General features: G+C 49.1%; 2 protein-coding genes across 6 annotated transcripts; one reads left to right on the forward strand and one right to left on the reverse strand.

The window, feature by feature from the left end:
* Window positions 1-4,410: 4,410 nt before the first annotated feature.
* On the reverse strand, window positions 4,411-34,482 carry MECR (mitochondrial trans-2-enoyl-CoA reductase). 2 transcript variants are annotated; one of them, XM_063105237.1, is made up of 10 exons: window positions 34,277-34,482; window positions 22,135-22,232; window positions 21,546-21,677; window positions 14,547-14,690; window positions 12,449-12,551; window positions 11,229-11,331; window positions 10,153-10,226; window positions 7,229-7,289; window positions 6,971-7,043; window positions 4,411-5,518 (listed from the first exon to the last, which is right to left on the reverse strand). In XM_063105237.1, exons 1-10 carry the CDS (start codon window positions 34,450-34,452, stop codon window positions 5,361-5,363), a joined length of 1,122 nt encoding a protein of 373 aa, XP_062961307.1. In that variant the 5' UTR covers window positions 34,453-34,482; the 3' UTR covers window positions 4,411-5,360. The 2 variants fall into 2 exon arrangements, with proteins under 2 accessions (XP_062961307.1, XP_062961308.1); XM_063105238.1 differs by lacking the exon at window positions 7,229-7,289 and having other exon boundaries at window positions 5,409-5,518.
* A 5,217-nt stretch (window positions 34,483-39,699) lies between these two features.
* On the forward strand, window positions 39,700-116,070 carry PTPRU (protein tyrosine phosphatase receptor type U). Of its 4 annotated transcripts, none has more exons than XM_063106831.1 (31): window positions 39,700-39,772; window positions 55,065-55,196; window positions 58,064-58,335; window positions 58,856-58,937; window positions 59,030-59,145; window positions 59,476-59,650; window positions 60,060-60,353; window positions 70,143-70,451; window positions 73,901-74,010; window positions 74,333-74,534; window positions 74,883-74,985; window positions 77,681-77,954; window positions 78,607-78,643; window positions 79,440-79,578; window positions 83,924-83,953; window positions 86,745-86,902; window positions 96,414-96,604; window positions 97,316-97,391; window positions 97,872-97,948; window positions 103,430-103,466; window positions 104,130-104,227; window positions 104,316-104,432; window positions 105,206-105,360; window positions 108,034-108,169; window positions 108,649-108,798; window positions 110,075-110,248; window positions 111,632-111,772; window positions 113,909-114,034; window positions 114,161-114,318; window positions 115,472-115,607; window positions 115,864-116,070. In XM_063106831.1, the coding sequence occupies exons 1-31, from the start codon at window positions 39,700-39,702 to the stop codon at window positions 115,924-115,926; spliced, it is 4,341 nt and encodes a 1,446-aa protein (XP_062962901.1). In that variant the 3' UTR covers window positions 115,927-116,070. The 4 variants fall into 4 exon arrangements, with proteins under 4 accessions (XP_062962901.1, XP_062962904.1, XP_062962902.1 ...); XM_063106834.1 differs by lacking the exon at window positions 83,924-83,953 and adding an exon at window positions 99,560-99,577 and having other exon boundaries at window positions 114,167-114,318; XM_063106832.1 differs by lacking the exon at window positions 83,924-83,953.
* Window positions 116,071-141,882: the final 25,812 nt, after the last annotated feature.

Consider the following 141,882-nt stretch of genomic DNA (forward strand, 5'->3'; position numbering starts at 1 on the left):
CCATCTCTCTGGTAAACCTTAAGAATAGCCAGACTAAAGCCATTTCGAAGACTCAGATTTTTTGAGGGGTTTTTAAAGAGGGGGTTGAGGCAATGGAACATGGGAAATGAAAAGCAGGAAGGAGGGGGATGTGAGCTGTGGGGGCTCCATGCAGGGAGCCAGGTACAAGGTCTTGCCAAGGCTACACCTGGTTTCTGCTCCTGGACTTGCTGTTATCCCAGGGTCCTGCTGGAGGGGTGGAATCAGTATAACTACTGATATCTTCCTTGGTTTCCCAGGGTCTGGATAGTACATGCAAACCTGCAACTCTGGGGTGACTGCAAAACAAAGTTTTGGTGGCTGGGAAGCCCAAAGTCCATGGAACACATCTGGGGAGGGCTTTCTTCTGGGTGGTGACTCTTTATAGCAACTCAGGGTATCACATAGAGAATGGCATTAACAAGGGAGAGCTAGTTTGTCATTATTTTGAGTGGAGTGAGGCTCTCTTCATGTTTACTTATTCACTTTTTTCATTGTCTTTCTCCTCTGCTAGAATCTAAGCTCGCTGGTATCAGGGACCATGTTTTTTGTTTCCTGATGTATTCCTAGCACCTAGAACAGTGCCTTTCACATAATGAGTGTTCAAAATATTTACTATGTGAATAAATGAATGATCTCTCACCTGGACTACTTCAAAAGCCTTCTGAATCTTTTTTTAATAGTGTTTTTTGTTTGTTTTTGGTGGCTGGTGGGTACGGGGATCCAAACCCTTGACCTTGGTGCTCTAACCAACTGAGTAACTGGCCAGTCCTGATTCTCCTTTTTTTATGCCTTCCCATGAGACACAGAGTCAGGGAAATTTGAACTCTCTTACAGTTGACATGTCAATGACAGCTGACATATCAAGAACGAAACCAAGCAGTCCTGAGAAGAGAGGGAGCTCCAAGACCAACAGAATTGGGACTATCTGGTATGGTGACCAGACACGGTCAGGGGACCTGGGTTTTGGTGACAGCTCTGCTGCCTGCTGTGTAATCTGCAACTCACTTCACCTCTTTCAGCAGCTTCCTTCTTCTGTAAAGTGGTGATATTAAAATCTCAGTGATATAGGAAAATTGTAAAAATCAGATGAAGAGGCATGTGAAAGTGACTGTATACTGTAAAGGGTTATGGGCATACAGAAGGCTTCTTTTTTCCCGTTCAGGAGTGCCGATGTCTCCTACCCACTCACCTTTAGGCCAGCCCTGCTGTCTTCCCAGGAATTCTTCTGCCTTCAGATGCAGGCTGATGCTGTGCCAGGACTGAGCTGCTCCTCTTCACCATTTCCAGCTGCTCTGGTGGGCCCAATGCCCTACTCAGGGTGTGGCACCTGCCAATAAGCATGGGGCTGGGTGGGTGTTGCTGAGAGCTTCCAAGCACAAGGACAGCCATGTCTGGCACACATAGGTCAATGCAAGAATATTTTTCTTCTGGACCTCAGTCTTCTTCCTCTGGGGAAAGCAGCATTAATTATCTCATCTCCCAAGACACAAGACATTCATCAATGTTATGGCAGTGGCTGTGGGTAGTCACTTCTGGATGCTCCCAGAAGAGGACAGAGAGAGGCAGAGCCATGAAGCCTCAGGGCTTCTGGTGTCCTCAAGCGTTGCTTTAAGAGGTAATGCCTGTTTGGCCTCTTATAATCTCCTAGAGACAAGAGTTCCTCCTTTAGCCATTTAAAAAAGATATTGTTTACTTAGTGGACCAGAAGAGTTGTCCCAACTCCACAGAGATTATTCAGTCTGAAAATTAAAAACAATCTCCTGCACTTCTGTAGAAGAGAGGATCCATTTTAAGTCAGATTACCTTTTTAAAAACAATTATTATTTTTGGCAGCTAGCAGGTACAGGGGTCAAACACTGGACCTTGGTGTTGTCAGCACCACACTCTAACCAACTGAGCTAACTGGCTAGTCCAGATTCCCTTTTGACATTGTTTTATCTCAGTTTCCTTTCCTCTGCTGGCCTCTTAAATGTTGGCAATGCCTAGTTGGTCTTCAAACTTTGGCTGGGGAATTTCTGATTTTATCTTTTTAGTGCCTCCCTCCTCCATATTGTCCCCCAACCTGCTGCCAGAGGGATTTTTTCAAAGCACAGTTTTGATCTTCTGGCTCAGAAATCTTTTGTTCCCTAATGCCAACAGGATAAAGTGCAAGTTCCTTACCTAGGAATCATGAACTGCCACAATTCACTTTTTCAGCTTCAGATTGACTTGATTTCAATATGAGTTACATCACTGAATCTGTATCACTTATGATTAGGTTCAGTGAAACCCCGAATACTAGGGGCTTACATAAGACAGCAGCTTATTTCTTATGTAAAACAAATCCTGAGGTGGGTAATTGGCGCTTCAGGGTGTAGTGGACCCAGGCTACTCTGATCTCATTGCTGTCCCATTCTTAACATGGTCAAGGATGGCTGGGCAAACTCCAGGAATCATGTCAGCATCCCAGTGAGGAGGAAGGTGGAGGAGAAGAAAAGGGTACAGGATGCATGCCAGCTATATTTTAAAGAGGTTCCTGAGAAACTGACATTTAACACCTCTGCTTATGTCATATGGGGCAGACCTTGTTGGCTGCAAGGGAGGCAGGGAAACAATGTTTATTCCAGCCTACCATGTGCCCACCTAAAAGTCGTAGATTTAATTCTAAGGAAGAGACTGGATGTTTGGGGGAAATAAAAGGTTCTGACATAAATGTCCTCTCTCCACAATTTTGCTTAATCCAGACTCTTAGTCTCCCTTTCCTGAGAGTAATTGTAATCATCCTTTAAAGACCAGCCCAGGGTCCGGCCTGTGGTCACTTGGGAGAGTGTGGTGCTGATAACACCAAGGCCACAGGTTCGGATCCCTATACAGGGTTGGCTGGTTAGCTCACTTGGGAGAGTATGGTGCTGACAACACCAAGTCAAGGGTTAATATCCCCTTACTGGTCATCTTTTAAAAAGAAAAATAAATAAAAAATAAAGACCAGCCCAAATGTCACCTCCAGACCCCTGAAGATACAAAGCATCTTCACTTTTTCTCAGGACATTCTGTATACTGCTCCACGAGGTCACTAAGGGTGGTGTTATGAACCTTCCTCCTTCCTGTGGGTACTAGGGTCTGCTCTCTCCCAAGGCTGCAGGATCATCACCCTCCTTAACCCCTTAACCCCAGCCTTGTGGATTCTACCCGAAGAAGCTAATCTTAACTTTCATTCCTGTAACGTCTGGACAGCCTCCCTTCCCTTTCAGGCTTCCTTCACTTGCCCACATTGACAATCTGTACAAAGCCCATATTCCACTAATCTAGAGGATAGGGGAATGGGAAGGATTTGGGGCTGATCCTGAGCCCAGGTGTACAAGGTGGCAAATTTTACCCACAGGGCACTGCATACCTTTCCTGGCCCCAGGCTGGATGGAGCTGAGTCCTTTTCTCCAGTGGACATACAAGATACTCCCAAAGGCAAGATGATTATGCTGGGGGTCTGTGTACATACTTAAATGTAACACACTTAAACCTTCCAAGCCAGTTTTTCCATGTCACTCCACTGCTTAAAATCCCTCAATGCCTCCCCTGGGGCTTGGGTGAGTCCTGGCTTGGTGGCCCTCTGTGAACTGCCACTCACTTCAGTTCTCACACTCCCCCATCTTAGGCAGCACCTATACTCCTAACTACACTACACTCCCCCAAGTGCCAGGCTCTCTCAGGCCTCCAGACTCTCATGTGTGCTGTTGACTTTGCTTGGTATGCATTTTCCTGCTTGGCTTTCAAGATTGAACACCACTTCCTCCGGAAATCCTTCCTTGATGCCCTTAGGCAGAGCTGGGGCCCCTCTGTGTCCCCCCAAGGCCCTCCAAACACCTCTGTATCAGTGGCTCATCATCATATTGTAATGGTCTTTCTCTTGCAATAGGCTAAGCAACTCGAGGTCCAGCACATCTTTCAATGATACCCCTAGCTTCTGGCACACACTATGCACTCAATAAATACTCATTGAATGAGGCTTGTTAGTTAAGGGTACAGAGGTGATAAGGGAAACATCCCAGTCTCTGTTCTTTGCTTTGGGCAAAAGGAGCATAAAGCAAATGCCACAAAGTCACAGAATGTCAAACTCTTCTCTTTGCCTGAATAAAGCCTACTCATTTTTCAGGACCCACTTTCAAACTTCACTTCATGGAAGCCTTCCCGTGACCCCAGACCTAGGATAAGACTCTAGGCATGCTCTCAAAGCACCTCACACGTCTTCTCTAGAGCACTAATCTGGATGGTAATTATTGTGGAATTTTTAATGCAGGGTTTCTCAACAATTGCACTATAAGCATTCTGGCTGGATTATTCTTTGTTACGGGAAGCTGTTCTGTGCACTGTAGGATGTTTATTTTATTTTATTTTTTATTTTTTTTTGTCATTTTTTCGTGACCGGCACTCAGCCAGTGAGTGCACCGGTCATCCCTATATAGGATCCGAACCCGCGGCAGGAGCGTCGCTGCGCTCCCAGCGCAGCACTCTACCGAGTGCGCCACGGGCTCGGCCCTGTAGGATGTTTAAAGGCATCACTGACCTCAGCCCACTAGTGCCAGTAGCAATCCCCTCCCTGACTTGTGACAAGCAAAAATATCCCCCTTATCAAATGTCCGCTGGGGGTGCAATTGCCTCTCGTTGAGAACCAGTGGTGTAACATCCATCTCTGCTGTTAGAATGGAAGTTCCATGAGATGGTCCAGCCACATGAGACCCCATTTCTTCAGTTCCTCAGGGCTCTGATGACCTCAGCCTGGCACTCTCTCTTCTGTGCAGCCGATCTTCCCCCATCCCAAACTGAGCCACACACTACCTGAGAAGTGAGCCAAACCTTCTTTTCTACAAGATTCTCCTCCATGGGTTCGTTTGAGGGAACTTCAAAAAGTTTGTGGAAAATTTGAATCAAAAGATAATACGAATCTTTCCACGAACTTTTTGAAGTATCCTCATATAGTGTGAGGGCAGAGATGGTGGTTTACTGGCTTTCACACCTGCCAGTGCCACCCAGGCTTTGCTTTCAGGGCAGTGAGGAAATGATTACTGGGGGAACAAATTAAGGAAAAGCAGGGAGGGAGCTTCTCCGTGCTCCAAGATGGCAGGAGCACAGCAATGGGCCTTCTTGACAAGGATGGCTTCTATTTTTTTTTTAAAGGAAGCTCAGACTTTATTAGATAGCCAAAGGCTGGCCCTGGGGAAAGCCTTGGCTGGCTTCATAATCTTCCTAGTAGGAAGAGGTAGTGAGGAGAGGGGCTGTCTGGGGAAGGAAGGCATCCTGAGGGGCCTGTAACCAGTCCCGTTGGTCTGTCTCCCCTCCCGCCTCACTCTGGCTCCTCTGGATGATCACATGGTGAGAATCTGCTTTGAAGATGTGAAGGGCTTCATTGAGATTTCCAAGGCATGCTGGTACTCCTGTAGTGGGACCTCAGAGCAGGCGGGGGCCGTGAGCTGGCCTTGGCGGATGAGATCGCACAGTGTGAGGATCAGCTCTTTGAACTGATCTGTGGGAGGTTGGAGGAAGTCAGACGGGAGAACAGCAGCAGGGGCTTGGTGACATGACACACGGGCTGCCCCTGTGAGCAGGTGCTGGCACTGAACTCCAGTAAAGCTTTGAGAGCCTGGCTTTGCCAAGGATAGGGTGGCTGTAGTGGCAGGTTGGTTCCTGCCTGTGTTCAGGACAGTGAGGGTCAGGGTGGGGTCAGAGGAACATGGGGAGTGGCCCTAGGAGCTGATGGGCAGGCAGAGACTACCCTCCACGGTGGTGGCTAAGATGGCTCAGACCCATAGAACCTGACTGGGGGGTAGCCAGGAGCACTGAATGCAGGGAGTGACAGGATTCCTCCCAGGCAGGGAAGCCAGAAGAGGCACCGGGAGGGAGGTGGGTGTGCCTGGCACACTAACTGATGTGGAACAGATGAGTTTTGCTCAGAGAAAGGAGCTCTCCCTGAAAGCCCAGGACTCCCTCAGAACCCCACGACTTGATGCCACCAACATCCCCTTCCTGGGCCTGCTTCTGCTAAGGACCCAACATGGAAGATGAGAAGTGAAGACCCGGCTGAGGGGTGAGTTTCATAGATAGAAATTCACTGACCATTCAAATCTAATCTATCTGCTGCCTAAAAACACTTCAAATGGCTCCTCAATTTCCTTTAAGATAGAGTGTGAACTCCTTAAAAAGGTTTGTAAGACCTTTTCTAATCTGGTCACAACCCACCTGCCCGGCTTCCCAGTCCCAGCTCAGACCTAATGCTCCAGTCGTTTAGAACCCCTCGGTGCCCTGGTAAGTCTCTACACAGAGAGGGCTTTCACACATGCTATTTTTTCTGCCTGAAACACTCCATTCATGCCACCACTTTCCATTCTCAGCTAAGAAGAGAGAGGAAGAATAGTGTACTGGCTCAGGTTCTAGGGTCAGAGAGACTATCTGTCACATCTTGGCTGCACCACTCCGTAGGACACTCCCTGGACAAGCTACTTAACCACTCTGAACCTTAGTCTCCTCCTCTGTCAGACAGGGATAACAAAAGTTTAAACTATTATGATGTTTAAACTGAGGCAGAGATTAAGTGACTTGCCCAAGGCCCCACAGCTAGGCTAGGTAGAACCTATATTTAGTGACGGCGGCAGCAGGATGGGAACACAGGCAGGCTGGCTCCAGAGTCTGTCCTCTTTACCTGGTTATCTTCCACGGTAGTCTTGCCCACTGTTGGCTCTTCAGGACAGGGGCAGTGTCTGTCTTGTTCAATACTATGCCCCGCAAGGACCAGCCCAGTTTAGTCCAATAACTATTTGCTGACTGCAGCTGTGGCTAGAGGCTATTTTCCTTTATGGTGTTGCGGGGTCAGGGACCCAATCACATCTCCAGGGATCAGAGTAGCTGGTCACTTTTGCAGCCATTCTTAGGCACTGCCCTTTCCTGTGACCCTTGGCATTTGGGGCCAACATCCACTCACCTGGACTGTGGTCCTTCTTCCACTGGGACAACCAAAAACCCCGAAGTTTGAGATCTTTAAAAATGAGCAGGCTCTGTGGACACAAGAAGGACATGCTGGGGCTCTGAGGGTGAGAACTTCAGGCACCCCTTAAGGGCATGGATAACCCCCCAGGGACAGGGGTGTTGCTCGAGTTTAGACAACTGTGGTGTCAGGGGAAGAGGCCTGGCTGAGGTGTCCCAGCCCCTCTCTCCAGGCATATTTCCCCCACCAGCTTACCACAGAGGCTATGACGGGCTGCTTGGCCATCCCCCCATAGGTCACCATGGTTCCTCCAGGCCTGAAGAGTCCACAGAGAACAAAGAGTGGGCATGGGCAGAGACAGAGCTCTTCGTGAACCTGCTATGGCACTTCTATTCCAACCCTGGTTCCTAAATCTTGCTCTCAGAATCCCTGGGAAGGGTTCAAAAAATAGATTCTGGAGATGAGGGCAGTGGGCCTCAGCCCTGCCCCTGCCACCAGCCAGTAACGGAGCCAGCCACCCAATGCCCGCCCAGGGGTCATGAGAGACGATGGCTGTGGGCCTCAGCCCTGCCCTTGCCACGACACATCCAGGCCAGCAACAGAGCTGGCCCAACACCAGGGGGTCCTGAGAGATGGGCCCCCCCCACCACACATCTAGGACAGCAACAGAACCAGCCCACACCCAGGATCCTCAATTGGGGGCTGGGCCAGCCCTGCTCCTGCCTGCAACCAGATCCTGGAATGTACTTATTAACCACGTGTGTTTCTTTGGGGTGTGTTACTTATCTGCTAATATCCTTTACCAAATTTCTGCTTAGATTTTTAATTCATTTTTTGGAGTTCTTTTTGCAATAAGGATGTTAATCTTTGTGTTTTTTTTTTTTTTAAAAGTAGAGAGTAGAATAATGGTTACCAGAGGCTGGGAGGGGTGGGGGTGGGGGGAAAGACTAGGGGTGAACTAATGGGGACAAAACTATGCTATCTACTGTAAGTGAATCATTACGCAAGATATACATGTATTGAAACAACACACTGCACCCTACAAGAATAAATATAAATAAAATAGAAAAAAATAGATTCCTAGGCCCAACCCCAGATTTAATGACAAGGAGGCAAGAATCTATATTAAAAACAACAAACAAACACCGCCCCCCTACCTCCATAACTTGGATCTTTAGTCAGGGTTGGGAACCCACTGATTTAACCCACCCAGCCAGGCTTTAATTAAGTGCTGCAAAGAAGCATGCTCTAGAGGGAAGAGCTCAAGACATGAGTTCAGCCCTGGCTCTAGTCCCACTTACAGTCACATGACCTTGGGGCAAAGCATTGAAAATGGTCCAGACCTTGTCTCTTCATCTGTAAATACTCATTCTAAGGATCAATACAATGAAATAGCCCCACAGATGAGGAATAATATGGATGGTGTAGGGATCAATGACAAGTGTCCTTTCACTGCAGGAGGTGCCTTGTCAGTACCTGGTGTGTGACTCCTGCACACCCACCTAGCAGTCAAATAGAAGTGAGGCTAATATAATCTTTAAAAACTAACAAGCTAGGACTTCATATGCTTGACCTAACCTATGTTCCCTTCCCCACTCCCTGGCTCTTTCTGGAGTTTGTTGATCAAGGACCACCTGAGGTATATCTTGGGACAACACAAAGAAGACTTTGAAAAGTACACACGGAGGAGGCTGCTGTGGCAGGCAGGCCACTCTGTCCTGAGGCAGCTGGGTAGTTTGGTCTTACGTTGCCCTCAACTGCCATCTGCTCTAGAAAGTAGCTCCTGAGGGAATCGAGCCCTTTCTCCTGTCTCCCCACTGCTCTTGGTCTAATGAGAATAGCTAACATTTACTGGGCATGTACTATGTGCCAGGCACAGTTGTACACATTTTACATGTGTTGTTTCCGTGAATCCTCACAGGAACACCAAAGGAGCACATTTAATATCCTCATTTTGCAGATGAGAAAGCTGAAGCCCATTGCTCATTTGTGTAGCAATTTGTACATCACCTCAGCATCCCTTAGACTAACCTTTGAAGGCAGAAAGAGCTACATTGCCCCCATCTTACAGATGAAGAGATTGAGGCCTGGATCACTTTTCATGGACTACCTAACTTTCTGTAGGTCCACAGGCAGTATGTGGCAGAGCTGGGGCTTGAACCCAGCCATTCTGATACCAATCCTACACTTGTAACCACTGCACAGTATTCCCTTCTACAATGACACGGAGATCACCATCTGCCTCAGAGGCTGCCTGGCGTAGGGCTGAAGAGGTATGCTCCAGAGTCAGGCAAACTTGGGGTCAAGCCTGGCTCTCCTGCTGACTAGACCTTGGGCAAGGCAATTATCCTCTCTGGGCCTTGTTTTCTTTAAGCATAAAGCAGAGATCAGAAAAGTAGCCCTTGCCTAAGTGGTCATGGGAGGGGCCAGTCAAACCCTGCATGGAGCCTGGTGCACAGTACACACTCAGTGATTCTTAGCTCTTTGGCAACATGACTCATCTGCCCATCGAGCCTGTGAGTTCTCAGAGGCAATCTCAGTGTCTCAGTCATCTCTGTACATGGTAGCTAGTGAGTGCTCAGCACATATGTGTTAAGCGAATCAGTATTGTTGAGGGGATTCCTGCTTTAGTTGGGAAGTGTCTTTTCAGGTGCCCCCAGCTTGAGAAGTCTATACAAAAGTAAAGAAGAATGGAAGGACATACACTATTAAGGCTATCAACAGTGCTTATCTCCCTTGATGGCAGATAACTTTTATGCTTAAGTTCTTTTGTACTTTTACATGCTTTCAAAATGTTTTGTAATAAGCATGTTACCTCTAAAATTAGAATCAAATTTTAAAAGTTAATAAAACTTGTAAAAGCTAATAAGCTAGGACTCAGTGTATTTTTAAGATGTCCCTAAGTTATGAATCCTTGATCATCCCCCTATCACAGAGAGCTTAGCAGTCTACTTCTGGGGTAAGTGGACAAATAAAGCTGGACAGGTCATCTGCAAAGGAGAAGCCTGAAAAAGAGGTTCCCGGATGGCTAGATATCTTTGGTCCTAGTTTCCTACTCAACATCGTGCTGACCTGGCCTTGGTTCACTTTGGCCATTGGGACTTGGCCTCTTGATGGTCCTCCCAGCTAAAGACCTGGAGAGCTCCGGCGAGCTGGACCTGTAGGGCTGAGGGACTTACGCTAACTGCCGCAGCAGCTCTGTGGAGCTTTTCCCACCGACACAGTTGAGAGCAAGCCGTGGCTGGGGCATGTCCTAGAAAATAAGGAACCCGCAGTGAGGGAGCTAACACTGTACACATGGGGTTTGAAGCTGGCTACAAAGAGCACTTCCCTGGCCCAGGTGCTGTGTCAGATGGAGCAATTAAAAATTAAGAAAATGGGATGTTTATGACTTCGAAGTCACTTTTTTCTCTGCCCAGGAAGGGACTTTTCTTTACCAACTTAATCCTGTCATCCATTTCGTGACCTGGTTCAAAACTCACCTCTTCTTAGAGTAGACACAGAACATCTATGTTCAGTTTCGACAGACTTCAGCTCCCTGAGTGCTCTTCTTCTCAGTACTTATGACTCAGTTTGTGTTAGATGTGCTTTATCTACTGCTTCAGAAATGTCCTCAAGAAGTATATGCTCTTGAGTGTGAGTGAATGTTTGGTCCCTCCGGATGGTTCAGTGAAAAGAGGCTAAGACAGGGTTTCTACCAGGTATGCTGGGAAGTGGATGTTCTAGAAATTTAAGAGATTTTGAGTTCAGGGAGACTGGGGGCTAGCCCTGACCCCACCACTTATAATTATGTAATCTTAGTCTAGTCCTTTATCTTTTCTGAGTCTTGGTTTCTTCATCTACAAAACAGATAACACCTACTTTGTACAGCTTTTGCAGGGATTATCAGATAAAGTGTAAGACAGGTGCTTAGGAAACATTACTTCTTTTCTTTCTCTTCCCTCTCTGTGCCTCAGTTTCCTCAAGTCGTCTCCCAGCTCTAAGATTCACACCCACTGTGTAGGTTGATGTGGCCTACCACAGCATTCAAAACTGCAAATCATACAGGGTTTCCTAGACTTTGTTTCTCGTGCCTCCCTCACACATCTGGGCACTTACTGCATGTTGTCCCCTGGCTAGGAATGGGCTTTCCCTTCCAAGAAGGGGTGAAGGGAAGTTTTAAGAGAGGAATAGCCCCCAGCTTTTTAAATTCAAGTTAACTTTCTTCAGACATATGGGGATGGCCTTGAGGGGCAATGTCCCTCTTCTTAGGTACCTTAAAGAGGTTTTTCATCTCAGGTTTTCTTAGCTCCTCCTCTGTGATGACATGCTCAGCCCCCAGATTCTTCAGTCTGTCAGTCAGATTCTGGATATCAGGTCTGGAAAGAAACACAAGCTAAGATCCCTGGTCACAACTGCTGGCTTTTTCCACCGAGGGCTCCCAGGACACCCCCCCCCCCCTGCAGCTGTGAGAACCAGTGCTTCTCTTTGTGGGAAGCTGGGATTGGCTCTCAGCCAGGCCTTGACTGGGGGCTGCCACCTAATTTCATCATACTCCAACAGCTCTTGGCCTCAGTTTCCTCATGACATGAGAGAGCTAAGACTGGGTGATTTCTACAGCTTCTGCCAGCTCAAGGATGCTGGAAACCAATCTGTGCCTAGGGAGAAGTCACTTCACTACCTGATGTCTTCTACTGAAATGACAAACTCCACTTCCTTTCCCCTCTCTTTTCAAGGTGCTTGAATGCTATGCAAACACACTCTAGGCCAAGAATGGCTCTGGGCCTCTTTGGCCACAGCAAACAGAGTAATTTTTGTTAGCACAACTGAGGACATGAGGAACTCAAGGGAGTATCAATTCTCCTACTAAGACTGGACTTCCATGACAGACACGACCACGTTTGTGGACAGTGAGGCATAAAGGAACTGGATGATACAATGGAAAGGAAATAGGCCAGGAAACTAAGTCTGTTACTGACTTGCTGTGTCTTCCTGAGCAAATTGCTTCCTCTCTCTGAAACTTCAGTTTCCTCATTTGTAAACGAGAGATGACAAACCTGCCACATCTCCTTCACATCTGGATTTAGTGCACTTTAAAGTACCACACAAATCCAAGGGGAAAAAGGGCCTTGGGTTAGACAGTTTCCAGAAAGAACAATATAGCTCAAAACATCCCCAAATATGAATAGTAGTTTTTAAAACATGGGGTTATCATAAGTCAAGAGTCTCACAGACTCTTAGCTGTTCAATAAGGGCAGTTTCCACCTCCTTCCTGCCCTCTCTTCACATTTCAGAGATTCACCCATCCTATAACCAGAAGCCACCTGGACTGCAGTTCTCTGTGCTGACTCATCTGTTTTGGAGGCCAACTCTTTTAGCGAACCATGAAGGAGGCCAACCTATGCAAGGGCGCCATCTAGTGGAGACGTGGGCACCCGCAGAGATGCGAGGTGGGAAGGTCCAAGCTGTGCTCTGAGATTAGGCCTCTTCACATACCTGTCTCGGACCACATTGATGGTCCTCAGGCCCAGGGCTGCAGCGATCTGGATGACTGCTTGTCCCACTCCACTGTTGGATGCATTTTGGATGACAGAATCCCCTGTGGAGCCAGGAAGAGACCCAAGTTAAGCCCTGCAGACCTGCCAAGGTCAAGGGCTCTCAGCCTGGGATCCTATATAGGGCAAGAGATGGAGTCTCCAGGTTCAAAAGGGACCCAGGACTGGGGTGCTGAGCCTTCTCAGACCCTGGACTCACTGTTCCTGCAATGCCTCCCAATCTTCCACAACACCCATGATGCTTCCCAGGACTGGCAACTCTGCTTCTACAGTGGACATAATTTAGACCCTGCTGTGTAAATGATTTTATATCCTTCATCATCCTCTCAACTTTTGTGTCCTCAAGTCTCTTTTGAAATCCTGTGAAGCCTCAAGTGTGGCTTCCTTCATGAAGACTTCCTGGATTCTTTTTTCTATGTGCTCCCATAGCACTCTGCGGGCCTCTCCATTAATGCACATATCATGGTCTGCCCCATGTTAAACTTGATTATATATAGGTCCATTTCTATAAATAGCTTGCAGCTTCTTGAGGGGAAGGTCCATGCCTTATTCCTCTTTGTACTGTTTCATAAAGGTACACTGCCTTAAAATGGGTTTAGAGCCATACTAGAGAAACTGGCAGCCACTGAAACAGGGTACTATAGTTAGTTTGTGGTCAAAGCCCAGGCATAGCTTTGGAATTAGCCAGTTGGGGAGGCAGTGTGCCATAAAGGGATGAATGTTGATGGAAAGATGTTCCAGCCTCCTGTCATTTGGGGTTTAATTCTGCGGTGGGTTCTGTGACTGCCCATGGCAGTCACCAGCATTCATGGGCTCTTTCTCTGTCCCTGTCTTGCTCTCTTCACTCCCTCACTCCTGATTCCTGGGATCACCACCCGGATGAGCTGTCTGCCCCCAATCCTGGGGCACTGCTTTCAAAGGAACCCCAATGAAACACCTGGCTTTATCATTTACTTGCTGAGTGACCCTGTTTACCTTTCTGGACTTCAGTTTCCCCATTTACTTTTTAATTTTTTTGCAGCTGCCCCAGTACGGGATCTGAACCTGTGACCTTCGGGTTATAAAACTGTGCTCTAACCAACTGACCTAACACCCCCAGCCAGCCAGTTTCCCCATTTTATTTATTTATTTATTTATTTATTTATTTTTAAAGATGACTGGTAAGGGGATCTTAACCCTTGACTTGGTGTTGTGAGCACCATGCTCAGCCAGTGAGCGAACCGGCCATCCGTATATGGGATCCGAACCCGGGGCCTTGGTGTTATCAGCACCGCACTCTCCCGAGTGAGCCACGGGCCGGCCCCAGTTTCCCCATTTATAAAGAGGAAGACAAATAAATATAAATAAATTAAAAAAATAAAAAAATAAAAAGTTATTGTACTGTACACCAGGCTTGTGCTAGGTGTTAACTCTTAATAAAAAGTTAATGAAACTGCAATGATTCTGCAGCTCTTTATTCTCCACTTTACAGATGAAAAATCTTCACTTGAGAGGTAAATTCCCACAGTTAGTGAAAAGGTGACACTTGAGCTCAGATTAGAGCTCAGACCTAGGTTGTCTGCCTAGGGCTTGAGCTTTTACCAACCTCACCACACTGCTAATGCACTCAATGAGATAATGCCTGTAAAGGCACTTATGTGGACTGGAAAGTGCTATGTAAATGCTGAGCGGAATTATTAGCACCACGTTCAGCATTTTATGGAAAACACAGAGACTGTGTCTATCTTGTCTGGCTTTGTTTCCCCAGAGCTTAGCACAGCTCAACACATTTTTGCTGAATAACAGAATTCCATCCCAAGCTCCAGGGAATGTGGCCCTTTAGCAGTTTTCAAGACTGTACTTCCCATGAGGTTTCAGCATGTTTTCTAGGAACCAAGCTAATATCTTTCTAAGTGAAAGCAACAACACACTCACCCAGGTTAGGGGCCTGTCATCCTCTTAGATCCCTCACTGGCAAGTTCCCATAGCCTCAGGGTTAGGATTTGGGTTGCACCCCAGGTGGGAGATCCTGGCTGCTCTCCTCACCTGTGGGTTCCTACCTGGCTGCAGCTGCTCAAAGTCCACCAACATTCTGTAGGCCGTGCAGGGATTGACACCCAGGGTGGCAGCACTCTGAAGAGGGATGTCACTTGGAATTCCAATCAGTGCTTCCTCACTGAACACAGCCTCGGTCTGCCAGGTTCCTGAGTCAGGGGAGGAGGCCAGGGTAGTGAGAAAGGTCCCCTTTGCCCACCCAACCCCAGTTCACCCTCCTTGGCAAATGGATATTTAGGATATTAGACTTTAAGTAATACTTATAGAAAAAAAAGAAAATCAAGTCCTCATGATAATTACCTAAGGTAGATTTTGTTATTCTCATTTAAAAAATGTGGTAAGGGAGGTTCAGAGAGGTTGCCTCTCTGAGTTTACCATTAGATTTAGTTAACATCACAGGGCAGGTGGCTGAGGACCTCAAATTGCACTCTGAGGGTAAGACAGTAAGATCACCACAAGGGCAAGAGAAGCTGAGAAAGGCCCCTTTTTCCTATGCAGTCCTCATTCTTCTCATCCAGGGTAAGTGGTATTAGGGAAAAAAGCATGAAAGTATAAGCCAAAGGCCTAGGTTTGAAACACAACTTTGCTAGTCTGCTGGTTTGAGCAAATTCCTAAGCCACTGAGTTTTATGGCTCTGACATGTAAATGACACTGGCAAGAACAGCCTAATTGGCCTCCTGCAAGAGCTGTTGCACAAATCAAATGAAATACGGGAAATAAAACAATTCTGTAAGCTGGAAAAAAATGATCATTATCCCCTAGCCAGTTCCTGAAAAAAGAACCACAGAATGTCAATACTGGGAAGGCTCTTATTGAGTATTTAGTTTAAAACCCCTCATGCAACAGGGGAGGGAACTGAGGAAGTGACTTGCCCAAAGCCACTTGGTTAATCTGGACAGAGATGGGGCTAGAACCCAGGTATCTGGGCTACCATCCTGAGCCAAGCACTTGGACAACACACACGTTCTTTACTTTCATTCTAGCAGAGCAGAACAGGTGAGAAACAAATAAACAAATGCAATAATTATAAATTACAAAGAGACAGCAACAGTGGAGAGAATTACTTTAGGTGGGAGTCAAGCATGGCTTCTCTGAGGAGGTGACAGGCTAAGAGTTAAAGGAAAGAGATGCTGACCACTCAGAGTACACAAAGAACATCCCACGCAGAGGAGAAGGCACATGCATAAACTCTGAGGCAGGACAGATACAGGAAAGGAACTGGAAGAATCTGCACTGGAGGGCAGAGTGATGGGAAGAGCGGCTTCAGGTGTGGGTGATGTGGCTGACATGGCAGGGGCTAGATGAATGTCACAGACTTTCACGACCTTGATCCACAGTAAGCTTGACTTCTGTTGTGAATCAGAACACATACATATATGAATACACATGTAACAGAAGCCTAAGTTTCATGGAACAATATTTACTCTTACTATGTGTGATATATATATATATATTTTTCTGTTTTCTATTCCCATCTGTTCAATTTTAGTATAAAAAGTGCTGTTTGCTTAGACTGATTTCACTAGTAGGTCTGAAAACACAGGACTTGGGACCATGGTATAGAGAGCAGATTAAAAAATTTTTATTTATTTATTTTTCTGGGTGGCTGGCCAAATGAGACTTTATTTTAGTGAATGGGAGCCTCTAACAAGCTTTAAGAGGAGTTGAGGTAACTTGATTTGTCCTTTAAGATCACTTTGTTGGTGGGTGGAGAAGATTGTGGGACGGAAGTGGGGAGGCCAAAAGGAGGCTTCGGCAGGGGTCGAGGTATGAGATGACGGCTGCTTAGACCAAGACTTTGCAGTGGCAATGAAGAAGAGAAGATGGACTCGAGTTCTGTTTTGAAGATGAAATCATCAGGACTTGAAGAGGACTGGTGAGGGGACAGGTCCTCACTCATGCCAGCAGGAACCTGTACGAGGAAGAGGTGAAGGGGGAGGCCCTGGAGCCAGACAGCCAGCCTCGAGCGCTGGCTCCACTGCATCACCCCTAGGAAAATTAACTGGAGCCTTGCTGGCTCATTGTGTGGTGGCTGTGATATCTCTGGGGCCCTTGACATCACTTCCACAGCTCTCGGGTGTACCCAATCACTATCCAGTCGCTGGGATTCTAACAGGATCCTGGCACCATGTGGTCCAGCTGTGGGAAGTAGAGGGCAGCCTGGGCACTTACTCATTGTGCTTCAGGAGAGGAGAGAAAACGTGGGCTTTAGGGACCAGGAACTGTGGAGGGGAGGCAGGAACACTATTTAAAGGCTGTGCTAATCCCAGAGTAGGTCTGTCCCTGAGAAAATAAGACTGAGAAGTTGAAGGATTCCTCTGCAGTAGTTGGACTTCCAGACCAAGTTCAAGCATCCCTTCTCTTGGAGCCTTTCTAATGCTTCCCAAGATAGGGAACTCTTGCCTTTGTGCCCATCCTGTGATTACAGCATTTATTATACTGCACTGTATTAAGTGTTGTTTTTCCATTCCTGTGCCTGCCACCCCCAACGAAGGACACTTCAAGGATGGGAACTGTGTCTGTGTCTGATCCATCTTGGTGTGCCCTTCTCCTTGGCATTCTCGGGGCTTCACTCAGCCTGGTTTTCAAATGTTCATAATCCTGGGCCGAGCCTGTGGCGCACTCGGGAGGGTGCTGCGCTGGGAGCGCGGCGACGCTCCCAGCGGCCGCGGGTTCGGATCCTATATAGGAATGGCCGGTACACTCACTGGCTGAGTGCCGGTCACGAAAAAGAAAAAAAAAAAAAAAAAAAATGTTCATAATCCTTACTCCCATTCATCATAGCTAACATTTACTGTACTCTACTCTAACCCAAATGCTTAGTGTACGGCTTTCTATGCATGAAATCAAGGGTGTTTTCTAATTCCCCTTATGGTATGACAATGGAAATCCAGCCCTTGACATGGATTTCTGGGGCTTAGCAGACCCTAATCCTCTTCTCAAGAGAGACTGAATGGGATGGGGGTAGCGCCCATGGTCAGCAACAAGGGCTTTCAGGATTTAAAGTAGAAACCCTTAGGCTTTGGAGTAGAGAGACCTGCTTAAAAACCCCAGTCATACCACTCGCTAGTTGTGTGACTTCAAATTATCACTTCCCCTTTTTTGAGTTTCAGTTTTCATGATCTATGAAATGCAGAGAATTACACTTACATCATAGTGTGAAGATTAAATGAAATGACATTTGTACAGAGACTATCACTGGCCTAGTACATAGCAGGTGTGTAGTACACATTGGTTTCCTTTACTGATTCTAATTCCCAGGCCCTAGCTCTGAGAACTTCTCTTCCTCACTCATGTGCAATTGACCCTTAACCATCTCCATCATCTAATGTGGGGGTTGGTAAACTACGGCCCATGGGCCAAATCTGTCTCACCACTTGTTTTTATAAATAATGTTTTATTGGAACATAGCCACACTCACGTGTTTATGAATTGTCTATGGCAATTTACATTATTTACAACAGCAGAGTTGAGTAGTCACAACAGAGACGATATGGCCTGCAAAGCCTGAAACATTTAGCATTTGGCCCTTTAAGAGAAAAGTTTGCCAATTCCTGATCTAATACAAACAAAAGTTTATCATTTGCAAAGAAGTTGAGAAGTTGAAGCGTTCCTCTGCAGTAGTTGGACTTCCAGACCAAGTTCAAGCATCCCTTCTCTTGGAGCCTTTCCTAATGCTTCCCAAGATAGGGAACTCTTGCCTTTGTGCCCATCCTGCAATTATAGTACTTATACTGCACTGTAGTAAGTGTTGTTTTTCTAGTGTGTTGTGTGTATTCCCTCAGTTGAACTGCTTATGAATCTTTTGAGATATGCAAGGCAGCGACTATTAGATCCACTTTAGAGATGAGAAAACTGACGCTCAGAGTAGCTGTGACTTAAACAAGGTCATGCAGCAGAGCTGAAGGAAACCTGTGCTGATTCCCAGGCCATCCATTTCCACTGCTCTGTGCTGCCTCAGGAAGGTTTTGAGTGTTTCTCAAGTGAGAAAGTCAGCTGACAAAGGTGTATCCACATTCTCTGGCCCAGGCTCTTCTGGGACTGGTTGCATGTTGGAAAAAGCTGACTGTGGGCACAGCAAGAACTGGGCAGCTCAGTATCAGGAAAAATTACCAAGATCTGGTCAGGAGAGACTTGTGTGTTTAATGATTGCCACTCTTACTAAACTGGTTTTCATGAGAAGAAAGATCATGTCTGGTGCTGGCTGGTTAACTCAGTTGGTTAGAGTGTGGTGTTGTAACACCAAGGTCAAGCGTTTGGATCCCCGTACTGGCCAGCCGCCAAAAAAAAAAGAAAGACCTTGTCTGTTTGCTGCTGTATCCTACAGCGCAGCACATTGTAGATGTGCACAAAATGTTTACTGAATAAACTGAGTTAATTATAGCCCTCACAATTATAAAATCCTCATCCTCTCTGACTGGCACCTTGCTTAAAAGACTCACCTTTTCTTCAGGGAGAAATCCCTGTTCTGGCTAACACCACCACACATGCAAATACCTGTGCACCTGGCAGACATCCCGTATGCTCCTCTCCAATTCTAAAGTATTCCGAAGTCCTGTTATTTTAGCTCTTGAATCTACCCCCTCTTCTCCAGTCCCACGGCACTGTCTTGTTCAGACTCTCATCATCTGAAGTCTGACCTGTTTGTCTATCTCCTCACTGGCTTCCTGCCTCTACCCTCTGCCTTTCCAGACCACTCTCAGCACTGGAAAAATCTGATCAAGTCATTCCTCTACTTAACTCTCTCCATCAGGACCTCTCTGATTGTAGACGCAGGCCCCCCATGACCCAGCCCCAGTTTACTGCTCCAGCTTCATCTCACTTCTCTCACACTCCTACCCATGACCCAGCCCCACTGAGCTTGCTGCAGTTCTGATGGTGCTGTGCTTTCTCTCATCTTACCTTTGCACACATTGCACTCCCTGCCTGCGAAGCCCCTCCCAACCTAGTCCACTGGCTATACTTAACAGTCGGTTTTCTAGACCAAGTTCAACAGCCCTTCTCTGGGAAACCTTTCCTAATGCTTCTCAAAATGGGGAACTCTTGCCTTTGTGTCCATCCTGTGATTACAGCACACTTATACCACAGTGTGTTAAATGTTTTTTTTCCATTCCTGGGCCTCCCGCCCTGGGGCACTTTGAGGACACGAACTGTGTCTGACCCATCATGGTGTGCCCTTCACTCAGCACAGGGGCTGGTCCAAAGCACTGACATCAGTGTCTAGTGAGTCCTTGCGGCTCTCAATCTGCTCAGGTGTCTGGGCTCTTCACTTCTAGGTGGGTATAGGAGAGGGCGGAACCATTCTTGGCAACCTCCTGGACCTCAGATAGGCAAAGAGCTTGTAGTAGATTTCTGTTACCATTTTTTCTTTCCCAGTACCTTTTTCTTTCTAGAAGTGCTCCTTTCTAGCCTCTGTGGCTGTCAACCATAAGGCTCCACCCACTCTCTTTACCATGGAAGTGGGCAAGAGACTCAACCGGGGCAATCAGAGTGGTCCACAACCCCATTCCCTTGGTGATTAGTTCATGGATGGGCAAGGACCTGGGCATGGCTAGTCAGGGCCATTCTGGGGGTTGGATATGGTTGTGCTCAACGTGATTGTGGAGGACATGCTCCTTTGTTTGTTCTCAGGGTGATGCAAACCTCAGGTTGCTGGTGGTCAACTATGAAAGGTATATATTAAAGTGGATTTGAATCTTAGTTTTGCCACTTACTGGCTGGGTGACTCTGGGCAAGTTGCTTAATCCTTTGTCTAATCTGTAAAATGGGAATAATAACGTATCTACCTCATATTGTAGGAATAACTGAGTTAATATACATAAAATGTAAGAACAGTGTCTGGCATGAAGAGCGTGGTCAATAAATATTTGTTGCCCTAATTATATCATTATGTGGCGAGATCTCATCTAAGAGCTAGTAAGAAACAGAGAGAGGCAGAACTCTGCTATCATTGGGGTTCCAGGATCCAGCTGTGCCTGAAGCTCTCAATCTCTTATGCTTCTCAGTTCCAGAAATCAACTAACTTCCTTTAAAGCAAATATGAGTTGGGGCTCTGTAAGTTATATCCCAAAGGGTCCTAACATTGAAGTGCAGTGGGAAAAACATAGGAGGCAAGAGTCTGGTGGGCTCTCTCTCATTTTGCTGTTTGAGGCTGGGCAAAAGCTTCAGTACCTCATATGTCCGATGGGGTGGATAATGTCTGCCTTGCTCTTGGGGCTGCTGTGAGGCACACGCATTATACAAATGATATAAAACAAAACTCACCAATGACTCCTTATTATATGTCAAAGAAAATCCTACTCCTTAGCTTGGCTTTTGCAGGGCTTTACCCCATGTGGCCCCAACTATTTTTCTGACCTTTCTCACTCCTGCAGTCCTCTCCCAAGTGCAAATCCTCTGCTGGCGCTACACTGGATTTTCTACCATTTCTCTATCTCACCTTTGTGTTTTCGCTCATTTTACTTCCTCCACATGAAATTATTTTTGGCTCATCTCCACTTAACAAAATTCATCCAAAGGTCTATTCTCATGAAGCCTTCTCCATGAAGCCTTTTCTAATCCTTCCCCAAGACCATCTCTCTCTCTCACACATACATATGCACACACAGGGGAGCCAGAGTGCCCTCTGCTTGTACCTGTATTCCAACTTGTAGCACTCCCTTTCTTGAGGTTATTGATTTAGCGCTTTGCACCTCCTGGAGGACAGGGACTATTACATTTGTACCTTCCATTGTACCCTATAGCAGGGATTTAGGGATACAGGGATTCCAAGATTTACAAGTTCCATCAACATGGGCCTAAGGAGATGAGATGCAGGTACATCACCTCCAGAGCAAAAGACACAGAACTCTGCTCTCCTTGCTCAGCTCCCACCCCTACTGGGGGTAGGTAGATGGACTTAAAAGTAAATGCAGCAAACTCTGAGCCAATAAGTGGACATCTCCAACGTGGATAAAATAGGATCCAGACAAACAGAAAGGCTGCTGATACCTGGAGAAACTCACCCAAACCGGCATTTGCTGGAATCACCCAGTCCCCTGGCTTCAATCCAGTCACACTGCTGCCCACAGCCACCACCTGTCCAATGCCTTCATTCCCTCCAACAGCAGGCAGCTTGGGAAGGAGACCGTAGTTTCCTGAGGGAGAAGAGTGTAAAGGATCATCCAACAAAGCTTGGGCAGTGAGAGAGCATGGACTTTGGAGTCAGCCAGACCTAAGTCTGATCTGGGCCCTGCCTTTGACTAGTGTCTACCTAACCGACCTCTCAGCCTTAGCTTCCTCGACTGTAGAGGGGCACAGTATTCTTCAGCATTCATGGTTATTATGAGGATGAGACAACTTACAAAATGAGCCCAGCATGTCGCAGGTACTTCACAACGGTTGGTTTACTCCCCAATGCAATCCTCCTAACTCTCAAAAAGCCTCATGTTTCAGAGAAGGGAGGCCAGAGAGGCTGACACACTCTGTAGTCAGCTCATCTGGAGAACAGCTGCTGCTAATCACAGAGATTTCACACCCACACCTGAGGAACGAAAATGAGGTGGTGGCTGAGCAAAAAAGCCAATTAACATAAGCCACAGAAACCAAGGTTACCTTGGATCATATTTATGTCAGATGGATTGATAGGAGCTGCCAGCATCTTCACATGGACGTCTGATCCTCCCACAGCAGCTAGCTCCAGGTTCTTCAGTCTAAGCACAGAGCCAAAGAGAGATGTTAATGTCACCCAGGCTAGACAGGGCGTTTTTTGCTCAAATCATCTCCCCAAAGTAGGTCAGGCAACATTTTTGAGATGCCATCTGTGCCCAAGAATTAGGGTTTTGTTAGAAAAGAGAGAGGTACTGTAAGGAATTAGCACAGGATACAGGTTGACTCACTAATTAACTGCAAGTGGATAATCCCTAGTGGCCTCTCAACCCCACTGCCTACTCAGGGACAGAAAATATTAAAACCTCTGCTGGCCTGGATTAGCCTTGTGTTTCCCAAAACTTGCTTGGTTGTAAGAATCACCTCGGTGCTCACTAATATTATAGATTCTCAGACCCCAGCTCTGACCTACTGACCAAAATCTCCAGATGAGGGAACCCCAAGTAGTTCTTACAAACAGGCATATCTGGGAAACCCTGCGCTAGCCCACTTGTCCTCCACCTGTTTGGGTTTTTTTTGTTAGCCCTAACACACACAGGAGAAAGGAGACATTTCCATTAGATACAGAGAGCATAGGGGGAATGGGAGATGGCCTACATGTGATTTTCAAGAAATGGTTTGTATTAATAGTAACAATGGTGGCAGAATTTATGAGGTATTTATTATATACCATGTTCTGTGCTAAGGGCTTTAAATACATGATCTAATTGAAGATGTAATATAGTTTGGAAAGAACTTCCTGGGTGACTGTGATTCACCCATTGGAATGTTGTCCCTTTCAGGTGAAGATCCTGGTCTGTCAGAAAGGAGGCTGCGTGCAGAGCTGGGGGGTCTTAGGTATAAAGCTCCATCACAGGAAGGCTGGGTTACCTTAGGCAAGTTTCTTCTTCGCTATAGGTATGTTTCTCCATTTGTAAAACAGGGTTGGGGTGAAGGTTCAGACTTGATCACTTTCAAGAGCCTCTCCATCCCATTTTCAGTCTGTGATGACCCCTTTGCTCATGGTGGGCCCTGGACACCATGGTAATGGTACTAGTATCTTTATCCCACTGAAATTCTGCTAAATGGGCAAAACCTACCAGAGAGGTTTTAAGGGAGGCCTAGTGACAGTGTCGATGTGTTACTTTTATTAAAAAAAATTTTTTTTAAAAAGGAGATGTGCCAACCAGATAGCACTGATCAGTGTACGGGACATGTGGGACTTGTGACTTTTTTGTTTTTTTTTGGGTGGCTGGCTGGCTGTTACAGGGAACTGAACTCCTATGACTTTTTAATGATCAGAGACTCCTTTTCTTTCTCCACACCCCAAAGACTTCATGTTTGCAATGCTTCTCTTTGCCCAAATGTATTTAAGTAATAATTCTCATTTTTACTTACCAAAGACACATATAACTGCCAACCAGAGGTTCTTAAGCATTAGGCAGCAGTATCACCACACTGAGCTAATGTAATTCCACTCACTTCCTGCAGAAATCCAACCTTTTAATTATACCTGAGGCTTGATCTTGGGGAAAGAGTGTGATTTGCAAGAAATGTTTTGTACTATTGGAAATAATGGTGGCAGAATATATGAGGTATTTATTACACATCAGGTCCTGTGCTAAGGGCTTTAAATACATATTCTAAATGAAGATGTAACACTTCTGTGAGGAGAGTATTAATATTCCCATGCTATCAAGTAGGAAACAGGCTCCTAGAGATTATGAAGCTTACACAGGGTAAGGTGACTGGTAAGTGGCAGGGTTTATCTAATTTCAAAATTGGTGCTCTTATTTACATTGCTCTACATCAGCCTCTTGAAATTAGCTTGCAAATTTCCCCAACTGCCTACAAGACCTCTGAGGATCTGGAGACCCCAAGCTGAGAATCCCTGCACTGGATCGTGACCGAAGTAAGGGAGGCCATGTCTTACCATACCGAGAAATGGCTGCAAAAAACCAACAGAGACAAACTCTACAGAAAATGGTTAACTAGAAAGGAGCTGATGACCAGGGGCAGAAAGAGTAAAGTAAGGGCTTTTAAAAATAAGTGTTAAGGAATGTATGTATTTACACATAGCTGGAGGAGCGGGAGTCCTTGTAATAGTAATAACTACTGTTTGTTTGTCAGGCACTCTGCTAAGTGCTCTACGTGCCAGCTTTCATAATATTACAATAGCTTTCATACTATTGTTCTGCTTTTATAGCTGAGGAACAAAGGCACAAAAGAGGTAAATAACTTGCTCAAGGCCACTAAAAGTAGTAAGTGGCAGAATTGATTTGAACCTGGCAGTCTGATGCTAGAGAAGCCAGCTGGTAAGGGACTGACCCCAGACCAAGCAGAGGGCAGCGAATTGAGCACCAGCCTGGACTGGTGTGTGGGCTGATCCTTGCTGCACCTGCCTTATGGGGAGATAGAGAGAGTGTCTCCCCACCAGACTAAGCAGGGAGGTGTCAGCTGAGACAGTGATGTTTCTCTGTGAACATATGTCTAAGTTTGCATTCCAAAGAAAAATCCTGCCCAGAGCAAGTGGATTTTGGATTAGCTGCCCCTTTGTATTATCTGTACTGCTTCTCTCCTGCATTTTGACAGATAGAGTTTTTCCGTAAGCTCACAAAGTCCATGTGCTCAAGCTGCTTACAGACATTTTTTCTGCACATTTACCACATGCTCTTCCCTCAGCCCAGAATTTCTTTTCCACAGCTCCTCCACAAATTGAGAAATTCAATTCCCCCTTCAAGACCCAGCTCAAATTTTATCTCCCCGTGATGTCTTTTGACACTCTTCCTGGCCCTGAAAGAAAAATCACTTGCTTGGTGCTCCCATCATACAGAAGGGGTGACTATTACCATAAGACCATCTCATGTGAGTTTGTTGTTTTTTAGCTTATGAAGTCTCTTCATACATTTTTTTTTTCAGTTGATCAGGACAAGACATAGGCTCACAATCCCTTTTCCAAAACTCCTGGGGCCAGATGAACTCAAGTTCAAAACCATGTATTATCTACACCCCTGGTGGGGGCTGAGGCAGCACCCTGTAACCAGACACATTAATGTTTCTACAGTAAAATGTATGAATATCACAGTAAGTTGGGATGAATAAAGACCATATAAAAACCTCACCTTAGATCAGGTTTTATCTCTAAATGAGTCATGGAAAAACTGTCAGTTTTCAGAGCTTTCTAGATTTTGGAACTGCAGATATGAAATTGGGTTTGGATCTGGGTCTTTCAGACTTCGAGCTCAGTGCTCCTTTTACTTCACACCTAGTTTTGTAGTCAGAATGTGTGTGCTGTCTCCCCATTAGACTGTGAGCTCATGGAGGGCAGAGAACTTTTAGTCTTAACTCAGTGTTTAGCAAATGTCTGGGATCAACCTTTTCTCTCTAGTGAGAAAATGTGGCATAAAAGTGCCAATCATTAGGGAATCAGGGGAGGGAGTCAAGCGAAAGGGACTTAGCTAATTGTACTTGCTCTCCCTAGTCCTGGGCAGTTTAGGAAAATACCACTGAAGGATGGGCTCAAATAATAATGGAGATTATCCTTAAGAGAGTTCAGTCTAGGCATATGGATCAAATGTGCAATAAGACCGCACTTCTTAGTGGCTGGCCAGTTGACTCAGTCGGTTGGAGTACAGCCTTGTAACACCAAGGTCAACGGTTTGGATCACCGTACTGGCCAGCGGCCAGGAAAAAAAAAAAAAAAGAAAAGAAAAAGAAAAAGAAAAAAAAGACTGCACTTAAAAATCTAGACAACCATGGTCAAGATGAGAATACAAGTACATCTCAGTTCACAGATAAAGGGTAGAGCATGGATTTGGAGTGACACAAGCAGCCCTGGGTTTGAATCCTAGCTTGGCTATTTATCAGCTAGATAAGCCTCAGAATACTCCACTGTAAAATAGGGATAGTACTAGAATCAGTTTATGGGATTAAATGAGTTAATGTACATAAGCATTTACTATAGTACCTGATACACAGTAGATGCTGAAGAAATAGCAGCTGTTATCAGTAGTATCCAAGGAAACCTTTGAAACTATTAGCTGGCTATACCTCTGAAGAATCACTGAAAGGAAGAGAGCGACTTCTTGGAAAATTCAAGTAAATTTAAATCACCAAATACTTATTAGAAGTCCAAGTGCCAGGTGGGTTTAAAGATGAATAAAATGAAATCCCCTGCCCAGGAGCTTGCTGGCAATGGGAACCCTCACGTGAAACACTGAGAGAAGAGCTCTAACAGAGGCAGGCTTACAGTGGCAAAGCTGACTGAGGTCCATCCCAGCAGGAGAAAGCAGAGGGTTAGAAATAGGACTTTGGAAGAAGTGATACCTTAGCTGGGGCTTGAAAGATAAACAGGAGTTTACTGGGTGGACTGAGAGATGAAAGAAGGCTTTCCTGCTGGAAGGAACGGCAAGGGATCTGACCTGACTGTAGACCAGGCAACAGGTGTGGTCTGGAATGGAGCTGTGGGAATGTGGAGAATTCCGTAACCTGGAATCTCTTTAAATAAGTGACACTCATGTCACTTAGTGACCAACTCAATGTGGTGGGAAGGAGAGGGAAGTCTTTGATGGCTCCCAGGCTTCTGGCTTGGACAACTGCACATTGAGACGGAGGAAGGAAGAATGGATTTGGAGTAGGGATGAAGGTGTTATATTTGAAGTTGAAGCAGGTGGCCTGCAGTAAGGATATGGAGCAGAGGGTGCTCTGGGCTAGACATAAAAAGGTGTGAGTCAGCTGTTTGTAGGTGCAGCCTAGGACAGTAGAAAAACTTATTCTGGGGTGATTTGGCTGGACAATGTAATGACAACTAATGTTGATGGCTAACTAGCTCCAGGCATTATGCTTACTACTTTATACACACAATGTCATTTAGTGCTCAAAATGCCTATGTGGAAAGAATTATTGCCCCAACTTAAAGAAGAGAAAACTGAGGCTCAGAAAAATTAAGTAACTTGCTCAAGAGTAAATGGCAAATCTTGATCTTAAGCTAGATTCCAAAGCTCAGGCTGCTAACACCATCCTGGCATCCACTACACTGTGGAATTCTCCTTCTTGGAGATACTATTAGGTATTCCCTGGGACCCAGTACGTTTGGGAAATGCTGCCTATTAAACCCCCTTCCTAAAATTCAGACTGCATGTTGGAGTCATAAAGGCTCTGAGAAGTCCTTGAGTACAGAAACCCATGTGGGTTTATATAAACCAAAGTTTCCCAGATTTAACTTGAGCTGGGCACACTGTTTTCACAGTGCAGTCTGCCCCCAAACAGCAGTTTGAGAAATGATGAACTGGGCCACAAACTGTCCCTACTTCTCTTCTTTGTCTTCTGGGGAGCCTAGCTGCTCTGTGTGAGTTAAGACTCACAGAAGTGGGAGGATAGGAGAGTGGGGAGGGGCCAAGAAGGGACAGGATCTAGGAGATGGAAAGTTGAAGCTATAAACACAGGTGGATGGTGGCAGGAGGCAGACCTGACCCAGGCTGCATGCTGGCGGGGGTAGGGGTGGGGGGGAGGTGTGTTAGTCCATCTGCATCTCACCAGGGACACCAGCCCCAGCCTGCCCCATGGAATGCCATTAATACCACAGACACTGCTATTTCTGCAGACAGTTTCAACAGCGTCGTCAAGGATACCATTCTGCAGAGACAGGAAAGAAAACAGGGGCCCAGTCTGAATTCCAAGTGTAATCATAGCAATTTCTTTCCTGTTCCTTTTTTTTTTTTTAAACTCACCAAAGAAAACAGTGGCTGTGTGGCGGAGTGCAAATAAGGCACCCAAACACAGCCTGGCTAGGTCTCAAGTTGCTTCCCCAGTACCGTTCACGTCCTTCCCCTGTGACTGTAATGGCGCCATGCAACTCAGAGGGATGCCACTGGTTTCAACCGACAGATCACAGCTTGGATAAGGTCACAATGGCTCCTTTTGAGGCTGAGGCTGTACACCTGTGATGCCATATGAAGTACAAGGGAGACAAAAGCAGGCAGAAGAAAGAGCCTTTTGAGAGTGGGGAAAAAGCGGCCAGTACCCTGGGGACTGGTTCAGTTATACTTGCTGTATAAGGTGGGCATTAGGCAGCTCTGCTAAGATATCTTTCCCACCTTCCACATTTAATTAGCAACCATTTGTACTTATCTTTCATCTTCGCTCAATCACCTCAAACTAGTCAATATTATTCTGAACAGGAAAAACAGACAGGGAGAGACTCATTGGCCACAGAGACTTGCTCATCTGCTCAGTACAGTCAAAAATGTATGTCTCAACACAGGGCACTGGGTGAAGGTAATCGATCCCTTAGGTGGACTCCTCCTCAGTCTGTCTGCAGTCCCCATGGTCACCAACTAGCTGTCTTCTGTGATTTAGAGAAATACCTGGCATGCTAGGTACATTGTTCTGGGATGTGACTAATAATTAACAAGCAGGGCACGACTGAGCAGTTGTGAGGGAATGAAGTTGCTCAGCTCACAGCTTGTAATGGCTTGCCCCAGCAGGGAATGCTGGCGGCCTCAGCTGGAGGGGATCTAAAGGAGTCCTGGGCTTTCAGGGAGAGCTCCTTTCCCTGAGCAAAGCTCATGTATTCTGTGTCACCTGATGTACCAGGTATATCCACCTCCCTCCTGTACTTCTTCTGGCTTCCCTGCCTGGAAATGATCTTGCCTTACCTCCATTCAGGACTCATCTTTTGACTCTTTAGCATAATTGTTTTGAACTAAAGGGAATCAGAGACTTAAGGCAACTTCTGGAAGTCTCTACCTAGAGTTGGCAAAGAAATTCCTCTTCCTGCCTTCTCAATCCCCTACTTTCCCTCAACCAAGAGTACCAGAAAGCTTGCAAGCCCTGTAATATTCTACATCTGCTGATGCCAGGGAAACTCTGCTTGAAAGGAGCTTCAGAGTCTGTTGCTCAGTTTCCTGAGGACTAACTCTCCTTATAGCTCCAGAGAGCAAGACTGGACCACAGCAGGGGGCAGAATCTCTGCCTGCAGCTGCTTTTGTCTCTTTGACAGGTATAGACATGACCATGCAGCTCCTGCCTGTCTGGAGGCTAGGGGGCTGCTGATTATGTAACCAACAAAGGGGGGTCTTGATGAAATCCTGTGCCCAAGACCCCAGATTTTGAACTGCACCATTGCTTGCTGGAAGTTGCTGGAGCAACCACTGGTGAGCAGGCAGTCCAACACCTGCTTCACTTTCTCAGACTTGTTGTTGGACAATTGTGGGAGCAAAGAGGATTCATATCTCATAACAATTTCCAGGGCTGCAGTATTATGTTGAGAAGGATGCTGAGGACTCATCTGGGCAGGAAAGAGTATTGTTTGGAAAAATGGGGTAAATAGGTGTGCATGTTTTGAGGTACATAGAAAGGGAGCTGTGAAGGTCTCTCACTGGCACAGAAGATGGGAGGACAGCATGCATGCCTGTATTTACCACTGCCAGCACTGTTCAACCCCTTTATTTTTTCGGCGGCTGGCTGGTATGGAGATTTGAACCCTTGACCCTGGAGTTACAACATTATGCTCTAACCAACTGAGTTAACCGGCCAGCCCTACCCCTTTATTTTAACTGAAGAGTAATTGAAGAGAATGGAGACTGGAAGGATTTTCTCTCTAATAATTAGTGGCAGAGGTGGGACTGAAACCCAGGCCAGTGCTTTTGTAGGTGGTCCCCAATGAAACAACCTGAGCCACAGCCTAACCTTGTGTCATCTTTGCTTTTCCTTCTCTAAAATGAGGAGCCCTCCCACCTCACCCAGGGTGGGAAATGCCAGGAAGCCCAGCAGAGAGCTGCAGGAGCTGCTAGGAGATGACACAACTATGACCACTTGAGTCACACTAAGAGGTTGCATTCCTTCCAGATGCTCTGGATGGAGGGGAGGAAGCTCGGCCTGTCGTGCACAACTCGGGGGTGCGCCTGCCAAGTTTCACCTTCAGAGGTGAGTGTGAGGAAACTAGGGTAGGACAGCTTGGCCCTAAACTCCACAGGCTAGTGTAAAGTCCAGATGGAAGGTAATGTACAGTGTAACAGGATGGGGAATCCACTTGAGTTTGAATCCCATGACCTCAGCTAGTCCCCTGTGCCGGTTTCAGCACATTCCTCCCTCACAGGACTACATACTGAATGCACAGTAGGTGCTCAGTAAATATTAGTTGGTCAGACACATCATGCTCTCTCTTTCTTCTGGGTCTTCACACATGCAGGTTCTTCTGTTTGGAACATTTCTACACTCTCTCCTCATGTACCACTAGGTTGGTCTTCTGTGAGCCTCAACTTAGACCTTGTGTCATCGGAGAAAGCATTCTCTGACCACCCTGGGTTAGGTACCCCTCTTCTGGGCATCACAGCACTCTGAACATATCCCATCAGAGCAATGGACTATGGTGGCCCACTTCCTCGACTAGACTTGGGTTCTCTGAGGGCAAAGCCCACAAATTAGTCATCTCTGCACCCTCAGTGTCTAGCACTTAGTAGGCCTTCAAAGAATAAGTACTGGCTCACTTGCTAAATCAATGAGTTCTGTTTCCACTCCCTTCATTCATAACCATAATAAAGAGCTCTCAACACAGCATCAAATCAAAACGTTCAACATTTTTTTCAAAGTACTATAATTCTGTTTTAAAAACCAAGTCACTTGCACAGTTTTGAACACTGACATCAACTGTAAAAAGAAATCCCCTGAGTAAATGGTGCCCTATAGTGAGAACACACTACCTACTCAGCCTGGGTCCCCACCACCTGCTCCCCCAAATTCTGTCTAGCTTAAGAGAGAATGGGTCTGTGCCCAAGGGTTTTCTAGCTTAGTTTCATTTTGTGCTAGCAGCTGGCAGGTGAGAAAGCCATGATGATCAGGATGTTGTGTTATTAAAGCTTCAGGATCCTGAAAAGGGGAAGAGAGAGAGGCTAGTATTTCTACTATATTCCCCAGGGTAGGGCTGTCCTTCCTATAAAGAGCAGAAACTTGGGGTTACCTGAATGACCTTAAATTTCACTTTCTCTTCTGACCTATCTTATTTCCAATTTTGTACACCTTCTCATTCTCAAAAAACATTTGATATGATTTTCATTATTTCTTCAGGGCTATGTCTATATTAAGGACTTTTCATTAAAAAGAGGCTTTCTAGTTGTATGATCTTTGGCAAATGCCTTTCAATCTTCTTGAGCCTCAGTTTCCTTATCTGTAAAATGGGGATAACAATTACCAAACTGGATTATTGTGATTTAAAATTCTATAATATATGTGGAGAACTTAGCCCAATGCTTGCTGCGCAGTAGGCATAAAGTAAATGAGAGCTGTTTTTACCCTAAGACCCAGAGAAGGGCTAAGTTCTCAGAGGGCTTTTAGGAAAAAAAGGAAAGAGGACATCAGGGATTCTGGGAACCATATGGTAGAGAATCTAGAATTCTGCACAAGGGACAATGGCCATGAGGACCTCTGAAATTTCTAGAATGTTTGTAATTCTCCCATGTTTATAATTTTCTCCTGCAGTCTTACTTCATTTAGACTAGCAGTTCAATCCTTTTAATGAAAAAGGCCCAAATGTTTATTTAGGGGAATTCACTTTAGGAAGAAGGGAAAGCAACTAAGAGACAGGGGGAAATGGCTTAGTAGAGAACAGCTGGAATGTTTAGGAGCCAACAGGAATGAAACGAGGGACATTCAGAATGTTGTCACAAGAACAGGAGATTCCTGGAGGCCTCATTCTGAGGAGTTCTGCAACCCCTCAGATCTGAGCAGACTGCTCCTCATTCTCTCCTCCTGCTCCCAGAGCTCTGGCCCACAAACCTCACCAGTTTGGGGAATGCTCTGTTTGGACTATGGGTAGTTCCATGACTCTACCTGGTATAACCTGACTGAGAAAGACAAGTCACCAGGATGTGTAAAGGACATCTGATTCCTTCTGTCACAGTGTGGTTACCCTAAACCTCGTAAGACATGATTACAAAGAGAATCCCAGTCTCTGGCCTCAGTCCATACACAAACAAGCAAAGTAACCCGAATCTGGGTCAGAGGGAGAATTACTGCTTTTCTGATGATCTGTATCCACAGGGCAGTGATTCTCAACCCTGGTCTGGGCAGCAGAGCCACCTGGAGAGCTTAAAAAAAAACCAGATACTCAAGGCCATTCCAGACCTATTAAGTACTTCAGGGGTGGGGCCTAGGAACATGTAGTTTCTAAAAGTTCCACAGGTACTGAGCTGTAAAGCCAAAGCTAAGTACAGTGCTTCGAGGAACTATCATGTTTTGAACTTCAGGGAAATTACTAGGGTTCCATAAGGGTAGAAAAGAGAAGCCGGTTCCCCCCATCCCCCCACCAGTGGCATCTGCAAAAACATCAGTCTGTTCCAGCTTCCCCGGCTGTCCAAGAGAAGGGAATCAATCAGTAGGCAGCTGCATTCATCTGCCAAACCTTTCCAGGCCTTTCCTCAGGGTCCCTGAACATCTAAGATGCCTTCCTCATAACCAGAGTAGAATTCAATAAAAGGTGCACTTCTTACTGAAACTGGATTCAGATTGAACTGCCATTTTGGAAGCACCTGGTTTGTGGCTGGTCCTGCACCAGACACATAAATTACAAGCCTGTGGGAGAAGCACTACATCGTTCCCATTTGTGGTGCGTTCCCGGACCTGGAGGACTGCTCTTCAGAACTTTACCAGCTCATTATAGCACAGTCCTCAGGGAAATGTCTCCCCAACATAATAATTTATTACCTACAAGCAACATACAATTTGGAGTTTATTGACTGATGTGTCTTCTCAATATTCTTTTCAATTGCTCTAATGATGGATGTGGCTAGGCTGAGTGCATGACCTTGACTTTATCTGAAGCTTATCCTCTAGGCCTGTCAAAACATCTCACCTCTATTTTAACCATTAAAATAATTCCACATTTGCCTATCCTTTGGAAAGCAATCAAACTATTTCCTGGGAATCAGAGTTGCAAACAAGGCACTGCAGGTGCTTTTTGGTGGAGAGCATTGCTGATTAGCATTATGAGCTATGCCAGTATTCTTTCCATTTTTAAACATGATGAAACCGAGTCTCAGAGAACCTCAGTGACTGGCCAAACACACACTAGGACAAGATAGGACAATGATTTGACCCCAGGTATTCTGATTCCCAGACCTGTGCTTTTGCCTTAGCTCCACTCCAGCAGCCCCACTAGCCTTTTAAAATGGCTAGTTATTTATGTTCTGATTTATAATGGTTGACAATTCAGTTTTTATCAGCTACATGCAAACAACCACAACAGAAACAAACAGACCAACAAACCACGAATTAAAATCCAACAGAATTTCAGGAGGAAGAGTAACCATTCAAGTAATGAGGGCTCAGAGAGGCTGAGTAACTCGTCCAAGATCAAACAGTTACTAAGAGGCTAAGCCTGTAGTTGACCTTGTCTGTGTGGCTCCAAAACAGCTCTTTTTAAGTAGGCTGAGGTGCATGTACATACGTGCAGTGAAGAGGAACTCACATGAGACAGGAGTCAGGATTCTAGTCCGTGTTCCAGTCACTTATTAGCTACATCACTTCGGACAAGACCGTTGCCCTCTGTAAAATGGAAATGATCTAGAATCTACTTTAATGAGAAGATCCAAATGGACGTAAACGTATCCTGGAAAACCCTCTAAAAAAACCCCAAACAAACAAAAACAAAAACAAAAACCCCCAGAGGGTAAGAATGTAGACAGGTCAGTCAGAGGTATGCTCAAATTCCGAGTCTGTCATTTACTGGCTGTGTGACCTTGGAAAAGTGATTTTTATTTCTCTAATGCCTCAATTTCCTCACGTACAAAATGGGGACAAATCAAGTAATTGCCCCCAAACGTCGCTGTGACAATTAAATGAGAGCATTCATTTAAACAAAGGATTGTCTGATACACAATACTGGATCAATAAACGTCAGCCATTATTACCCTTTTGATTGTGCCTCTCCGGTCTTCGGCTACCTTGAAGCACGGACTTTCTATGCTACCAAACGGGTCCTGGGTTTCAGTTTCGGTCTTGCTATTCTCTGCCCCCTTCTTTGGACCCTGTCCCTCTCTTCCCAGTCCACAGCCCGTCTTAAACCCTTCCAGGAACCCCAATCCCCTTTCCCGGCTTCGGCGTCGTCTCTTACTCGACGACCTTGGCTGGATCCCCGTGGTGCCCATAGACCAGCGCCCAGACCCGGGAGGGCTCGGCGGATGAGCAGTAGGAGGAGGCAGCAGGCCCATGGCTGCTGGAAGCGGGGAGCAGCCCTCGCTGCAGCTGGGCCAGGGTTCTCGCCCCACGAAAAGCGCTGCAGACCCACATGCTCCCTCCGGTCAGCACAGAAAACCTGACGCCCTCATTACGTCATCTTTCCGCGACCGCGAGCCTGCGCCCCGCCTCCCCCCGCTCCCCTGCCCTGCCGCGTGACCACACCCACTCTTTAAAGGGACCGTCTCCTCCCTCCGCTGCCAACGCGATGGCGCCGCGGGGAACAGAATGGAGTACTGTGGCTGGGCAGCTGAGGGACGCGGAGGAGTTGTGAAGCTTCCGAGCCTGCCGAAACAGTTCTCCCAACAAGGAACGTCTGGGACTGGACTAAAGCTGTGTCTACAGCCTGCGGTTTGGTGTTTGACTTGAGGGAAATCATTTACCCTCCCCAAGCCTCAATTTCCCCTTCTCTCCATCATTTATTGAGTACTCAATGTGTCAGGCCCTTTAAAGTATCATCTCATTTAATTCCTACTACCCTGTAAGGGCATAGGGCGGTAAAGCTTACTTCCCTGCACTGAGTAGAGCAGACACGGGGGCGGGAGTACTGGACTCGGAGTTAGGTTCAAATCCTAGCTCTGCCACTTCCCGGCTTGGCCACCTTGGGCAAGTAAAACTCCGAGATTGTTTTCTCATTGGAACAATGGGGACAATATGCCTCCTTCCAGATTGTTGTGGGGATTGGATGCAACAATAGAATATCATCGTGGACAGGAGAACACATTGTAAAAACGCTGGGTTTCGTTATAAAAGAGGAATCACAAGGAGGAGGGCCCTCTCTCAAAATGCTCATAGTGTAGACAGGGATTAAGTGGGACACTGGAAGTACTTTGTAAAAAGGTATAGCCCCGTAAAGATGCTAGATCTTATTCTTGGTGGTGGGAAGACATGAACATAACTAAAACCTCAGTTGAGGGTTAGTGCATTACAGGGTGCACTGTAGTCTGCAGAAGAGAGGTGCTCCGGGGTGGGGATGGGGGCTCTTGGAGGAGGTGCTGTTGGAGCCAGCTCTGTCACTCAAAACCTTCTGTGTGCATAAAAATCATCTGAGGTCCCATCTAGGATCTACTGAATTAGAATCTTGGGGAGGGAGTCTAGGAATCTACACCCTTACAAGCTCCCAAGAATATTTTGATGCAGGGCATCAAACACTGAGTCACTTATAGAGACACTGAGCCAGGGTTTTGAAGGATAAGTAAGAGTTCTTTCCCTGGATTTTACTGACCTGAAGCTTGCTATCTCAGAGCCTTTCCTCTGAGGAAGAGAGTGCAGCAAAGTATTGTGATCAAGGGTGTGGGAGCTGGACTTGGGTAGATCTGGCTTTGAGTCCTGGCTCTGCCATTTTCCAGCTATTTGATTTTGGACAAGTCACTTGGCCTCTCTGTATCTCCATTTCCTTATACTTAAAATTGAGGGAATAATAGTTATCTGTTTCAAGGTTGTTGTGAGGATCAAGTGAGATATTATTCACTTGAACCATTTAGCACAATCCTTGGCACAGGGAAGCATTTGATAAATATTTTCAGGGGTTATTGTGAAGATTAAATGAGAAATGTTACATGTAAAACACTCATACTGGGGTCTGGTTCATAATATGTGGTAAATAAATGTCTGTGCTTGTTTTTGTTATTAGAGAAAGTTGGTGTTCCATGGTGGGGAAAGACTTGGTCCTACAGTTATATACAAACACACACACATGGGCATAGACGGGCACACGATACGTAGTCCTGCTCACCTATTTTCATAGTGACGCACAGGCTTACTTGTGCCAGGGGGGACAAAATAACCCTGCTGGGAGACTCTGTAGATGACATTGAGCTGTTAACATTATTTTCTCTACCAAATTGTCTCCTCTGAATCCCTGGGCAGCCCAGCCAGGATGTCTGGAGAATTATCCAGCAAATCTTCCTCCTAGAGGCTGGACTTTGTCCCCCTGTGCGTCCCTATAACTCTCATTTTTAGTCTAGGCCATCTGGGTTCCCCAGAGACAAAGTCTGGGAACCACTGATTGAAGGGTTCAAGTCCTATTGTCCTGGCCTTGCATTCAAGACCCTTCATATTCCGACTCCCACCCTGTCTTTCTAGCTTTATCTTCTTCTGTTGGACCATGCACAGTCTATAATCCAACTGCACCTGATACCTTTCCCAGCACTTCCTTCTCTTGTGCCTTTATTCAGGCTGCTCCTGCCTGAAATACTCTTCCCTGCCTCACCTGCCTGGGAAGCTCCAGGTTCAGATATTTCTTTGATGTTGTTTCCCAACCCTCTAGGTTGAGGGACCCGCTGCCACCTTTGTGTTTTTTCTCTGTGCAGGTGTATGACCTTTAGGACATGGTCTCTTAGTTATTTATATGCCCACTCCCCCTCCATGCAAGAGTGAGGCCATGTTTGGTTCATCTCCATGACGCTGACACTCAATATGGGGCCTGGCACAGGGTAGTTGTCATAAATATTCCATAAGGTGCAGGTAATTGAATTTCCTCGGGGCCTGGCACTGACTGTAGTGCTGTCTCCTTTTCCCTAGATTTGGGCGAGTCACTCCGGGCCAGGACTTTCTTTCTTCCTTCCTTCTGCTCTCAAGGATTATAGATGTTTGTGGTCTTTTTTTTTTTTTTTTTTTGTCTTTTTCGTGACCGGCACTCAGCCAGTGAGTGCACCGGCCATTCCTATATAGGATCCGAACCCGCGGCGGGAGCGTCGCCGCGCTGCCAGCGCAGCACGCTACCGAGTGCGCCACGGGCTCGGCCCGTTTGTGGTCTTTTTAAAGTAAAGCAGAATGTTTTCTTTTCATCTGTCCACCTGTTTCTTGCACTCTCTTTCTCCCTCCATCATAGTCTCTGCCGTCTTCCCCCACACAAAAAGCAAAGGGCTGTGAAATAAGTCAGACTTGGGTTCAAGTTCTGGGCCCACCATTTACTAGCTCTGTGACCTCGGGCATGTGCCTTTCAGAGCTTCAGTTTCCACACCCATAAAATGGGATCAGTGTAAACTCCTGTCCTGAGGTGCCCTTGAGAGTCCTCTGCAAACAGCATCCTTGGTTGTTTCTTCTCTTCACCAGTTTTCTCTCCTTGAGTCTCCTTTTCCTGGTGGCCCTCTCTATCTCTTCCCCATCACTTTTTTCTTGCTTCCGCCTCTCTCTCCCTGTGACTCTCTCTCTGTTTAATTCTCTGCCTCTGGTTCTTGCCTGCCCTGTGTCTTTTGACCCCTTCCCCAAGTCAGCCTGGAGCTCATTAGCACTCACAAGAGAGGAGACCAAGAACCCAGGAATGCTCAGCTCTGCCTCCTCCAGCCCCATGATAGCTTCCGGGTGTGCCAACCTCAGTGTGGAGCCAGCTGGGAGTAGAAGCGGGGCACAGAGGACCTAGATACACCTTGAACTCCTAGGCTCTGCCCAGTGTCACTGTCCACTAGTGAGACATATCTGCCCATGGGTCCCTCTGCTTCTACAGTCTTTTCTCCACTCAGCTGCCTGGGTGACTTTAAGCAATCAGAGATCAGAACTTACTCTCCTGCTTAATGCTTCAATGGCTTCCCATTGCTCTTAGGCTTTAACCCAAATCCCCTTCCTTGCGCATAGTTTCTTGCATGACCTGCAGGCCCTGCTGACCTCTCTACCTGCGCCTGACCTGGCTCCCTGCTCCTCCCCACTCACTCCATCCCAGCTGCCCTGGCCTCCTTGTAGCTCCTCAAACCCACCAGCTCCTGCCTTTGCACAGGCTGTCCCCTTTGGCTGCAATCTTCCTCTCTGCTGATTTGCATAAAGCTGGCTCCTTATACTTTAGATCTCAGCTCATATGTCACCATGTCACTTCCTCAGCAAAGCCCTCTTGGACCACCTGATCTAAAGTAGAAAACCCTCCCCTTATATTCTTTATCACAACAGTTCATCCATTTCCTTTAGAGTGCACATCTTGGATTGTAATTATATATTTACATGTTTGCTGTTGGTCTATCCCACTAGAATGTAAGCTTCATGAAGGCAAGGACCATGTCTGCATTCATTTATTCATCATCCGTTCATCCATTCCATATTTACTGAGAACCAACTACATGCCCGATACCACGCACTGGGATACAAAACAAGGTCTTTCCCTATGGGAGCTCACGTGCTAGAGGTGGAGACAAATAATGAACACGCCATTTACTAGTCACTGTGTTTACAACTGCAACAATCCCATTTTCCCTCACTGTTTTTCCCCCCAAATTCTCTGGTGTATGAGACAGTGATAAGGGATATACACCAGAGAATTGGCTTTTTCTTTTTTTAAATTTGTTTTTTATTGTTGTGTTCCCACTGGAATGTAAGCTCCATGAGGGTAGGGATTTTTGTCTATTTTACATCTCCACCCTGGCCTATAGCAATTGTTGAATAAATTAATTAGTATCTAGAAAGTATTTGTTGAATGAATGGGTTTCCAGACGGAAAGCAGGTCTCAGTCCCTATTCAGTTCAAGCCAGACAACCTTGATTCGAATCTTGGCGCTGCTGCATACTAACGCATAACCTTGGAAAAGCCACTTTCTCTGTACCGCCATTTCGTCAACTGTGTAATGGGAATCTAGCGTATATACCTAACAGGTGAAGATGAAATGAGTCCGTGTGGGTAAAGCACTTAGCAGGTGCCTGGTCAACTAGTTTGCGGATCACTCTTCAAGGGCTTGTACTGGATAGTGGCCCAAATATACTTAACCGTGTATTCAGAGGGTAACCTGTGTAGTGAGGGTTAGTGAGGGAGGTGGACTTCACGTCATGAAAAGGAAGAACTTTCTAAAAGCCAGCGTTTCCAAAGTCCCAGCAACCGCCCTTGCTAGGAGATGAGTGCCCTTTACTTGGATGCGCATTTGGAGGGTCCAAGGTGGAGGGGATTCAAGCATCAGATGGGACAGTGACCCAGGGATACCGTTCCCGAGAGCGCTATGCGGGAGCTAGGCGCAGGCAACGCGCGCGCTCGCCTGAGAATGTTGGTGCCGGGTCTGTGCAGAGCCGTGTGGGTGTCCAGGTCGCCCCGCCGGGCCTCCCTTAGGGCCCGGGAGTGGGGGAGGGGCGCGCCTGGGCCCGCGGGCGGCCTGACCGGGGCAGCAGCGCGCGCCTCTGCCAGCAGGGGGCGCCGCGAGACCGCGGAACGCGCGGCCAGGCCTGACGTCAGCACCCCGCTCGCTCCGGCTCCCGCTCTGGACTCGGCGCCAGTCCCGCTCCGCGCCGCGCTGCTCCGCTCCGGCTCCGGCTCGCTTCGGGCTCAGCTCGGGTTCCGGAGGCGGCGCCCCCCGCGCGGGGCCCCGGGGCAGGCGGCGGCGCAGCAACCATGGCCCGCGCCCAGGCGCTCGTCCTGGCGCTCACCTTCCAGCTCTGCGCGCCCGAGACCGAGACTCCGGCAGGTAAGCGCGCGGCGGTCGGACCGGGCTGGCCCCGCCGAGCCCCGGGGCCCGTGGCGTAGCTCGGAAGAAAGTGTGAGTATGGGGTGACCGGGCGTTACGAGCGTGCACCCCGGCGTGTCTGAGCGTAGGATGTACGGTCGTGTGCTCAGAGTGCTGTGAGCCTGCGAGTCTTGTGTGTCCGTGAGTTCTGTGTGCAAGAAAAGATGCTGTGTGCGTTGTGTGTCTGCGAGTGTGTTGGGGTGAATGTCGTGTGCATCGAGGCATTGGGTGTGCGCTGAGTGTCTTGTCGGTCTGCCAGGGTGTTGTGTTTGTGCAGCCAAGTAGGTGGTGTGTCTGTTGTGTGTGCATCTGAGTTTGGTTGTGTGGCCGGAGTTGTATCTGCTAATGTGTTCGTTGCGTTTGTGTGCATCTGGTTTGCCGTAGCCGGAGCGCTGTGTGCTGTGTGTCTGAGAACGGGTGGTGCGTTTGTGTTGTGCGTGTGGCCGGGAGCGTGTGTGAACGCGTGGGAACGGTCCGGAACGCGTGTGTCCGCGACCTGAGTGCGCGATGTGGACGTGGGGGAGTGTCTGGGGCTTGTGGTGTGCGCCACCGGGGGCTGCGTGGGTCCGAGAGCCAAGTGTGCCGGGAATGCGTGTGTGGGAGCGTGTCTGGAGCGATGTGAGTGTGAGTGTGTCCGTGCGTGCTGGCTGCGCGTCCAGGAATGTTGCGAGTGTGGTGCGCGCCCGGGCCGCGGGTGAGTGTGTGTCCGGGGCCGCCCGAGGGGGCGGTGGCAGGACGTGTGCGCGCGAGTGTGTGCGCGCGTGTGTGCGCGTGTGTGGCGCGCCGGGCCGGAGCAAGTTGTGGCGGCGGCGCCTCCCGGCTGCCCGGGTCGGGCGGGCAGAGGCTCGGGAGGGAGGATGGGGGGCCCCGCGGCTGTTTGTTGTTTCGCAAGTTCGGCGCGGCGCTGGCGGGCGGCTGATCCGAGGCGGCGCCGGGGCTGCGGGGCGCCCGGGCGGGCGGCGGGGCCCGCTCGGGGGCCGGCGCGGCTGTGCCCGGGCGGGGCTGCGACGTCGGGGCGCGGGCAGGGCCTGGCTCGCGGCCGCGGGACTGCGCCCCCTCCCGTCTCCCGGGACACTCCCTCGGTCGACTCCGCAACTTTGTGCGGCCTCCTCGCCCGCCAGGACCGCCGCGCGCGCGTTGTGTGTGTCCGTGCGTGTGTGTGTGTGTGTGTGTGTGTCTGTGCCGTCTGTGTGTGTGTGTCTGTGCGTGTGTGTGTGTCTGTGTGTGTGTCCGTGTGTGTGTGTGTGTGTCCGTGCCGTCTGTGTGTGTGTGTCTGTGCGTGTCTGTGTGTGTCTCTGTGCCGTCTGTGTACGTGTGTGTGTGTGTCCGTGCCGTCTGTGCGTGTGTCTGTGTGTGTGTCTGTGTGTGTGTGTCTGTGCGTATCTGTGTGTCTCTGTGTGTGTGTGTGTCCGTGCCGTGTGTGTGTCTGTGCCGTCTGTGTGCGTGTGTGTGTGTCCGTCCGTGTGTCCCCGCGCCCCCGCGCCCCCGCGCTTCGGTCTGCTGTGTGATCGCGCCCTCTGGGTGTGTTTCGGAATCTGGTGGCTTTTAGGGGGGGTGTGATCGCGTATCTGAGTGCGTGTATCCGGAGCCTGCATCTGCGTGTCCGTGTGCGCGTTGGAGTGTGTGCTGTGGACCGTGTGTCGGGTTTGTGTTTGTGTGTGCATGTGTCTGTGTGTGCGGGTCCCACATCCCACCCTGAGGCCTGGGAACCAGACCGTGGCCCCCGCCGCGGAGTTGCGCCCGCCGCCTCCCCTGGGGCGGAGGTGGCCGCCCCCCTCCCGGGGACTTCCTCCACCCTCAGCCCGGTACCCCGGGCTCGAGTAACTGGGAAACGCCCCGGGCGGGATCCGAGCCGAGACACGTGCGAGAGCCTCCTCGGCCCGGAGAGACTCCTCCCGGCCGCCAGCCCCAGACAGCGGGCCTCCCCGGCGATGCGCCGCCGCCCACTCGGGCGTCTCGGGTCGGAGCTCCCCGGGCTCCTGCAGTTGCCCCGGTCGCTGGCTCCACGCTTGAGTCTCGCCCTGCAGCTCTGGGACCATCAGGCACAGCTTCAGCTTTGACTTCGCGGTGCCAGAGAGGACGCCAAGGCGACCTTCCTCCCGATCTTCCCCCGTGTCCTCCCCCCTCCCCCACCCCGAAATCAAACCCTCGGGGTACAGCATGCTCCCCCACCCCTACCACCATCACCTGGAGCACACTCACCTGTCCCTCCTCCTGCCAAAAGAGGGGATTTGACAATCTGAGGTTTGGGAGTGAGACCTGGAGCAAGTTATTCTCATTTTTGATGGCTCTGTCTCATGGTCATAACAATAATGTTGTATGGTACTTGGTAGATTGTAAAGTAAGGCTCTGTGAGTGCCAGGGAACTCAGGGTTTGAGCATTGATACAAAGCCCCAGCGGCTGTTATTTGAAACAGGGGGGGACCTAGTTCAAATTCTGCCGCTGCCACTTACTGTTCATGTGACCTTGAGCAAGTCACTTGACTTCTAAAGTTCCTGGTATCCTTGTTGCTGCTACTATTAGAGCTTAATTCAGAAGCCCTTAGTAGAAGAGATGGGATATCTGCCTGCCCGCAATCTGGGTAGAGTCAGCCTAGCTTCCTGAATGCCTCCTGGGTTTCCTGGGTAAGGGCGGTGTGTAATGTTTCTCTGCTGAGCAAACCTGTCAGTAATTGTTTCTGCTGTGTTTTAGCTCATTCTGTCCTTCTGGTCGCTGGAGCTGTGGACGGCAGGAATGAGGGAGAGGCTGCCCAGTGGTTTTAGGTTGGGCAATAAAGGCTTGTCTGGGCAGCCTGCCCTTCTCCCCCAGGCTGAGGGAGGGGACTCGCCAGGAAGTGGAGAGAGTGGCCAGGGTGGGGGTGCTGAGCTCCTGGACAGCCTTCTACCCTGCTCTGGTGTCAGGGAAAATCCAGGGCAGGCACCCGGCTTGGCACCATCCTTCCATGCTTTCATCAGCTGAGCTGGGCTTGTGGGGCGGCCTTTCCGTGCAGGGCTGGGTTAGCCAGAGTTGCAGGGGTTGCCTTGTGCCCCTTCCTCCCTCTACCCTCTTCCTCCTTCATGTCGCCCTCCCTGCATCCTGATGTGTCCTATCCTTATGCCGTCTCAGTCTCTCTCGTCTATCCCCGTCTCTCCATCCTCAGCCATCTTTCACCTGCAGGAAGGCTCCAGTCTCTTCCCTCCATCCCTCCCTCCTTGGTGCCAGGGATCTTCCTAAAAAGCATGTTTTAAACCCATTGAAGGTTTCCCGTTGCCTTCAGGGTTCAGTCCTTCCCCTTTGGCCCTGTTGCTTGCTCCAGTCCCCACCTGCCTGTCCAGCCCCATTTCATTTTCTGTCACTTGCCCCTTGCATCCTATGATCTGGCCAGCCTGACCCATTTACTAGTAGCCCTCTAAATGCCCATTTCCACCATCTTCTATCTGGGCCTTTGCACAAGCTGTGATTTATGCCCAGAACTCTCTAACTTCACCTCTTCCCAGGTGTACTCCTGCAACTTGTTCAGCTCTCAGCTTAGATGTCACCTTCTCCCTGAAGCCTTCCTTGGTTATGCCCTGTCTTAGCCTGGGAAGGGAGGGGTGTGGGGGTTGATTGGATTTTTACATAGCATTGTCATTATTGTAATTACAATTTATTAGTCCTGCCTCCCTTATCAGACCATGAGCTCTGTGAGGATAGGGACTGGGTATTTAGTTCACTTCTGAATCCTTAGTGCCAGGGGCACGAGGCCTGGCCCACTGGGTCTGACTAAATATATGTGGCATGAAAGAATGAATGAAGTTGAGCAGGTCAAGTTCAGAGCTAGGAGGCCAGATGGGGGTGCACTGACATCACTGAAGGTAGAGATTAAAGACAGGTTTTCTCTCCAGGAATCTGGAAAATTCTACTGGGGGATGGTGTTAAGTTGTGAAAAGGCCATGTAGAGAGTGTCATCTGGGAGCTCTGAGTTGGTGAGGTTAAGTTCCTGCCAGAGACCGAGGGGAGGGAGCAAGTCTCCTGCCTGCCAGCCCCTCCTCCCAGGCTTCCAAACTGCTTCCCTCTGCCCTCTGGCCCCACCCCCAGCAGCTGGCAGGGCCTGTCCAGCCCCTACTCTCAGCCCTTTGTGACTAGGCCTGGCAGTTGGTGAGGCATTGAGTCCCAACGGTCAGTCTGAGTGTTGGGGGAGGAGGGGGGAGAAGAGAGGAGGGAGGGCCCTGCATTAGTCGGGGAGGGATGCTTCCCGGCAAACCCTGCTTCAGACTTCAACCCCAGATCCTGGGGTGGGCAGATGGGGCCACAGCCTCTGTCCTGGCTGTTTGTGTGCTGGAGGGAAGGAAGGAGAGCTGCTTCCTGTGGTGACCCTTGCAGGTGGAGTTGGGGAGGCTAAGGTGTATGCAGATGTGACCCTGGCATCTGGGCAGTCAGAAAGGAGTGTGTGTGTGTGTGTGTGTGTGTGTGTATGTGTGTGTGTGTGTGTGTGTGTGTGTGTGTGTAGCTAGGGGCACAGGGCACAATGTGTGGCTGTCAGGGTGTCTAGCCTTCTGGTTACCTTGGTGTGGCAGGATCTGAGTCTGGAGTACGGAGGGGACCAGCTGCTTTGTTCCCTGGGGAACCTGATACTAGGGTGTCTGGATATCCAAGTGCCAAATTCCTGGAGTTGGGTGCAGAGCTATTTGGATGGGTGGTGTCTCAGTATCCAGGTGTGGGTGTCCCAGTACCAGAACGTGGGTGGGTGTGTCCTGGTGGTTGTGCCCTGCTCAGCCTCTGACACCCCCTTCCCTGGGGCTTGCCTCCCACTCTTGCTTCAGACTCCAAAGCCAGGAGCCTTGGGAGGAGGCCCGATGGTTCTGTTTCTCCGTGATTAGTCAGTCTAGAGCTGCATTATCCAGTTGAACTTTCTATAGTGATGGAAATGTTCTCTACCTGCACTTGCCAATACAGTGGCCACTTAGCCACATGTGGCTGTTAAATTTAAATTAGTTAGAATTAATTAAAATAAAAATTCCATCCCTCAGTAGCACTAGCTGGATTTCAAGTCCTCAACAGCCATGTGCTGCTAGCGGCTATCATGGTACTGGTCAGTGCAGTAGAAAGCACTGTTGTAGAAAGCACTGTTGGGTAATGGCTCTAGACTGACTAGGGTTCTGTGGACAGTGCTGGTCTAGAGGTGCCAGGCCCACAGCACCTTTAGCAAGGCCTGGGCACCTCAGGAGGTAGAATTGGTCTGGATGGACCGTCACTCAGTAGCTGTTAAAAAGGTTCTGTTGAGGCCCTGTCCCCTTCTCCGCAATCTCATCACTTCTTGCCTGGACTATTGCAATAGCCGTTCTGCTGTCGGCTTCTTGCTCTCCAGTGCTTCCACCACCCTGTGACCAGAATGACCAGACATAGGATGCTGCCATTCCCTTGCCCAAGCCAGAGGCTCCCCAGCACCCAGGGGACCCAAACCTAACATGGTAGATGAGGCCCTGCATGACCCATTCTTTTCCACAACAGCTTCACGTTATACTTCTCCTCCCCTGACCCCATTCCTGCCTAGTCATCTTATGATCTAGGATCACCAGGCCGATTGCTGACCCCAGAGCCTGCCATGGCTTATCACACCTCTCTACCTTTGCACATGTGGTGCCTTCTGCCGAGAAAGCCTCTTCCCCCTTCTTATTTTCTGGGGGTCTGCCTACTTGCTCAGCCTTCAGAGTCCAGCTCTATCGTCCCTAGTGCACTGAAGCCTTCCAGCTCCGTCCCAGCGAACTTGGTCAGAGTTGTGCCATAATGCATGTGTGGCGATGTGATACTGTTCTTTTCTGTCTCCTTTCCCCACTAGGCTGGGAGCCCCCTGAAGGCTGGGCTGTGTCTTTGTCAGTCATCTCTGGTCTCCAGAGCTTTATCCATGGCAGGTGCCCACTAAGTGTGCATCTCTGGGTGTACAGGGAAGGCTTAGAGGGGGTGGAGGGAAAGGCTGGGGCTCCAGATGGCCGTCATGGATGGGCTGGTGTGCCTCCTTGGCTGGCTCTGGGCAGGTGCTGCCATTGCCTGCAGAATGGCAGGGGAGGACCCTGAGGTGGACGACTCAGGAGATGCTACTACTCAATGATTCAGGAGGTCTTGGGCAGATTCCCAAGGTGCAGACCCTGGGACCAAGTGGTGAATCAGAAGAGATGGGGAGAAAAGTGGCTTAGAGAGTGGCTGGGGTTTGGGAGTCTGCGGGCAGAAGATGGGGAGAAGGATTGGGATGGGGGTATTAGGAAGGGGTCATTTGATATTTGATGGGCAGGTCACAGCTGGGGCTGGCATGGTGGCTAGGGAATGGGGGATAACTGCTGATGAAGATATATCTGGGGGATGGGACAGCTGGCAATGAGAGGACAGGTGGTGCTGGGGGAACAATTGAGGGTTGGGGGATGGAGAGAAGAGGAGGTGTGGGACAGCTGGGGGATAAGAGGTGACAACTGGGTGGTATCAGAAACCTATCTGGACAGTATAGGTTGGTCTCAGTTGAGAGAGTGGGAATTATATTACTCAGAATTTGTGTGTGTGTCTGTGTGTGTTTACACATGTGTACATGTGGACCCTTGTGGTTGTGCATGTGTGTAAGTATATGTACCTAGGATGTGGTGGTTAACAGCATGGGCTCAGGAGCCAGACCATCTGGGTTCTAATCCTGCTTCCACCACTCCTGGCCATGTGACATCAGGGCAAGTTGCTGACCTCTCTGGGCCTTTAGTGGTTGTATCTTATTTGTGAGATGGCGATAATAACAGAACACACTGCATGGGGTTGTCATGAGGATATATTTTATATTTATACATATCTAGTTTAGAACAGGTCCTGGCACATAGTAAGTGCCATGTAAGTGTTAACTATTATTAAGTGCGTGTGCATGTGTGTGGGCATCCTGTGTGCTCAGAGAAGTTTGTTCTTGGCTTCTGATGAAGTTCAGGCCTGGGAGGAGGTGATGGTGGTGGGGAGGTGGCCAGCCAGGTTGGTTGGGCCTGGATCTCCTCTCACATCCTTCCTCCAGTTCATCCCATCTCCCACTCACCTGTGCCAATAGGCCTCCCTCTCTGTCTCTTCCCTGTCCTGTCCCATACTGCCCTGCCCTGGGCTGGGAGCCAGAGGATGTGCTTTAATTGTCCAAAAGCTTTTTAGCAGAATCCAAATTCATTGTTTGCCTGCCAGCATGTTGGGGCCCTGCTCAGATATAAATAAATACCTGGACAATGTGCTCAGTCCTGAACTGCCTGTCCTGTGGGTGGCAGTGGCTTCATCCTGTGCCCTTGGAGAGTCACTGGAGTGAAAGATGTTGGAGGGTGGGGGACAAGGTGGTGGGATGCCTGCAGGGCAGATGACGCCTCAGCCCCCAACCTACACGGTGAGCCAGCCCAGCCTGGCAGAGCTGTAGGCACAGGGTTTCCTGGAGGTCTGGGCTCCCCTCCCTGTAATACTTTGCAGTGTGCCGCATTGTTGCCTGGATAACTGCACTGCATCAGGCTCCAGACTGCTCTGGATGTGCACTCGCTGGGGTTCCTAGACCCAGCATCCTTGCACTGCATTGCACCTCAGCCCTCCACTGCATGGCTGCACTGGGATTCTGTGTTTTACTGGGTGTGTGGGCTCTCCTGTTTCTGTATGTTCTGCCTCTGCATTGTCCCATTGCACTGTGCTTCCCTCTGCAGTTGTCCTGCCATGTGTGTCTTTGCAGCTCTCTTCAGTGCTGTAGTGTGCCTCTACTGGATGTCAGTATTGCATTGGGAAGGTGGGTTCTCCTGGGTTTCTGGAGAGAGTGCCTTGCACTGCGCCACTGCCTGAGACCAGCACACGGCTTTCTATGGCCACATTGCATGGTTGTATCTTAGAGCATTTCTGTTCTGCACTGCAATACTCAGTGGGCAGTCTACACTGCACTGGGCATGTGGACTCTCCTGTAGTTTGGCATAGCTCCTCACATCGCAGCACTGCACTGTGCCGACAGATGGCATGCTACCACAACATTGCACCTTTGCATCATGTGGCATCTCCATTCTGCACTGCATTGTTGCAGTGGGCATCTGCACTGCATTGGGCATGTAGGCTGTCCTGAGTTTCTGGGCGTAGCCCCTCTGCATTCCACTGTTGTCTTGTACCAACGCAGTGCACCTTTGCCTCCCACAGCACTTCTGTGCCACTGCTTCACTGCACGGCACGGGATATGTGCCTTCTGGCCCAGCCCTTATGCTGCACCACTGCTGCTGTGATGCTGCCAACTATACTCTCTCAGCCTTTCCCTGTATTACCCACCGTGTAGGCTGGTGTTGTTTCCCATTGGCAGCCCCAGGTGAGCAACATTTTACATCAAGTGTCCTCACTGCAGTGTACCTCTGCCCCACATTGCATACTGCTCAGGGAGTCTGTAACTTAGGACCACTTTGTTAGGCTTTGGGACTGGCTTGGGTTTTTGCAGACAGCACCACTGCACAGTAACTGGCGTTGCATCTATGTATGGCACAGAATTACTGCCGAGGGCCTCTATGCTGCTGTGGGGCTGGTCGCTGTTGTGTTGTGTTCATTGCTCCACCCAGTGTCTTCACTGCTTTCCATTTTTGTACCACTGCCCTCAAGTCTGCACCTTCTCTGCTCCTTGGGACTGTATTGAGCTTGTATTTCGGACAGGGTTGCCACACCCAGCAATCTCTTCCATACCTCACTGCCTCCTTCCCTTCCCTGGACCTCTGTCCTGCATGCCTATGCTGGATACACCCTTTCTGTGAGAATGCATGGAGCTTTTACTGTGTGCTGGGCCCTGTGCTGGAGAAGAACTTGGAACACTCGAACTTACCACCTTGGTATTCCTCCATACACCTATCAGGTAGCACTGAGCACCAGCCCCAGGCACTACCAAATGCACTGTGGTGCGCTGTGCCTTGGTGCAGCTCTGGGCCATGCCCACCAGGGACATGGCTCCTCCTCACTGCATCATGGCCCTGACCAATTCTGCCACATGGTAGCAGATGTTTGTGCTGGGGTCTTTGCACACTGTGTGCTCTGCTCCCCTGCACTGTAGAATCACATTCTGCCTCTGTACAGTATAAAGCTGCTTCACTGTACCTTCACACACCACTGCACGGCTTTGCATAGCCCCCTTTCTCTACGGTACCTTTATAAAGTACAGATCTTTGCACTGTGTGGGTTTGTGCACAGCCCCATGCCCCTCCACTCTGTACTGTTTCTTTGTATGACACAGGGCGCCTGCACTGCCGGAGATCTGAAAACTCTTTGCTCACTGTACCTCTGCACAGCTCAGACCTCCACTTGGCCCTTCACTTCCATATGGTGTCCAGCCCTGGCCTGTGCCTTCCCTTTATACTGCCAATAAGGGGAAGCACTACTGCTAACTCTGAGATTTGCACTGCATATGGATCAGAGAGATGGGGAGTGGGTCTGGTGGTAGCTCCCCTGCTGTAGTTGGCTTCTTTCCATCCTCAGTGGAGATGGCAGGATGTTGGTGTTGTCGGCTGCTGTGAATGGTGCCAGCTCAGCTTTCTCTCCCTGTGGCCTGGCCCTGGTTGATCTCCCTGGTTGCAGCCATGCTGAACCCTGGGTGATTAGCAGATGGACTTATTGCAGCCAGCCCTGCCTATAATTAATTGCTCATCAGTTAGTTGGCGCTCTTGCTGGTAGCTCCGGGAGCCCTGGCCTAGATCTGGATGTGTTGACCTGGGCAGGGAGAACAGTGAGGTGGGCTGGGCCAGGCCTCTGGGCTAGAGTCACAGTCCTTGAGCTGGGAGCAGTTGGTCAGGGTCAGACTAGCTGGGATCATGGTGTTAATAAGACCAGCCACTGTTGGCCATCTACTTTTCACAGGGCTTGGGGATGGGGTTCAAAGTCATGAGAACCAATCCTTGACTTCAGGAAGGCAGGTGGTGGGGGTCAGATAGGACTGAGATGGAGCTGCAGTTGGGACGGAGAACCTGGGATAGGCTGGATTGGGCAAGAGTGTCCAGGGGTGAGGCCAGTGTTGGTTCCAGGGTTGGGTTGAGCTACATAGAATAGGGGTGTGTCTTTGGATGATCAAAAAGACCAGCATTGTCGCTGGGATTGTATTTGGGTTCCCAGGCTAGGGTTGGGGCTGTGCCTGGGACTGGGAGAGATCACAGCCCCTAGATTTGCAATCTGTTAGGAGAAGTTTTGTTTCTCATGAGGCCACCCTTGGGAACTGGATGTTCTATTCATAAACCACAGGGAAGAAAAATCTTATTGCAAACAGGTGCTGTTTACCTATGGTTTGCAGAAAACACTGGTGGTGACTGCAGTGGGCACAGAGCACCATCCCCTGTCTGGTGTGAGGAAGGTCTGGTGCATAGTGCTTGTGGTGCTCACACATACACACACAGACACACACACACACACAAACACACAGAGACACACAGCTCCCTTCTACCCCACCCCATATGCCCACTTCGCCCTTAGGCCCATATACCTCCACTTATAGATGCATATCTACACAGCTGGAACTTCCCAGCACCTTCCTGGGAGACCCACCATGCTCTCAGACACCTGTGTTCACCTCACATACCTCTCCCCACTGTGTCTCTCTCTGCCCTCTGGTTATTCTTGCTCACATGCAACCTCACACAAGTGCAATCAGCATCACAGAACTGGAAGCGACTCTCATTTTTATAGGTGAGGAAGCAGGGGTTCAGAGAGGGCAAGTCACTTGTCCAAGGTCACAAAGGGACTTAGAGGTTCAGCAGGAAGAAGATCCAGGTCTCCTGCCTTCCAATTGAGTGCTTGAAATTCGGTACCAGACTATCTTGTTGCTCTCACATGTGTGTACGCACACACGCACGCACGTGTGCACACACGCATAGGGAAACATGCATGTGGAGGTATGGAAACCCTCGCACCAGGGAGACCGCCTCCCATTCTCCTCCAAATGTTGCTCTGCCCCTTATATCACCCCATCCAGAGCCCAGCCGGATGTGGATAAACCATCCCCCTGCCTTCCCAAATTGTGGCTGATGGTTGCTCAGGCAACCGCCCGCCAGATTGGGGAGATTAGCTGAGGAATGTAGCTGGGCCAGTTTTTGCTAAGGCTAGGGGAGCTGGTGGGGGTCCTGGGTTGGTTCAGCCTATGCTTTTGCTCTCAGGAAGGCCTCCACGGAGATGGGTTCCCAAGGAGAGTCCCGGTCTTTTCCCTGATGCGGACTAATTGAGACTGTGTCCCCAAGGCTTGGACTAGGCTGGGGAAAGGGATAGTGTTGAGAGTGAGGCTGTGTGTGTATGCATGTGTGTGTGCTGTGCATTTCTCTGAGTATGATTGTAGTTTGTGCTGGTTGCATCCAGGATGGGGACTTGAGGCCCCTTTTCTCACCAGTTCCTGACATCTGACTTGGGACCCCTTGGTGGCCTGGTCTTAAGCACTCTCCTGATCCTGTTGTGCTCTCTGGAGAAGCTACCTGCCCTACTCTTGGCTTATAGGATGTATCACTTAACTCATCTGGATCCAGGCACTTCCCTGCTCAAATACTTACTGTGGCTCCCCAATTCAAGATGAGGCCGAACTCACTCTGCCACTTAAGGCCCTCTATGATCTGGCCTCAACCTCCCCTGCCTCCAGCCTCATCACTTGTTGCCTCAGTAAATGTGGGCTCCTGTCTGTGCTTTGGACAGACTGTGTTTACTCACTGCCTTCTTTGCTCCTGCTGGGTCCTTTGCCTCAAATGCTTTTCCACCCATCTCTGCTGGCCAGAATGATGACCATCTTTCCAGGCCCTTCCTCTAGGAAACCCTTCCCCTCCACCCCTGGACCCTCTCTTGTGGCCTTGGCCCTTCTCTGCTTTGTCTCATTCCCTCACCCTCACTCAGACTAGGAGGTCCCTGAGGGCAGGGTGGGGTCGTCATCATCCTGGTGTCTAACAGTGCCAGCCTGGGACCTGCTTTGTACTGTCAGGGAGCAAATGTCCTGTGAATGAAACTGAACTAACACATGTGGCCAACAGATGATCAGGGACTTATTTTGTGTTTGCCTAGTCCCCTTGAATCAAGATAGGTGGTTTAAGTCTGAGCTTCTGCACATTGCAGCTGTGTGTCCTTGGGCAAGCAACTGCATCTCTCTGAGCCTGTTTCCATCTGTAAAATAGGAATAATGATAGCACCTACTGTCTGAGCTGCTGTGAGGATTCATCGGCCCACGTGGTCATAGTGGTAATGGGCAGCTCACTCGTGGTACTCATGTGTGTGTACCTGTCTGTGCCCACGTCTGTGTTGGTGGAGTCTAGAGGGATTCCTTGCTACCATTCTTGCTCTGAACTCAAACTTGGATTAGGTTTTTTCCCTGGGGCTAGCAGCTGCCAGCAGGAGTTGGGGCTTTAGCAGGAGCTGGGCTTTGGGGCTCCTGGCTCCTGAGCCGCCTGGACTGGAGGTAATAGGGGCTTTTTCCAGCGCTGGGGAGGGCTGACTGTTCCCAGGGTGAGCTGGAGAAGAGATGGGGGGGCTCTCTTTGAGGATCCTGGCCCAGAGATACAGGGCTGGCGAAGGACATGGATCAGGGAGAGGGAGCCATTCTGGCCAAGGGGTCACTCTGGATGCGGTCAGTCAGCTCAGGATGTCACCCTGGCTGGGGATCAGTTGTAGGGTTTATTGGCATAGGTCAAGGATCTCTCTGGCTGGGGCCACCTGGTCTAGGGTAAGTCAGTCAGTCAGTCTGGTGGGAATTCTGGCTTAAGTCAGATAGTCTGAGGGTCATCTGTGTGAGCTGCAAGCTACTGTGACTGAGGTCAGTCTATCTGGGGGTCACCAACTTGGTTCAGTTAATCTGGGGGATCATATGACTGGAGTCAGTCAATCTTGGGGTTACTCTTGCTGAGGTCAGATGGTTTGGAGTCACTTTGAGCAAAGAACTTGGTTAGGGTGTCACTCTAGCCAGGTCAGTCAGTCTGGGAGTCCTGTAAGTCATGTGGCCTGGCTCAGGATAGGCAAGAGGAAGCTGGAGCTCCCAGGCTTGCCCCAGGGCCATGGGTGAGTCATCCTGGGGCAGCTGCCTTGTAACTTGCCTTGTAAATTGCGAAGGAACAGGAAGGGCCTGAGCCCCAGCCAGGCCTCTAGCTCCTGGGCTTCCCTTTCTGGCAATCCCTCTGCCTCACGGAGGCCTTGGCTAACACTCTGAGGGACAGGCCCAACTCACACTGAAGTCAGCTGTTCCCCTCCTCCAGGAAGTCTTCCCTGACCACCCCTATTGGCCATGTCCTCTCTCTGTGCTGCACTGTGGATCTTTTCCTATAGGGAGTGCTGAGGCCCTCCCAGCACAGATGGGGTTAAAACCCACCTCCCACAGGCCACAGGACATGATGCTGACCAGGGCTTTTTAAACAAAGAGGCAAAGAGCTCAGCCAGGGTCGTGCCCCAGCTCTGGAAAGAGTGTTCTGTTATTTCATCCCATGTGCATGGTGCCAGCCTCACACCCACCTCTCATCTGTTCACACTCTGATGGGGTCCAAGAAGTGGAAAGGGAGACCTCAACAATGGCCAAGCCCCCTGTGCCTGGCTTTGCTGGGTGTGTTTCACATGCTACTTCACGTTATCCACATAACAACCTAAGGAAGCAACACAGCCTCTTAAAAGTGAAGTCACTTGCCTAACACTGTGCCTGGCATGTGGCACTCACTCCCTAGTTTCTCTCTGTTCCCCCTCCCTCCTCTTCTGGAGACTGGGAAGTGGCTCAGGTTTGCGCTTTCTCATACTGAAGGCTTTTCCAGTGAGAAGCATGGACTATGGCATCGACTGACGTAGGTTCAGATCCTGCTTCTGTTCCTGCGTAGGCTCAAGTGGCACATATCAAGAGCTACTATTTCCCTAGTGCTTACATGTGCTAGGCATTGTGCTAATGGACCACCACATTGAATCGTCAACAATCTCACATGTAGATGGGGAAACTGAGGCTCAGAAAGAGAAGCTACCTTCCTACAGTCACAAGGGTTGGCGAATTGCAGAGTCAAGATTCAGTCCCAAGTCTGTCTAATGCCAAAGCCTACTTGCTGATCTACCACGTGGTACTGTGGACGGATCCCTTCACCCCTCAGAGCAAAGCCTCAGTCACCTCATCTGCCAAGTGGGGAGAAGAATCAATGGCTGGCAGGCACCCAGGATGGGGCCTGGCATGATTTGTGCCTGCTTTCCTGCCACTTGCTCAGGCATTTTCCTGGGGTTCAGATGCCTCAGACTACTCCTGAAGGGGCTCCAAACACTAAGGCTCGGGAATGAATGCAGGGGACCAGTTTGTAGATCCTTTCTGAACCAGTGGAGTTCTCAGGTGTATTAGGTGCCCAACCCAGGGCTCTGATGAGCTAGCTAAGATATATGGCTGTCATTACCAACCAAAGGACTCACATCTATTTCAATCCCTCTTTCCTTTCTTCCCTTCTCATTTTAACTGTAAATAGTGGTTGCAAATCATGGAAATTTGTCTTTGTCATACATGTGCCCAGTCCATTCATAACTATGCTTTTGTGTGTCACATTCCTGCAGGCAGAGACCTAAGTTGGCTGACTTTGGGCAACGACTGAATCTCCTTGACATCTGTCAAGTTGTAATAACAGTGGTACCTGACTCAGAAGGTCACCACTAAATGAGACTCTGTACTTAGAGTGTTTAGCATTGTACCTGGCTCTTCCTAAGCACAAGATGATTGATGGTGATTGTTGCTATTTTTAAGATGATACTGTTGGGCTGACTTAGGGCATTCATGATCCCGCCAGGCCCAGGGACCACTGTCTGTCCTCTATGTGAACATGGAGGGCCAGGTGATGGACCACTGAGTAGCAGTCAGGAGATTTCGATTCAAACCTCACCTCTGTCACTAGCTAGCTGTGTGACTCTAAGGAAGTCACTTAGCCTCTTTGGACCTCAGTTTCCTCATCTGTAAAATGGGGATAATTTTAGTCCTGATCTTATAGGTTGTTATAAAGTCCCAATGATATAGCAATAATGATAACTAGTTTTTACTGAGGAGGGTCTTCGATGGGTGGTTGGGCAGTGGGGGGTTCTGGGAAGTACTGGAAGAGTGGGCAGTGTGGAGAAGTCTTGGTATCGAAAGGGGACATTGAGGGGAGGGTCTTGAGAGGAAGAGGGTGGAGGAGGGAGAGTTTTGTTAGTGGGAAGGAGCAGTGGGGGAAGAGCCTGAAGAGAGGGAGGAGAGGAGGGTGTGCCTGGGTAGAAGGAGGGGAGAGTGGAGGCCAACCTCCAGGAGCCCTCCTGGTCAGCAGCCCTGCCTGAGCCTGGGCTAATCAGACCCTGCCCTCACAGCTGGCTGCACCTTCGAGGAGGTGAGTGACCCAGCAGTGCCCTGCGAGTTCAGCCAGGCCCAGTATGATGACTTCCAGTGGGAGCAAGTGCGGATCCACCCTGGCACCCGGGCCCCTGCGGACCTGCCCCACGGTGAGCCTACTCTCTCCATCACCTTTCCCTCTTCTTTTCTTTCCAGGGGCGGTTCTACCCACCTGCGGTGTGACCTTGGGCACGTTACTTAACCTCTCTCCTTTTGCATCTGTAATGACATACATGACACTGAATGTGGACCTCTCTGGACACTGTGTAATTGTGCATGTTAAGTTTCACTTGTAAAATGGGTTCATGTTCAAGTAATCAAAGGCCCTTACAGCTGAAACTTAAACCCGCTCCCCATTACTTCCCTTGCAGCGTAGCGCAGGATCCATCCCACTCCCATCAGGTCTTCTTAAATCCTCCACCTTCGGGGAGGCTCTCTTCATAGGTCTCTTGTCCCTGAGAGCCTCTGAATCCTGGTCTCCCCAGAACTTGAAGATGCTGACAGAGCAGTGACTACTGGATATGTGTAAACCTTCCTTCCTCTGCCTTCTTCTTCTGGAAGTCCCAGATCCTTCTCAACTTCTACCTTGCTCTACCCCTATTTCAGAATGGGACACTTTTGGCATCCTCAGCACTGGACTAGGAATTAGGGGACTAATTATGTAGATTCTAGTACTGGCCTCCTACTGTGATGATGACCCCTAGAGCATTTGTTTCAGAGAGATGAAGACCTGGGTTCAAATCCTGGCTTTATCACTTTACCAGCTGTGTGGCCTTGGGGAAGTCACTTAACTTCTCTGATCCTCCATTGTTTTAGCTATAAAATGGGGAGAACAATAATCTATCTCTCAGGGTTATTAGATAATGTCTATAAAGTGTAAAGCACAGGGGTGGCATGTAGGGACTCAATTAGTAGCTAATGTTGGGAGTATTTGAGGGAGCCCAATTACTAGTACTCAACTGGGTACAGAATCAACTGGGAATTAAGAAAAGGAAAAGACAGATGGAGGCCAGATTATCAATCTTATTACTGATAAGGGCTGTGTCAAAGGACATAGATAGCGTGAGAACCAAATGGGCTTTCTGAGTGAACCCCAGAATTGGACAGCCTGAAGACCCCCTTCCCTTGCCCTATCACAGTAGTGGCCCAGGGCCACTTTACTGCTCAGCTCACAGCATGGCTGAGATTTCATCTACTACCCAGGGCAGCAAAGATTCTCAGTGGTGGGGCCAGGATTTGAAGCCAGTAGGAGAGAGGGCCTTCATGTCCTGGCACAAGTAGCCTCTGCAAACTGGTCTCCTGCTGCTTAGCCTGCCTCCCCCCGTTCTGTGCATTCGCTTACACTGTGCCCTTCCTGGGGCATTCACCTCTGTCTCTGCAGGGCTGTCAGATCCTTGTTAGATCTTGGTACTAGCAGCTAGCACTGTATGACTTGTCTGAGAATGCCCTGTAAAGGTACACACTATGGCAGGAACCCTGGGTGGGCTTCTCCACATCACCAGAGCCCAGCCTCGGCCTTATAAACAGCTGGCACTCAGGACAAGATAGCTGATTTGGATACAGTCCTGACCACCCTGTGTGGGCTCTGCCTCTCTTTCTGTCGCACATAAGCAGAGACACGCCCAGTGAGAAAGTGGAGAGAGAAACTTAGTGTTTAGTGTGGGCTTGTGCTAGATCCTGGGGATGCAGTCTGTGCCCTCCTGGTGCTCACATTCTAGGGAAGGGAGAGGGGCTGGAGGGTGCTGGAGGGGGAGGAAAGGAGGGAGAGTCACACTCAGATAGAGAGCAGGAGAGAAGGAAGAGCAACAGGGACAAAGAGAGGGGGAGGGAGGATGCAGAGTGAGAGAAGAGAGAGGCAGAGGAAGCAGGAGGGAGAGGCGAGAACAAAGTGTCAGATTGGAAGGGGGAGAAAGAGACACACAGCTGTCACAGGGAGAGGAGAGAGGAAGCGGGAGTGGGCCAAGGGAGAGCGTGTTGGGGGCTGGGATGTGCCCTTTCCTGGGAGGGGATAGGGACCAGGAGTTTTGTTTATTTACTACCCTGCCACAACTGATCCAGGAGCTGCTCCACACGGGGCTCTCTTGGCTTACAGAGATGAATGACATCCCCTCTAGCAGAGTCCCTGGGGAACTCTCCGGGAGCAGGGAGCTGAATGGGCTTGTGTTGGCTGGCAGCCAAGCCTGGGAGGAGGCAGCGCTGAGTGGCTGCGGGTGCCCTTGTGGCAGCTGCTGGGGACTTGTCCCCTCAGAAGGGAAGCCATAATCCCCCAGTGAGGTCCCGAGGAGTCTAGTCCGTGTCTACTCTCCCAGTGCACAGCCTGGATCTCTCGGGAAGGAGAGGGCTACCTTTCTCCAGGTTGAAAATCAAGAGAATTTGTATCCCAGGAATTTGGACTCAGAGGGTTGGGGATGGAAGGGAAGTTAAAATCCTTCCATTCAAACTCTGCTCCACATATTCGCTCATCCTGGGTTCAGAGCCTGTGTTGGGGACACAGAGGAGCCTCAAGACTTCACAGGCTGGTGAGGAGACAGACACCCACAAGAGAGAAGCCCACAGTGGAATAGGGAGGCAGGGCTTTGGAAGAGGTGGCCTGTGAGGGCCTGTCTTGGGCCAGGCTCTTGATTCCTGACACAGATGACCTAGTCCCTGTCTCCAAGGATGGCTCAGAATTGGGGAAAGCTGTGGCCTAGGCCGGGCGTGACTTGGACTGTGACCTGTGGATGGAGAGGAGCCATAAAGGGTTTTGACAAAGACAGGTTTGTGTGTTTTTTGGTGCTCCAACTCTCCTTTGGGAAACAGACAGTGGGAAGTGAAGGGAATTACCAGCGAGTTAGAGCTGGACCAGAACTCAGAACCCCGGACTCCCAGTGGGTCCAAATGCTTGGAGGCCTTCGTTTCTGCCCCTCCTAACTGCCCACCTGATTCTGGTCATCCCCTAAGGCCTCCTCAGCTCTTCCTCTTCCTCCTCTCTTTCCAGGCTCCTACTTGATGGTCAACGCTTCCCAGAACGCCCCAGGCCAGCGGGCCCATGTCATTTTCCAGAGCCTGAGTGAGAATGACACCCACTGTGTGCAGTTCAGCTACTTCTTGTACAGCAGGGATGGGCACAGCCCGGGTACCCTGGGTGTCTATGTGCGTGTTAATGGGGGCCCCCTGGGCAGTGCTGTCTGGAATATGACTGGATCCCAGGGCCGTCAGTGGCACCAGGCTGAGCTGGCTGTCAGCACCTTCTGGCCCAATGAATATCAGGTGGGCTGAGTTCAGTCTGTGTTTGGTCTGTGCCTGGGGGTGGTGGCAGGTGGATAGTGGCTTGTGATCAGAGTAGGTGAGTGGCTGAGGTTAGAATTAGTCTGCATTCAGCATCAGGAGGTAATCTGTGGTCAAGGTCAGGAGTCAGTCAGGGGCCAGTCTGGATTCAGCATCAGAGGTCATTGTTAATAGGAATAGCCTATAGCTGGGGTCAAGGATGAGTTGGAACAGTGCCAACCTGGAAACCCTATGTGGCTGGGAAAAGAGTTTTTCTGCTTGAAGGTAACTGTCCAGGACTGGATGGAACCTCTGACCTTTACCTTGTTTGCTCTGAGTGCTGACACCCCACCCCCAACTAGCTGGCTTGGTAGGGAGGGTCAGTGCCAGCTGAGCCTGACCTCTGCTGGTTGAAGAGGACCTGGCTGGGTTGAGCTGAAAGAGGGCTCTTGTGAGCACCTCCCCAGGCAGGGCTGGAGGGATATCAGTATAACAAGGGCCCTCCCACCTTGACTTCCCCCAGGTGCTGTTTGAGGCCCTCATCTCTGCAGACCGCAGGGGCTACATAGGCCTAGATGACATCCTGCTTCTTAGCTACCCCTGCGGTGAGTCCCAGCGCACTGGGGCGTAGGGCTGTGGGGTGCGGGAGGCCACAGGAGGCGCAGGCCCAGCTCACAGCGCGGCTGTATTCCTGCAGCAAAGGCTCCGCACTTCTCCCGCCTGGCAGACGTGGAGGTCAATGCCGGCCAGAACGCGTCGTTCCAGTGCATGGCAGCGGGCAGAGCGGCCGAGGCAGAGCGCTTCCTCCTGCAGGTTAGAGGGGACCTAGGCCAAAAAGGGGTGAGTGAGTAGCCTCTTCTGGGCCCTGGCTCTCTTGCGGGGTTTGAGTCTTTCTTTCATACTCCAGCGCCCATACACATGCGTCCCGGCTGTCCCCTAGGCTCCGCTCTGCCCTCTCGGGTCTCCCATCACCCCAGGGCCGAGCACGGCTCCAGGAACCTCATATCCCCTCTGTGTAGTGGGGACTGTTAAATGGGGCCAGGACAATGACCCCCTTCAGCCCCGCCTTCGCCTGGGTCAGAGAGCGATCAGGACCCTTCCCACCGCAGGGCCTCTGACCCTGTCACCCTTCTTCCCCCGCAGCGGCAAAGCGGGGCTCTGTTGCCCGCTGCCGGCGTGCGGCACATCAGCCACCGGCGCTTCCTGGCCACTTTCTCGCTGGCCTCCGTGAGCCGCGACGAACAGGACCTGTACCGCTGCGTGTCCCAGGCCCCGCGCGGCGCGGGTGTCTCCAATTTCGCTGAGCTCATCGTCAAGGGTCAGCGCGTGGAGCCGGGAGGGGGCCGGGTCTCACGGGGTTGAGGTCTCATCTAGGGGGCGGGGCAGGCGGGGGACAGGGCCGAAGGCAGGGTCTAGCTGTGAGGCCCGAGTGCTGACCCGAGCGCGCATGGGGTCAGCCCCAGGAGGCGAGGACCTGGGGGATTCCGGGGCAGGGCGGTGGAGGAGAATGAGGGAGAGGGTGTGGGTGAGAGGTGAAGGAGGGGTCAGCCTTTGCAGCCGGGTGCCCCTTAGGACCTGGGGACTTACTGAGGTCTTGGTAGCAGCAGGAGGGGTCTGGGAGGACAGGGAGGGCTCTTGGGGATCTGGGTGTGGTGCAACGCTGAGTCGGGGGCGGGGGTGTCACCGCGGCCCCCGTCAGGATCGGTCTCTCCCCCATCTCCTCGCAGAGCCCCCCACCCCCATCGCGCCCCCACAGCTGCTGCGTGCCGGTCCCACCTACCTTATCATCCAGCTCAACACCAACTCCATCATTGGCGACGGGCCGATCGTGCGCAAGGAGATTGAGTACCGCATGGCGCGCGGCCCCTGGGCGGAGGTGCACGCCGTCAACCTGCAGACCTACAAGCTGTGGCACCTCGACCCCGACACCGAGTACGAGATCAGCGTGCTGCTCACGCGCCCCGGAGACGGCGGCACGGGTCGCCCCGGGCCACCCCTCGTCAGCCGCACCAAGTGCGCAGGTGGGTGTGGCCACTACCTCCTGGCCTCGTCCCTCCTCTGAACACCCAGGACAGCGAAGGGGCGGAGGGGTATGGCCTGTTTCTCTGCTTCTGAAACTTTCTAAAGTATCGTGATTTTTCCTCAACCCCTGTTATGGTCGACACTTAAACACAGTGTGTATATACACACACACACACATTTCTCGATTTAAAACTTGCACCACCGCCACGATATAGGTACTCTTGTTATTCCCATTTTACAGATGAGGTTACTGAGGTACACAGCTGTTAAGTGACCGGCCCAAGAACACACAGCTAGTAAGTGGTGGGATGGGCTTGGAACCATTGACGCTGACTCTAGAATTTGTGTTCTTAATTCTACATTATATCATTTAGATAAAATAAACAACTAAACACCATCAGATAACAGTGTTATAAATTCTAGCTGGATTCTATTGTCTGGGCATTGAGCCCGAAGTCTGCTTTTCCTTGTTAAAAAGGTTAAAGCATCTGTAAGGAGCTGTGGTATATCTGCACCAGAGGAGAATTTTCTTTTATTAATCAGAAGATAAATTGAGAACAGATCAGTTTTCTTTGTGATTTCTGAGTGTGCTTTTTTTTTTTTTTTTTTGTGACCGGTAAGGGGATGGTAACCCTTGGCTTGGTGTCGTCCGCACCGCGCTCAGCCAGTGAGCGCACCGGCCATCCCTATGTAGGATCCGAACCCGGGGCGGGAGCACCGCTGTACTCCCAGCGCCGCACTCTCCCGAGTGAGCCACGGGGTCGGCCCCTGAGTGTTTTTTTAAATTGGAATTTTTACCGAGATAAGTGTAGATTCTCATGCAGTTGTAATAAAAATAGGGAGATTCCTGTACACTTTACCCTGTTTTCTGCAGCGGTAACATTTTGCAAAGCTAGTATATCACAATCAAAATATTGACACTGATATAATCCACAGATCTTATTCAGACTTCCCCGGTTTCACTTGTACTCCTGTGTGTGTGTGTGTGTGTGTGTGTGTGTGTGTGTTTAGTTCTATACATTTTTGTGTGTGTGAGTGGCTGGCTGGTAGAGGTAACTGAACTTGACCTTGGTGTTAGAGTACTGCACTCTAACCAACTGAGCCAACTGGCCAGCCTAGTTCTATACAATTTATCACATATATAAGTTTGTGTTTTCATTACAGTCAAAATATCCAATGGTCCGATCACCTGAAGGAGTCTTCATGTTGTCTTTTTATAACCACTTTCACCTTCCTTTTCCTCCACTCCCCCTCAACCCTTTGTAATTATTAATCTGTCCTTAATTTCTAAAATTTTGTCATTTCAAAAATGTTATATTAATGAAATCATACAGTATTTAACCTTAAGCTTTTGGAATTTTCCTTTTTTTTGCAGCTGGTTGATATGGTGATCTGAACCCTTGACCTTGGTGTTATAACAACATTTTTTTTGTAACAGCTTTATTACAATATAATTCACATCTCATATAATTCACTTATTAAAGTGTATAAATTCAGTAGTTTTTAGTATAGTCACAGTTATGCAACCATCAACAATTAATTTTGGATTATTTTTGTTACCCCAAAGGAAACGTTATACCTTTTAGCAGCCACTCCCATTTAATTGGATATAGACTTCTAGGTTGACAGGTCTTTTCTTTTTCTTTCTTTGGCGGCTGGTTGGTACAGGGATAAAACCCTGGACTTTGGTGTTATCAGCACCATGCCCTAACAAACTGAGCTACCCAGCCAGTCACTCCCATTTCACCCTAACATCTCTAGCCCTAGGCATCCACTACTCTTACTTTCTGTCTCTATAGATTTGCCTCTTGTGGACATTTCATATAAATGTATCATACAATATCAAGTCTTTTGTGACTAGCTTCTTCCATTTAGCATGATGTTTTCAATGTTTATCCATGTTGTAGCATGTATCAGTGCTTCATTCCTTTTTATTACTGAATAATCACTGAATAAATATACCACATTTTATTTGTTCATTCATCAGTTGATGGATATTTGGGGTGTTTACACTTTTTTGCTATTATGAATAGTATTGCTAGGAGTATTCATATACATGGTTTTATGTGGATATATATTTTCATTTCTTTTGAGTATGTACCTTATATATCATATGGTGACTCTTTAACTTTTGAAGATCTGCTGAACTGTTTACCAAAGTAGGTACCATTTCACATTTCCACTAGCAGTGTACGACGGTTCCAGTTTCTCTGTATCCTTGCCAACGCTTGTTATTGTCTGTCTTCTGATTATAATCATCCTAGTGGATGTGACTTGGTATCTCATTATAGTTTTCATTTGCATTTCCCTGATGGCTAATGACATTGAGCATTTTTTCATGTACTTATTGGCCATTTAAATTTTTTCTTTGTAGAAATGTCTGCTCAGATCCTTTACCCCTTTTTAAGTTGGGTTATTTGTCTTTTATTACTGAATTGTAAGAGTTCTTTATATATCCTGGATATTAGACTCTTATAAGATATATTTGCAAGGATATTTTTTCATTCTTTCTTTTCCCTTTCTTGATAGTGTCCCTTGAAACATGAAGGTTTTCAATTTTGATGAAGCCCAAGTTCTCTATTTTTTCTTGTTGTTTGTGCTTTTGGTGTCATATCTAAGAACCCATTGCCTAATCCAAAGTCATGAGCATTTACCTCTCTGTTTTTTTCCAAGAGTTTATAGTTTTAACTCTTTAATTTTTATATATGGTGTAAGGTACTGTTCCAACTTCATTCTTTTGTATGTGGGTATACAGTTGTCCCATCACCATTTGTTGAAAAGACTATTATTTCCTCATTGAATTATCTTGGCACTGAGATTAGCCTTTTTAAAAAAAGTTCAGCATAATTCCCTAGAGATTCACCAAAGTCGTGTATATCAGTAGCTGATTCCTTGTTATTGCTGCGTAGTATTCTGTAGTGTGACTGTACCACAGTTTGTTTAATCATTCACCTGTTGAAGGACATCTGGAGTGGTTCCAGTTTTTGGCTATTACAAGTAAAGCTTCTATGGACATTCATATACAGGTGTTTGCGTGAATGTAAGTTTTCATTTTTCTGAGATTAACGCCAAAGAGTGCAGTTGATGAGTTGTATGGTAATTGCATGTTTAGTTTTATCAAAAACTGCAAGAGTGGCTGTATTGTTTTACATTCTCAACGGCAATGTGCGAGTAATCCAGTTTTCTGCATTCTTGCTAGCATTTGGTGTTGTCATTATTTTTTATTTTAGACTTTCTGAGAGGTGTGTAGTGATATCCTATCATGGTCTTAATTTACATTTCTTTAATGCCTAGTGATTTCGAACATCTTTTCATGTGCTATTTGCCCTCTGTATATCCTCTCTGGTGAACTGTCTGTTCATGTCTTTGCCCATTTTCTAACTGGATTATTCATTTTTTTACTGTTGAGTTTTGAGAGTCCTTTATACATTCTAGATACCAGTCCTTTGCTGGATGTATAGTTTATAAATATTTTCTCTCCGTTTATAGCTTGTCTTTTTATTCTCTTTATATGGGCTTTTACAAAGCAACCATTTTTAATTTTGATGAGGTCTAATTTATCAAATTTCCCTTTTAGGAATTGTGCACTTGGTGTCAAGTTTAAGAACTACTTGCCTAGCCCTAGCTTTCAAAGATTTTTTCTGTTTTTTTTTTTTCAAAGCATTATACTTTTACATTTTATATTTAAATTCCTGATTTATTTTGGATAAGGTGTGAGGTTTAGGTCAAAGTTTATTTATTTTTGCCAATTGATATCCTTAAGTGTTTTTAAAACCTGGTCTGTGAATCATCTAAAATGCATTTTAATGCCACTCTTTGGGAGACCCTTGGGTGGTGGGTCAGAGTGTTCCAGTGGGAACTGCTTTCTAGAGTCTGCAGCAGGTTACTTAACCTCTCTTAGCTTCAGTCCTCGTGTTTTGTCAGGTTGGAATAATAATTATCTTTACCATGTAGGGCTAGTTTGAAGATTCATTAAATGTTTATTGAACGACTATTATGTGCCAGGTGCTATTGTAGTTGCTAGGCTTATATGACTGAAACCGAGACAGATAAAGGCCTCCAGCAGGGGAGTTCCTCTTGGAACTCTGCATGGAACTCACATTCTGGCAGGAGGAGACAGATGACATGTAAGTAAACAAGTGAAATATACAGTTTGTCAGCTAAGTGCTATGAAGAGGAATAAAATAGGGAGGAGAGTGGTGGTTGGAGGGTTGTTATTTTAAAAAGGCTCAAGGGACTGTCTTACTGAGAAGGTGACATTTGAGCATAGACCTGAAGGAGGTGAGGGACTGAGCCATGCAGAGAGCTGGGGGGTGCTGGGGAAGGAGCATTCCAGGCAGACTGAACAGCAAGCGCAAAGGCCTGGAGGCTGGAGTGTGCTTGGCAAGTGTGAGGAGCATCAGGAGACCAGTGTCACTGCAGTGACTGGGTCAGTGACTGAGGAGGCGATGGCAGGAGAAGCGGTTGAAGTTGAGCTGGGATGGGGTGTCAGAGCCACTTTATGCTGAGTGAGCTGGGGAGCTGTTGTGGGGTTTGGAGAGCAGGAGTGAACATCACCTACTTTTGCTTAAAAGGATCACTCTGGCCCTTTTGTGGAAAATAGACTCTCGGGGGGCCAAGGTCCCAGAGGGGATACCAGTGAGGAGGCTACTACAGTGATTTGGCGGAGAGATGGTGGTGGCTGGAGTGTGGTGGCAGTGGTGGCGGTGGTGAGAAGTAGTCAGATTCTGGGTTCATTTTGAAGGTAGGGCAGACTGCATTTGCTGGTAGATTGGATATGGGATGAGAGAGAGAGGGAAATAGAAGTCAAGGATAGCTCCACGGTGTTTTACTTCAAAGCTGGAAGGCTGGTGGTGTCATTTACTGAGGAGGAGTAGAGTGTGGTAGAAGCTGGTTGGACGGGGGTGTCATAGATCAGGAATTCTGTGTTGGAAGTGTTGACTTTGAGATACCTATTAGACATTCAGGTGGAGATATTCATCAGGCAGATGTATATATGAATGGAGTTCAGGGAAGAGTTTCGGGCTGCAGATATAAATTTGAAAGTTGTCAGTGTAGAGATGGGATAGATGGTATTTAAAGCCATGAGACTGGATGAGATCTTTTATGCTAGTGGTTCTCAACTAGGGGAAATTTTATCTCCCAGGAGACATTTGGCAGTGTCTGGAGACATATTGGTTGTCACAACTGGGTGGTGGTGATGGGGTAATACTGGTGTCTAAAGGGATGAGGCCAGGGAAGCTGCGGAACATCCCACAATGCACAGACAGTCCCTGACAACAAAGAGTTATCTAATCCAAAATGTCAATAATGCTGACGTTGAGAACCCTGATTTACTTCTTAGATTTTCGGGAAATATGTATAGATGGAAGAGAGAAGAGTTGTGAAGCCTGAACCTTGGAGCTCTCCAGTGTTTTGTGTTGCATGCAGGCAGTTGCATGTAAATGTATTAAATGCAAGTGAAAAAATAGTGCCTAACACACAGTAAACACTCGGTAAATGACAGTTGTCGTTATTATGGTGTTTTTAACTTTTCAAAGGCAGTTCTGGTCTGCCACTGAGAATGAAAGAAATCAGAGTTTGGGAGTCCATAGAGAACCTCTATGGCACTCCCCTTAATGTACAGATAGGAAACAGAAACCCAGATAGGGGAAGGACTTGCTTGTGATCATGCAGTGGGTCAAGAACCCAGGTTTCACAGGGATGGCTGTTGGTTATTCCCATTTTACAGATGAGTGAGGTGAGATTTAGAGATTTAGTCACTTGCCCAGATCTGCACAGTGAGTCCACAGCAGAACCAGAACCAAAGTTTGAATCTCCTGATTTCCAATCCAGTGTTTTTAACAACAGCAGAAGCAGCTGCCACCATCATGAGCTGAAAGCCCACTTTGTGCCAGGCACTGCTAACCACTTTTCACAGGCTGGCCAGGACGGAAGCTGGGGCTGAGGCCAGGCAGACACGGTGCAAACACCTCATCCCGCCCCTCTTAATCACATGCTCTGCTTTGTTGACATTATCGCCCCCTCCTTGCTTAGGCACCATGGCCAGTTGTTGTTTAGCTGTGGCCAGCTGTTGTCATTTTCTCCATCCCCATGAAACTCCCCTCTCCCTATATTATTTACTGTAAAAAAAATAATATAGCATCAGTAAAAGGTTTTTTTTTTTTTAAGAAAAATCACTCTAAATCTTACCATCCTAGCCCAACAGCTGTTTTAATTTTTCTGTCTTCTTCATATCTCTGCCCATATGCCTACAGTACACATTTTTATACCCTTGTCATTGGGATGTAACAAGCATTCAGTATTCTGCTCCATTTGTTTGGTGTTGCTACATGTGTTATGTTGTTTATAATTATGTTTATTGACTGTAGAAGCCCATTGAGTGCCTCCTTCTTGCTGGACTATTTGTTTCCAGACCTCTATTATTATAAATAATACCACACTGAAAAACTTAGTGCTCGCAGTTCTTCCCCCCCCCCCCCGCCCCCCTGAGTTATTTCTTTAGGATAAATGCTCAGGAGCAGTTAAAGATGGGGCTTTGACATATATTGCTTTAAAATGGTTGTACTCACTTATACTACTGCCGGTGTCTCACGTTAGTGCACACGTTCCTACAGGCTGGACAGTTTGACTCACATTATCTCATATAACTCTCACACTTGCTCTTCAATGTTGGCATTATTATTTCCATTTTTTAGTCCAGGAACCTGCTATCATTGTTCAAAGGGGGTTAAGTAACTTGCCTGAAGTAACAGAACTAATGAGGGTTGCAAATAGAATGTGAACTTTGGTGCACTGGATCCCAGTGCAGAGCTCCTTCCAGGAGAAAAAGTTGAATGTTTCAGGGTTATTGCATCCTCATTAGCGTTATTAAAAATCAACTATTTTGGCCTAATAGAAGTTAAATGTTACCCTCTTTGTTTTAAGGTGCATTTTGACCTCTGATCTCTGACTGGCCTGTAGCCCTGTGGAGTTTAGAGGGATGGGGCTTTGAGGTCTCCAAGTTCTGTTTTGTCAGTGTGTGTTTGCAGCTGACAAGAGTGTATCTGGGTGCCAGATGGTTTTTGGAACACAGAGAGACTCATGGATTCACACCCTTCAATCAACATACCAGTCTGTAGTCTACAAACTGTTTGAGCCCCCCAGATCTGCCCAGATTTGATCAGGGTAGGGAGGGAGAGGAAAGAGACGTGGGCCTTCTTTTCAAAGACCCCTCAGTCTAGCGTGGTAGAGAAGAGGTAACACAGCTGTTGGAGAATGTGATGCCCACTATGAAGTTGGGAGTTTCATCCTCCAACTAAGAAGTTGCTATCTTGGGCCCTGTAGGGTGGCTTTAAGAGACTTGAGTAGGTTGCCAGTATTTAAAAATCTGGAGATTTCACATAAAAATCTGAATTTCTGGCTTCTCTTGAAAAATGGGAGGATCTGGCAATCTTGAGCCTGTAATCCTGCGTGGCAACAATCACCTAGAGCTGAGGAGTAGCTGCCCCATTTGGATGGGACACCTACTGTCCTGTTTGCCATAGTCTCCACCCAGACTGTGTTACCAATTTACACTGCACTTTTGATGCCCTTCTTAAATGCTACAGGAGGGCAAGGAAGCGTTGTGCTTCTGCCAAGCTTGAAAGGTTGGAAAGGAATGCGGGGCTGGTATTCCGGGGTGGGGATGGTGTGAGCAGAGCTGCAGAGAATCGAGACCCACTCTCGCTAGTGCAAATAAGGCAGTGGTACTTTGGCTCCCATAGACATCCTGGGGCAGTACACGTGCGGCAGCCGGGACCAGAGCCAGAGGTTCAGAGAATAAAGTGAGGACCTCTGAGCAAGATGTTGAATGAGCACACACAAAATCTGACCCCTCCATTCCAAACACGTAGGAACGATGGGTTAAAACAAAACTATGTTAAAAAAATTAGGAAAATCTCTGTGGGCCTGGAGTGGGAGAGAAAACATAAGTGTGGTAAATGGGCTTGCAGCCAGTGGCCGTCAAGTTGCAGTGAGCAGTGGGAGCCAGCCCTTTGATGTCCATATGGGATGGGACATGGATGTGCCTTGCTTGTGGAGAGAAGAGAGCCAGTCAAGAGGTAGCCCTTGTTTCTCACAGGTGCTGAACTCTCTGGTGGCCCAATATATGACTGGAGACATGCCACTCACCTGTGGGCCAGGGAAGCAAGGAAAGCTCCTGAGTGGGAGCAGTATCTTGTATTGTGCTATACTTGGGGCCTGCATCTGAAACTGTGTCACCTGTGCCCTCCTAAGTTAGGAGCAGCCTGGGCTGATGTTTCCCTTTGTATCTTCTTTATAAGGGACATTCCGAACAAATTAATCATATAAAAAATGATACTAGAGTTGTACTTAATTCTTAAGAGGCTAAGTGCAGAACTTTTTCATCTGTTTGTTAAGGCATGTCCTGAGATCCTCTAATTGGCGACAGTTTGCAGGTGCTCACAGAACTTCAGCATAATGAAACTGCATTTTACAGAATCAGGGTGTATGAGAGAATAGGATCACTAGAAGTAATCTTGGCATCTTCCCTTATTTTACAGATGAGGAAATTGAGGCCCAAAGATTTGCTTAAGATCACACAGCTGGTCAATGCAGATGCAGGAGCAGGGAATGAGCCTGTTGTCTTGATCCTGGCTTTGATTTAGAAGCCTTGGTTTCTTTATGTATGAAATGGGGGTAACTTTCCGGCCTCATGGAGACATAAAGAGACTGTAAAGAATAGAAGCATGCTCCTCCCCGCAGTTGGGGTACTGTCTCTTTCATGAGACATTGTTGTACTTTTTTGTTTTGTTTTGTTTTACTTTGTTTTTCAGTGAATTCCTCGGGGAGGTAGAGTAGTGGTGTGGCTAAGAGCATGGATTCTGGAGCCAGCCTGTCCAGGTTTGGATACCAGCTTCACAACATACTGTGTGACTGGGGGCTAGTTACTTAATCTCTCTGCTTCTGTTTCTGCATCTGTATGGCAGGGCCAATAATAGCCCCTGTCTCATTGGATTATAGTGAGGATTAAATGAGATAAAGCATTTTAAAGCCTTTAGAACAAGCCTGGCACATCCAAAGCCCCCAATAAATGTTAACTGCCACTATTATCAGAATCATTACATAACAGATTGTATTTCCCTTTTCACTTTGACAGACAGAAAACTCACCACTGAATTTGAACTTTATCTTTAGACTCCCCACATAGGACCTAATGGCATGCATTTCTGTTTCCCTAACATTCTCTGGCTTTATTGAACTGTTTGGCTCTCATTTCCCCCATCATCCTGATTTCTGTATATTATTGCATCATCTGTACTACTATAAGCTGTTTCAGAACAAGTTTGGAATTAATAAATTAAGAAAAATATAGAAATGGGTTGATTCAGACTGGCCTGATATCGTCTAGGATTATCTTGAATTAGGAGGTGAACTGTGTTACTAAAAAATAGTTAACATTTTTGAGAACTTATTGTGTTAGCCATTGTCATGTATGCTTTTCCTGTATTACCTTAAATCTCACAGTGACCCTCAAGGTAGGGCCTGTTATCTTCCCATTTTGCAGTTGAGGAAACTAAGGCTCAGAGAGGTGAAGTGACTCAGCTTCTGTTGCCAGATGCAGGCAACAGAGCCAGGATTCAAATATGGCCTGCCCGACTCCAAAGCACATACTTTACTGCCTTTTCAGTGTTCTAGGGGTCCCTTGAACTCTTGGGGGCACGAGAGGAATGATTCCAGGCCGCTGACTGGTGCTCTCTCTCCCTGTCCTTCGTCCTCTTCTTCTCTCTGCTCTCCTGGTTCTCCAGAGCCCATGAGGGCCCCTAAAGGCCTGGCTTTCGCTGAGATCCAGGCCCGCCAGCTGACCCTGCAGTGGGAACCTCTGGGCTACAATGTGACACGTTGCCACACCTACACCGTGTCCCTGTGCTATTACTACACCCCGGGCAGCAGCCACAACCAGACCATCCGGGAGTGTGTGAAGATGGAGCGGGGTGTCAGCCGCTACACCATCAAGAACCTGCTGCCCTACCGGAATGTTCACGTGCGGCTCGTCCTCACTAACCCTGAGGGGCGCAAGGAGGGAAAGGAGGTCACCTTCCAGACGGACGAGGACGGTAAGAGTCCCAGCCCTGATTCCCAGGGCCCTGAGAGCCTCCTACAGATACCTGATGGCTGAGACTAAAATGTATATAGGAAATTTTTTGCTTAGGATTAAACCAACTGTGTAACAACACAGTAATGATAGCTAATATTTATTCTCTAGAAGACTTTGGGTTAGACCGGTATAATTTCTTCCTTAAAAGTTTTGAAGACTTCAGCAGTGAAATCATTTGTCCTGGAGTTTTCTTTGTGGCAACATTTTTAATAGCATTTTCATTTTTAAAAATAGATATTAGAATATTCAGATATTTTATTATTATATCAGTTTTGGGGTACTGTGTTTTTCTTTCTTTCTTTTTTTTTTTTAAAAGATGACCGGTAAGGGGATCTTAAACCTTGACTTGCTGTTGTCAGCACCACATTCTCCCAAGTGAGCTAACCGGCCATCCCTATGTAGGGATCCAAACCCATGGCCTTGGTGTTATCAGCACCACACTCTTGCAAGTAAGCCATGGGCCGGCCCTTGTACTGTGTTTTTTGTGAAATTTGTTCATTGCACTTAAATTGCCAAATTTCTCAACATAAAGTTGTTTATAATATTCTCTTATTATATTTATTTAATGTCTGCAGGATCTGTAGTGATGTCACATTTTTCATTTGTGACATTGGTAATTTGTGCTGTCTTGTAGTGATGTCACATTTTTTATTTCTGACATTGGTAATTTGTGCTGTCTTTTTTCTTGTTTACTCTTACTAGGGGTTTTTAAATTTTATTAATCTTTCCATAGAGCCAACTTTTAGCTTAGTTGATTTTCTTTATTGTATGTTTATTTTCTATTTCGTTTTGTATTCTTTTTTTTCGTTTTGTATTCTTTATTTCCTTTTTTATGCTTTCCTTGGATTTGATTTGCTGTTCTTTTAGCTTTTGAAATGGAAGCTCTATATCAATTAATTTTGAGCCTGTCTTCATTTCTAATATAGGCATTTAAGGCTATACATTTTCCTCTATGTCTTGCTTTAGATGCATCCTACAAGTTTTGATTTGTCCTATTTCATTGTCATTCAGTTCAAAATATTTTCTAATTTCTGTTGTGGTTTCTTCTTTGACTTGAGTTATTTTAGAATTACTTTGCTTAATTTCTAAGCAATCAGGACTTTTCTATTTTTTTTTTTTTTTGGTTATTGATTTTTAGCTTTAATTCCACTGTGGTCAGATTATATACTCTAAATTTAGTCTTCTGTAATTTGATCTATGCTTTATGCCCCAGCATATGGTTAAATTTCGGCAAATGTTCCATGTGTGCTTGAAAAAAATGTGTATTCTGTCATTGTTGGGTGCAGTATTCTGCCTGTATCAAACTAATACTAAGCACTTATCATATGTCAAGCACTATTCTTATATTAATGCATGTAGTCTCTGACAACCCCATGTGGTAGGCTACTTATTACTGTCCACATTTCACAGATGAGGTCACATAGCTAGTAGATAGGTAGCAGAGCTGGGTGTTTCAGACCTGACCATCTGGCTTCACAGTTGTCATTCTTAACAGCTATACTCTAATACATAGGTCCAAAGCCTTTCCCCAGATTCCTGCAAATCCTCAGGTGCCCCTAAACCCCTTAGTTTATAGTTTTTCTTGCTGTCCCTCACATACCGTTATCTGTTTTGTACAGCACTGGCCCAGGCACAAAATTCACCTCTTTCCTTGGTTTCCACAAAACCCCACTCACCTAAGTCAGTGTGTATGCCCTATGCTGAGGATTGCTGAGGGTGGGAGTGAGGATAGGATGGATTTACCCCGGAGCACTACAAACAACCTCAAGTTGAATGTCAGACCACCTCATTCTTAAAATCTGTTGACTTCTGCATCCTGGTATGTTGTACCCCCATGTATGCTGTGGCCGCATCACCCCACCCTGGCCTGGCCTCACTTGGGCCTCTTGATCTTCTTCTTTCTCTTCCTCTTCTTCCTGCTCTCCCTCCAATAACTGCTCATTATTTAATAGTTTGTACTTTTCATCGAAGTATCAGTGTAATATTATAGGAAATATGCTTCTCTTAGAAGGTCAGCTCAGTGAATTCTCAAAAACTGGACACATTAGGATAACCCATACCCAGACCAAGAAATAACATTTCCAGCACCCAGAAACACCCCTTTAAGTCCCCTCCCTGTCACTACCTCCCACAGGTAACCATTAGCCTGACCTATAACACCATAGATTAGTTTTTGCTTGGTTTTGAACTTTATAGAAACGGAATCATACAGTGTGTATTTTTATGACTGGCTTCTCCTCTCAGCTTTATGCTTGAGAGACTCAGCCTTGTTGTGTATGCATTTCTAGAGAATTCATTCTCATTGCTGTAGCGTTGATTATGTGAATATACCACATTTATTTATCCTATTTACTATTGTTGGGCATTTGGGTTGTTTCCAGTTTTCAGCTATTTTGAATAATGTTGCAAATAAAATCCTTATACACATTTCTGATGGGTTTATACCTAGGAGTGAAATGGCTAGATTTAGGGTGTGTGTTCATCTTTAGTAGATATAGCCAGTTTTCCAAAGTGGTTGTAGCAATTTACACTCTTGCTAGCAGTGTGTGAAAATTTTGGTTGCCCTTCATCCTCACCAATAGTTGGAATTATCTTTTTCATTTTACTGTTTTGATGGGTGGGTAGTGGTGTTGCTTTGTAAACTGTTCATTTTAACACAGAGCAGCTTAGTTTTCATTGATAGTTATTTTAGTTTCTGCTTTCTGCTGCCTTAGGACATCAGCTTGCCCATAATGGTTTATGAAGGTGTTTTCTCAAACAAAGAGCATTCTCTTCCTAGACAAAATTGCTGTGCCTGCTGTTAAGAGTATACAGTAAAACAAAAAATGAAACAAAACAAAACAAAACCATTCTTCAAAGTGTTTATGCTAAAATGTTAACTTTATCTCTGGGTAATGCAATTGTGGGTGCCATTAATTTTCTTTATGCTCATTTAGACTTTCTACATTGAACATATTGTTTATGTAATTAGAAATTTTTAGACAAGTAAACATCTCCACCTGTAACTCTTATATGCTAACGCAATTGTTGTCTTCATTTCTCTGGCAAATGTCTATATATTCCGAAAACCACCCAGCTGGAACAAAATAGGAGCCCTCAAACACTCTCCTCCCCTGAATGCAACCTGCACAGTAATGAAAATGCCAGCTACCCTTTTGGAGGACTCAGTAATCGTTTGAACCACATGAAATTGCTGATGTCTGCCTTGGGAATATATGAACATCATGTCATTTGGGTCTGGTTAGGGAGGGGTTTCAGCATCCCCATTTCACAGATGAGGAAAGTGGGGCTCAGAGAGGCTGAGTAGTCCAAATGAAGCAGCTAGGAAGTGGCAAGGCTGGAATCTGAACCCAGGTTTCTGGCACCAAAGCCCACTTTCCCCTGCCCTCTGCGGCCTCTCCCTCGCAGTGCCTGGAGGGATTGCAGCCGAGTCCCTGACCTTCACTCCGCTGGAGGACATGATTTTCCTCAAGTGGGAGGAGCCCCAGGAACCCAATGGCCTCATCACTCAGTACGAGGTGGGCTTGGGACCCTATTTCAGTCGGATCCCCTGGTAGAAGGTGGGAGGATGACCTTTATCTCTGCTGCAACAGCGTGGAGAGGGAGGTGCATGGGGAGGACAGAGGAGATCATCACAGGTCCTTCAACTGTGGCCAGGGTCTGTGCCTTGCAGGTTATGGGGTAGTCAGGAATTAGAGATGAAGGTATCCAGAGCCTGGCCTGATGGCATCCACAGTCCCACTGACCCTCTCCCTTTGCCCAGCCTCATCTTAGCTCTCCTGGCACATGGTGGCTGGGAGGCTACTAGGTCAGTTTGATACCTACCCATCCTGCCACCAGATCAGCTACCAGAGCATCGAGTCATCAGACCCGGCGGTGAACGTGCCGGGCCCACGCCGCACCATCTCCAAGCTGCGCAATGAGACCTACCACGTGTTTTCCAACCTGCACCCGGGCACCACTTACCTGTTCTCTGTGCGGGCTCGCACAGGCAAAGGCTTTGGCCAGGCGGCACTCACCGAAATCACCACCAACATCTCAGGTGACCCCTGCCCAACCCCAGCCTGGCCCTTTGGAGGTGGCCTGGAATCCCAGGGTTCCATGGGCAGAGGGGAACTGGGGGGTAAACTGGGGGTGGTTACAGAGGGCCCCTGCTAAATGTGCCATTTAGGGGTTGAAGTCAGGGGTCAGGGAGGATTATGTAAGACAGGTCTGGAGACTATGGTCAGTGGAATCAGAGAGTTGAGGTCAGGAGTCAGTGCCCCAGGTCAGGGGCCAGGAATGCTCAGGTCAGAGGGAACAAAGAGGCTAAGGCTGAAGGGGAAGAGATCTGAGGACATGATCAAGGAGGCTGGAGGCTCCATGCTTATGTCCCTGTCCCCTTCCCCAGCTCCCAGCTTTGATTATGCCGACATGCCGTCACCCCTGGGCGAGTCTGAGAACACCATCACCGTGCTGCTGAGGCCGGCACAGGGCCGCGGTGCACCCATCAGGTGGGAAAGCCTGGACGGAGGGGCGGGAGGCCAGGGTTGGAATCAACCCCTCCTCTGACCCAGAGCCCCCACTCAGGCCAGATCACCCTTGTCCTCCTTCAGTCTCCCACTAAGGGCTCAGAGTGTCTGGAGGAGGATGTTCTGTGATCCTGGGCAGGTGGAAAGCCTGTGGTCACTCCCCTCTGAGGCCATGGGTCTCTGATGGTGACTGTCATGAGGTCTCTACCTGGAGAGGGGACTGTGCAGGCCTCTAGCGGTCCTTCATTCAGACACCTTGGAGAAGTGAAACTCTGGGGCCTCATTTCTCCTCAGCTCTTTTCCTGGAGACATAGGAATGGACTTTCTAGAAGGCCAGGGCAGCTGGCCAGATGGGGCCATTTCTCTGGAGTGGCCAAGAGCTTGGCTTCTCTGCTTCCTTCTCCCCAGAGGAAGCCAGGGCTGCTGATACCACAGTGGCTGCCTCTGCTGGAGAGAAGGTGGTGGAGACAACATGGGGGATGTGTGTTTGTGTGTCTGTGAGCCTAGGTGTGTCTTTGTGATAAAGACATGCGATGTGTGGTTAGGAGGTGTGAGCATGTGTGAGAGAGCATGAGAGTGTGCAAGTGTGTGCACATATTTATTGTTAGCCAGACACTGTGCTAGGGACTTTATGTTCATGAAATCATATCCTTGTGCCAATCCTGTAGAGTGGGTACCATGACCCTCATTTTACACATCAAGAAACTGCACTAAATAACTCGTCCCCAAGGCCACACAGCTAGTATGTGATAGAGATGGGATCTGGAACCGAGGTCTGTCTGCAAAGCCTGTGCCTTTTCTAGAAGTCATAGAGTCTGCCTGCCCATCTGGTCTGTCCCTTCCTTCCACAAAGGTACATGCACTGGGAGACGGTGACAGCCTTTAGGTGGGGAGTGAGAGGGTCCTCATCAGCCCCCCAAGAAGGTAGTGAGTTGCCCAGGTGCCCTTGGAGCCCCTCACCTCCTTACCCCCTATTTCATCCCCCCCTCTCCTCTCCTGCTTTGTCTACCCCATATTTGCCACTGTAAGTCCTGTCCTGGGTTGATTCCCAGACCCTCACGGGAGACCTAGGACAAAGTCGGTGTCGGTGGGGCATTTTGAATTTGCTGGAGCCTCAGGGCCCTTGTGCAGCTGAATCTGTGAGGGTTTGGGAAGCCCTTCTCCTTTCCTTGTCTTCTTGAGGGATCCTGTGAGCAGAACTGGCCAGGTGCTCAGGGATGATGATGGCAAGGCTGGGGGAGGGGGACAGGGGAGGACATGGGGAGAGGCAGGATGGCTGTTTGTCCCTGGGCACGTCTCTTCACCTCCCTGAGCTTCCATTTCTTTATCTGCATAATGGGGGTCATCCAGATTAACATGCACTTTGTTCATGGCTAATGTTCATCATCATCATCTCCTGGTGGGACTTAGGGCTGGGAGAGGCCTGGTCTCAACCTGTGGAAATGGAGGGTCAGACCAGGTTCATGTATTCATTCAGAAAGTGTTTACTGAGCTCAGACAGTGGTCCCTGTGCCAGGCACTTAGTGGTCTGAGCTTCTTGGCACTGACCTCTATTGGGAGAGACAGTCACTAAGCAAACAAGGACACACCTAACATTACATCTCTAGTACCCCCTTGACCCTGTCACAGACTATAGTCTGCAAATCAGAGCCCTGGGTCCCGACTGCCTCAATTTCCCCAGGCTGATAGGGACTTGGACTGGTGTTTATAGTGGGCTAATGACAGGCAATAGGCTGGTGACCAACACTCTGGGATGATTCCCCACAACTTGGAAGCTCCAAAGGAATAGGTGGAAGGCAAGGAAAAGGCATTCCTGGTTCCCAGAGCAGAGGCTGTCAGTATGGGATGTCGAATGCCAAGATGGGACCGGGGTTGTGACAGGATATACTTAAATTTGTCGGCATTCACGTATTTACTCTCATGTTTGCTCCATTGAGGATTTGGAGGAGCTCACAGCAAATGGCTGTTCAGTAAAGTGATAAAATAAGCTGACACACAGACGTCAGGACCAGGGGACACAAATCAGAGTGAGCAGTCAGGACCCGGGGACAAAGAGGCTCCTATTCGCAGACTGTAGGCTGCGACTGGGTCGAGAGGGTACTAGAGATGTAGTGTTAGGAGTGTCCCTGTTTGCTTAGTGACTGTCTTTCTCATGAGAGGTCAGTTCCAGGAAGCCCAGATCCTGAAATGCCTGACACAGGGCCCAATGTCTGGGCTCAGTAAACACTTTCTGAATGAATGAATGTATCTGACCTAACCCTGTAATTTACCAAGGCCCAGAAGGGAGCCATCGGTAGCTTTAGTTTCCCAGGTCCCGTGTCATACACAGGAGGACTCATTGAGGAGGCGGGACCCTTATGGCTTGGTTCCACCGAACCAAGCCCATGACTCTCAGCTTTGGTTAGTGACAGGAATAACAGTTAACAAACACTAACTGCTTGTTAAACTTGCCTGTTCTTCACATCTACCTCATGGAACAGTCCTGTAATTACCCCCATTTTATAGGAGAGGAAACCGAGGCCTAGGGAGGTTAAGTGACTTGCTGAGCTAGTAAGGGGCCCAGTTGAGATTAGTCCTCAGGTGGGCCTGTCCCCAAAGCCCATACCTGTAGCCACCACGTGGCTCTCCTGGTCCTCTGGCCTCCTGTGATCACTTGCACTCTCCGCTCCCTGTCCAGTGTGTACCAGGTGATCGTGGAGGAGGAGAGGCCACGGCGGCTGCGGCGGGAGCCAGGTGGCCAGGACTGCTTCCCAGTGCCGCTGACCTTCGAGGCGGCGCTGGCCCGTGGCCTGGTGCACTACTTCGGGGCTGAACTGGTGGCCAGCAGCCTGCCTGAAGCCATGCCCTTCACCGTGGGTGATAACCAGACCTACCGCGGCTTCTGGAACCCACCGCTGGAGCCCAGGAAGGCCTACCTTATCTACTTCCAGGCGGCAAGCCACCTGAAGGGGGTGAGGGAACATCCAAGGTCGTGGTGGGAGCAGTCGGGGGAGGTGGATGATAGGCTGGGGACACCTTGGAGCTGGCCCAGCAGAGGCTGGAGACCTCGGGCCCCGCCCCTCCCGTACCCCGCCCTCCCGGCCCCAGCTCTTTCCTCCTGAGCACTTCGCCCGTCCTGAGCCTTCTTTCCCAGGATCCTCCTTTCTTTCCAGGTCCCCAGTCTAGTCCCTGCCCCTTCCTGAGGCCCTGCTTTCTATCTCGGGCATCTGAGGAGCCCGTCTCACATTCCTGCATTCACACCTCGAGGCCTAGGCCCCTCCTCCTCCCTGAAGCCCCGCCCTGTGCTCCAGGCTCCTCCCTCTCAGATCGCTCCCTCCGGCTTCCCCCTTCCTAACCAGACCTCCGGACCTAGTCCCTGCCCCCTTTCCCAGGCTGTTTCTTTCTCTCCTGCCTCTGATCTCATCCCCCTTTCCTAAGGTACTGTCTTTGCAGGCGTTTTCCTTCTAGGTCCCCCCAGGCCCTCCTGCGAGATGGGATGTCCTCAGTTATTTAAAAAAAAAAAAAAAATCAGACAAAGCCCTCATTAGGTTATGCGAGGTTCCCACCCTGGGGAGGGTGAGGTGGGGGCTTCAGCAGTGCTGAGACCCTCATCTGTGCCTTCAGGAGACGCGGCTGAATTGCATCCGCATCGCCAGGAAAGGTAAGTGCCGCTGAGTTCCTTCTGTCCTTCAGGGGCAGATTTCTTAGCTACTCAGCTCTGGGGAGGTGGGTTCTGAGGACCAGGGGTGTGGAAGCAAAGGAGGGTGGTGGGCAGGCCTGGGGTCAGGGAGAGTTTCCCTTCTTGGTCCCCACTTCAAGGACTTCTTCTCCCAGGCTGGGCAGCAGGCCCCCATCACCCCCCATGGTTACAGAGGCACCTTGGCAGGGTCCCGGAACAGGCCTGTGGAGGGGGAACCTTTATGGTTGGGCCTTAGGGAAGATGCTTACTGGGTGCTGGTTCTGGATTCTGTGTCTGCCCCCCTTTCTTGTGGTGGAGAGAGAGGTGGGGACAGCATGGACCCTGTGGTTTAGGGATTATCCCTGATTCCAGTCAGGGAAGGTGGTTGGTTTCTCATCCTGAGATGCCCCAGCCATGCCCTAGGTACATGTTTCTTTCTTCCTGTAATCTCCCGGGAGGGCAGGAGAGTGGGTCTGAAGACCCCAGGTGTTCCTCCTCCCCTGTCCACTGAAAGCTGGGGAGGATTTGAGAAAGTAGAGAGGAGGGGGAAGCTATTCCTGAAAGTGCAGCTGTGCAAGTAAAGACCCTGGCACAGAAATGCAGAAGGTATAAGGGGCAGTGAGGAGACAGATCTAACTGAAAGACAGGACACGTGTTGAGGATGGGGGCAGTTGTCTTGTGCACGTGTGTTTGTGCAGGCTTGGGGCTCAGACTCCTGCAAGCAGGGTCTAGGTGGTCCCTATCTCCCCTCTGATTTTTTGTCCTGCTTTGTTTTCAGCTGCCTGCAAGGAAAGCAAGCGGCCCCTGGAAGTGTCCCAGAGGTCGGAGGAGATGGGGCTTATCCTGGGCATCTGTGCAGGGGGGCTTGCTGTCCTCATCCTCCTCTTGGGGGCCATCATTGTCATCATCCGCAAGGGGTGAGTGAGGCTGGCGCCCTGGCCCACCAGTGGCTGCTGCCCCTCAGAGGCCCGGTGGGCACAGAGGAGTGGTGGCTGGGGCCGTTAGGGCAGCTGCCTGGTGGATGTGTAGAGGGCTGCCAGCCTGGGCATCAGATCTGCTGATGGACACAAGCTGGGCGACGGGAAGCCAGAGACTTGGTAAATGGAGTTGCCCTGGAGCAGCATGGCTGGAGCGCAGGTCTGGCTGGTGCCAGGAGCCACTGTCCAGGGAAGGGCGCTCAGTTTCTGGTGCCAAGGAGCTATGCTGGAAGTGGTCACCACTTTCCTGTACCTGCTGGGACAGTTGCAATAGGGAGGGTGTGGAGATGATCTGACTTTGAATTTCCAGCCCCCTGCATACCTTCAGCCAACTTGTCTGTCCTGACCCTGGGATTGGGTGGTTGACCCTGAGCAGGGGAGTGGTGTTTACTTCCCTTCAAACAAAGGGTCCTTATCTAAGGCTCTTTCTAGGACCCACTCTCTCTTGGGTTTAGCTTCCAGACCCTGTTACTGTGTATCATTAGAAATCTTCCTGGGCCGTGGCTGAGAGAAAACCCCCTTTCTGGTCTTACCGTCCCCAGACTCAAAGGTCCAGCCTCATGTTTGCCCAGCATGTGTTTCTTAGTGCATTTTGCAGAGGGCAGCATGAATCCCAGCACATCTTAGAATCCAGAACTTTGAACCTTGGAGTTACAGAAATCCATGGTCGGGGATTCTAAAAGTCTTAGACTTTAGAATTGTAGAGAGGCTCAGAGCCCCAGAATGTGAGCTGCCAGATAGTTGAAGAACATCTAGTCTAGCGGTTTTCAAAACTTTTTAAAGAGACAGAACCTATCTTCAAAATGCACAAAAAACTTCCCTTTGGAGCCCAGTACATGGAGAAGATGAAGGCTGAGGCAGGTTGGGGGCAGGGCAGGGGCTTCTGAGACCCCTCTGCAGGCATGCCACCCCCACCCCACCTCATTCCTCACTAGGCAGCCCCAGGACCCTGTGGTCCAAGCACTGTAATTGAGGGTTAGGGATGCTGCAGTGCAGAGGGGGCGTGGACCTGCCCAAGGTCACCTGGGGAGCCAGAGGCAGAGCCAGCTCTGCTCCCTCCCTACCTGGGCTCTGGCTTCTGCAACCGTTGATGCTGCCAGGCTGGGCACACATGGGTGAGTTGGCACTGGATCTCTGGGCTGCTGAGAGCAGATAAGTAGGATCCAGAGAGATGAGAGATAGCTGGCTGGGGCCTCCTTGCCTGAGGCCAGGCACCAGCAGGAGAGAGAGTCTGGCGATGGGGCATGCCAACGAGTGGGGGTGCTGTGAGGGGATGGACCATCTAGGGTGTTAGCTCTGATTTTCCCTTCCCTAGTCCCTATGCAGCTTCATTAGAAAATATTTTCAACTATCATTTAATTTTCATTTATCATTTAATTACTATGTGCCAGGAGCTTTATACACATCGCCATTAGAACATTAGTTATTGAGCACCTACTATGTGCCAGGCACTGTTTTGGCACTCAAGATACATCAGAAGACATTTCCTTCTGGTGTCCTGACCCCTGAAGCAGGTCTGACTCCCTTTTTATGAATGTAGAAACCATAATTAAAGCAACTTGTCCATGCCATTTGGTTGATAAGTGGCAAGTCTGGGCACAGTAGGTGCCCTGCAAGTGGCAAGTCCCTGTACTTCTCCCCAGCAGAGGTGGGGGTGGAGAGGGCTGCAAGGGAGGGGTCAGATTTTAGGAGGTTTCAGGTGGTATTTGAGATCCTAGGAATCTAGTAGGTGAGAGGATTGGCAGAGCTGGGGTATCACCCACCCCTGCAAAGAGAGCAGTGGGTTCAGGGGAGGGTGGATCAGAGATGCTGTCAGGACCTCACTAACAAACCCTCTGTCATGTGAGCACATAAGCCCTTCTAGGCTACCCCAGAATCTTCTAAGATGCATGTCCCCTGCCCTGTACCTCCTTACTTCCTCTAAAAGCCATTCAATCTCACTCTGTAGCAACTTACTACATCCCTCTGGATCCTATCCTGGCCTCAGGGATCACTGTGCTCTTCAGGGCTCTCCCAGGTTGCATTGTGGGTGTCATGGGACAGAGCAGCTCTGGCAGGGATGGGGTGTTCAGGTCAACTTGGGGTGCGAATGTAACTGACAGAGTGGGCGGTTGCTGAGGGAGGGCAGTTACCCTCCTGTGATTCCTTGTTGGAGGCAGGAGGGGCCCAGTGCCGATTATGGGAATCAGTTAGGGGCCAGCTGGGAGATTTCAGACTCTCCATCCAGACTGGGTGCACCTGCCCTGGGGGACCTCCAGGGTGTGGAAGGGAGGTGTGGCAACCCTGGCTCTGCTTCCATGGGTCCCCACATCCCCCCCTTCTCCTTTGCAACCTGTTTTCCACCCTGCACTTTTTTGTGTACTGACTTGTAGTGCCTTGTTCAGTATTTGTCTTCCCTGCTGGATTAAGAGCTCCATGAGGGCAGAGAAAGTTCTGCCTAGTTGGCCGTGTGTCCCCAGGGTCTAGTGGATTCAGGTCCCTCAGCTCAGCAGCCCAGGGAGGCAGGGAGGAGCTGCATGCAGGCACCTGCCGAGCATGTGTGTCCTGTTGCTTAAGCTCATGGCGGTCCCTGTGGGGGGATTATTATTAACCTCACTTTTTTAGGAAGGAACCTCATGGAGGCGAAGTTCTTTTATTTATTTCTACTCATTTATTGATTACTCAATTCAGCGAAGTATTTATTGAGGGATTGTAACGTGCTGGGCCCTGGGGATCCAATAGGTGTAAAAGACAGGGCTGCTGCCCTCTTGTACTTTGTAGCTAGTAGGGAGCCCAACATTAAACTAGATAAAACACCAAAGGATGAGGTAATTATACATTGTGAAAAGAGTAAGATGCCTGGGGGTAGGGGGTGGAGGGGGAAGAAACAGAGAGAATACAGGGACATAATGTAGTTGGCAATTGTGGGTAGTGGTCAGGGAAGGCCCTTTTGAAGTCATGACATTTCAGTTGAGACCAGAGGACTGCTGTTCCTTTCACCATCCCCTCTCCCCTTTGGTGCCTCTGTGACCAGCCCCAGGTCCCCAGACCCTCCCCTCTCTCCCTGGGATGGGTGAAATGTGTGACCTGGAGCCAACCCCCTGCCTCACTGGGCCTCAGTCTTCTACTCTCCTCTCTCCTTCTGTCCCTCAATCTGCAGGGTTTCCTGGCAGAAGGCCATTTGTTGGAGTCCCTGCTGAGGGGGCGATGTCGGTGGGGGGTGGTGAATGGAGGACCCTGGAGCGTGCCTGGATGGGGCCTTGGGAGGGAGCACAGAGGAGGTTCCAGGGCCAGGGTCCTGGGACAGGCGTTCGGAGGCCTACAGTCTGCTCTGGACTCTACCACTGACCCCCAGAGAGTCCCAGGGCGGCCCATGACTCCCTGTGACTCAGCTTCCCTATCTGTGAAATGGGAATCTGCCCTGCTCTGCCTTCTCACTGCAGGCGCTTTGCGATAACATTAGGGCTCTTGATCCGAGCTATGCTTTGGGTGCCCCATGAGGGGGTGACCTGGCTCCTTTAGTGGACCCCACACCCAGGGGCTGTCAGGGTGGGTGAGGGTGGGCCGTAGGATTGCCCTGGGCGTCCAGCTGGAGTCCTCTTCACACTGCCCCTGTTTCCAGCCACTCTTTCCCTCCCAGGCAGAAGTGTATGCAAAGGGTTGTCCCCTCTGGGGGCAGAGTGGCCTGCAGGTGGCCGAGGGGACTGCAGGGACTGAGGCTGGGGGGCTGTCTTCAGGGATGAGAGCAGCCCATGCTGAGCACAGTTACCCTCGAGTGTGTGTGTGTGTGTGTGTGTGTGTGTGTGTGAATATCCACCTGTGTCAGTGAGTGTATGTCAATGTGTTTGAGTACGTGTGTGAGTGAATCTGCATGTGTGTGTGTCTGCATTTGTGAGTGCGTATGAGTGTGTGTCTCTGTGTGTTTCTCTGTGTGTGAGTGTATGTGTGTGTGGATCTACATGTGGTTTGTTTATGCATGGGTGTGCGTGCGTGTATTTCTCTCTATGTAGGGTTGTATGCGAAAGCTCTGGTTCCCCCAGGCCCTTTCCCCACCTCCTCCTCACTCCAGCAGCAGGCTTGAGAGGGTTCTGGAAGGTTCCGTTCCTCAGCATCCGAGACTTGGGGAAGGGCCATCAGTCCTGGTCCTCAGCATCTGTGCCTGGCCAGCCCCTGGGACAAGAAAGGACCTTCTGACCTGTCCTGTCCCTGCCTGGGCCCCTCCCTGCTGGCTGGGCATGGCCTCAGCCTGGCCTTGCTGGAAGGACCGTGGACACAACTGTGTTGTTCTCTCTTTGCATGCTGCCAGGAGAGACCACTATGCTTACTCCTACTACCCGTAAGTAGCTCCGCCTGGCCTCGAGTCCCCTCCTAGGGTGAGACCTCCTGCCCTGCCGTCTCTGCTGGCTCGGGTTCCCCACACCTGGCCTCGTCTGGCGTCCACCCGCTTTCCAGGACACTTCATGTGCAGTCAGGGCCCTGCTTCTGCAGTCAGGGTCACGGGGTCAGAGCTGGATCCACTGAGTTGCCTTAGGCAAGTTGTGGAACCTCCCGAGCCTCAGTGTCCTCTTCACCACCCAGGAAGCCCCTTATGACCTTGAACTGTTCCTGCTGGTCAGAAGGATGTCCTGATCTCAGAGCAAATCCACATCCAGAGACGACCTCACACAGGTCCCGCTCTGGCGTCCACGGCATGTGTGTGTGTGCACGTGTGGGGCAGGGGCTGACCTCTCCCGACTCTGGCAGCTCTGCCCACAGCGCAGATGACTCCCAGGTCCCCACAAGCCCTTTGTCACCCAGGCAGCCCCAGCTCTGCAGACCCGCCTTTCCTGGGCGCTTCCTCTGGGCCAAGCCCTGTGCTCAGTTGTGACACAGAATCCTCACAGCAACCCTGAGAAGTAGGAGCGATTGTCACTCCCATTTCACTGATGAGGAAACTGAGGCTCAGAGAGGTTGAGGGACTTGTCCGAGGTTGCAGAAAGTGCCAGAGCTGGGGTTACAACCCAGGCCCCCAGCTGACTCTACGGCCTGCTGACTCTACTGTTCTGTCTCTGCCTTCTCTTACTCTGCAAGCCTTCTAGAACATTCCCCCCACAGGTGCTTATTGTCCCTCCCTCGCGGAGCAGGCCCCGATGGCCCTGGGCCAGCCCGGAGGACAGAGGGTCTCACCTCCTCCTGCCTGGGCCTGCTGCTGACGGCGCTGTTCCCAGCATGGGCTTTGCCGGCAGCCACGTCTCACGGGCGCCCACTGAGCCCCAGCTCGGCTGTGCGGGAGCTGCTGACGCGGCGCTTCCCCCCTCGTTCCCTGTGCGGGTCGTCTTTGAAAGTAGATGCGGGACTTTTCCACGTGTCTGCCTCATCCCGTGTGGAGATCAGCTGGATGCCTGCAGGTGTCAGGTGTCCCTCCCGGTTCTGTCTTCTGTGGACGTGGTTGGTTGGTGTTTGTGATTCTTCCTCCAAGCAGGCTGGGAGGCCTGGGCTGGGGACACAGCCTGTGGTTCCCCACTGGAGACTGTCTTCTGGGCCAGTGTCCACCCGCCGACGGGTGCGCTTTAGGCTCCGTAGTTCAGCCAGCCTGGCCGGCCGCCATCTGCCCATGGCCCTGTGTCTGTCTTCCCGTGGTTTGCTGGTGTCTGGCCTGTCCCTCCCTCTCTTTATGTCCCCTTCTTATCTCTCTCTCTTGTCACTGTCCCTTTACTTTCTCCTCCTCCCCCTCCTCTTTCCTTCTCTGTATCCTCCTAATTCCCCCCGCCTCAAGATGGTCAAGGTCACAGCCACAGCGGCTTCCCTTCACCCGCCCCCACAGGGGTCTTAGGCTCTATCCTGGGCCACAGTGAGGGCAAAGCCCAGAGTCCGGAGGTGGGGCTGGGGGAGGAGGCCTGGGCCTGCTAAGCCGCCTCTCATCCAGGCTGGGAAGGCCGTGCCCACCTCCGTGCCCAGCAGCAGTGGTCCCAGTGTGGACACACAGCTGTCATCTTAGCACAGGAGGGACATCCTGGCCCTGGTAGGAGAGGCATCCACAGGTCATCCTGTCCTTTCCCTGCCCCAGGCAACTCTTCAGTCCAGGACAGGCTGACTGCACTTTGTCTGCCTAGAAGGTACCTTCACTGACCTTCTCATCCCCACTGATGAGGGGATGAGTGTCCCTGAGCCTTCGTAACCTGGAAGTCCTTTCTCATGTCTACCCCTCATCTGCATGCTATAGGGCTGAGCAGGTGAACAGCTCTCTCCTCTTGAGCCTTCCCTGTGATTGGGCCCCCAGTCTCTTCTGCAGCCTTGACACGTCGCAAGTCATTTCTTTTGCCTGTTGCTTGGCCCTCTATCAGGGAGCTCTGTCCCCTGCATCCCCACTCCGTGTCTCCCTCCCACTTTCCTCCAAGTTCCTCTGGAGTCACAATTGCCGTCCTCATCTCTGAAGCTGGGCCTGGAGGGAGGACGTGCCTCTCACCTTTACCCTCTGCTGCTTTCAGCAGCAGGATGGCTGGTGGGCAATGGTGGGAATATGGGCCCAGAGTGGATCTCTTTTCAAATCTGGAGGTCCATAGAGGGCCCATCCTGGGGGGTTCTGGGAGTAAGAGGAAGCCAAGGTTGGGGTTCATTCTATGCCCTGTGGAAAACTGAGCACTGGGCAGACCCTCTGCCGTGAAGGAGGAGCGTAGTCCACCCCTACTGCAGGAGAAAAAGGAATTCCTAGGGCAGGTCTCTGGAAGGGCAGGAGAGGAAGACGGGAAGGGGATGTACTGGGTTGAGCTGATGTGGGGTGGTATAGGGTGGCCATCTGCTGTGACATCGAACTAGGCCCAGAGTAACTTCCCCTCCCATTTCCTGAGGCCACAGGGCCAGTGAGAGTTAGGAGGGGGGTCCCAGCCCAAGGCTACTGCTGTTCCATCCCTTGCTGTCAGCAAAGGTCCCCAGGGCAGGGCCTCTGCTATCCTCTTTGGGGGAGACAGAAGCTCTCTGGGTGTGGTGAGTGAAGGGTGGAGGCAGAGCCCCCTCAGCATCCAGAGATGCTTCTAGAATGGCTGCCTACTTCTGGCCTCAAGGTGCCCTGACTGCTGGGCTCCCCTCCCATCTCTGGGTGCTGTCCAGCCCCACACAGTGCCTGTGTCTCCCATCAACCCCTTCTGCAGGAAGCCGGTGAACATGAACAAGGCCACTGTCAACTACCGGCAGGAGAAGACCCACATGATGAGTGCTGTGGACCGCAGCTTCACGGATCAGAGCACCCTGCAGGAGGACGAGCGGCTGGGCCTGTCCTTCATGGATGCCCACGGCTACAGCTCCCGGGGTGAGTGCCTGGCCCCCCTGCCCCTTCCTCATGGCTCTGGGGCTCCCCACCTGAGCCAACAGGCTCGAGCCCCTCTGGGGCTCAATCCACATTGGATGAGTTCTGTAACACCCTGAACAAAAATTGAAGCGTCTATTATGCTCCTGCTGGGTACCAGCACTGGCACAGGAAGTACAGAGAAGGCACAGGTGGCATCTCTGTATTGTGTACTGGAGGAGCTCGCACGGAATTCTGCTAGCACAAGAGGAATGTAGGATCCACTGTGACAGTTGTCAAGGAGGAGGAGCAAAGTGCTGCCTGCTGTGTGAACAGAGGGGGCCAGAGTGGCCTTGCCGTGTGTTGAGCACTCACTGTGTGAGAGGCAGAGATGTGGAGGCTGAGAGGGACTGATCTGGAGTGACACAAACCTCGGCTTGCTTCTCAGAGTCCCTTTTTAGCTTTGTGACCTGGGGCAAGTTGCTTAACCTCTCTGGGTTTCTGTTTCCTCATGCATAAAATGGGAATAAAGATCATCTCTGCTGGTAGGGCTGATGTGAAGACTGAGATAATGTGTGTAAATCATTTAGTGCTGTGCCTGAATTCACAGACTATATTGAATCTGCTATTACGTGCTAGGAGCGTGTCATAAATAGCTTCATCCCACATCTTCTTATTCTATTTAGTATTGATTTGTAGAAAAGAAAATAAGTAATGTTAGCAAAACTCATAAAGTTATAACACAACAAACACCAGTGGACCCCACTGATGGAGAACATTATCTGGGTGCTCCTCCCCATTTCCTTTCCTACCTCCCTCCTAGGTATAAATATTCCCCTGAAATTTGCATTTGTAACTTGCCTGCATTTTTGGGTGTAGTTTTACCATGAATGCATATATCTCTAAACAATGCTTCATATAGTTTAGCTCATTTTCAAGCTTTATAAAAATGAAATACTCTATTTTTCAACTCAACATCTTGTTTTTAACATTTACTCATGTGGATGTTTTGCTGTAGTTCATTTATTCTCTGATGTATAGTTTTCAATTGTATGACCGTATCACAATTTACTTCTCCATTCTGTCACCCATGGATGTTTGATCGGTATCTAGTTTTCTTGTGATCACAAATGAGGCTGCTGTGAACATTCTTACGCGAATTTCTAGAAGCACCTGCATGTGAGATTCCGGAAGTAGAATTGCTGGATTATAGAATACGTGTGTGTTCAACTTAATAAGAGGGGGCCAAGTTGTTTTCCAAACTGGCTTTGCCCGTTTTCGCGCCTAGCAGCAGTGTGTCAGACTTTCTGCCGTGCTGCATCAAGACCAATTTGCCAGCCTTCTTCATATTTGCCACACTGGTTTATATAAAGTGGTAATTCTCTATAGTCTTAATTTGCATTTCTCTGATTACTAATGAGGTTGAACATATTTTCAAGTCATTATTGGCCATTTAGGTCTCTTCTTCCATGAAATGCCTGTTCATGTCTTTTACTGAATTTTCTATTGGGTTTTTCTGTTGCATTCTTAGTGGTTTTTAGGAGTTCTTTATATATTTAGGATAATAATCATTTGTCACTTATGAATTACAAATATCTTCTTCCAACTAGTTGCTCATTTTTCCAGGTTATTTATAGTGTCTTTGTATGAACAGGAGGCTTTTATTTGAATATCGTCAAATTCATCAGTCTTTTCCTTTTGTGCTTTCTACTTTTTGTGTTTTCTTATGTAAATTCTTCCCTGCCCAAGGTCATAAGGTATTTTTTACTTTTTGATGAAACTTTTAATATTTTGCATTTCACATTTAAATATATTTTGGTCTGGAATTGATTTTTGTGTGTGATATGAATTAAGGATATTTTTCCCATAGGGATGACCAACTATCCTGGCATCGTTTATATTTTTACTACTGATTTACAGTGCCACCTATATCATATATCACATTTCCACATATACGTGGTTTATTTTTTGCCTCCCTATTTTCTTCTGTGGGTCAAGTTGGTGTTCTTGTGCCAATACCATACTGTTTAATTATTGTAGCTATGTAAGTCTTGACATCTGAAACATCATGTTCTCCTAACTTTGTTCTTCATCAAGGATGTGTTGGCTATTTCTGTCTTCATTCTCTTTCTTATAAATTTTAGAATTATCTGTTCAAGTTCCTTGAAAAACTTTGTTGGATGGATTTGTATTGGATCTATAGATCAATTTGGGGAGAACTGACATTTTTTTTTTTTTTTTTTAAATTTTATTTTGTCGATATACATTGTGGCTGATTATTGCTCCCCATCACCAAAACCTCCCTCCCTTCTCCCTCCCCCCCTCCCCCCCAACAATGTCCTTTCTGTTTGCTTGTCGTATCAACTTCAAATAATTGTGGTTGTTATATCTTCCCCCCCCCCGGTTTGTGTGTGTGTGTGTGTGTGTGTGTGTGTGTGTGTGTGTGTGTGTGAATTTATATATCAATTTTTAGCTCCCACCAATAAGTGAGAACATGTGGTATTTCTCTTTCTGTGCCTGACTTGTTTCACTTAATATAATTCTCTCAAGGTCCATCCATGTTGTTGCAAATGGCAGTATTTCATTCGTTTTTATAGCTGAGTAGTATTCCATTGTGTAGATGTACCACATTTTCCGTATCCACTCATCTGATGATGGGCATTTGGGCTGGTTCCAACTCTTGGCTATTGTAAAGAGTGCTGCGATAAACATTGGGAAACAGGTATACCTTCGACTTGATGATTTCCATTCCTCTGGGTATATTCCCAACAGTGGGATAGCTGGGTCCTATGGTAGATCTATCTGCAATTGTTTGAGGAACCTCCATACCATTTTCCATAGAGGCTGCACCATTTTGCAGTCCCACCAACAATGTATGAGAGTTCCTTTTTCTCCGCAGCCTCGCCAGCATTTATCGTTCATAGTCTTTTGGATTTTAGCCATCCTAACTGGGGTTAGATGGTATCTCAATGTGGTTTTGATTTGCATTTCCCGGATGCTGAGTGATGTTGAGCATTTTTTCATATGTCTGTTGGCCATTTGGATATCTTCCTTAGAGAAATGCCTATTTAGCTCTAGAGAACTGACATTTTATGAAATTGTCTTTCCACCCCTGAACATGATATACATCCCCGCATTTATTCAGGTCTTCAATGTCCTTCAATAATTTTTTCCATAAAATCTTATACATCTTTTGTTAGATATATCCCCAAGTCCTTTATTTTGATTTCTATTGCAAATGATACAGTTTTAAAATATTACATTTCTATAGCACAGCCTTATGATACCAAGGTCATGGGTTCAGATCCCTGTACTGGCCAGCCCCCAAGTAAAACAAAACAAAACAGTGATATTTAAGACTATCTTTTGTATAGAGAAATGCAGTTGATTTTTGTAAGTATAGTGATCTTATATTCATATTCCTTGATACACTTTCTGACTAATTCTCATTTGCCTGTAGAATTTTTCGTGTTTTCTGAGTATAGTCAAAGGATTTGAGAATATCAACAGTTCTGTTTCTTCCATTTCATTTATTATACTTTTCGTCTTTGTTTCTTTGTACAGCACAGTCTGGGACCTCCAGTGGTATGCTGAATAGAAGTGGTTAGAGCAGGAATCCTTGTCCTGTTTTGCTGACTTTAAAGGAATGCTTCTAACATTTAAACACTGAGAATGAAGTTAGCTGTGGGTTTTTGGTAGAAGTGTTTTTATCAAGTTAACAAAGTTCCCTTCAGTTTTTACTTTGCTAAAAGGTTTTATTTTAATAGACATTAAACTTACCAAATGTTTTTTTCTGTAGTTATTGTGATGATTATATTTTTTTTACTTTTGTCTATTAATGAGATGAGTGAGATTTTTTAGATTTTCTAATGTTTAAAATTACCTTAAATTCCTGGGTTAAGTTAAACTTGATCATGGGGAATTATGTTTTTTATGTACTGTTGGATCCAGTGTACTTATTGTTCAAGATTCTAAGGCTGTCTTCCTGAGTGGGATTGGCCTGTAATTTTTATATTTTGTATTATCCCTGTCTGGTTTCTAGTATCAAAATCTATTCATCTTCTAAAATGCATTGGGGTCTCTCTTCTTTTTTATTTCTCATGGAAGATTAGAATAATTTACTCCTTGAAAGTTTGATGGCATTTACCTATAAAACAATCTTTTCCTCTTGTTTTTATAAATGGAAAACTTCTAATTCCATTTATTTAAAGGAGTAAAGGGCTATTCAGGCTTTTTTTTTTTAAGTCACTTTTGGCAAGTTATATTTGTCTAGGAATTTGTCCATTTCATTTAAATTTTTGAACTCATTGATAGGCACTGATCAATCATGTTCTCCTTGTAGTCTCCCTCATTAAATTTTCACCATTTTATACCATTTTACCCTGCTTGGTAGCTGTTATCAACCCTTCATCTTACAAATGAGGAAACAGAGGCTGAGAGAGTGGAAGTCGCTTGTCTAGGTCAAAATGATATTGGAGGTAGGGTCCAAGGGGCCCGATAGTTGGCCTCAACCCACCCCGTATTCTTACCAGGCTCTTGACTCCACCAAAGGAAGGAATTCGAAGGCAGACTCACAGTAGAAAGTGAGAACAAGTTTAATATAACAGATAAGGAATACAGGTTCCACAGAGAGAGTGTGGCATAGCTCCAGAGACTGAGCAGGGCACACACCAAGTTTAACACAAAAGCAAGAAATGCATACTTAAAGTTCAGTACAGAATGCAGGCTGGCTCAAGAGAGTGAACAGCCACTTACTGAAAGTAAGTTTGATACAAAGTGAGGTATACACACCTTACTCAAGGAAGTGAGGGTTGCTTCCAGGAAAGTGAGCAACAACCCCGCCTTCTGCTGGGATTTGGCTTTTATAGTTTTGCTATCTAATGAATATTCAATTAAGGGGGTGGTTCTCAGGTATGTGACATGGGTCTTGCATAAGCTCAGTTGGTCTCTTCCTGAAGCATGTTCATTGGTCAAGTCATGTCTCGTGCACCAGGCATATTCAAGAATATTCTGTGCTCTCTAGCGCCTCTAGTGGAAGGTCATTCAAGTACCAGGGTTATATTACACTTATCTACTGAGCATGCCCAGCCTCTGGATTTGCATAAGCCAGACCCTTGTCATTCTTCCCTTGTTGGTGCTGAAAATAGGTCTAACTTGCAAGGTAGCTTTCCTCTACGGGAGGGCCCAGAGGAGGGGCCTGAGACCTTGGTGAGTGGGTTGAAACTCAGAGGTGTGTCCTGGAAGCAGAGCCCAGGGAAACTGAGCACCTCCTAAAGCAAAACAACCAGGAAGTGGCAGAGCCAGGATTTAAATGCAGATTTTTCTGAATTGCACACTGTTGTTTCTACTGCTTCATGCTGGGCCTTGAGGAATGGGCAAGATTTGGACAGGCCGCAATGGGAAGGGAAAGGCACACATGGATGAGGAATGGCATGTGCAAATGCATGGAGATGGGCATGCCAGAACAGGGAGGGGTCTGACTGGGCTGAGTCCTGCAGTGGGAGTTGGGAGAGTTTGAGGTGAGGCTGGTGTGGGTGCATGCCTTGCTGCTGAGTCCTGTTGGGAGACCTGGAGAGGCAGGAAACACTGCTGTGCTCCCAGGGGACTCACTGACTAGTTGGAGAGTCAAGACTGACCCAGAGGTGTCGGGACCGGGCTAGTTGCCATGTGGATGGTGGGGACAATGGGTGTTGTCAGAGTTTTGAGAAGATGCACCCTTGGGTGGGGTGGTTGATGTTTTGGCTGATGTGCCTGATGGTGGGGGGCGGGCACGCTGGGGTCAGAATGAGTGCATGGGCAGGGGTATGACCACTGCAAACTCAAAGCGTGTCCAGGAGGCTGGTGCTGAGCCTCAGCACTTGGTCTCTCCTTCTCTGCTCCCCACCTGCTGGTCTAGCTTCTGCTTCCTTTTTTTCTTTTCCAAACAGTGGAGGCCATTTGTGTGGTTTAGGATAGAAAGCCACGATGGTTTTGATGCATCCTTTACAAGCACATTTTAAGTTAGGGACTTGTCAGCTGGGTAGAGGTGGCAGGCTGGCGTGAGGAAGCCAGCTGGGATGTTCCCAGGGTGTTGGAATGTGCCCCCTTTGCCTCAGAAGTTCTGCCTGTGAAAACTCTCAGACCCTCTGGGCTATGTCCATCTGGAGCTGTTGACCTCTGTGCATGCCAGTAGGATCTGGCCAAATGGTTTGTCAGATAGATGCCAGCTTCTTTCATCACCACAAATGTCCCTTTTTCAGGGAGAGGGAATCAGAGAAAGAAGGGTGGATGCCAAGGTCCCAGAGTCAGACGGCCTGGGTTTGATGCTTAGTGCTGCCTCTTAATGAGCAGTAGCTTAACCCGTCTGGGCCTCTGTTTCCTCATTTACACAGGGCCGTGATAATAGTGCCTATCTCATAGGAGTATTCTAGGGATTAAATGATGTAAGAATTGTGCCAGGCTTTTGAAAGCACTCAGAATGTTAGAAATTGTTAGCTCTTATAATGTTTTGTTTAGGAGAATTATTTACTAATTGCAAACCACAAAGGAAAAGTTCGAGGTGCTACCAGATTGTATAACTTGGGGTCTATCTTTGTCTGAGGGTAGTGGGAATCGGGGAAAGTGCCCATCTCCGAGGAAGATCTGAGGATCCTCATTTCTAGATGAGGAAACTGAGACCCAGAGTGGTCAATGGACATGAATTGGAATTTGAATTCAGGTCTCTCTGACTCCAAGCCCAATGTTCTTTCCTCTGGGCCTTAGCCCTCCCCATAAAACATCAGCTGTCCAGTGGTTCCTCACAGAATATGTCCCATGGTCATGATGGAGCTGGGAAGAGCCTGGGAGACCCCTGGGTGGTGACCTTGAAGCTGGGATCTGGTTCTCACCTTTCCCCCCTCCATCCTTTTCTCTCAAGTACTGCCACCGTGGGCAGGCTGGTTTGGGGTGGGGTGGGGTAGGAAGTGTGTCTCAAATCCCACAAGGGAATTCATGGGCAGGGAGAGTAGGGGCCTGTCTTCTCTGGACCCAGGAAATGGAGGGTCCTGTTGGGCACATCAGCGTGCATCACCCAGGCCTTTCCCGGTGGGTGGTCTTAGTTAAAGAACATTTTGTGTTCTCGGGCTCAGCTGTGATCTGCCTGGATTTGGTTCTGGCTTTCCATCATGACCTCAACTGGGAGGGATTTTTTGCTTGTCTTCAGCCATTGTGAGCTGCTTGCATGCCTACCTGTGGGGCTGTGTTAGGGCTGCCAGCCCTTCAGGATCTCCGTGATGAAGTGCTGGGTTCCCTGCCTCCCTCATTTGCTCCTTTCTCTACCCGGAGAGCTCTCCTTGGGGCTGTTGGCCCAGTTTCCAGCAAGAGCCCTCTGCCTCGCCGATTGCCTCTCTGAGTTCTCAGCCAGCGGAAATCCTTCCTCTTGTAATCTTTGCACTTGTCTTGTGTGTTTGTTGTGGATGATCCTTAGAATCATCTTTTCAGGCTGCTTTCAGGTGCTGGACCGAGATCTTATAGTAGAAAAGGACAAAGTCTCATCAGCCAGCTGCCTTGGCTTTCTGGGCCTCGGGGTGTTCCTTCCTTACTGGGAAAAAACTAACAGTGTCAATAGCTGCCTTCTGCAGGTGCTCACTAAATGCCAGGCACTGGGCTGGGTACTTTATGTGTGTTATCTTATTTAATATTGGATATTATTCATCATCTTGGATAGTAACAATTTTTATCTTTATTCAACCTGTAAAAGCAGAAGCCAGAAGTTGAGAGAGAGTAAGTAACATACCCAAGGTTATATGCAGAGCTGGGATTTGATCTGAGGTCTGTCTGACTTCAGCGCCTGTCTCTCAATCTCCACATTATATCAGGATACTTCAGAAAATTCATGGAAAAATTGAACTAAAAGATAATATGAATCCCATATGAACTTTTTGAAGACACTTTGTACTGTGTTTCTCTGCGGATGTTTCATGAAACAAACAAAAAAAGCCCTCCTTGGTGAAAGACATCCGTGAAACGCTCTTTCCACTCATCTTGGAGATTTAAAATGCACACAAACATGTTAGAAGCCCTGAGAAGAAGAAACCTATTTATTTTTGTTTAAGCCAGAATTTCACTGACTCCTTTAAAACACAGAACCCCTCCTTGTCTTCTTTCTCTCCTTCTTTTTAATGGAATACCACTTAATGATCTTGCATACCTTGTATTTTCTGGAACACACTTTGGCAACCTGTATTAGTCTAGTCTCTTCTCTTTGGACCTCAGTATCCCCATCTGTAATACTAAGGGTTTGGGGCATCTGGTGTAACTGGTACTTGATCTGCCCTCCAGCTGTAAGCAACCAGAAATCTGGATAAAATATATGAAACAATTGTTTCCAGACATTGAACTACAGGCAGCTCAGGGCTGTGGTTCCTGAGAGGAGAAACAAGAGGTGAGCTCTGACTTTTTACCTGGAAGCCATTTTCAAACCGTGGCACAGGAAGGGGGAACCTGAGCAGAGTGGGACAGTCTCCCTGATTCCATTGGAGTTTGGGAAGTTGAGCTCATCGGGGGGGTCTGTCCTGTTGATCCTGCATTCATTCTGCCAGTTAGTCATTGAGTAGAATTCTAGACCACGCACTGGAGAAAGCTCCCCCAGGGAGGGTCATTTGGGCTAAGACCTGGAGGATGAGTATGAGTTAATGAGGCAGAAAGAGTAGGGGGAGGAAAGGTGTTGGAGGCAGGGGGGAGGAAAGGTGTTGGAGGCAGGGGGAAGGAAGGGGTAGGCATTGAGGCCCCACTGGGAGTCCCCCAGCGGTGCCTGCCAGCTCAGGCCTGGGTGGAGAAGGGCTGTGAGACAAGTGAGGGCTGGGCTTGGGTAAGCCCCTTGCTACCTCACCCAGGACAGGATAAGGGAAATGAGCATTAAGTGGGAGCCAGTGCCCCAAGGTGGGTGAGACTGAGTGGGGCTGTTTCCTCAGTCCCAGGACCCAATCTCCAGGACCAGGGTGGGATGTCCTTAGGGATGCTGACTGGGAAAACTGCATAGGGAGGTGGGTCTTGGGAGAAGGGGATAGTTTGCCCAGGGGTATGTGCAGCACTGCGGACTTCCTGACCTGTCACCCCACTGGCCGAGGCCATTGCCCAGGCTGACAGTGGAAACGCTAGCACAGGAGAAATGCTTCTATTCAGGTGCCTCGTGTTAATCTGCAGAGGGGATGGCTGTGGTGGCCAATTTTGATTTGCTTGTCTTTGAATGGGAGTAATTGCTGGGAATTGCCAGTGTTCCAGATTGTTCCCGGAAGAGGGGGAGGGAGAGAGGGTCTGTCAACGGCTGTGCTGAGCGTGGCCCTGTGCAGGCAGCATGGTGAAGCCTCAGGGGTGGAATGAGGGTATCACAGTGTGCAGGGCCACAAAGGCCCCCAGGGGTCACACAGGGTGGACCTCTGTAGGCTGCTTGGCTCCAGGGGAGGATCCAACCATTCCCCACATTGGCCGTGCTCCCTGCAGCCCCTCAATCCATCTGGGGCTCCCCAGGCTGGGGCGTGTGTGTGTTAGAAACCCCTTTGCCTTTCTCTGACTGCAGGAGACCAGCGCAGCAGCGGGGTCACTGAGGCCAGCAGCCTCCTGGGGGGCTCACCGCGGCGTCCATGTGGCCGGAAGGGCTCCCCGTATCACACGGGGCAGCTGCACCCTGCGGTGCGTGTGGCTGACCTCCTGCAGCACATCAACCAGATGAAGACGGCCGAGGGCTATGGCTTCAAGCAGGAGTACGAGGTGCACGCACGGCCCCAGTGCAGCCAGGACCCCTCCCCGGGCCTTACCTGGTTCCTCCCCACTGTGGATCCTGACCCTGTCAACCTTCAGCCCAGCCCAGCATTAATGGGACCCCTACTCTGCCGTTCCCCAAATCAACCTAACCCTTTTGACCTTGACCCTGACCCTCATCCTAACCTCTGACCTGGTTTTTCACTCTCACCCTAACCCTGATTTGAAATCTGTCCTTGAATCTCATCTCAATGTCCATCTGGATCCTGATCCTGATCCTTATCCTGTCCCTAATCTGAACCTGACCACCAACACTGACCTTGACCTAACCTCAGTATGACATTGACCCTGACTCTTGTCCTGAGCTCCATTTGAACTTTGATTTGGATACTATTCCTCCCTCCTTCTGGACTCGGACACCACTGTTATCCTAATTTTAATCTGATCCTCACTTTTCCCTTCTTCCCAGCTCAGATCTGGATTTGACCCTTATTCTAAACCTCACCCTTATTCTAAAATGTCTCTGAACTCTGACCCTCATTTTCCCTCTTTTCTCCTCTCCCTTCCTCCCACACTCCTTGGTTTTGAACCTGGTCCCTTACTGTTAAAGGGATATACGGTGACTTTATCTCAGGTGGTCCCATCCCCATCCTGCCCACATCATTCCCGTTGAGGGGAAGGAGCCCCTCCCCCACTGACTACCACTTTCCCTTCTGGCAGAGCTTCTTTGAAGGCTGGGATGCCACCAAAAAGAAAGACAAGCTCAAAGGCGGCCGGCAGGAGCCAATGCCTGCCTGTGAGTCTTGGGGAAGGGCTTGGGGTCCAGGGCAGCAGGGGGAGGGATCGAGAAGAGGGAGCACAGCTGGAGTGAGCTCTGGGGCAGCCTCAGAGGCTGCAGTCATGTGGCTGCCATTTATTGAGGGCCTACCACATGCCAAGCCCTGTGCTGAGCTTTATATTCTTTATCTCACTTATCCCTCTCAACTACCCCGTGAGGTGGGAAATATTATAATCCCCATTTTGCTGATAAGAAAACAGGCTTGGGAGGTAGAGACCCCTGTTCAAGGTCTTGGGCTTCCTTGACTCCACAGCTCAGACTCTGACTCCTGGCCTGACCTGCCTCCATGGTGTGCAGAGCCTAATGGTTGGCCCTGAGCCTCTAGCTTCCCTGGCTGCCCTGCCACTGTCCCACTCCTGGCCTGCAGGAAGCCTTCTCCAACTGCCCCAGCTCTGGGCTCTCCAGTTCAGCCCCTGTCCACCTGCTCTGTGTTTACAGATGATCGGCACCGAGTGAAACTCCACCCGATGCTGGGGGACCCCGATGCTGACTACATTAATGCCAACTACATAGATGTGAGTGCTTTGCCCCTGCCATTTCTGCTGACCTGGCCCTACCCGCCCCAGGCTCACTGTCCAGGCAGGGCATAAACCTGTCAGGGAACAAATGGGGCTTCATATGGCTGAAGCACCCCCATCTCCCGCAGCAGTGCCAGAGAGCTTAGAGCAGGGCAGAGCAGAGCGGGCGACAACTTTCAGGAAGGCTTCCTGTAGCTGGAGTTGGCCTGAGAGATGAGGTGGGGACGGGGGCGGTCAGTAAAGCAGAATGAAGGGAAGAGAGAGACAGCTAGGCCTAGAGGCGAGGAAGAGTTCCCTCTCCGGGAGAAGGCTTGGAGAGTGGGATTCTTACGTTTCAGAGTGAGGCTAAAGAGGTAGGCAGGGGCTGGACTGTAAGGCCTCGGCTAAGGAGTTGGGGCTTTTTCCTAGGAGCACTAGGAAGTTGTTAAAGTGTTTTGACTATGACCAAAGTTGTACTCTAAGAATAATAATGTATGTTTATTGAGCATGTACTGTGTGCCAAGCACTGTGCTAAGTATTTTATACCCAATATCTCATTTTATGTCACCTGTACAACCACCTTCCCAGATAGTTAGCATCATGACCTCACTTTACAGTTGAGGAAACGGGTTCAGAGAGGTGAAGCTACTTGTCCCAGGTCACAGAGCCAGTGAGTGGTAAAGAAAAGACTCAAACCTCAGCCTGTCTGTGTCTCCAAGGCCTTTGCTGCTAACCATTAGACTATCCTGCCACCCACTGCAGCAGCTGGATCTGGCTGAATTGGTGGGAGGGGCCAGAGATAGGGCAGGCAGCCAGGAGGCCAAGACTTGGGTGTCAAGAAGAGGTGAAAAGTATACTCCCAGGTGTGGTTGAGGGGTGAGTGGGGATGGCCCAGGGACCCTGCTCAGGCTCCTCCAATCTCTACAGTAAACCAATTTTGGGAGAGCATTATTTATTCACTTATGAAATAAATTCTGAGCACCTCCTATGTGCCAGGCATTGTGCTAGTGGGAGAGACAGCTAAACATTTATAAAAATATAATAACCTCAGATAAGATGGGAAAGCACAGGCCAGAAAAGAGGGGTGGCTTTCCCAGTGTCACACAGCAAGTTAGTGGCAGAAGCAGCACTTGAGCTGGCTCCAGGTGGCTAGAGAGGACAGGGCAGGACATCCCAGGTAGGCAGCAGTGTAAGCAAAGGCCTGAGGTGCCAGGAGGAGTAAGGCACGGACCTGGGGGCTGAGGCAGGCAGGGACTCTGGAGATGGTCTTTCCTCTCCCTCTTCTTATCCTCTTCCTGGGGCCAGATGTGCTACCCCACGTTTCCCGCAACCCCTTGCCTTCTCCCCCTCCTCCCATCCTCTCCCTTGCTGAGGTAAGAGCCAGGCCTGGCCTCGCAGACCTGGGCAGCTTTGGTGACGGTGGGCCTCTCCTTGGTCAAGGTCCCAGTCAGCTTCTCTTGGGCCCCAGCAGGGACATGCCACCCCCACCCCCGGCCCAGCCGCCTCTGCTCTGCACCCCCTGCTCACATCGCCCATTCTGGCCACTCCTGTGCTCCGTCACCTCCATCTGCCTCTGGCCTAACATCTGTCTCTTTTGCTTTGTACTGTTCCCTCACTGGAATCATTAAGATTCGGATAAACCGTGAAGTAAGTATCTGTACCTCCTCCTCCTCCTCCTGTCTGTCTGACTGGCTGTATCTCAGACTCTCACAGTCTCTGGCTGTCTCTCTCTCTGTCTCTGTCCCTCTTCCCCTCCACTCGTGCACACAACACCAACCGTCCATTTCAGCAGCTGGGCTGGGGCCGCCCAGGGCTGAAGGGTTGACAGTATCCCTAGAGGAAGCGACTCCCCCCGCATCCTCCATGCCTTGCGACGGGGCAGCAGTGTTGGGGGTGCTTCCCCTGGCCCCACTTTGTACCAGCCACCCCTGTCTTACCACCCCCGTCCCTGAACCCCATCATCCCCAGTGAGTCCTCATTAGCCACGTCTTCTGCAGGGCACTTGGCGGGTGGTGGCTGGAGTGGGGGAAGCTGCCTTGGGTTGGCTCTGTGTCTGCTGCTTAGGGGTCAAGGTCTTCAGACATTCCCGGGTCAATCCCCCTAAAACTAGTTTCCCTGGTGTTTACTTTGTATCACTTTGCTTGAAACTCCACCTCAACCACTTTGCCTTCAGTTTAACCCAAATTTCAATGTTTCTTGGGGGGAGCCGTTTGGGTATTCTATTTTTTTAAAATTGTGCCATTCTTTTTTGACTTTCAAGAATAGGAAAAAACCCCTAATTCACCTAGCAATCCTCTGAGTTGATTTTTTATACATATAAGTATATATTATTTTCCTGATATTTGATAACTGATGGGATTGTTTGCTATTTTGTGGATACCTTTCCTATTTTATCTCCTTTTTCCTTTTAAAATATATTTCTTTGTTATGATTGCTAAAATGCTATTCATTATCAACTTTCAGGCAACATGGAGTTGCCTAATATTTAGTGAAAGATCCCCACAGTTGCATCTGCTGGTGATGACTGGATAACCCAGATGTATCCTTTATTTTGAGCGTGCTTACACAGTTGGTTTTGTAAAGTTCCTGCATTTAAAAGGAATAGTAGGCTTACAAAATGCAGTGAATATGCTCAGCTCTAGTGCTCCCATTAGGAAGGGATGAATACAGGTCATTCTGCTTCTGAACTTCTCAATTTCCACCCAGCCCCACTTGCTCTTCAATCCCACATATTTGGTTCATTGTTGTCAGGCTCTAAAGAAACATCCTTAGAAGACCTGGCTTAAGACTTCTTCAAATGCCAGCTAACAATAGTGTCACTGGCTGAGCACCTGTTATGTGCCAGGCACCTTAGACGAATCAGTTCACCTTTACCATCCTCTACGGTAGGGACCATATGGACCTACGTTTGACAGATGAGAAAATTGAGGCTTCGAAAAGTTAAGTGACCTTCTCAAGGCCACATACCCAGCCTTAGCCCTTGACCCTTACACGAGCCTGTGGTTCTCACCCTTTGGGGAGCATCAGAATGCCCCAGGGGTCTCACCTATGGTGCAGGTGCTCAGTCCCCAGCTCCACCCAGACTCCAGGGAGGGCTCGGGTGTATGCCCTGGAGCAAGCTCCCAGCACCTGCTGATGCTTCCTGGAGTGTGAGGCTGAGTGCTGTCTGATGCTGGTCTCTAAAGTGGGTGTGCACAAAGTGATGTACTTCCTTTAGAATCAGATCATTTAAAACGTCTATTTGTGTCCTCTATGTAATATAATTGTGCAAAATACACGCGTGTATTTAGAAAGTTAATGTGCAGATATGGAGGATTATTGCTCAAAAACTTGTTTTAAATAGGGTTGTGTGACGCTGTACCATACTTTCTCCAAAAAGATACCCCCAGACAACAAAAGGATAGGACACTGGAACAAAGCAGTTGAGTTTTAGACCAGCTGGTCATTGGGCCAGTTGAGCAGTTTTAATTGAATTCCATTCCTCCATTATTTACCAACTAGCATTTGAGTGCTGGCACTGTGCTGGGTCCTGGGGGACGGAGATGGATGAGTCAGATGAGGCCCTGCTCTCATGAGGGATTCATTGGTTTTGGCGGGGAGCAGACTGTTCCCAGCTTGACCAGCACTGGGGGTGGGAGGGCAGCTATCGCAGCACCTGTAGTGGCCCTCCCCATGCTCACCTCCGCCTTCCCCTCTGTCCCCAGTTGCCCTCAGCTTCTGCTGAGGACTTGAAGCAGAGACAGTGGCGTGGAACATCTGTGGAGGGAATTTGGCTAGACCTGGAGAGATTCTCGGTAGTGAGGGTTGAGTGACTCTGGGAGGTTTTTCATCACTAGTAACTTTGCCTGGGGTTTGATCATTTTCCTGGGAATGCTGAGTAGGTATATGACAGTATCTCTGAGCGCATCTGTGGCTGTTGTCTTCATATTGCATAAGAGAACAGAAGCTTAGGGAGGCTGAGAGCCTGGCCACTCAGTGTGTTTTGAGGTCCCGCAGTGTCAGTATCACCTGGGAGCTGGTTGGAAATACATGATGCCCAACGCACGATGCCCACCCATACCTTCTGAATCTGAGTCTGCCTTTTAACAAGATCCAGTGGAGATTCATGTGCACATTTTAGGCTGAAAATCACCCCCTTAGCACTCAGAGTCACACAGCTTCTATGTGGGCAGAGCTGTGATGGACCCAGGTCCATCTGACTCCAAGCCTCAGATTCTTAACCCCTGTAGTAAATTACCTTCCACGCCAGCAGTTCTCGACATCCACACTGTTTGCATCTTCAGGGATACTGTTTAACATTTAAAATAGCAGTAATCATAATAATCATAGCTACTACTGATTAAATACTGACTTTGTGTTTGACACAGTGCCTAACACTTAACATATATTGTTGTATTTGCTCACAACAGCCCTAAGAGGTAAATACTATAATTATCCCATTTTATCCATGTGAAATGGAGGTGCAGAGAAGGGAAAAGGTTTTTCCTAAGGGCACACAGCTAGCAAGAGGTCGAACTGGGATTTGAATCCTGGCAGTCTGGCTCCAGAGCCCTTGGGTGTGGGAAGCCCATGTAGCCAGAGGAGTTGCTGGGAGCTGTGTTGAGGGTGTGAGCTTGAGGCACGGGGTGGAGTCGGATGGTTTTCTCTTGCGTCAGCTCTGCAGGACTCCTCCCCTTCCTGCTTTGCCTGTGTCAATGCTCTGGGTATCTGGTGGGCTCTGTGCCCAGAAAGATGAGGCCTTGTGGCAGGACATCAGAGGTGGCTTGGCCCCAGGGGTGGGGTGGGAGAGCTGGTTCCTCTCTTCAGCCTGGGGGCTCTGGAGGTGGAGGATAAAATAGCTCCTGGCCTCTCTGTTGTGGGAGACAGTGCAGGTAAAGTGCTTAGCACGGGATGTGACCATAACAGGGACTCTAGAAAGCTTATTATTGTTATTATTATTATTGATTTTAAAGATTTAAAGATTTTACCTAAGGGCCATGAGTAACCCCTGTGCCTTCATCTAGGCCCCCCAAGCTCTGGGTGACTGAGGTTGTGTGGGCATTACTGTCCATTCTGGTTGCCCTGAGGGGGATTGGGATAGCTGACAAGCTCTGGTTGTCCCGTGTCTGGGGTCTGGGTTGATTAGGGCTTCTGGAACCCTGGGAACAGGGCAGGGTCATCATGGACTTTGTCTCCAAACAGCCTGGTTGCAAGCAGATAATTGTCCTCACTTATGGAATGGAAGACACTATAGGCCCATAAAGGAGTCATGTATCCCCTAGGGTCACACAGCAAAGTGGGGATTAAGCCCAAGACACTGGGGTCCCAGCTGCACTTCCATCCTTCCTTGGGGACTGCAAGGACAAGGTCACCCTGGTTAGGAGGTCCTGGGGATGAGGGTGGGACATTCCCTGGTAGGGTAGAGGGGTGTGCTGCTTCTGGGAGAGGAGGGCAGAGGAGGCCTGAGGGAGTAAGGGGCTGCTCCCTGGGGTCTCACCATGCCCTCTTCTCCTGTTACAGGGTTACCACAGGTCAAACCACTTCATAGCCACTCAAGGTACCTGGCATCTCCACCCACGTGCACCCCACCCCCTGTGCCCCAGTGTGCTGGAATGCCACCCTGCCTTTCTGCCTTCCCCACTGATCTGCTGGAATCCTATCCGCCTCCCCATCTGTCTCTCTGTCTGCTCCCCACTCTCTGGCTGGGTCTCTTGGAATCTGACCACCAGCCTTTGTCCTTTCTCTGTGTTTGTGTCTCCCTGATGTGCTCAGTCCATCTGTAGCTTCCTGGTCCATCTGTCTGTCTCCAAGGTGGTGCATGCAACAGGGCTGGTCAGGCTTACTCTTTGTGGGTGTGGATTGTGCCTCTTGGCTTGGTGGCCGCCTGGGTCTGTCTGGCTATGTCTCTTTCCCCTGAGTGTTCGTCTGTCCATCCCTTCTGGAGACTTGTACCACGAACCGAGGGTCTGGCCTTGCAGCTCTGCCTCCTGGGTCCCACTCAGGATGACTGGGCTGTGCCACCAGTCCCTCTCCTGATACCGCCCACCCCCAGGGCCCTACAATCATGAGTTGGCAGTGGGTGGGGTGTGTGTGGATAAGCACAAAGCCCCCATTGGGGCTGAGGGAACCTCCTGGCCTGGGGTGGTGGTGGGGGTCAACAGGGTGTGCTGGCGCTGGGTGGGGACCTTTCCTCAGGGACAGGCACCTTTTGTGCCCCCAGGGCCGAAGCCTGAGATGGTCTATGACTTCTGGCGCATGGTGTGGCAGGAGCACTGTTCCAGCATCGTCATGATCACCAAGCTGGTAGAGGTGGGCAGGGTAAGCGGGCACGGGCTGAGCTAGGGGGCATGGCAGGCCAAGGGGGGCAGTGAAGAGCCCACTGAGTTCTGTCCTGTGGGGGCCCCAGGTGAAGTGTTCACGGTACTGGCCAGAGGACTCAGACATGTATGGGGACATCAAGATCACACTGGTGAAGACGGAGACTCTAGCCGAATATGTCGTGCGCACCTTTGCCCTGGAGCGGGTGAGTCTCCTATCACCTCTTCCCTGCAGAGGGTGCCTGAGCAGAGCGGCAGAGCCCACTCCACCTCCCCTACCCCAGGCAGCAAGCAGGGGGGTGAGGAGGGCACCACTGCCTTCTTGGCAAGGAAGCTACTGGGTAGATGTGCACCGTAGAAGGATGGGGAAGTAACTATATTTGCTGGCGACTCCAAGAAGTTGAGACGACGGAGATGATGACGATAGCCACCAGGTGCTGGCTCCTACTCTGTGCTGGGCACTGTGCTGGGCTCATTACACATGTATTGTTCAGCCCTGGAAAACTCTGTGGGATTAGGGGTTTACTATTAGCCCCATTTTACAGATAAGGAAAGTGAGACTCAGAGGGATTACATCACTCATTAGAGCCCACACAGTCAGTGACCAGCCAGTGAGTCCTGTGCACAATCCCATTTGATCTGCCCTGTAATATCCTTGGAGGACAGGCAGTTTCTGCCTTGAAACTAAGACCTAGAGAGTCAAAATGACAGAGGTGGCAGAGGTGGTGGGTGTTAACAGCACACCCCTGTACAAGTCCTGCATGCAATCTGCTTGTCTAACTTTGGGAAAGTGGTCTCTCTCCTTTGAGCCTTAGTTCTCTCACTTGTGCGATGGGATGTTTATACCCACCTCATCAGTAAATTTACTATTGGGATTAACTGAGATCATATAGTGAGGTGCTCACACAGTGCCTGGCACACACAAGTGTCTAATAGATGCTGCTACTGACTCTGACTGCTATTACTGTCATCTCCCCAGAGAGGCTACTCTGCCCGACATGAAGTCCGCCAGTTCCACTTCACAGCATGGCCAGAGCACGGTGTCCCCTACCACGCTACAGGGCTGCTGGCCTTTATCCGGCGTGTGAAGGCCTCCACCCCACCCGATGCTGGGCCTGTTGTCATCCACTGCAGGTGGGAGCGCTGGGAATCCCCAGGAGAAGAGGGACCAGTGGGGAGTTGGGCTGGGAGTGGGGTTGGTTCAGGGTCCATCAGAGGGACCAGGCCTAGGCTTATCTTAATTGGAGACAGAAAGTAGGAGAAAGTGACTCCCGAAAGGCCCTTTGTCCTTTGAGCTTTGGCTCTGAGGTTGACACCTTCATGTGCCCCCCAAGACCTATTAAGCCCATTGGCCCAGATGCCAGGGAAGTACTGGAGACTCGGAGGTAGCTTAGGGGTTGGTGAGGCACAGGCACGATCGAGTGCAGCCTACCTTCCCTCAGCGAGTGTTTGTCGCACACTGCTGCGTGCTAGGTTTGGCCCAGGGGCTGGGAAGGACTTCACCTTCTCTTTGCCAGACGCAGTGGGCCTCGCGCATTCCTTGGCCTTCATACCCTCTGGTCCTTCACCTTCACACCCTCTTTCTTTCCCAGCTGTTGCCTTGTTTGGCTCCTGGGAACCTGGCTGCTCTTCCTGCCTCTGCTCTGCTTCCTCCCTGGCTCCTCCACATCTTCCTCTTGACTCTTAATGGGGGCCCAGTGCCCTGTCCTGGCTCCGCCCCACTCTCCCCCTGGTGAAATTGACCTTTAGCCTTTGTGTCTTTGGCAAGTCCCCTGGGCCCATAGTCCACGGCCTCTATGTCTTGTCCTGGCTCCTCTACTTGGATTCTTATCAGCTCCCCAAATGCCACATGGCAGACTCATTCTCCCTGCCCTGCTACCCCTAAACCAGCTTCTCTTTGATTTCTTCAGGCCTCTAAGATACCATCTTTTAAAAATAAAACTTTATTAAAATATAATATACTTAAAGAGCACAAATAATAAGTGTACAGTAATGCACCACATAGTGACGTTTCAGTCAATGATGGACCGCATATGCGATGGTGGTCCTGTAAAATTACAGTGGGGCTCAGAAATTTCTACTGTCTAATGACATCATAACTCTTGTAACACTGAGAAGTCTACAGTAGTGGATAGTAGCGTCCTAGTCCTTCACTCACCGCTCACTTGCTGACTCACACAGAGCAACTTCCAGTCCTGCAAGCTCCATTCGTGGTAATGGTATACCATTACTATACACATGTACCATTTTTGTCTTTTATCTCATATTTTTACTGTACCTTTTCTATGTTTAGATATGTTTAGATACACAAATACCTACCGTTGTGTTACAATTGCCTACAGTATTCAGTACAGTAACATGCCATATAGGTTTGTAGCCTAGGAGCCATAGACTACATACCACGTAGCCTAGGTGTGTAATAGGCTATATCATGTAGGGTTGTGTAAGTACACTCCATGATGTTCACACAGCAGTGAAAATTGTTGAATGTATCCCCATTGCTAAGTGATGCATGACTGTATATATAACTTGATGAATTTCCATAAATTGAATATATCTGTGAAATAACCAGCTCTACTCAGATCAAGAAGCAGAGCATTAATGACACCCAGAAGCCCCCTTGAGCCCACCTCCAGTCTGTACCCCACTCCCAGAGCAAACACTATTCTGACTCTAAACCCTAGATAGTTTTGCATGCTTTTGAACTTGGTATAGATAGAATCATTATAGCATGTGCTCTTTAGTGGCTGCTTTCTTCCCCTCAACTTTATGTTTATAAGGTTCATCCATATTGTATCATATTCCATTGGGTGAATAAACCATAATGAATTTGTTCATTCTGCTGTTGATAGGCACAGGGGCTGTTTCCAGTTCTGAGCTATTATGAATAGTGCTGCTAAGGGCATTCTATTGCATGTCTTTTGGCCAAGAAATGTACACATTTCTGTGGAGTATGTATGTAGGAGTGGAAATGCTATCTTTGTGAACATTCAGCTTCAGTAGATACTGCCAAACAGTTTTCCAAAATGGTTGTGTTAATTTAAGCTCCCAGCAGTGGTGTATGGGGTATGAAGTTGCCGTATGTCCTCGCCAGCATTTCAATACCAACATTTTCAAACCTGAAATCTTGGTGTCATCTTTGTCTACTCCCCCCGGCCCCCGAACTCTGCTCAACCTGGTGCTGATCATGAGGATCACGGAGATGAATCCAACATAGCCCAGCTCTCAGTGAGCTCCCAGTTGGGTTAGAGAGACAGCCACATAAACAACGACCACATGGCAGGAAGAGTGTTTTAATGACAGCCTTCCCAAATTGCTCTATGAGCTCCAAAGAATGACATCTGCCTGGAAGGGTTGTGGGGGGTTCTAGTGAGTGTGTGAATGGGTGTGAGTGAGTGAAATTTTGAAGATTGTTTGAGAGATCTGATGACATCCAAGAAGAAAGAACACTCTTGGATTGAGCTCTGAGCATGGTCTTTGTCCTTCTCCCCTAATCTAAGCTGCTAAATTGGGTTGACTTCATTTCTGCATTCTCCCTTCCCTTTCCCTTTCTTTCCTTTCCTGAGGCCCACCCCCGGCTCTGTCCTCTATCACATTTCACCAGAACTCTTCCATCAGCAGCCTGCTCCCTGGCCTCTGCTTGCTGGGTGGGGGTGGGGTGATGGGGAGTGGGTCATCTTTCTGTGTTCCTGTCCCCTTTGTGGGATAGATATGGCCAGTGCCCTAGTCCCCCTCCTCTCTTCTTCTCCTTAGTCCTGGGCTTCCTTCCCAAGGCTCTGATGTGGTCGGGGGCCGCTCTCTCCCCAGCGCGGGCACCGGCCGCACAGGTTGCTACATTGTTCTGGACGTGATGCTGGACATGGCAGAGTGTGAGGGTGTTGTGGACATTTACAACTGCGTGAAGACCCTCTGCTCCCGGCGTGTCAACATGATCCAGACTGAGGTGCGGGACCCAGCCCTGTACCCACCACTGCCTCTAGGACTTGGGTCTCTCTGGAAGGAGCTCAGAGCTGGTGGAGTGTGTCCAAAGGGTGTCCTTAGGCCCTTTCCTTCCCTAGGATCATCCCTGAGCTTGGGTTGCCAACCTCTTAGGGTGTTCCCAAACTCAGCTCCGCTGTGTTCTGTTGGCTGAGGTCAAACAACAGCAGGTTCCAGAGTCAAGACATGACTGGGTTTGCAGCCTCATTAGATCTGTGACTGTGGGCTATCCCTCCCAGGGTTGTCACAGGATGCCACATGAGATGAGTGAATGTTTCCATGAAGGTTGTTTCAAGTAGGCTTGGTCCAGCCTGTAGTAACACATGGTCAGACTCTGCCTTAGAGCACCCCGCCTCAGCCTTGAGCTTGCTTATACCTGCCTCCCCCACAAACCTCCAGCTTCTCCTTTCCTCCTCATTCTCATATTGTCGTCTCCTGTTCCAGGAGCAGTACATCTTCATCCACGAGGCAATCCTGGAGGCCTGCCTGTGTGGGGAGACCACCATCCCTGTCAGTGAGTTCAAGGCCACCTACAAGGAGATGATCCGCATTGACCCTCAGAGTAATTCCTCCCAGCTTCGGGAAGAGTTCCAGGTGGGGGATGAGTGTGTGTACACACGTGTGCGTAGGTGTCGGGAGGTCCTCAGTACTATAGGAGCCATTGAGGGCCAAGCAGGAGGGACCTGTCTGAGACCACAGGTAGAGGGACAGAGTTGGGCTCCTAGGAAGGACTTGAGACAGTGGAGGGGGTGATGCTTCAAAGCAGTTAAGAGCCCAGGCTTTGAAGTCAGGTAAACCCGGGTTCAGGTCCTGGCTTACCTAGTTAAGAGCCCTGGGTATCCTTGAGCAAGTCACTGCGCCTCTGTAAGCCTCAGTTATGTTACCCAGAAAAGGAAGACAGTTAATATGTCCCTTGCAGTGTTTGTATTCATGAGGATTCTTTTGGTTATAAGGGATGAAAATCCAGCTCCATGGCTGCTGTGACTGAAAAGTCTGGGGATGGTGCAGCTTCAGTTGTGGCTGGATCCTAGGGGTCAAGTGATGATGCCACTACTGGGTGTCTGTCCACTCTTGGTTCTGCTCTTCTGTTTTCAGCTTCATTCTCAGACCCATACCTGGTCCCCAGCAATGCCAGGCTCATGTCATCCCTACTGTCAGGAGACTCTGGAAAAAGGCATTTCCTGCTCCTAAGGGCCCCAACAAAAGTCCTAGACCAGACCCTCATGTGCCCATCTCTGACCCAGTCACTGGGGCCAGAGAGATAGAGCACACTGATTGGCCCAGGCTTTGGTCACATGCCCAAGGCCTGGTTCTTGGGGCGGGGCCTGAGATGCCCGAGTCCCTGGCTTGATTTAATGCTCAGGACTTATGTTCTGTTTGGATAGTGACATGACCAAGGAAGGTGACCACCTCTGCCAGGTACCTGGAGTCCACTGTGTGGGAGACACGGCATTTCAGGACTTTTCTCATTGATAGCACTGATAAGCTAATAACTCTCTCACTGTGCCTTCTGTATATTGAGCCCTGCATGTGCCAGGCTCTGCTTGGTGCTTGGCATCATTTCACTTTATCTTCCTGACAGCCCCATGAAGTAGGCATGTTATTTTCCCATTTTACAGTTGAGAAAACTGAGGCTGAGAGATATAGTCAGTTACGTGGTGGCAAGGAGACAGACTCTACTTCCCAGAGCTCTGTCCAGGCCCTGGAGACACAAGAGCCTGGATCCCTGACCTCTCTCCCTTCCCTCTGGACCTCAGTCTGACCATCTGTAAAATGGAGCTAATGACACAGCCCAGGATCCTTCATGGGACTGTGAGGAGGCCCAGCAAGCACAACATGACTCTCCATCCCCACCTCCATCTCTGTGTAGACGCTGAACTCAGTCACCCCACCGCTGGACGTGGAGGAGTGTAGCATCGCTCTGCTGCCCCGGAACCGTGACAAGAACCGCAGCATGGATGTCCTGCCGCCTGACCGCTGCCTGCCCTTCCTCATCTCCACCGACGGGGACCCCAATAACTACATCAATGCGGCCCTGACTGATGTAAGAGTTGGGGTTGGGGGTGGGCCCCGGGGCTCCCCATCCCAGCAGCATCTGGGAAGTTCCAAGGGCCAAAGGAGCAGAGCTGAGGGCTCTGGTGGGGGGATCCTCTGTCCTTTCCAGGGTCCAGGCCCATGGGGTGACCCTTCTATCCTCATTGGTCTTCCATTCAGGGCATTCAAGCCAGTGCTCCCCTCAGGTATTGCTGTTGGCCCGAGTAGGGGTCTGGAGGGTTGTAGAGTTTAGGCAGGGCTGTCTCCAGGGTCAGGCCCAGCAGAGCCTTGGTAGGACGAGATTCAGGGGGCTTTGGCTAGGGAGGCCCAGAGGGTTTGGGATTGGGACTTGAGATCTGGTGTCTAAAGCCAGGGGAGCTGGTCCTGGAGAGATTGAGTGGGAGCTTGCTCCAGAACCTGGCTTGGAATGGTGACTTGCTCACTGGCCCAACCCTGGCCATGGTCTGAGGGCTTAGGAGCCACTTAGAAGTCTCTTCCTCTGCTCCCCGCTTAGGGGGCTCCGCCTCCTTTACTGGCTGTTGCAAGCACAGCAGGAGGTTGGTGCTGGTGTTTTATGGGCCTAAGATGTTGTCATCTGAGGGGGGAAGGCCGAGTGCCAGCTCACCTTCAGGACAAAGTGGGGAAGGCGGAATGCCAGCTCACCCTCAGGACAAGGTAAGGAGCAGAGAGCAGTTAGTGCCTGTCACTGCCTGGGGAGCCTGGGTTGGTGTCTCAGACTCTTCATCCATAGAGTTAGAAGGAACCTAAAGATTTATTTATTCAGAAATGTTTATTGAACTCCTACAATGTGCTGGGCATGGTCCATACTCTGTAATCTCTGCTTTCCTGAACCTTGCATTTGGGGAGTCAGGTGGAATAGTCAATAAATAAATATACAATAGAATGTCACATGCTGGAAATTTCTACAGAAACAACTAGGTAGGTTTAGTGTGGATTTTAGGTGTATGGGTGGCTATTTTTGATGAGGTGGTGAGGGATAGCCTCTTTGAGGAGGTGACAATTAAGCAAAGACCAAAAAGAAGTAAGGGAAAGCCATGCAAACATTTGGGAAATTGGGTCTAGGCAGCAGAAATAGCATATGTAAAGGCCCCGAGGCAGGGAGCAAGCTTGGCCAGCCTCTGCCCACCACGCCCAAGCTCCCATTGCCACACATTTGGGGACCTTTTGCTGTTAGTTTCCAGGGGCTCACCCTGTCAACTCAGGCCTCAGTGTGCTGGCCAACCTCAGCAAAGGGCCACTGGAGGCAGCCTGGTGCTGTGGGACACAACCGTCCAGCTCAGTGTCGGGAGGATGGGAGGACAGCGTGTGCTAGTGGCTTGGCCCATGTCAGGGGCCATGGACAGGGCCCTGCTGAGTCCTGGTTTCCCTGCAGAGCTACACACGGAGCGCGGCCTTCATCGTGACCCTGCACCCACTACAGAGCACCACACCCGACTTCTGGCGGCTGGTCTATGACTATGGGTGCACTTCCATCGTCATGCTCAACCAGCTGAACCAGTCCAACTCCGCCTGGGTGAGGGTCCCACTGGCTGGGCCAGCTGCCCACCTGTTTAAGAGCATGGCCCCCAAAGTCAAGAGCTGGATCCCCGCTCTGCCGTCTATTTGTCCTATGACCTTTGACGAGTTGCACTCCCTCCCAGAGCCCCAGTTTCCTCATCTGTAAAATGAGGCTGTTAGAGTGGAGAAAACTAGCTACTCTTTACTGAGCACTTGCTGTAAACCAGGGTCTCTGCTTCGCACTTATGGTCTTATTTACAGTCTACAACAGCTGCGGGGTGAGGGCTTCAGGTGAGAAAATTAACACAACTAAGATCCAAAGAGGTGAAGTGCCTTCTCCAAGGTCACATAGCTGGGAAATGGCAGAGCTGTGCCCTACACCCTGGGCTTCCTCATCCCAGAGCTGCTTTTCAGTTGCTCAACTCAGCTGCCAGCATGGGGGCCTTCAAGGTAGAGTAAATCCAAAGCTTCCACTTTCTGACTGTTTGATCTAGGGTAAGTTAATTTACCTCCTGAAGCCTGTTTCCTTTTCTGTAAAAGAGAGAGTCACAAGACCCGCTCTTATGGGATTATTGTGAGGACAAGGTGAGATGTGCATAGGATGCTTAGCACTGTGCTATGCCTGGCACATAGTAGGTGCTCGGTATATGAGGGACGAAGATATTGAGGCTGACAGTCACTTCTGAGGTTGGGCCAGACACTGGCTTGGTGCCTCAGCCTGGGGGCAGCTCCTCTGACTCCTCCCATTTCCTTTTGGGGCTCCCAAGGCTGGAGCTCCTGGGAAGTGAGATGCACAGCCTTCTGTCCCAGCCTGACCATGTCCACTAGATCTCTGGACACCCTCCCACCCCAGCTCTCTGCCCCAGGCGGCCAGGAAGATTTGCTGTAAAATGAGCACAACAGCCTCTTAACAGCTGCCTGGAGAAGACTTTGTTAACTGGGCTTTTTATGAGTCAGGCACTTGGTGTAAATGACACAGGACTGCAAGGTAATGGGCTCCAGCCCCTGGGTGGGGATCTGGAGTGAATCCCAGTTGTGGCAGGAACCCACCCTTGCTAAGGTGGTGAGGAGGTGCCCAGATGGAGCCTCACACAGACATCAGTCACTGGTCACTGATTTGCTCAGCCATTCAACAACTTTTCCCATGGACTGCTCCCTGCTAGGCCTCTGCAGTAGACAGTGGGGAGACAGAGGGAGAAGACACAGCCCCTGCCACATCTCACAGTCCAGGGGGAAGCAGGTACCAAAACTGACAGTGACAGCGCAGAGGGAAAAGGGTTGTCACGGAGCTGGCATAGGGACTCAGAGAAGCCTGGCAGATAGCATATCAGAGAGGGCTTCCTGGAGGAAGTATTGTCTGAGCTGAGATGTGTGGAAAGTTTAGTGTTAACTAGCTGAAGTGATGGGGAAGAGTGATCCGTGGAGAGGGAACAGCATGTGCAAAGTTCTGAGTGCAAGGAGTTGCCAGGACCCCAGGCAAAAAGAGGAAGGTAGTAACCTCTCCTCACAGGGCTGTGGTCAGAGAGGGAAGCAGGTGGAGTGTGGTGTTGTTTGAGAGGAGCTTGGGGGCCATTTTACAGTTGGAGAAACTGGGCTCCAGGCAGAGCTGAGACTAGCAGCTGGGGCTCTGGGCCTGTGCGTGTATGTACGTGTGTGGGGCTGCGCCGCCTCTGTCGCTCCACTGTCTTGAGTCTGTGGTCTGGGAATGGGATATATGTAGTACTCTGACTCCATGGAGGGGTCCTGGGGCAGGAGTGGGGGTGTTGAGCTGTGTTGCAGCAACAGGGACACCCCCACCTCTGTGAGCTGGTGCTGAAGGGCAGAGGCAGTGAGAGAGAAGGCCGGGGAGGGGAGGCAGTTCCAGCATGGGAGGGGCTGATCTAGGCCTATCCCTGGAAGAAGGCAGCCTCCCGAAGGTGCGTGCGTGTAAGTATGTGAAGATGTAGATTTCTAGCTGCACAGCAGTGGGCATCACTGCATTGTCTGTGAATGGTTTATCTTGGCTGCTCTGAACGCATCAGTGCAGAACGCTTTGGGGCAGGTGTGCACTGCAGTCTGTTAGGGCTCCACGCTTGCCCTGAGGGTGGGTAGGGCTGTGGGGTGATCCCCAGCCTGGGTCTACTCAGTTCTCTCTCTGTGCCTGTGCCCCCAGCCCTGCCTACAGTATTGGCCAGAGCCAGGCCGGCAGCAGTATGGCCTCATGGAGGTGGAGTTTGTGTCAGGCACAGTGGATGAAGACTTAGTGGCCCGAGTTTTCCGGGTGCAGAACATTTCTCGAGTGAGTGGTCTGGGAGCCCCAGGGTGGGCGGTGGCCGGGGCAGGCTTTAATTACCCTCTTGAGGTCATCAGGGAGCCACATGACCCCAGTGCTCACGTGCTCCTGGCTGGCTGCCTATGCCCCCAGCTGCAGGAGGGGCACCTGCTGGTGCGGCACTTCCAGTTTCTGCGCTGGTCTGCATACCGGGACACGCCTGACTCCAAAAAGGCCTTCCTGCACCTGCTGGCTGAGGTGGACAAGTGGCAGGCAGAGAGCGGGGACGGGCGTACCATCGTGCACTGCCTGTGAGTGTCTACCCTGCGGGAAGGAGGATGGAGGGGGCAGGGAGCCAGGGGCAGAGGTCCAGTCTGAGAGAGGGCCTTAAACCTGGCACCAAAACCCCTGGGCTCCCAAATGGCAATGCCTGAAGTATGCCCAATCAGCTGAGGCTGGCCCTGCCTTCCCTGGAGGAACCCAATCAGTTTCCAGAGTACATGGTCAACCCTGAACAACTGCCCAGTACCCTCTTTGTGATGTCTGACTTTGCCAATTTAATTAAAGAGTCTTTTGTCAGAATTTTTCACCCTGTGAGGTTGTAGTACTTTTTATGCCAAGGGAATTCCAGTCTTTGTTCATGCATGCCCATATGAAACTTTTTTCACTCATTCAATTCATATACCCACATGCATGCCCCATTTATAAATTCATCTATTCCCTCATGTCTGGGTGCCGTTACCCCTCTGCTCCTCACTTTTTCATGCTTTCAGCACTCACTGAGCCTTCCCAGTGCCAGGCTGGGCATACTGGAAGCTGGGATAGGGAGCTGAGTCAGTCTGGCCCTGCCCTAAGGGCTTTTGGTTCTAGTGGGAGAGACCCCTCAAGAAGGGGGTGGAGGACCTAGTCAGTCTCCCATCCAGCAAGGGGAACCCCACATGTGGGAGTCATAGGGAACAAAGGGAGAGACATGGAGGGAATGGGAGGGTTTCTGTGCAGGTTTGGCTTGGTGTGTATATGTGTTTGTGCCTTGTGTGTGCGTTGATGGGGCTCTGCCTGGGCTTCTCAGTGTTTGTTTCCCATGTTGCTCTCCGGATTTTTGCTTTCTTCTCAGCTGCCCTTCTCTGTTGCTGTCTCTGCCTCTCAGTGTCTTTCTCTTGGACTGTGTCTGGCTTCCTTTCCCTCAGGATCTGAGTGATTGTTTTCTGAGATGCCATTAGGTTTTGGATGTGACACTGATCCATCTCCTTAACCTTCTGGTCCTGAGCTCTCTGCCCCTCCCTTCTCGGTTCCCTAGCTCCGCTCCCACCTGCAGGGAACCTAGCTCCGCCCCTCACCCCTGGGTAGTGAGGGGCGGAGCTAGGGAACCGACCCCATCCTCCTCCTTCCTTTTGGTTCCCAGGCCCCGCCCCCCATTTTGGATTCCCAAGCCCCATTCCAAACCTTTTGTGTCTCTTCATTTAGAAATGGGGGTGGCCGCAGCGGCACCTTCTGCGCCTGCGCCACCGTCCTGGAGATGATCCGCTGCCACAACCTGGTGGACGTTTTCTTTGCTGCCAAAACGCTTCGGAACTACAAGCCCAATATGGTGGAGACCATGGTGAGGGGCCGTGTCCCTGTGCCCAGCCACTTCCACCTTTCCGGTCCATGCCTGGCCAGGGTCCCCAAGCACCTGCTCTCCCATGTCTGGTCCCCACCATTGGGCCTTGGCTCTAGTTTTGTTGTGTCAAAACACATTTCCTCCCTTGCCCCCAGGGTGGGCCAGGACTCATGCTTGCCCTCTCTTTCGCCTCTCAACCCCCCAGTACCAGGGAGGGCTCAGGGTCCTGATTCCTTCTCTCTCTCTCTCTCCCCAGGATCAGTACCACTTTTGCTACGATGTGGCCCTGGAGTACCTGGAGGGGCTGGAGTCAAGATAGCGGGGGTCCCTGGCCTGGGGCACCCACTGCACACTCAGGGCCAGGTCCACCATCCTGGACTGGCGAGGAAGACCTGTGCTTCCAAGTCTGCTCAACCACAGCCCCCATGGGGAAAGTGCTGGAGTGGACGCTGGGCCATCTTGGTGTCCCCTTCATGGGGGGCAGGGCCTTTTGTTATGTTCCATAGGCAGGCTGTGGGCCAAGGAAGAGCTTACCAAGACTGCAGCCCCGCCCTACCTCCACAGGGTCCTGCAGCCTGTGCTGAGAGGCCTGGCACTGCCTGGTAGAGCTATGGGGGCTCAGAATGGCCAGCTCTTGGCAGAGATGAGTGAGGCCCTGCAGAGAGCATCCTAGGCCTGGGTTTCCACTCGGCTCAGCTCCCTCTGCACATGGGTGCATTGAGGCTTGGCGTCTAGAATCCCATATGGCCTAGCTGCTGAGGGTCCTGGGGAGGCTGGGCTCTGCCCTAATTTGCTAGTGAGACACATTGACTGTCCTCCCCAGGGGAACTACAGCGCCTTTCTCCACCCAACTGTCCCTTGCAGCCCCTGGGGTATTTGGCTCCCCATCCCACCCCGTTTCTGCTTCCCTGACATGTGCTCTGAGTTTTCTGAACCAGCATCTGCCCATTCCTGCTGTGGCCCACGTGGGGCTGCTTCCCTGCCTGAGCAATGCCTGCAGAATGAAGTCACCTCAGCCTCTATGCCTGTAACCTTCGGGCCTTACTGGCCCGGTCCTGCTCAGCTTGGGCCAGTGACAGTCTACAAGGTTGAACAGCATCCCTTGGGTTGAGTTCCCTGTGGCTCCTGGCCAGGCTGCCCACTGGGCAGGGGACAGAGCCAGAGGAGGTCTGGCCACACCCCTAGAGTTCAGAGGAAGAAGGTATTTTGGAAGGAGGATCAGTGCTTTTTTATTTTGTTATTTTTTGGTGGGTGGGTGGGAAGGTCTCTTTAAAATGGGGCAGGCTACACCCCCATTCTGTGCCTCAATTTCCCCATCTGTAAACTGTAGATATGACTACTGACCTACCTCACAGGGGGCTGTGGGGAGGCATAAGCTGATGTTTGTAAAGCGCTTTGTAAATAAACATGCTCTCTGAATGCCACAGAGCGGCCCTGTGTATGTCTGACCAGCCTGCCTGGGGACTGCTCGCCTATGCTTGGCCTCCCAGTGCGGTGGACCATGGACTGGGGGTCAGAGACCTAAATTCCAGTCTGGCTTTGGTTTTTCCATTGGTAAAAGGGAGGAGATGTGGACCTTGCAGGGCATTGCTCAGTGTCCTTCTACTTGCAGAGGTTGTTCCAAGGGACTCTGGCCATTGCTGCCTTCACCCAGGCTCTGAAGCACTTCCTCAGGCAGTGGGCTTCATCTTGAGACCCCTGAGGCCACAGAGCTGCCTCTCGTCCACCAGGGACCTGGATCAGGGTTGAGCTCTTTCTGGGGCAGCCTGGGAGGCTCAGGCTTTGGTGTCAGGCCGATGAGCCCCACTAGTGGAGAGACCCTGGGTGAGTCAACTGCCCTCTCTGGGCCTCTCTCATCTGTACCATGGAGAATTCCTGTTAGGATCAGATGAGATAGTGATTAAGGGCCATCCGTGGTGCCATATATGCAAATAAGGCCCAGTTTACAGACACATGGCAGAGACAGGACAGAGGAGATGCACCCTGCTGGGGATGATGGTCCAGCTGCCCCAGCCCAGCCGTTCTCAGCCCCAGGCTTCCCCATGGGGTGGAGTGGAAGGAGGAGTGGGCTAGCTGATAGGGACCCTACTCACTCCTGGCTCTGTCACAGCTTGCTATGTGACCTTGAGCAAGACAGTTTCTGTTTCTGGGCCTCAGATTCTTCGTATGAAATCTGGCTATATGATGTACTGATTCTATACACACACTGACTTTCTCCATTGGTCAAAGGACATGACCCATTCTAAAGACCTAAAATTCAACATTCTCTAATGTGAGTTAAAAGTTTATTAGACAGTTATGATCCCACTTGGCTCGGGCGCAGATTGACTCCCTCACTCTCATTCTGAACTGAACTCTAAGCTTTACCTGATGAGTCCTAGTTGTATGTCATGGATACTGGTGATGCAATAGGATATGACTTGCTTTGACTAACAGCATGTGGCAGAAGTGACGGTGTGTGAGCTCTCGATCCCAGGCCTCAAGAGGCAGTGCAGTTTTTGCTTTTGCTCTCATGGAACCCTGCCTTGTAAGGATGCCTGCCCAGCCTCCTGAATGACTTGTGGGCACTTGGAGGAGAACCACAACATCCAGGAACAGTCAATACCAACTGCCAACCTGTGAATGAGGCTGTCATGGAGCTTCCAGCCTGGCCGACCTGTTAGGTGAGTAAAGCTGCATGATTAAGCTTAGCAGAAACTGCCCAACCAACCACTAGAACTGGGAGAGAGAATAAACGGTTCTTTCTTTTAAGCCAATAAGTTTTGGGGTCATTTGTTACGTACCAAAAGCTGGCTGATACATAGGTACTCTGTGCAGTGCCATTTCCAGGCGAAGGGCTTGTCTTGGAGCTGGTGCTCTGGAAATGTTGGCATGAGGGAGGAAGGGAAGGAGGGAGGGTCAGCCTGCCTGTCTAACCAGTGGCCTCACATGGCCTTTCAGAGGAGCTGAGCATCAGGAGCACCAGCCCCAGAATCAATAAGCCAAGGTCCCACCCCCAGCTCAACACTCCACCAGCTGGGTGATCTTGCACTGTCCCCTAACCACCCCGCAATAAACATAACAATACCTACTTGCAGTGTTGGTTGTGAGGTCTAGAGATAAAATATCTAAAAAGAGCTGGCATAGTACCTGGTGACATAATTGGCCCTCAATAAAGGACATCTCATTTCATAATACTGAAGTCCCTGGATAATGAAAATGCTGATCATCACTGCTTTTTTTTTTTTTTTTTTTTGGTACCTATTACTGTGTTACAGCCCTTACACCCTTTATCTCTTATTTAATCCATGTGACGACTCTTTAAAGTAGGATCACCACCCCTTCATTTAGAGTTGAGGAAATGAAGGCTCAGGGAGGTAAGTTTACTCATCCCAAGTCACTTGGCCATTACATGCTGGAGTCGGGATTTGAACCCACATTAAGGCCGACTCTAAAGCCTGGGCATTACGTCACTCTGCTCTGTGGCCTGTCTGAGTGGTGTCAAAAGCCCGAGGATCCCTTCATGCAACATCAGTGGTAGCTTTTGGCCTGGGCACTGATTTTCAAATGCTGTGAAATGTATTAGAGGTGGTGGCGTCTCCATGAGGTGGCCTGGAGCCCAGGAAGATGAATGGCCCAGCCAGGCTCTGCCCAGGGCCTCAGGCCGAGCAGGTGTGGGGTCGAGGCCTCTGCCCACCAGGCCCAGCAAATAGGATTTCTACAAGTGCAGACGGCTGGCTGCTTGTTACTGCCAGGAGCTAAATTGTTTCTTTGTGCTGTAATAAATCTGGCTGCAGGAGCGGCCAAAGTAATGATTACTCCTCACGACCTCTCGGCCAGCCCTTGATTGGGACACATTATGTATCTCAGGCACCAAGGAGACAGAGAGTGACTTTGATGGAGGTAAGGCCACTTGCAAGGTGCTAATGAGAGAGGGGCCTGGCCACTCTCTGTCCCTGGGTCCGCTGACCTCTCCCCACTGACCTCTGATGGACAGGAGCTTAATGAGCTTTGGCCTCAACACCCTCATGGCTGAGGGCAGTGCAGAAATGATGGTGGTGGGCCGACCTCGTGGCTCACTCTAGAGAGTGTGGCGCTGGGAGTGCAGTGGCGCTCCCACCGCGGGTTCGGATCCTATATAGGGATGGCCGGTGCGCTCACTGACTGAGCGCGGTGCGGGCGACACCAAGCCAAGGGTTACGATCCCCTTACCGGTCACAAAAAAAAAAAAAAAAAAAGAAATGATGGTGGTGATGCATGGGCAGGATCAACAGGGTCCGGCCAGGCCACATCCTGTAGGGAGAGGATGAGGGCTTTGGACATGAGGATCTGAAAAGCAAAGCTTTATGTGACACTTACAAGGCATATTGCTAAGTGCTCTATGTGATTGTCATATGTCAGCCTCCAACAAAGGCTGCGAGATAGGTACAATTGTCATCCCAATGTACAGATGAGGAGACTGGGGCTTGGAGAGCTTAGGCGACTTGCCCAAGGTCAGAGAGCCATCGACTGTCACAGAAACAGCAGCAGCCAGAGTGATCCTTTGAAAAAAACAGGCCAGATCCTGTCACTCTCCTGCCCAAACCCTCCAGTGACCTTCCACAGATCGGTGTGTAACAGCCTGCTCTGCGCACGACTCATCTCTTCTCATCACCTTGAGCTCTCTGCCTGGATAACCTTCACCCATCTCCACGTGGCTGGCTCCATCCTGGTATCCAGGTCCCAGCTTATGTCTCCTCCTTGAGAGGCCCACCCTGAATGCCCTGTGGTGGCCCTCCTGCCACCAATGTCCTCTCAGCCTGCCTGTCCCTCACTGCTTCCTCATGGCAGGTAATGAGCTTCCTTAGTCATTGGTTGGTTGTTCTCTGCCTCCCCCATGAGACTGTGAGCAGTGAGTGGGACAAGGCCTCGTGGATCTTGTCCTCTTCTGTCCCCTGCACTGAACATGGTGTCTGGCACATGCCAGGAACTCAACGAGTATTTGTTGAGTGAATGAATGTTGCATAGTTGGGATTTGAACTCAGGTTGGTCTGGCTCCAAAGCCCATGCTCTTAGCACGTCTTGTCTAGTCATCTGGGTGATCAAATGGCTTGATGTCATGAGGCTGGGTTCCAGTGCTGGCTTGGCCATCACCATGCTGTGTGGCCTTGGACAGACAACTGCCCTGTCTGGGGCTCAGTCTCCTGTTCTGTCCTGTGAGGAGGTGGGACTGGGTGTTCTCTAGGGACTCACTCCCAGTAGGGTAAGGCAGCATTGGGTTCAATATCCATCAGTGACAGTGGGGCTGACATTGCTCAGTGACACCCAGGCCAGTGGCTTAAGCATCTGCTTTCTGAGCCTGGTTAAGTCTTGGGCGTGGTCTGGGCTTTGTGCTATAGGCCGGTGCACCTGCCTTGGCATGTCCTTGTGTTATACCTAATGTAGACATTGTCCCTAATCTTCCCAGTAATCTGAGAGGTAGATGTAACCAAAACCACTCGATACATGAGGAAACAGGCTCAGAGAAGTGAGGTGAATTGGTTAAGGTCACATGGCTAGAAAGAATCAAGACAGGATAAGAACCCACGTCACTTGCCTCCAAAGTCGTTGCTCTTATAGTCATCAGAGAAATTCTGGCAGATCTAAACCGAAACCACGTTAACTGCTGGAAATTTCTCTTGTCCCTCATCAGTCTGCCCTCTCAGCACTCACTCAAGCCAGGCCGAGCCACAGACAGCTGTGAACAGGCTTAGCTGAGGTACATAATCAAATAGCCTCCTAGACTCAGTGCTTGGCACCTGGTAGGCCTGCAGAAAATGCTGTTGAATGAATGGTTAAGTGTGTTGAACCTGCAGGTGGTGGGGGTGGCCTGAGTCAGCAGGACCCAAATTGCTGAGAGAGCCTTTTTTCAAGAAGAATGAGATGCGTCTCAACTAACTTTCTACTTAACTGCTGGGGTGGGAAGAGGGAACCTGTCCAGATATTTTTTTTTCTGTTCATTTGAAAGCAGAACAGTGTGGCTTTTTAAAAAAAAATCTTTTAAACTGCCTAACGTGGCTTTTTTGAGCTGTGTTTTTTATGTGACTGCATTCTCTTTTTGAAGAGAGCTGGGGACAGTGCTTGCTCCTCAGGCTTCCAGCCCATGCATGCCTCTCCCCCTCCAAAAGGCATAGAAACTCTTGCCCCTCTAACCCCTTCCCCATAAACCCCTGGCTCCCTCATGTCTGCCTCTTGTCCCTTCTCCCATGCCAATTGTCAGTTTATTGTCTCTGAGCTCCAAACACACCCTTCTTTGCCCTGCTTTGTGATACTGGAGCTGGACCCTGTAAATAGTTTTCTTTTGCCAGCTGGAGTCATGTTAGGCTTTGCCAGTAGAGGGCGCTAGAGGGACATGCTATGGTGATAGCAGCGGGAAGGTGCTTCCCTTCCAGGTGTGGCACTCCCATCTTTTCGTTTCCTCAGTGCAGGTGCCAAGGCCCAGTGCAGACACCTCTGTGTCCCATGTGGACCAGCTCCAGATGTACCTTCAGGCCTCACTCTACCTGGAAGTTGGTTCTACAGACCAGCCCTACTCACACTTTTGGATCATGCGTCCATGCAGAGGGCCACTTCTACAGACCAGGCTAGCCCACATTCCCTGGCAAGTTCCTTAGCCACTGGAGGCTGCATGTCCTTGTGGTCATCACTCCCTCATAGGAGAGGTCCAGATCCAGGGAGGACTTCTCCAGAGTCCTTGGTTCCTTCATTATTCACTTTTCCTTAGCCTAGACATAGCTACTGTTTTGCATTTGCTGCTTCTGGGTCTCTTAGAATCCTCTTTGATCCCTTTTAGTAATTAACTACCCCTTGCTAGATAACAATTCTTTATGTTAAAATTCCCATGTTCAAATTATGGGTGTGAGCTCTGTCTCTGGACTGGATCCTGAGTGATACAGAATTGGGAGCAGTGGTGGTCACAGGTGACAGTCCCTCAAAGATGAGATTTTGATTGGTTTCATCGTGCCTGTGGGCTTGAGCACAGCATCGAGCTCCTTGCTAATGGGATATAGGACGCTCATAATCTACAGTATAGTGGCATCATAATTATGCCATCACCTGTGATGGATTTTGAGGCAATGTCAACTGAAGCAAGTGTCTTGGGAGCCCAAGTGACTACTGCACTTGACCATTACATCAGTAATGAGACTGCAAAGACTGTGGTGTGGGATGGAGTCTTGAATGCACTAGAGCACTTGCTAGAAAGAAAATGACAGGTTTAGGTCATTTAATTCTCAGCTCAAATAATAGTCTGAGAACTACAGAGCTTCCACATCATCCATGAAAGAATCTCTTACTTCATGTAGCCACAGGGCTGATATTGCTGAAAATCAAACATGAAATTTAATTACGTGGGTAACAGAATTTAAACGTCTGTTAGATTTACAGCATTACTGAGTTTCTCATTTGAAAATTTGGGTATAAATTAGGAAGGAATGGAATCTTGAGACTTGGAATAGAGACATCTGGTTGGACTCAGATGAAATATAAGATTTTGAGTCCCTGAGTTACTATGAGCATCCCTTGCCAATGAAAATAACTTTCCATCTTGTATTTGAGGAAACTAGTTTTCCTTTATTTGAAAACCCTAAAATAACCTTATATGGGAGAGTTGCCTTGAAAGGGGATGATGACTCTCCTCAAGATATGCCACAAGCACCAATAGTTGCCATGAGATCCATAACTAGAGTCAAATCTCTCTGGTCTCCAAGGGGTCAGGTATCCGCTATGACCCAAGAAGAGATAGTTTACACAACAGGAGAAAGGCAAGATTTTGTTAATGGCAAAATTTGACATAATCTTGGGGACTACATGTGGGAGTTGATTCTAAGGGTGGAAGATTATACTCAGTTATTTAGAATTCATGGATGTGGATTTGGTATTTAATATGTTAACTTGTACAGCTAAAGTTGGCTCTAATAGCTTACTTGGTTAGGTAGACCGAAACTTATCTTGATGGTGGCTTACGTTTAATGAAGTTGAGATGCAGAGCTTCTGTGGTATAAGATGGAAGAGGGAATCCAAAGGCTTAAAGAGATAGGATGTTGGAGTGGATCTGTCATGTGTGACCTGCACATCCACCCCCAAACTATGTTCCATGAAAATTTTCAGAAGACACATTCTTAATTAAGGCATTGAGAAACATATTATTGAGGAGAGAACTTGTATTCTTAAGAAACTCTGTGGATGTTCGCCTTTGTAGTCAAGGTATTAGCATGGAGCATGCTCTCATTTATACGGGCTTCCTGATTTTATGGGGATGATAGAATCCTGGCATGGCTAAAGCTAATTGGCATTGCTTAATAGCCAAAGGCAAGGTGGGTGCATTTACCATAAAGGGCAGCAGGCACGTACCAGGAATCAGAATGCCTTGGCCCACAGGGATCTTTGGTGGTGACTAATCGATCACTTCCTGTGTTCCTGTGTAAGGAACTTTCTGTGTGAGAAAGGAAATAGATGGACAGCGTATTAGAGTACTGCTTGATCTGTATAACAGAAAAACCAACCAACCAACCTCTAGTACTGGTAGCCAAAACCTGACTTGAACCACCACATTGGAGAGTTGTGGCCTCTCATCCAGTGTCTAGGCCTAAGCCAGTTCACAGATCAGAGCCTCTTGATTGAAGAGGATGCCATGCACCTTGTAGAAGGTTTCTGCAGCAGTGCTATAAGTATGTCCTATAAATCTTTCTCCAAGCCTTCTCCAGAGGGATCTGTGGCCATTTACTAGAATGACTATACTTGGAAAAAGAAGGTACCCAGACACTGACTCTGAATTTGTAATTGCTGGGGATGCAAAATACCTCTGTGGCCCACCAGTCAAAGTGGTAACTTAGGTAGCCAGGTGATAGATACTTAGCCAAGTGTGTTCTTTCCCCAGTTTCTGAATGTATAATTGAAATAAACATATTTGGTAAATGGAAGAATCCCTGCTTTGGGTCTCTGAGTCATAGAATGAGGTCCATTATGAAAGGAAGGGCTTAAATAGAAGTTCCTGAAACCTCCTCTCTCTACCATGGCAGTAAACTGCAAGTACTTCTATATCCTGGGCAAATTTCAGAGGTTAATGAAGGCTTGAAATATGCAGAGGTGGTGATTCCTATCCCATCCCTATTTGACTTGCCTATATGGCCTGTGCAAGTGGTTGGATGAGAGAATGACTGGATTAGTGTCCACTTCATCAGGTGGTGACTGCAATTGCAGCTGCTGTCCCAGATACAGTATCTTTACTGGAGCAACTTAGTCTATTGGTTGGTATGTAGCTGTTGACCTATCTACTGCATCTTTTCATATCAATTTGTGAGGACCACCAAAAACAGTTTTCTTTTACCTGGAAGGGCCAACAGTGCACATTCACAGTCTTGCCTCAGAGCTAAGTCAAGTCCCTTGTTTTCTGTCGTTAATACAGTCTTCGGATAATGTGATCATCTTGACGTTCTACAGAGCATCACATGCGTGCACTACATTGATGACAAGCTGACTGCACCTGAGGAACAGGAAGTAGCAAGCACAGTATATGTGAATGAGAGGATGGGAAATGAATCACATTACATTTCAGAGGTCTGCTGTCTCAGTGAAGTTTCTGAGGGCTCAGTGGTCCAACACATGTTGTGACATTCCCTCTAACCTGAAAGTCAAGTTGCTACCTGTTACACTAACCTACTATGAGAAAAGACAAGTTGCTGCGTATTACACTGACCTAATTGATATAGGCTTTTTGAATTTTAGAGGTAACATATGTCACATTTGTGTGTGTTACTTTGACTCATCACCAAATTCCCTGTGAGACTTCCAGTTCTGAGTGGAGACCATAGCAAAAGAAGGCTCTGAAACAAGTTAAGGCTTCAGTACAAGTCCTTCTACTACTTGGTCCTTATGTATGGTCCAGTGGAGCCAATGATTGTCAAAGTGTCCATGGCAGGTAGGGATGCTGTATGGAGTCACAGGCAAGCCCCAGCAGCAGAATCACAGTGCAGACTTCTAGGATTTTGAAGTGAATCTATTGTCTCTTGTGCAGATAACACTTTTTCTTCTGAGAAGCAGTGTCTAGCTTGCTGCTGGACTGTGGTAGAGACTGGATACCTAACTGTGGGACATAAAATGACTATGGAGCCGAGATTCCCATTTAGAATTCTCTTGATGCAAATATCTGTAAGGTTAGTTTTGTGTGGCAGCAATTATCATCAGATGAGAATGGTATAAAAGATACCTCGCTTGGGCAAGTCTGGGTGGTATGAGTAAGTTGTGGAGTCGGTGGTTCAGATTCCTTTAACGTCATCTCCTGCTTCATTGCCTCCTCTTTCTCGAATTGTGCTTGTGGCTTCATTGGCAGATCCTTATGACCAGTTGACTGAAGAACAGAAACCCATGCCTGGTTTACAGATGGTACTGCATGAGATGCTAGTACCACCCAAAATAGAAGACTGAAGTATTAAAGCCCCATCAGGAGTGACCCTGAAAGACAGTGGTAAAGGAAAATCTCTTTCCGGAGTAGAACCTCAAACTGTGTATTTGCTTTTCCATTTTGGAATGAGAGATGACCAGAAGTATGGGTTTACGCTGATTTATGTGCAGTTGTTCATGGTATGGTTTGGGTGGATAGTCAGGGACTTGGAAGGAACAGTATTAGAAGAGTGGTGACGAGGAATTCTGGAGAAGAGCTATGGAGATGGACTCCTAAGAATGCACATAGATTGTAAAGATTGGTATCCCATATGAATGCCCACTAAAGAGAATCCACTGCAGTGGAAGCCCTGATAATCAGGTGGACAAAATGATATGCTTTGTGGTTCTAAGTTAACCTCTTTATCCAGCTATTTCTGTGCTTGTCCAGTGAGACCATGAACAAAATGGCCATAGTGGCAGGGATGGAAGATATGCATGGGCTCAAAAACATGAACTTCCCCTTACTAAGGACTTCCTTGGATACTGCTGCTGCTGGATGCTCAACCTTCCAACAGAAAAGTCCAACATGAGCCCACAATATGGCACCATTCCCCTGTCATCTTGCTGGTGGCAGGTTGACTTCATTGTGCCTGTTCCATCACGTAAGGGGCAGGGATTCTTCCCTACTAGAATAGAATTATTTTCTGGATATGGATTTGCTGTCTCTACCTTTAAACCTTTTGACCACACCACCATCCATGTACTCACAGAATGTCTCAGCCATCATTGCGGTATTCTACACAGAATTGCCTCTTCTCAAGAAACTCACTTCACAGAAGAGGAAATGCAGCAGGGGGCTCGTTCCCATGGAATTACCTGGTCTCCCCACGAGACTCATCACCTGGAAGTGGATGGCCTAATTACAAGGTAGAATGGCTTACTGAAGGCTCAGGAATGGTGCCAGTTGGGAGAGAAACCCCTAAAGGATGCAATATGTGCTTTGAATCAGACACCATTGTACAGTGCTGCCTCCTTCACTCTTAGAATACTTGGGCCCATTAATCAAGGGTGGAAGTAGGAGTGGTTCTGTGTCAGTCAAGAGACCACATCGGATTAACTAAAGGGGAATAAAAGAGGCCTCTAAATAATACCACTAAGATAGAAGGAGGGTATGCAAAGAATAAAACTTGGAAAGGAGGAGGATCCCCCCACTGCTGGGGTTTAGGCCATTGGAGATGGTGCAGTTGCAGCCCGTTGGATGGTGGAAAAGTTCGCTGGGTTGTTAGGCCAGAGATGGTCTAATGGAGGGCCAAGGTTACGGGGCAGAGAACTGCCTGCTGAGGTGCTGATGAAATTTGGAAGCTACCTGTGGGGGTTGCTGTTGAACTTCCTGGGAAGCCAGCTGGGGTATTGGCTGCCAAGTAGCTTCCCAGAGTGTTGGAGGTAGGGGTTGGGGGATAGGGAGCCATCACTGGGAAGAGGAACGGAAGTGAGCTGGGGCTCTCGTAGATCTTGCTTTTGGGATGCCAGATGTGGGGATGCTGCTGTCACTAGGAGTGTGGTCCACCAAGTGTCTTGCACACCGCCTCATGCTGCAGGAACAAGAAGCAAAGGAGTCTGGAATCAGATAGAGTGTCCAGTGTCCTGCCAGTGCCATCTATTGACAATGATTAACATCATGCCAGCTTGCAAGAGAAAAATGTTCTAGTATCACAAGCAGGCCTTGAAGGGTGCATTCGGATCTAAGAAGCAATAAATGGCAACTGGCACAGGCTTCTCTCACTATTATTCTTAATCACCCACTTGTGGAATTTTTGCTTCTTGTCTTAAATTTGAGCCTTGCTGGCTTGGATATATTTGTTCCCAAGACTGTGGGTGGGGCCAGGAATGGATGTACCAGAGGACACAATGACGGTTCCAGTGAATGAGAGGATGAGACTACCATCTAGACATTTGGGGTCCTTACATCACTGAACAAAACAGGCAGGAAAAAGGGTTACTCTACTGGATGGAATGACCGATCCTGAGGAATCAGCCAGCCAAGGGGAAATTGGTTGCCTTTACACAATGGGGGCAAAGAGGACTATGTCTGGAACTCAGGGGATTCTCTGGGGGTGCCTCTTAGTACTTCCATGCCCAATGGTAAAGGTTTTTAATTTAATTTTTTAATTTATGATTCTTTTATCAACATACATAGGGGATTGATCATCTGGACAACAAATTTATTTACTTTAAAAAAGGCTTTTTAGGTCTTTGTTTTTCGAGGCAAATGAGCTCTTATTCCATGTTTGATTTTGACCTCAAATCCCTGTTAGATCTTCTACTCTGAACTTGAAGAGACTTTATCAGCCCGGATGATGCCTTTTCCTTTCTCCAGCCTCTCAAGGCTCTTTGTTAGTTCTTTGTTAATTGTCTCTTTGATGCTATACTCTGAAGCCCCTGTAATGCGTGACGGTATTGCAATAATGAAGTGTACTGCATTATTCCCTGTTGAACTTCTTTGTCATGTAAGGTCAGCTAGGCTGTCTAAACGAACTCACCCGACAGTTACACAATATACATCAGACAGTGTGCCACAAAACATAGCTCTCCTTCTTTGTCTCACAGAGGAACTAAAGCTTCAAAATATATAGAAAACCATCCTCCATCTTCAACTGTGTTCCAGTTCTTCCAAGCCTTATGCAAAGCAATCTCATCCATACGTTCTCCCCCCGCTACAACCGAGGGGTGTAGTGCCTTCCACTGCATCCCTAACACTGGAAGATTCAGACCCCAAGTCTTCATGTGTTGCAGAGTTCCATAAAACAATCAGGTCACGTAGGTAGCAACAAAATACAAGGCCATGTCCAACATTTCCAAAACACAGCAAAGTAGCAAGAATGAATGTGACCACTGAAACAACGTTTGATTAAGCCCCGTTTCTCTCATGAGGGCATTTCTCCAACAAAAGTTATCTTTCCAGAACCAGATATATTTGATGATCTAAACCCATATCAAGGTCACCAACCACTGACCATAAGGGAGAGTGTTACGTGGGGGGTAAAAAACACATGAAACCAAAACAGAGAAAACAAGCTGTTTCAGTTTCCTCAAGCTGTCTGTCCATCCTTACCAGCTGACCAGAGTCCATCACCTGTGAACTGCCGATCCTGCTGCAAGTCGCCTCGCCTCTCTGTATTGCCAGACAGGCTTGACCAACGTCTCTATCGTATTTGTGATCTCCTTAGCTTTCTCCTCGGCCTTCTCGCACAACTCCCATACTCTCATCAGCTTCCCCATTTGGACGCTGAACGTAATTCAAGGCGGTCTTCTCTGAGGCTTCCACCTGGGTTTTTATTTGGACGAGCATACTGTCCACCTCCCATAACTTACTCCTGGTCCTCAAATATGCTATTGCATGCTCCCGAGTAAGAGATGCAGTATTCTCCCGCATCTGATCGATGACTGGAAGCAGAAACTGCTTGAAATATTCCTCAGGCTCCAGCACCTTCATTTCCTCTGGCCCTTCCATGTCATTGATGTCCAAGGGCTGCATCTTTTTCCGCCACTTCTTCAGAACCACAGTATCAATGTCCTCCTTACTTGCACCCCTGGGGGACGGTTGATCCACAGTTACTTCTGGAGTTGAAGTGATCCATACTCCTTGTCAATAGTATTCCCAAATTATCTTGTATTTTTTTTTTCTTCCTTCTAACTTTAAGCCTTGCATTTCAGAATTGCTGTGGGAAGAATTACCTCCCCAATTGTAAAGGTTAATGGAAAACTTCAGCAATCCAAAAAAAGCAGGATAATTGAGGACTCATACCATTCAGGAATGAAGTTTTGGCTCATTCTTCCCACAAGAAACCCCAACTAGTTGAAGTTCTGGTTGAGGGTGGAGGAAATGTGGAATGGGTAGTGGGAGAAGAAAACCATAGATATAAATTATGGCCTTGTGGCCAATTACAAAAATGAAGACTATAGTAGCCTTGCATATTTTCTCTTTGCTTGTTTTATGCATAAATTTATATCTATATGTTAATAATTTCTTCTCTCTTCTTCCCATTATTATTTATATGCAAGTTAGTGGAGGTTAACTTTACAACTTAGCTTCAGGAAACAATATTCAGTGTGACTGTAACGAATTTGAGGAATAATTCATATAGCTGTTAATGGAAACAGTGACGTTAGAGCTTTATATCTCCTCATTTTGAAGTAAGTGCAAGAACTTCCTTATTTGTACAAAGGATGACTGCATCTTGTTAGGAGGAAACATAGAAAACATAGAGTTGTTTTGTTGTAAATGGAAGTTCAAGATTGTGTAGAAGGTGCTTAGCCAAAGGCAAGGACTGTGACAGTTATCACCTTATTGTCTCTCAGCTCCAAGTCCACCCTTCGTTGCCCTGCTTTGTGATGCTGGAGCTGGCCCCTGTACACATTTCTTCTTTGCTGGCTGGTGCAATGTTAATCTCTGTCAATAGAGGGCACTACAGGGATATTGCAAGGTGATAGCAGCGGATGACATTTCTTTTCTGGTTTTGGACCTCTATCTGTTTTCTCTTAGTCAGTGTAGGAACTGCCCAGTGGCATTCCCCTCAGCAGCCATCAGGACCAGCTCTGCTGCACCCTCAAGCTGGGCTGTCCTTACCTGGCAGCCACTTTTACAGACCAGCTTCAGCCATATCCTCAGACTTTGCCATTCCTGTGTTTTTAGAGTCCCCTTTTACCCCTGTTAGTGGCTAATCCCCTTTGACTAATGAACAATTCCTTACATTAACTTTTCCATGTTCAGGTCACTGGTTTGGTCTCTGCCTCCTGAATGGACCCTACTCCTACATTCTCTACCCCGTCGTCTTGTCTCCTTTGCTACCTCCATCTCAGTCCTTTCAAGATTTGGGTTCCCTCTTGTTTTCATCTTGGCCTTTCTCCTCACTGGCCTCTTTCAGAGCCACCTTGAGACCAACTCAGTTACTGTGTAAAGACAAGGATGGGACATCCTCCCAGAATGCCTTGCAAAAAGGTGGAATTTCACAAAGCTGGTAGTGTGGAAACAGCCTGGAACCAGGGTGCCTGGATTCTGGGCTCTGCTCAGCCTCTCGCCCATGTATTTTACAGGTGGGAAAACTGAGGAGAAGTTGTGAAAGATGACTATTCACAGCCAAGCTGCTATAATGAGCTACAAGGGTTTTCTCCTCACCTCGGTTTCCTTTATTTTATGTGATCCTCACGAGAAACCTTTTTCTCATGGGTTGGCTGGATAGGTCTTATCATGATTGTTTCAATTATATTATTACTACAATTATACTATTATTATTAAGATTAATACAGTGGTTCTTAACTGGGGGCAATTCTGCCTCCCAGAGGACAACAAGGAATTAATTATCTGGCCCACGATGTCAGTAATGTTGAGGATGAGAAGTCCTGAATTAATAGGTGTAGAAAGAGAAGTCCCAAGAGGGGGAGTAACTTGCCTAGGGTCACACAGAAAATGAGCAGCAGAGCTTGGATGAGAGCCCAGGGACCCAAATTCCCAGCTGTGGGCTTTTCAATCCTCCCATTCTTCTCCCTGGCTCAAGGGTAGGAAAGTATAGGAAGGAAGCCAGTGGGACCTGCCCCCAGGAATACCGTGCCTGCAGGTGACTGGCATTCTCCTCTTGCCACCCTGTCTTATCAAAACCCCAGGCATTTTCCAATGCAATCATCACTTTCTCAACTATTCTGAGCTGCTGAGAGGCTGCTGAGAAAACCGCACTCCGTGGATACTGGCAGCTTTGCTGAGGGGTGAGTGCCAATGGAAGCTGGCTCCAGTACCGCCTACCCTTCCTCCGACTCCCCTTGCCTTCAAGGACTATTCAAATCCTTCACCCTTCTCAAGCCCCTCATCACCCCCAACCGTCAACTCCTTCCTCCCAATAGATAACCTCAAGTACTCCCTTCTCTCTGAAACCTATTCTCAGCCAGCTCAGAATTCTTAAGCATCTCAGGACAGCATTTTTCTCCCCCTGATCGAAGGCCAATCTGTTTTTCCTCTGGGCCCATTCCTTTTGCCTTTGCAGGAGGCTGTCCCTATTGAGTATCCTCTTTTCTTCTCTCTTCCTCTATCCCCAGTTTCACCACTGAAGACTTCCCTGCTTAAAGGCTGCTCAGATCTCCCCATACTTAATTTTGAAATAAGTTATTTTCTTGAAATTCTCTGGCCCTTTGAGCCACTTTCATCTCTCCCCTCCCATCCACACACTGTCCCAGCTGCCTGGATTAGCCATACCCCATGCCTGCTCCAGCTGCAAAACTCCTACTCATGCTTCAACCCAGCTCAAATGTAGCTTTGCTAAGATGTCATAGCAGATGCCGTTGGTACTCCAGCCTGTCTCCCCTCAACTCCCTGAGTTCTGTAGCCACAGACAGTTCTGATCCTGCTGACAGCTTCCTACCTTCAACCACTGCATTTCTCTTCCTCCTTCTCTGGCACCTGGAAAACTTGCTTGTCTGTGTGGCAGGTGCCAGCTAGAAGTACAGGGGCAGGAGAAGTTAATGTCTTAGCATTGGTGGATAAATGCCCACATGTCCTTCAGGAGGATGACTCTGAGGTGTCTTCTATGTGGTCCTCAGAGGTCTTGAGCAGGACTGAGCCCCAGCAGTTGCCTGTTGCCAAAATCCCCTCATTAGTACACGCTTCATTGACTTTTATCCTCTCCCAGCTTCAGTCTCTGCCCTTCCTCACTTGCTTTCTGGAGTCACCACTCAGATAAACTGCCAGGCCACAGCCCTTGTCTTGGGTCTGCTTTTGGGGCACTAGTGTGTGCTAAGACATATGCCTGCCTGCCTGACCCTGAGGGAGTTAAATGCTCCTCCTCCTGTTCCCTGGTGCCTCTTACTGCACTTCTTGAGGCAGAGTTTCTGTCTCTCATGCCAGACTGTGAGCCCCTCGAGGGCAAGGACAGGCTCTTTATCACCTCTGCACCTTAACCTGGCACGTTACCCCAGCACAGCAGTGGCCAGAAAACGTCTGATGAGTGAGAAATTGAGTGGATGAATGATGACATGAGTCTCCAGGGGCACCGGTGCTGGGTCACAGGCCCTGGGAAGTGGATTGTCCCCTGGGTGTGGTCCTCTCAACCCCCGCCTTCTCATCTCCCTGCCCGCCCGTGCCTGGCCCAGAGCCCATCACTCTGCAGCTGACCCTGTTCCACCCTCCATGACGCAGTCTGCTTGGAGCAGCCCAGGACGCCTCCTGCCCGGAAAGTCCGCAGACAGGGAAGTCAGCCTCTGGGTGGGAGATTTCGACTCTGGCTAAATAAAGGTTACAGGAAGTGAATGAAATGCTATTATAATGTGGCATAATTCAATGCTGCCTTCCAGCAGATGTCGCTTTGGAGGGATGGATTTGTCCCAGCTGGACTCGGGCTCATTCCGAAGCACTCGGAACAACCACTTGCTGCTTCTGATGTGACCAGCCCCAGGGAATGGTAATTTCTACAAATCAGCTTATTCAGCCCAGACGCTTGGATCCAGTTTCCAGCAGGAGGAATTAAAGCCTTGCTGGGGATGTGAAGCAGCTGCCACCAAGACAAGCCGTCGTGTAGACCGTGTCCAGCTCTGAACCCGCGGGGGACTGGGACGCTCTGAGCACGTCCAGACTGCCGGGGCAGGGGCAGGGTGTGTGTCAACTCAGCTCCCTGGTCCTGTGAGAGATGGTTTTACAGATGAGAAAACTGAAGCCTGCAGAGGCAGAGGAGAGACTGCCCAAGGTCACACATGCCAAGTCAGTGGCAGACCTGTGACTCCGAGCGTGAATCCAGACAGCTCTGCCTTCACCTCCCCAACTGCTCTGAAGAGCAGGCAAGGTGAGACTCATGCTGAAATAAAATATAAAAAGTAAAACAACCAACATCCAGGACTGACTCACAGGTTGTGCCTGCCATGTTGTCACAGACACTGGCCTGAGAATTAGGGACCCTGGGATCTGACGCTGGCTCTGCCCCTCACTTGCTGAGTGGCCTCAGTTTCCCCCATTCAAGGGGCATAATGCTCCACTTCTTAGGATGCTGTGAGGATCATTGAGGTTCAGAAGAAGCTCCTTGGCACTGTGTGAAAATAAACCTGGGAACAATGATATCACTCACTCATTGGCGACGACACGACACCAAGGACAGGGATAGCTCCACATCTGAGCTGCTAGAGGGAGTGAAGTAGAAACCAGTGTGCATCTCCCAGCCAAGCAACCCTGGGGCCAGGGGAGGGGCCTCAGCATGGGTAGAGAGTCTGGAAGCCCTGGACTTCCTCCCTGTAATGTAGGGGTGTCTCTGAAGCCAGAGTCCCTTCACTGTCCCAGCAGGTGACATGGAATCTCAGATCCCAGGCTTCCTGTCCATGGGCCGTGGCAGCGCTGGGCAGTGGGCAAAGACTGGGGAAGGGAAAGAGAGAAACGAGTGGTTTACAAGGGGATGGAGAGGAAGAAGAGGAGGTGAGGGGAGGAGGAGGAGGAGAAGGAAGAAAGAATAGAAGGACAAAGGGGAGAAGAAGGAACATTCGGAGGAGGACTTTCCATTCCATGGTGCGAAATGCAAGCAGAAACTGTGGGCTCTAGAATCAGAAAGAACTGACATTAAAGGCTGGCTCCACCACTCAATATCTGGGAGACTTTGGGCTAATCACCAACCATTCTAAATGTCAGTTTTCACATCTGTAAAATGGGAATAAGAATGGTGCCTGTCTCTTAGGGGTAACCTTCGCAAAGTGCTTAGCACCATGCCCGGCTCACCACACAGAGTGGCAGCAGCAGAAGCACAAGGAGCTGTGAATCTACAAATTAGTGTGTTCTTCAGGGAGGGGCTGCAAACTTCATCCCACTGACTGTGGATCCAGGAAGATAAGATTGCTGTTCACGCAGAGGAGCAGGTGGATCTGTCCAAGTTGAGAGAAGCCTCAAGAGGCACAGAAATCTAGATGACACATGCAAAGGAATGCAATTAACAAATTTTTATTGTGTTGATATCAGGAATTATTCTTATCTGGCTAACAGCAGTTATATTAGCGAGGACAACAGTTCATGTGTGAATGGTGGCCAATTTGATTAATATATAAGAAGCCGAAGGTAAATTTCATGTCAACAGATCAATCTGGAAGAAATGTAAGTGAAGAACCGTGAGCAAATGACTATCACATGTATAAACAATGGGTGTAACTGTTAGGGAGACAGAGAGGGATTGACAGTGACAGGCACTGACTGCAGCAGCCACCCTGGGGCACTCACTGGGTTGGCATTCAATATCAAATGAGGCATAGCAGGTGAAACAACATCCCTCCAGTCCCACAGTGGATGAGTAGTAGAGCCTGGACTCCAATGGAGCTCTGCCTGGAGCCAAGGCTCTGACCACACATTGGAGGTGGCCAGTGCCATCTCCGTGGGCCTGATTTTCCCAGGCCTTCCAGGAGCAGCAAGATTGGGGGACAGATCAGCCCAGGACTGGTGGGTACAGACACCAGGGGTGAGGGGACCTTCCTTTAGTCCTGATGGGCTGGACAGAAAGTATAACCAGGGATCTTGTCTGCAAGACCAGAAGGCTGGTTGTGCTGAGCTGGGGGCTTTTCATCTCCCTGAGACTATGAAATCCTTGCAGGCTTTCTCCTCAGCTTCCAAGACAGGCACCCTCCCGCTAAACCCCTCCACATTCCACACATGGATACCAGCTTTCTATTCTTAGCAGATGCAACCTGAGTGGCTGTGACCACATGCTGTGAGTGGAGACGAAACAACTCAGAATGTTCACAGTTTTGAGTGGGGATAAGATACCAGCTAAATATTTGTCCTTGATTTTCCCTCCTGAAGATTTGAATTATGAAGTGCCAGTTATTTTAACATGAGATATGTATCATAACACACAGAGTCTATTACATGCATAGTCTGCCACACATATGCATATGGAAGCAACCACACACACGCACGCGCGCGTGCACACACACACACACACACACACACTCACACACACACACACAAAGGTCCTTGAGAATATTTCCCTTCTTTAAGAACCCTAAATGATTCCTAAGAAGTGGGAAAAAGTCTTCAAACTGAAGAAAATATTTTTCCTGGGACCTGTGAATGCTACACATATTAATTGTTCTAATCTTGTACCTCCAGCTGCCCTTCCTACCTTCCAGCCCTACCTTGCCCTGAGGATTATGTCCTCTCAGTTGAAGGATAAGCAATAAGGAATATTTGCTCCCCAGCCCTCAGGGGTGCTCAGCTTCTTGGGGTCTCTCTGAGCTTCCCTCCTTCATCCAGCTTCCAAGAGGTGAAGACAGAATAGAAGCTTTAAGGTCAGAACTCACCTGTTGAAATGGGTTAATGCAGTTTCAGCACCATGGACAGAGACCCGATTTCCCTCCCTCATTTCCTCCCAGTATAGAAGAGGCTGAGGTTAGATTTTGACAAGTTTAGAAAGGAGAGATTGAGAGCTTCCCATTAACGGCGTTAAGACATGAGGACACCAAGGTTACTAAGAGGTCTGCATCCAGACAGTGCTTCATCTAGACCCCAGCCACAGCTCATGGGTTCTTTGAATTCCCCAATCTAATATCTCAAATCCGTGCGTATTTTGCCCTCTATGATATATCCATGATTGTTTTAATATGAAATACAAAATAATGGGCATTCTCCATGCCAACACACCAAAGAGCAGACTGAGGGGAGAGTTCCAGAGCTTGATTGCCCAGGTCTGCTGCAGCTGGAGAATAAATGGTTGAGCTTTTGCGGGATTTTTCTCACCCTCCAGTCTAATTGTGGCTCAGTGATGCTTCAACAGCTACAGAGGTTGTGTGTGAGCTGAGGCCTCTGCCGTACCGCTTGCAGCAGAAGCCTCTTCCCATGAGATTTCTTTCTGCTGCTCTAGCATGGGGCATGGGCTCCAGGAGGCTCTCAGGATGGACAGATGGAAGTGCTATTGTCCCTGTCAGCATCACACATGGCCCTGATCCTGGGAAGTTAGAGCAGGAAGGTGCAGCTGACTGGTCAACAACCCTATTGATGCCCACTCTGTTCCAGGCCTGTTCTGGACATTGAGGCCACACAAATGGGTTGGACATTGCCCCTGCCCTTGGGGAGCCCACTGTCTAGGGGCTGGTGGTTGAATCACAAATCTTGACCCAGAGAGGGTGTGTGACAGCCCAGGGCCGACAGCTGGGCAGTGGGTGGGGTTGAGACAGAACCCAGGGCTCCTAACACCTGGGCTGCCCAACCAGGACTTGCTATCCAGATGACAGGCCAGTGTTAGGATCAGGGGATGTTTTCTGCTTTGGGTTAAATATGTCCCCCAAAGATTCATGTGTTGGAAACTTGATCTCTGTTCTAATAGTGTTGAGAGGGTGGAAAGTCCTACTGTGGTAATTGAAAGGTGGGGCCTTTAAGAGGTGATTAGATTGTTAGGACTGTACCCTCATGGATTAATCCATTGATGGTTTAATGGGTGGTAATGGGCCAGGTTCTAATGGCTTTAAATGGACAGCAAATGAGGATGTTAGCTCTCTTGCTTAGCCATTTGCCATGTGATATCCTGCGTCACTGTAGGGAGTCACCACCCACAAGAAGGCCCTCACCAGATGTGTTCCCTGGACTGTGGACTTCCTAGCCTCCAAAACTGTAAGAAATAAATTTTATTACTTTATAAATTACCCAGTTTCAGGTATTTTGTTATAAGCAACAGAAATGGACTAATACAACCCCCCACCCCACCCGAGGTTCTAGGCACCTGTTGGCTGTTCATTTTCTCCAACTCTATCAAATTCTGGTCTTGAAAAATGGCACTGCACAGTCAGAAACTTTTCTCTTGAAAGTAACAATAAATCAGCTTATGCAAATGTGGTAATTTAGCGGCTCAGCTAACAGAACTACAGAGGTGGGTCTACCCCAGTGCCTTTGACCCAGGGGTCCAGGCTCTGCCTCCCTTTCTCTGACATTCTCTTCTCGTTCTCCTCCACCTGTTGCCTTCATTCTGGCTGGTCACACCCTCACTCCATGGCAACCAGAAGAAGAAAGTGAGTTTCTTCTGGAAGCTTCCTCTAAGAGAAGGGCAGCTTCTCTTTCCCTGAAGCCCCAGCAAATACCTCCTCCCTTGTCGTTGATCTGAACTGGGTCATATGCCTTTCCCTGACCCAATCACAGTATCCAGCAGGATGGGACAGACTGATTGCTTAAACCAATCAGAATTCAGCCCTGGATCTGAGGGTGAGTCATTCAGACTATGTGGTGAGAGTGGGGACAGGGCAGTCTCCAGAGGAGGGTCTGGTGGTCTTGGTGGGAAGAGGTGAAATGGAAGTTGGGGAAGCAACAAAGAACCAAGATAGCGACGATTGCCTGAGATGATTAACATGATCAGTGAGAACTCCTCCCTGCTGCTCCAGCCCATCTCCCAGGTCCTGCCTTATGTCGCCACCCGCTGAGTGGCATGGGGCCCCCTTCCCCACATATGGGTTCATGACTCCATTTATTTGCCCTGGCTCTGCCTCTCTCTGGATTCTCACCCTTCACCCTGTTCATCCTTTAGACTGTCACTCAAGCTGCACCTTTAGCAACTATGAATCGTTGGCAACACCATTATGGTCAAGTTTCTTTATTTCACCCCACCTCCTATCGCCCACCCCTATAAACACAGAGCTTGCCAGTTCCTTGAAGGGTTGACTCTGGACAAATCTTAATTAAACTCTTTATTCCCAGCTTCCAGGTACTGCCTGGTTTAGAGAAAGAACTCAATAAATATTTGTTGAATTAATGAAAATAAGTTTGTGTTGAAGATATGACTTCTGTGAAGTTGTTTGCATTTTAACAAATGACAAAGCCTCGAGCCATAGAAATGGAGTTCCTATGGTAGAATTTCAGGCACCAGTAAGCTGGGGACAGAAGCTTCCTTTATCCTTTAGTGCCTAGGGGGAGGAAGTGGCTGTTTTGGCAGGTGGAATTTTCTGTTCATGCCTCTTCAGTGTAAAAACCAATCACATTGTCTCCTGAAAACATAAGTGTCATGGAAACCAATGTGTTTCCCTTTGGCTTTCTTGGAGGAAACTTCTCTAGTCTTGTCAGGTTTCCTGCCTTGGTTCTGCTTGACAAAATGTTTTCCTGACACCCCTGTGAACTGTGAGGGTGAGGCCCTGGTTGACATTCTCAGCTCTCTGACTTTACAGCCATCGAGCCCGACCTGTTAGCCAGCTCTTCTGGGGACCCCAAAGTTAGTTGGGAGTGTGAAGAAGCCTCGTTCTGCAGGTCAGACATTTCTACATCAAGCCCACTGGCCTGGCTGCTTCTCCCCAGCTCACCTGGGCCCCATTATGACCATCTCTCCCCTCTTGGTCCTCTGGCCGAGTCCCCTTCATGCCCCAGTTCCACACACAGATCATCCTCCCTGCCCTCAAGCTTGTCCCCTCTAGCCTACTGTCCACTCTGCCCCAGAGCAATCCTCAGCAACATAAAGCTGGCTGGGTCTCTCCCAGCTGGAAACAATTCCCAGGCTCCCAGTGCCCGCCCCTCCCTCTGCCTGGATGCCCACCCCTCCCTGCCAGTCTGGGGAACTCTTACTCCTCAAGACCCAGCTCCAACCTTCCCTTCTCTGTGAAGCCCCCCCTGCTGAGCCTATTTCTGTCTCTGCACATGGCCGCTTATTACTGATCCCTTGGTCTGTCTCCCCCACTAAACCATGAACATCTTTAGGTCAAAAGCCAGAGTGATTTTTCTGTGTCCCCAGCATCTGGCAGCAGAAGAGGTTTCAGTGTGTTTGTGGAGGGAATGAATGAATGAACGGACTGATTACTGTTAAAATAACAACAGCAACAACCATAGCTCTTACTTCTGGAGCTTATTTTACATGCCAGGCACCGTGCTATGTTTACCTGCATTTGTCTCTCATACCTTCACAAGCCCCTTTTGAGTTTGGCATGATTATTAGGACCATTTTACGGATGAGACACATTGGTCTCAGAGAGGTTAAGGAGCAGTGCAAAGTCACTGTGAGGGAGTGAAGAGGTTAGAACTTGAAACAGGGATGTCTGACTCAAACTTCTTCATTTACCGAGGACCTACTATGTGCTGTCCTGTGGTCTGGAGATGCCATGAGAAACAGAACAGGCCAAGTCTCTGCCCGTGTAGCGCTCACATTCTAGTGTATGGCGTGGGGAGGAGAAAAACAATGAATAAGTATATAAATAATGTCAGGGGCTGATAACTGTTATATAGAAAAATAAAGTTGGGCTGGGGGTATTTAAGTTTGCTAGGGCTTAATACTATGGACTAAGGGGCTTAGACAATAGAAATTTATATTCTCCCAGTTCTGGAGGCTGGAAGTCCCAGATCAAGGTGTCAGCGGTTTGGTTTCTTTGAGGTCTCTCTCCTTGGCTAGCAGACAACAGCCTTTTGCTGTGTCCTCATGTGGTGTTTCCTTTGTGTGCACACAACCCTGGTCTCTCTCTGTGTGTCCTAATCTCTTCTTATAAGGAAATCGGTTCCTGTTTTAGTTTAATCACCTCTTTAAAGGCACTATCTCCAGGTACAGTCACATTCTGAGGTACTGCGTGTTAGGGTTTCAGCATATGAATTTTTGGGGGTCAAAGAGTAATAGACTGGGCTTGGTGGTTTAGGGGACATCTGAGCATGGATCTGAATGGGGTGAAGGGACAAACCCTGGTTACAATTGAGGGAAGTGTGTTGCCAGCAGAGGAAACAGCAAGTGTCCCGAGTGAGGGCAGGCAGTCACTGTGGCCGGAGCTCTGTGAGTTGGGACAGGAGAGGGGATAAGGTCAGAGGGGCAGCAAGAAGTGAAAGGTACACACATACACACATTCCCCGAACATCCTCATAGAACTTAGTGGCTCAAGATGACAGGCTCTTCCCACCCTGATGAATACCTAGTTCAGCACCTGTTTTAGTCTGTTTTGTGTTGCTGTAACAGAATCCTTGAGAATGGGTAATTTATAAAGAATAGAGGTTTATTTGGCTTACAATTCTGGGACAACTGTGTCTGATGTGGGCCTCAGGCTGCTTCTACTCATGGCAGAAAGCGGCAGGCAGCGGTGGGCACAAGCAGATCATATGGCAGGAGGAAGCAAGAGAGGAGAGAGAGGAGGTGCCAGGGTCTTTTAAACAGCCATCTCTCGCGGAAACTAATAGAGTGAGATCTCACTCAGGACCCTCACCCCCCAGGGAGAGCGTTAATCCATTCATGAGGGATCCGCCCCCATGACTCAAACAGCTTCCAACATTGGGGATCAGATTTCTGCATGAGTTTTGGTGGGGACAATGCACCCAAACTCTATCAGCACCTATGTGTGCAGATGGGGAAACAAAGATCCAGAATGGGAAAGGACCTGCTCAGAGTCACACAGTGTGTCGGTATTGAATGTCCTGCCCATTGCCTCTGCCTTTAGCACCCCTCTCTCTGGGGAGGTGGTGGTGAGGCGGGGTGGCAGCTGGTACAGGCAAAGCTCTGCTGAGAGGAAAGAGCTGGGAACTAGGATTATTATAATTACTGTTATTGTTATCTTGTGCCAAGAGCCGAGTGGGAGAAGAGAAGCCCAAGTGTGGGAGGCTTGGGGCAGCTGCTCCTGAGAGGGGAGGCCGATTCTGACCAGACACTGTGCTCGCTGCCTTGCCATGATGTGCCTCCTTCTTGCCAGTTTATTAAGTAGTTTCTGCACAGACCCAGGCACCGACATGGGGGTGGTCTCGGTCCCTCTGAACCTCTGCCAGGCTGGGGCAAGTCCTGGCTTCCACCACACAATTACCATTGACTGACATTGAAGCAAAGGTGCCTGGACTGGGGCAGCCCCTCCCCTGCACCATCTTGCTCAGTCCTCACCACCCCATGGGGCAGGAGGGCACAATGCCCATTTTCCAGATGAGGCAACTGAGGCCCAGAGAGGTTAGGCGACCTGACCA

The sequence above is a fragment of the Cynocephalus volans genome, chromosome 8, assembly GCF_027409185.1.
Source record: "Cynocephalus volans isolate mCynVol1 chromosome 8, mCynVol1.pri, whole genome shotgun sequence".
NCBI lineage: Eukaryota > Metazoa > Chordata > Mammalia > Dermoptera > Cynocephalidae > Cynocephalus > Cynocephalus volans.

What these genes read in the sequence shown, in the direction of transcription:
- MECR (XM_063105237.1), bottom strand. Translation starts at nt 34,452, where the DNA reads ATGTGGGTCTGCAGCGCTTTTCGTGGGGCGAGAACCCTGGCCCAGCTG. An exon ending in CTTTGAGCAGCTGCAGCCAG is followed by an intron (nt 12,552 to 14,546) that starts GTAGGAACCCAC and finishes CTGGCTCCACAG; the next exon opens with GGGATTCTGTCATCCAAAAT. An exon ending in GAAGAAGGACCACAGTCCAG is followed by an intron (nt 5,519 to 6,970) that starts GTGAGTGGATGT and finishes AACCTCCCACAG; the next exon opens with ATCAGTTCAAAGAGCTGATC.
- PTPRU (XM_063106831.1), top strand. Translation starts at nt 39,700, where the DNA reads ATGGCCCGCGCCCAGGCGCTCGTCCTGGCGCTCACCTTCCAGCTCTGC. An exon ending in GCAGGAGCCAATGCCTGCCT is followed by an intron (nt 97,392 to 97,871) that starts GTGAGTCTTGGG and finishes CTGTGTTTACAG; the next exon opens with ATGATCGGCACCGAGTGAAA. An exon ending in AGCTTCGGGAAGAGTTCCAG is followed by an intron (nt 108,799 to 110,074) that starts GTGGGGGATGAG and finishes ATCTCTGTGTAG; the next exon opens with ACGCTGAACTCAGTCACCCC.